At 40.8% G+C, this 115,443-nt stretch overlaps 1 protein-coding gene across 1 annotated transcript; it reads right to left on the bottom strand.

The window, feature by feature from the left end:
* Positions 1 to 38,774: 38,774 nt before the first annotated feature.
* Positions 38,775 to 111,470, bottom strand: THEGL (theg spermatid protein like). The gene is made up of 9 exons (XM_036252485.1): positions 110,825 to 111,470; positions 88,567 to 88,597; positions 81,304 to 81,369; positions 76,718 to 76,846; positions 73,168 to 73,305; positions 64,205 to 64,316; positions 42,921 to 43,052; positions 40,123 to 40,298; positions 38,775 to 38,889 (listed from the first exon to the last, which is right to left on the bottom strand). Exons 1-9 carry the CDS (start codon positions 111,468 to 111,470, stop codon positions 38,775 to 38,777), a joined length of 1,545 nt encoding a protein of 514 aa, XP_036108378.1.
* Positions 111,471 to 115,443: the final 3,973 nt, after the last annotated feature.

Below are 115,443 nucleotides of genomic sequence, written 5' to 3'. Positions count from 1 at the left end.
TTGCTACAAAGTCCCGACAAGGACAGGGCGAGGTTCACTTTGACTCCTGAGATAAGTCTCAAGGAGAACTCAGAGCTCTTTTAGTTCTGTTATCAGGAGTCTTTTTCTGGACACCCAGGCTCACACCCCAAAGTGATAATGCCCACCCCAGACTGAGAAACACTCTGCACAATCTCTCCCTCTTTGTCTTGTGTTGTCCCAGTTTTGCCAATGCAGACACTGTTGCTTAGACTGATATTTATCTCCAACCCCTTTCTCTGTCACCACCTTTCTCTGTTGCAGGCTGTAGAGGCTGCAAAGCTGGAATATTCCCTCCTCCATCCTCACGTGGACGCTGAGGAGGTCAGGTGACGTGAGCTGGCCAAGGACGTGTAGGTTGAAGACTTGTGGTGGGGTGGCTCTGGGGAAGGCCTTGCCTCTCTTGGTAAAAAGTACAGAGGCAGCAGGCTCTGACTTCTCCTCCTTTCTTGTTTTGAATCCCTATCATATGTTAGTTGTAGAACTAGAGATAAGCAAAGAAATGAGACATACAATAGAAGCCATAAAAATCACTCATGATCCCATTAGCCAGAAGTAACCTTAACATTCACCTTAATATCATAGTAGTATACTGAGGGGATGGTTTTTATTTATTTTTTAACCAGTGGGTCCCATGACCCCCTCCTTGGATTTGATTAATTTGCTAGAACAGCAAATTAACTTAGGAAAACAATTCACAGAACGTAGGAAAACAATTCACTTATTATAAAGGATATAACTCAGAAACAGCCAGTTGGAAGATATGAGGGAAGGGGGTGGAGCTTTCCCACCCCTAAGCACCCACCCTTCAGCGCCTCCTAGAGTTCACCCACCCGGAGTTCCCCTGAATCCTATACGGTAGGGATGTCTATGGAGGCTTCGTTATGTAGGCATGATTTAGGTATGATTGGTTACATCGTTGACCATTCAGTATTGAACTCAATTTCCAGGTCCAGGGCGATGGGGGTGGGGTTGCAGCTCCAACACTCTAATCCAGCGATTTTCAAGCCTCGTGCCGTGGCACACTTGCGTACCACCAGACTTTTTACAACATGCACTACCTGACCATTTAGTCAGGAGCACTGACCTCTTTTCCCATAGGTTGTCAAATAAAAAAGTGACAACAGCCAACACAATAGATGATACCTATTTTTTTTTTTTTTTTGTCAGATCAGGAAAAAATGTATTTTTTTTTTTTGGTGAGCTGCAGACTTTTAGTAATTAGCGTACGTGTGCCATGAGATGAAAAAGGTTGAAAGTAATCGTCGCTATTCTAATCACATGGTTGTGTCTGGCAACAAGGTCCATCCTGTCTAGGGGCTTTCCAAAAATCACCTCATTAACATAAACTCAGGTTTGGTTGAAAGGCCTTGTTATGAATAACAAAACTCTGCTTTCACCTTCCTCATCTTGGAGCTATTTCAGAAACTGGAGCTCTGAGGGCAAAATACCAAGCCTTAAAACAAAAGGAAGGGAAGAGTTCACCGAAGGAGGACTGTCAGCCACCAGAATAATTAAGAATCCGAGAAAAGCAGGAATCCGGAGTAAAAGATAGCCAGGGATCTATAAGCCAGCAAAACTTGAAAATAATTGGGCAGAGAACCAGACTTTTCCCAGTTGATGGAGACTGAGAAAAATTATTTTTGCATATTAAAGGACAAGATGACAAGTAGACAATTTATAAACATCAAGTACATACTTTTTTGAACTGTGTGCAAAACCTTCTTGGGGACATCTTGCTACTTTCTCTTCATCCTTGCCAGCTCCCTTTAGAAATCTTGTCCCACATTATCCCACTGTCCACCAAGCACTCATTAGAGAACCTCATGCCCACTGCTTCCCAGGCATCGCTGCCTAAACTCAGTGCCGAAGTAACTAGCAATAACAATAGTATTAAGAAAAATGATCTGAAACTTCACATTCTTTCCCCATGATGGAAGTACTGAGAGGTAGTGAAGTGAACACAAGTCAGGCCAGGATCTGGGACACCAGCCATTGCTTATGTTGGCAAGGCAGGAGAATCAGATTCTTGGGTTTTATGAAGCCTGGTGCCATGATGTTATGGTCTAGAGGAAAAACAATGACAGGCACGAAGGAGTGAAGGTTCCTAGAAACCTTCTCCCCTTATCTTCACCATCGGTCACATTCACATGTCAGCACTGCCACACTGGGGCTGTGCCCCTGTGAACCCAAGTTTCCATGTAGCTTCTGGCAAGAGTTTACCACTTGCACTTAGAAAAACATAAGACCATTGGATTTGAATCTCAATCTAACGACTAAGTACAGTGACAACCTGACTCATGGTTCATGTGACTCACCCTTCGAGTTCCAGATTAGCAATGCAGAAGAAGCATTTTCTTTCTCTTTCCTCCAGATGGAAGTTCCCTCTCCCTACTCCTTCAAAAAAAAAAAAAAAAATTTTTTTTTTAAATGTGGGAACTTGATATTTTCTGGGAGTAAAGAAGGCAAATTTCTGGGGCTAGTGATCCTAAGGATAAGGCTCCTCAGAGCACAGGAACTATAATCCAGAAACATAGACTCTTCTCAGGGTACAGAATGTGTATTCACTTATGAGAAAGAAAGGGCACCTGTATGTTTGCATGGCCAGAGGGGAGAGCTGAGGCAGAGAGTTCTGTTTGTCCCGTAGCCTGTCTCTCCTTCCTGCAGTTTTACCTGAGGGAACGTCTGCCTGGCAAAAGACTACATGTTTCCACCTCTCATATAGGTAGGTTTTAGCCAGTCTGCAATGATCTCTGCCCCCTGGTAGTCACACCTTTCCACAGTCCCTTCTCAATTGTACCAGAGTTGGTCTGTGTGACCAGTAAAAAAGGCAGAAATGGCAGAAATGGGGTATGTCACTTCTGAGATCAAGTTCTAAAAGACACTGTAGCTTCTCTCTCTCTCTCCCCACCTCCCTCCCTTTCTATCTCTCTCTCTCTCTTTTTCTCCCTCTCCCTCAAATTAGTTGCTGTAGGGGAGACCAGCAGCCGTGTAGAGTAGCCCTGTGGAGAAACCCACATGGCGAGAAACTGAGGCTTCCTGACAACAGCCAGTGAGGGCAAAGGTCTGCCAACAACCATGTGCATAAACTTGGAAGTGCATTCTCCAGCAAGTCCCCCCACCCCAGCCTTCAGATAAGTGGGCCCCAAAGCCACACCACCCAGCTATACTATTCTCTGGGTCATGCCCCTGACAAGAGTAAGTGTGCCCTCTTGTTTCTTTTCCCACATCCGTGAATGAGACTGACTATGGCAATGAGATGCCTTACTTAGATCATGTAGATGACAGCAACACCTTAGGGTTTGGAGGGCAACAAAAGAGAAAGAGACTGGGTCTCCGTATTAGTTAGGAAATGCCAGGTTTAGCTGCACTGACAACCAGCCTCAAATACACAGGGAAATATACAGATGATGTGTTATAGAAGTATATACTTGAAACCTATGTAATTGTATTATCTGTCACCTTAATAAATTTGATTTTAAAAAGCAATGTTTTATTTCCCACTCCCACAGATCTGCTGCAGCTTTGAGAAATTTCTCAGGATGACCGTCCTTTATATCAATAGTGCTTCCACAAAGTTCAGTGAAAGAGAAATGAGAGCAAGAGAGCCTTGCATTAGCCACGAAATGCTTCTATGACACACTTCACACTCATTCACATTTGACAGGCCAAAGCAAGTTGCATGACCATATCTAACCTCAAGGGGGCACAGAAGAACAATCCTGCCTTATTTCCAGAGGAAGGAGACTGGAAATACTTTTTCAATAGAACTGATTTCTACCAGAGCACCCAGCATCATCAAGTCATCACACCAGCCCTGGGCTTCTATCCAGGAAGATGCCCAGTAGAGAAATAAACTTCTGTATTGGTTAAGTCACAGTGTTTGGGGATCGTTTGCTATAATGCCTAGTCTGTATCCTAAGCAATAAAAGCATGTCAATTAAAGAATAGATCTAGGACCCACTAAATGGTTCCAAAGTTATAGACAAGGAAAATGAAGGCACACAAGTGGATAGTCCCATTTGCCCTTCCATAGCTACTCTCCATCCTTTACTGCACTCCTCTGTGTCCAAGGAAGGTGACATTTACAGATTGTCCCAACTAGGCTCCTTTGCCCTGTGACTTCTGGTTGGATTTAGCCAGTTATAGTCACAAGAGATCAGAAGATAAGAGTAGAGCAAGGTAAGGGTAGGTTCTCCCTGTTGATGTCCATCCAGAGTCACAGTTTGACAACGACATGCTCTTCTAGCCAAGGCACGGCTTCTATCAGGACCTCTCCATAGCTATAGGTCTCTCCAGCTTCCAGAAGCCTCCCTCTCTCCTTGACCCATTGGAAGACCAGAATTAGTAACTGTGATTAGCACTAATGTTTCCCTGTCCTTTGTTGGTTTCCCGTAATATTCCCCATATCTTTGTAGAGTCCTTCCATTAAATTGTCTTCGATTATCTCTGCCATCTATTTTCTGTCATGTCCTCACCAACACAATACTTTTCCCTCAAATTATAGCTATGACATGAGAAAAAGGAAGACATGGAAGTTCCAAAAAGAAGATGATGATAATCTTTTAGATCAACCCTGTAATAATCAGAGCAAACGGCCATTGGCATCCAAATCTCACAGTGCGTGGGACAGAAATTTCCTTTATTGGCATCATCAAGATGGTAAGAAGCCAAGTAGCATCTTAAACATTCGTGATTTTATTTCAGACCATTTTAGCAAAAGCTAGTTGACATAATTATCCAAGAATTAAAGCTTATCCCCAAATATCTCCATTATTCATTTCAAATATCACTGGCTTACCAACTTAATTCCTTAGTTGGAGCTCCACTGATTTCAGCCAAAGAGCTCTGAAACAGAGCATGGAGTTTGCCAGGTTTCTGTCTGAACAAGATTCAGGGAGCCTCCAAAAATTTCACAGGCCACAAAGAGTACAGCTCAACTCATCCCATGGCGAAAAAAATAAAAAAAAAATTTAAAAGAGAGAGAGAAAATGAGGGTAGGGACAGCATGGGGGAAGGGAGGGAGAAACTGTCTATGAAGTTCATGGAAAGAAAGAAAGATGATTTTTCAAATGAAGAGCTGTCTCTTCTGTATTAAAAATAATCCCCCAAAGCCCCACAGCCCTCATTTGGGAGTGCTCCCCAAGGGCCACACAGGTAGGGGACCTAGAAGAAAATGTGGCTTCGCTTCCAAACATGTCATCTTCCAATGAGGGGTCTGCGGTGGCCAAAGGAGGAACCAATGAGATCGTGGAAGACGATTTTTATCAACAGAGATACTGGGATAGAATTTCCTCTATGATCAAACAAGACAGCTGAGAAGAAAATAAAAAATATCAGAGTCTTCATTCATTTATCCAAATATTCACCTATGCTCATTCAAAACAAACAATGCCAACAAAATTATGTGTATTTGTTTGGATGCTGTTGGCTACAAGTGACTAAATATCCAACTGAATGAGGTAGGTGATTCCTGGTTTGGCTAATGCAACCACCTAATAATTAGGCTAGAGCTCTAGGTTACCCTTTCTGAGATTCTCTTCTCTGTCTCCTCATGGTCACAAGATGACCGCTCCAGGGCCAAGCATCACATCCCACATAACATCACCCAAATGCCCTGGTTTTCTCTTCAGGCAACTCTCATTTTATTTTATCAGGGAGGAGAAACCTTTTCCCAGAATCCCCCAGCAGTCTTCTTTTGACCCCTCATTGTCTGGAATTGGGCTACATGCACTTAGAACAGAGAGACACATAGCAGGAGCTCATTAAATATTTGTTGAATGAAAAAAAAAGAAAGTGAATTAGATTACCATGGTTCCCTTAGACTAATTTCAGTTCACTTCCTTGCATCCATTTTTCTAGAACATATTGTCAGTTGATGGCTCAAGAAAATTGGCATTTTCTTATCAAGGAAGAAGGAATGGCTATTGGGCAGTCAGCAATAGTTATGCCACATTACACTATTTCTTCTTAAAGCAGAGCACGAGAGCAACCAAGGAAAGGGTTTATTATTTTCTAATAGTAACTCTGAAAAAAATGTTTTGGGATTTAAATAAATTGTTCATGCAAGAGGCTGTCTCATTAGTGGACAATTTACTGTCTAAAGGGAAATGAAACTTTTTTTTCTGCCCCATCTCAGGCATCAGGTCCTTCAGGATATTCGCTCTCTGACCAAACCCCGCCTTGGTTAGGCATCCTTCCTGTGTCTATCAAGCACCCTTTACTTCCCTATAGTACAACACTTACCACACTGGGCTATACGTTCCTGTTTATTCTTTGTCCTTGCAGTAGAAGCTATTATGAGTTCACCAAAGCACTGTTTCCTTTTCCTTCTGTGTACTCAGCTACATTTCCCGACCTCCTTTGCAATTAGGTGTGGTCATCTGACTGAGTCTAGTCAACACAATGTGGGTAAAGTGATGTGTGCCACTTCTAGGCGTGGTCATACAAACTAGCCATGAAATCTCCCAGCTTTCTCTTTCCCATCTGGTGGCTGAAGGGAAGACTCTGTGGACAGAGAAAAATGTGGAAGGAGCCTGGGACCCAGAATGACCACTAGTAGTAGAATACCTGTTCTCTTACCAACCTGAATCAAACTAAAATGAAATGCATGAAGAGTACAATTTTTATTGTGCTAAGCCACTGAGAATTAGATGTGTGTGTGTGTGTGTGTGTGTGTGTGTGTGTGTGGTGTATGTGTGTGACAGCAGTTATCTCACCCCGAATAACACCCTTCCCTATTAGAATGAAAACCTCTTGAAAATAGAAGCCTATTCTGTGTTATTTACCAGGTACCCCTGGCCTTAGCATAGTGTGACATAATAGATACTTAACACATTTTTATGGAAATAAATGTAATTCTCTCAACTTGAACCTACTATGTCCTAAAATACTTTTAACTTTGTAATGATATGTTGGTAATTTTTCATATCTTATCATAGCTCAACATTGAAACTAACAGTAAGTCCCTTTAAAAAGGTGGCTGGGATCTGGTCTTAGCGAGCCCCATGCCTCTCGTTAAGTGGCCTCAGGCCTGGCACTAGGAGCAGCCAGCCTTGGTTCACAACTTGGCTTTTCCTGGGCACCTCCAAGCCCAGCACAAGAAGCAGCCATCTGCAGACCACTTTGTAGCTTATGCCTGGTGGCCCTGTGTACAACACAGGCGGTAGCTGACCTTTCCCAGAGCCAGCACACCCAGTGGACAGCTTCAGACCACATCGAAACACCACCACCCAACCACCTCCACAAGTGACACACTTAATGAGCAGACTCAGTGGGTACCAGAGCCCTGCTGAAGTGAGTCTTGCTCTGTGTGGTGGGCCCCTGCACAACTGATCCTCCAGGGGAGTCAGAGGCCAGGGTCAGTGGGCACAGCCAGTCCTTATAGCTGATCAGCCTGAGTGAATCCCTCCCATTGACATACCAACAGCAATCAAGACTCAATTACAACAGAAGGGTGTACAGTCTGCACTAGAGGTGCACCTCGAGGGCCCAGCTGGGGTGATCAGGGAGGCTGTGCCACTAGATCCTACAGGACACCTACAACAATAGGCCACCCTATGAAACCTAGGAGACACAGCAACTCTACCTAATACAAAGAAACAATCACAGGGAAGCAGCCAAAACGAGGAGACAAAGAAACATGTCTCAAATGAAAGATAAGAACAAAACTCCAGGAAAAGAATTAAACAAAATGAAGTTAAGCAATCAATCAGATGCAGAGTTCAAAATACTGGTTATAAGGTTGCTCAAGGAACTTGGTGAGACATTCAAGGAACTTAGTGAGACTTTCAAGGAACTTAAAGAGACCTCCAATGAACTTAGTGAGAACATCAACAACATAAAAAAGGACCATTCAGAAATGAAGGATGAAATAAAGAATAATTTACAGGGAATCAATAGTAGAGTAGGTAAAACCAAGAAGCAAACCATCGATTTGGAACATAAGGAAACAAAAAACACCCAACCAAAAGAGCAAAAAGGAAAAAGAATCCAAAGAAATGAGGAGAGTGTAAGGAGCCTCTGGGACAACTCTAAGTGTGTCAACATTTGCATCATTCAACGATAAAGATGAGTTTTTGAAAAAAGGTGGCTGGGGTTACCTGCGGCGATTGTCCCGCTTGGCAACAAGACACGGGGAAGCTGCCTCTCACTTGAACCTGCATTACTGGAAGAAGAACCCCAGGGAACAAAGTGAATGGTGGAAGCGTTCTCCCAATTTTCATGTGTTTAAAAGGACACTCAACAAAACATTTAAAGGTCAGTGTCAACAAGGTGCCATGGTATAAAGTCAGTGAGATGGGAATATTCTTGCTGTCATCCCCAGCACACATTATGTGCAAGCTTGCCAAACCTCTAAACTGTGTTTCCTGGAGGTTTTTGAAACACCAATAACATCACCTGGGGTGTCTCTTTAGAAATGCAAATTCTGTATTTCTAACCAGTTCTCTCTGCTCAGTAAAGTAGGAGAAATACTGCTACCTACACTGCTTTTTTTTTTGGCGTTATTGTTTTTCAATAAGTCAACTGGAAACAATTTTAGCATCTCCCATTCCATGAAATCACTCTCCCTTGTAACTAGCTAATGTCCAGGCTAGAAAACAACCCCAAAAATAGCTGCAGGATTTCCTTCCTGCTGGCACTGGCTTGGGTGGGACCGTTACAGGTGCCCTCTCTGGCCTCTGATTTGACTGTTCTGTCATCACTCAGCTGCAAAGCTTTGCTGGTTCCCTGTCTTACCCATCCTTGCAAATTTCATGCTGCCAGGAGCTTGACCCAGGTTAGGGGAGCTGCTGATCACTTTTTATCTCAAAAATGACCACTGGAATTCTCATTGTTGATGTAAGTGTAGAAGAATTCAACCACTTTGGAGAAACTTTTTGGCAGTGTCTACTAAAGTGAGACGTATACCTAACTTATGACCCAGCAAGTTTACTCATAGATATATCCCCATGAAAAATGAATGTGCATGTCTACAAAGAGGTATATGCCCCAGTATTCTTAGCAGCTCATTTATAATAGCCCCAAATTTGAAACAACCCAAATGTCCATTAACAGGAGAATGGGTAAGGCTTGTGGTACATTTATATCATGAAATACTACAGAGCAATAATTAAAGAACAAACCATTGATATGCATAACAATATGCATAGACCTCAAAAATATTATGTCACACACAAATGAATCTTTGCTGTATAATTCCATTCACAGGAAGTTCAAGAACAGGCAAAACTAATCTATAATAATAATAATAAAAACAAGGCTATTTCTGGGTGAGGGGTAAGGATATTGACCTGGAAAGGGCATGAGAGAATTTTCTGGGAAGATGAAAATGTTCTAAGTATTGATTTGGCTGGTGGTTTCACGGGCATAAACATGTAAAAACTCATTGAGTTACATACTTAAGACTTGTGCATTCTTCGTTATTTAATTCTAGAAAGGATGGCTGGTTTTCACTGCTCTCAAGGGGCAGATCCATATGCCTCTCTTGTCCCTTCCCTACCTGTTCTTGCTGGGTTTCCTCCACTCCATAGGCCTCTGCAATTTTTTTGTGTTCTTACTTACTAGAAGTTTCCTGAAGTTGTCAGTCTCTGCTTAGTCTCCCTTCTGGAGTTTTCTCTCATTGCTGTGTCTTTGAGTGGGGCCAGAACTGAGTCTTTGTATTTATTCCCATCACCTACCACCAGGGGGGTGCCTAGCTAGAACCTCCAAGGCTTGGCCCTTCTGTAGCCTAAAGTAGCTGCTACTGCTCACCTGGTGTGGCTCAGTGGTTGAGCATTGACCCATGCACAAAGAGGTCACCAGTTCAATTCCTGGTCAGAGTACACGCCCAGGTTGTGGGCCTGATCCCCAGAGGGGAGCATGCAGGAGGTGGCCAATCAAATGTTTCTATCTCTCTCCCGCCTTTCCTGTCTCTAAAAATCAAGAAAGAAAGAAAGAAAGAAAGAAAGAAAGAAAGAAAGAAAGAAAGAAAGAAAGAAAGAAAGAAAGAAAGGAAGGAAGGAAGGAAGGAAGGAAGGAAGGATGGAAGGACGGAAGGAAGGAAGGAACTTAAAGGAAGGACGGAAAGAAAGAAAGAAAGAAAGAAAGAAAGAAAGAAAGAAAGAAAGAAAGGAAAGAAAGAAAGAAAGAAAGAAACTGCTACCAATCTTCTTATGGTTCTTTTAAATCTTCTAATTTCTATTTCTTCATCCATTTCTATCTTTTCCATAAATTGTCTCCAGCTTCTGGGGAATGAATGAAGAAAAGTAAATTCTTTGGCTATGGATTTAATTAAGTCCACGTGGTTTGGAGCACGAGCCCAGAAAGGTTTGCCAAACCCAGAGCAACTGGTGAACCGCTAGCAATGGAGGGTGCACAACACCAGAGGCTGGGACTCGGAAGGCCCAGATTAAAGACAGTGAAATAAACCCAAGTGGTACCATTAGATGATGAATACGAGAGAGAGAGAGAGAGAGAGAGAGAGAGCAGGCCCAGTGTAGAAGTCCTCACATTTCTAGCTCCTTATATTGTCATTTTTTGCTCAGAACTTCATAAACTACAAAATCCAGGTTTTTCAGGGCAAAATTGCCAGCCCTTCTGGACAGCATCCAACTTTTGTTCCAAAGTGGGAACATGATCCTCTGCCCACAGTTGAATCATAATCCAAAATGAGAGAGAGAAAAAAAACAACTGGAAAGCATAAAATATACCCTCTTCAAAGTACTGAACATTCTGAATCACCCACAGAAAGGAACACAGTAGTGATTTTGGAGAAATTAAGGAGCCGTCTTGACTTGGAAGCGGAGTCTGTCCTTTAGGGCATTCTGGTTTCTTTTCTGGTTACTGTTAATGAAGAGAAAATAGAACATGAGAATGGTCACCTCTTTTTTTTTTTTTTATAATATGTTTTTATTTATTTTTTAGACAGGGGAAGAGCAAGAGAGATAGAAACATCAATGTGAGAGAGAAACAGCAACCGGCTGCCTTGGGCACCTCCTCCTGGGGATTGAGCCCACAACCCAGGCATGTGCCGTGACCAGGAATTGAACCGGGGCCTCTCAGTCCATGGGACTGACACTCAATCCACTGAGCCACACTGGCCGGGCTGAGATGAGACTGGTCGCTTCTTGAGTGAACCTGACTTGCTAGGCAGTCGTGAGGCTCTGGGCCAGTGGGTCACCTTAGCTGCACATTGGAGCGACATATGGAGCTTTAAAAACCACTGAAGCCTGGATCTCCCTCTGATTTCATTGGTCTAGGATGTGGCCTGGGTATCAGGATTTTCTTATAGTTTTCATGTGATTTTAACATGCAGCCAACATTGAAAACCACCAATCGAGGTTCTAGAACCTGAACCCGACAGAGTACTTAGCAGACTACAAAACATTTGATAAATATTTATTGCTGTAGGGTGTAGTAAGCTAGAAAAAGATTTTTTATTGGATATAATTTACATATAAACTTCACCATTTTAAAGGGTACAGTTCAGTGAGTTTCAGGATGTTCAAAGCTGTGTAACCAGCACCACTGTATAATTCCGGAATATTTCCATCACCCCAACAAAGAGTGTTCATGCCTAATGAAAGTCAGTCCCTATTCCCTGTTTCTCCAAGCTACTGGCAAACATTAATCTATTTCGTGTCTTTATGATTTATCTATTCTGGACATTTCATATAAGTGAAATCATACTATATGTGGCCCTTTGTGTCAGGCTTTTTTCACTTAGCACAATGTTTTTTAGGTTCTTTAATTCCTTTTTTTTTAACATCACCCGAGGACATTTTTTTTGTTTTTTTGTTCAGATAGAGTGGGATGGAGAGAGAGGGCGACGTGAAAGGGACACATCGAGTGGCTGCCTCCCACACGACCCAACCAGGGCTGGGGACAAACTACAACCAAGGTACATGCCCTTAGTGGGAACCGAACCCGGGTCTCTCTGGACCGTAGGCCGATGCTTTGACCGCTGAGCCAAACTGGCCAGGGCCACTTAGCACAATGTTTTTAAGGTCTATCCATGTTGTAGCATGTCACAGTACTTCATTTTCTTATGACTGAATTATATTCCATTGTTTGTAAATACCACATCTTCTGTTTTTCCATTTATCAAGTGAGACAGTTGCATTAATTCCACTTTTTGGCTATTATGAATAATGCAGCTAGAAATATTCACGTACAATATTTTTTCTGACTGTATAGTTTCATTTTTCTTGGGTATATGTCTAGGAATGGCATTGCTGGGTCATGTGGTAATGCTATATTTGACTTTTTGAGGAACTACCAAACTCTTTCCCCAGCCTCTGCATCATTTTACACCAGCAAGTACCTGAGGATTTAATGTTTCCATATTCTTGCCAACGCTTGTCATTTTTATTTTTTAAACATTCTTTATTAATTTTAGAGAGAGAGAAACATTGATGTGAGAGAGAAACATCCATCGGTTGCCTCCCTCACACACCCCAACTGCGGATCAAACCTGCAGCCTGGGTGTGTGCCCTGACCCGGATGTAAACCTGCTACCTTTTGGTGTATGGGACAATGCTCCAACCAAGTGGGCAACACCAGCCAGGGTGTTGTTTTTGTTTTTTAAATATAGTGTGTAGGGAGTGGTACTCTTTGTGGTTTTCATTTGCTTTTTTTCTAACGATTAATGATGTTCAGCATCTTTTTATTTCTTTAGAGAAAAGTCTATTTAAATTCTTTGCCTATTTTTAAATTGGGTCATTTGTCCTTTTATTATTGAGTTGTAAGAGCTTTTTATGTATTCTGGATACTAGACCCTATCACATACATGGTTTGTAATTTTTTCTCCCCTTCTAGGATTTGTCTTTTCACTTTCTTGATAGTATTCCTTGATACATTAACATCTTAATTTGATGAAGTCCAACTTACGTATTTTTCTTTGATTGCGTATTGGTGTCATATTTAGGTCACGCTAATTTTGATAACAGATACAATGGTCACTTGTGTCTAGTTAGCTGTGGTAGGCAGCATCTGAGATGGCTCCCGAGAACCCCACCAGCTGACATCCCTGCTCTGTGGAATCCCCTCTCCTTGACTGTGGGTTAGACCCGATGACTACAGGGATGGGAGGCCAGTTCCAAGAGTAGGTCGCAAAAAGACTGCCTTCTGTCTCCTCTGGCTCACTCTCTTACTCACGCCGGAGCTGCTGCCTGCGGTGAGCTGCCCCCTGGAGAGGCCCGCATGCCGAGGATGAGGATGGAGGCAGCTCTGGCCAACAGCCAGCAAGGAGCTGAAGCACCCGCCTAGGCTGCCCCATTCCAGACCCACAGGAACGGAAGCCGCTGGGCTTTGGGGTATTTTGTTACAAAGCAATAGATAACTCATAGAATAACTTTTTGCAAAGGAAAAATGAGGAAATGTAAGAAGCTAAACTAAAGCCTTGGCAACAAAACCCTCTTGGCCCTAAAGGTAAAACGACTAGAATTCAGCTGGTTAACCAAATAGTATCTACTCTGCCATCACAGCACAAGCTGTTTTATTTAACTAAAGGAATTTCCCATCAAATACGTATGTAATATATGAATATATTAATACATTTAATATATAGTACATACATAAGTATATTTATATTACATATAATACATAAATATACTTATTTATATACTATAAGTAAAATAGAAATAATATTATAAACTACGTAATAATTTCAGATGAAAACACCTGTGTCTCTGAAGCACTCATTCAGAGCATCTGAACCAGTTTCTCGCCTCCCTTCCTCCCCTTACTCATAGCTGTTTGCACCACCTTTAAACTAGTGTGAAATTACAGAATACAAGTAACTATAATACCAGTCTAAACAAAACAAGGTTAGGTAAATGACTTAGTTAACCATATAATATGCAATATAAATGAAATGACCGTATGGCTTGTTCCCAGGACAGTTTTTATTTCAAATCTTTTTTCTTGTGGTCCTAAGACGTCTTGTTTGGGATTCAGGAAACAGGGTTGCCACATATGTACCACACAGTCAAACAGTAACCATTTGGAATCTTTTGCAAGTTTAGATGATTCAATATCATTTCAATTAGGTTATTTCATTAGCACCAGCAATTAGGAGTTGTGGGGCTTAGTAGGTGAAAACCTTACCAATAGTTTAGTATTCTGCAATTAATAAACAGGTCATAAACCATCTTCGAAGCCCAGAAAGTTCCAAAATGATAGCAGTAACCTCAGAGGTCCTGGTGGATTTAGCTGAGTCTAAACAAGGATAATAACCAAAGCAGCTGCCTGACACTGGAGGAAAAGCCACAGCAGGGTCAAGTCTAACACAAATCCCAGACAGAGGGGTGCTTTGCTCTGAGGACCTGAGCAGCTGGCTGGAGGGAAGAGACAACCCAATGTCCTGGCCAACACTCATTCCTTTCATCTTTTCTCATAAGGAATCCGCTATGTTGTCCAGTCCCAATAGAAAATACTTATTCCATAAAAGCACATGAGTGTCTGGTCTGACTATAAGAAGGGGCTGTTCCCTTTACTTTTTTCTCCTTTGCACTATGCACTCCCTAATGCTTCGGAGTGGGGCATGGAGAGCAATAAAAAAAGCAAAGAAAGAATTAGAATCATCTGAGTCAATTAATTTACCACTTTTAAAGCCTGGGAGTTGCCCAGCTGGTGTGGCTCACTGGTTGAGTGTCGACCCGTGCACCAAGAGGTCGCCTGTTTGATTCCTGGTCAGGGCACATGCCCAGGTTGTGGGTCTGATTCCCAGTGGGGCATGCAGGAGGCAGCTAATCGATGTTCTCTCTCATCGATGTTTCTATCTCTCCCTCTCCCTTCCTCTGTCTCTAAAAATTAATAAAGGAAAAAAAGCCTGGGAGTTATTTGAGGATATTTAAAAGCTTGGCAATGTACACACAAATTCCATAAATGTGGACTGAATGCAATTTCATTTCAATACGATAAATAATGACTCCAAGGTGGCTGGGCACTGGGCCTGGACTCACTGTCACTAGATTGCTCAGCATCCAGCCTCGGCATTTCAGCTGAGCTCCCAAGGGCCATGTACCGCCCCTTTGTACAGTGCGATTGTCCCCCAAATTCAAAATTGAACTCAGGTTAAGGTAGATGGGGTTTGAATATGGGTATTTGCCTTCCTTGCTTTTATTTTATTTTTAATCCTCACCCAAGGATATTTTTCCATTTTTCTTCAGATAGGGTGGGAGGGAGGGGGAGAGAGAGAGAGAAACATCGATGTGTGAGAGACACATCCACCAGTTGTCTCCTGCAGGACCCCGACTAGGGCCAGGACGAACCACAACCAAGGTACGAGCCCTTGACTAGACTCGAACCCGAGACTCATTGATCCACAGGCCAACACTCTAACTGCTGAACCAAACCGACCAGGGCTGCCTTCCTTGCTTTTAAAAGGTGTGAAGACGGAAGACTATTAGCTCACCCTATTGTGAGATGTTGCAGTGGGGCCTCCGTAGGTGGTTTGCAGCCCGTTTGGGGATCAGGGAACACCCTAGAGCCGCTTAAGTGGGAATTAAAGAGAAGGTGATCGCTCTAACTTCCTTATTCTTCATTCCCGCAGGCAACAGAAGGCTGAGCACTAAAATAGCTTGTCAGGAATAGCTGTGAGATACTTATTTGAGATGGGGGGGGGGGAGAGAGAGAGAGAGAAACATCAAAGAGAGAGAACATCGATTGGCCGCCTCCTGCACGCCCCCCATTGGGGATCGGGCCCACAACCTGGGCATGTGCCCTGATGGGGAATCAAACCAGTGACTTCTTGGTGCATGGGTCAACGCTCAATCTCTGATCCACACTGGCCAGGCTGGACATTTCTTTAAAGATGAAATGCTAGCGAAATAGAAAGTCTTAGGATAAAAGAGTTAATGGCTTTGACAGGGTTTAGGGGTGTGGGAGTGGGGTGGAGTACAGTGGGGGTCTGTAGAGAACACCTTTAGCCTTAGGTAGTTGAAACAGGAGAAAAGACTGGGCAGTCGGTACAAAGAGCTTATTCTCCCTCCTTCATCAGCATGGCTCCTCCCAGTGGTGAGCCTCTGGCCTGGGGCCCTGGGGCCCTGAGACTTCAGCCTACACGGGGAAACCCTGGGGAGCTAAATCTACAGCCGCAGGCCCCTTGCATTATTGAGTGGAGAATGCATAAAGCTATCATAGACAACTCTCCAAAAAGAAAGTGGACAGGCTCACACCCTCCCCTTTCCACAAAAGCATGGCCTACCTATGCTGGACAAAATGATACACTTTTGGATCAGTTTCTGGGAGCCTTCATATTCCATTTATTGTTTTTTTAATGTATCTCTATTGTTGAAAGTATTACAGATGACCCTCTGTCTCCCCCATTGGCTCCCTGCTCCTGCCTTCCCCGCACTGTTGTCTGTGTCCATTAGTTATGCAGATATTCTTATATGCATAGAAGTTCTTTTGTTTATCTCTTCCCAACCCCTATCCCCGCTCCCTCTGAGGTTCGTTAGACTAACAACCAATCTGTACTTCCGCATCCCTTCACATTTTTCATCCATTTCCCCCAACCACCTCCCATCTGGCAACCAACAAAAAGTTCTCTGTATCTATGAGTGTTTCTGTTCTGCTGGTTCATTTTGTTTGTAGATTCAATTGTTGATAGATATGTATTCATTGCCATTTTATTGTTCATATTTTTTTATCTTCTTCTTTAAGAAGACCCTTCAACTTTTCTTATAATACTGGTTTGGTGGTGATAAACTCCTTTAGCTTTTTCTAGCCTGGGAAACTCTTTGTATGTCCATCAATTCTAAATGACAGCTTTTCAGGATAGAGTATATTAGTTATGGGTCCTTGCTTTTCATCACTTTGAATGTTTCTTGCCACTCCCTTCTGGTCTGCAAAGTTTCTTTTGAGAAAACGGCTAACAGGCTTATGGAAGCTCCCTTATAGCTTTTCTCTTGCTGCTTTTAAGATTCTCTTTGTCATTAAACTTTTGCATTTTGATGATACTGTGTCTTGGTGTAGGCCTCTTTGGGTTCATCTTGTTTGGGACTCTCTGTGCTTCCTGGATGTGTATGTCTCCTTACTTCACCAAGTTATTAAAGTCTTCTGTCATTATTTTTTCAAATAGGTTTTTAATTTTTTGTGCTCTCTCTTCTTTGTACCATCATGCTAATGTTGGTATGCTTGAAGTTGTCCCAGAGGCTCCTTACACCATCCTCATTTTTTTTAATTCTTTTTTATATCTGCTGTTCTGATTGGGTATTTTTTGCTTCCTTATATTCCAAATCGATGGTTTAATTCTCAGCTTCACCTACTGTACTATTGGTTCTCTGTAAATTATTCTTTATTTCAGTTAGTGCATCCTTCATTTCTGACTGGTCCTTTATTATGCTCTTGAGGTCCTCACTAAGTTTATTGAGCATCCTTACAACCAGTGTTTTGAACTCTGCATCTGTTGATTGCTTATCTCTATTTCATTTAGTTCTTTTTCTGGAGTTTTGTTTTGTTCTTTTATTTGGGACATATTTCTTTGTCTCCTCATTTTGGCTACCTCCCTGTGTTTGTTCCTATGTATTAGGTAGAGTTGCTATGTCTCCTAGGCTTTGTAGGGTGGCCTATTATAGTAGTGTCCTATAAGGGTCCAGAGGCACAGCCTCCCTAGTGACCCCAGCTGCTCCTTCAAGGTGCACTCCTCATGTGAACTGTACACCCTTCTGTTGTAATTGAGTCTTGATGGCTATGGACACATCAATGAGAGGGATTTACTCATGCTGATCAGCTGCAAAGACTGGTTGTGCCTACTGACCACTGATCTCTGACCTCCTTGGAGGATCAGCTATGCAGGGGCCCACCACACAGAGAAAGACTTACTTCAGCAGGGCTCTGGTACCCACTGGGTCCATTCCTTGATATGTAACTTGTGGAAGTGGTTGGGTGGTGGTGCTTTGACGTGATCTGAAGCTGTCCACTGGGTGTGCTGGCTCTGAGGCTGGTTCTACCTGGGGCCACATGGCATAAGCTGCAGAGTGATCTGCAGACGGCTGCTTCTTGTGCTGGGCTTGGAGGTGCCCAGGCAAAGCCAAGTTGTGAACCAAGTCTGGCTGCTCCTAGTGCTAGGCCGGGGGCCACTGAGCAGGAAGTGTGGGGCTCACTGAGACCAGATGCTGCTTATTTGAGAGAATTTAGGAAAATCTGAAGCAGGAGCCAAGACAGGTCATTACCGTGGTGAAGCCACTGGAAACAGCTTGGGTGGGCCTGAAAGTTGGATGGGGCAGGGCCTCAGGGAATCAGCAGAGCGGTGTGAACAGTGTGAGCCAGGTTGCTGGAGTCCCAGATATGGCGACTGTCTGCTGCCCCAGGGAAGGGCTCACCAAAGGAACAATGGCCTCTGACATCACCTCTGTCCAGTAGATAGCTGCCCCTGCAGCTGTCATCCTGATGCCAAACAATTCAGTTCTTCCTAGTATGTCTCTAGTGTCTTTCAAGCTTCCTCCACACACTGGAGCCTGGAGTAGGTGAGTCCAAGTAAGTCTGCATGTGGACCCTTTAAGGGGAGCTGCCTGGGACTCCAGAAACCTCAGCCTCTTTAGCCTCAATTCAGCTGTTTTTTACAACCAGAAGTTATGGGGACTTTTCTTCCTGGCACTGGAACCCTGAGGTGGGGGGCCTGGTGAGGAGTAGAGATTCCTTGGTCTTCAGGGAGGACCTTCACAGATGAGGTATCCTTCCTGATTTAAAAAAATTTTTTTTATATATTGATTTTAGAGAGAGGCAAGGAGAGGGAGAGATAGAAACATTGATGAGAGAGAACATCAGCTGGCCGCCTCCTGCATGCCCCCCACTGGGGATTGACCCACAACCTGGGCATGTGCCCTGATGGGGAATCAAACCAGCGACCTCTTGGTGCGTGGGTCGGTGCTCAAACACTGAGCCACACTGGCTAGGCCTCTCCTTATTTTTATCCACCACACTTGGGTGTGAGACCAGCCCATCCATGCCTCCACCCCTCCTGCCAGTCTAAATCTGGCTTCTTTCGTAGTTGTAGGACTTCCATTCAGCTCGATTTCAGGCAGTTCTGAAGGATGGTTGTTCTGTAGTTTAGTTGTGGTTTTGGTGTCTAGATCGCGTTTCTGACTCCAGTGTTTCATGAGAGACTATGGTCTTTTCCTTTCCCAATCTCTGCCTTCTTCAATCAAAACCCACCTGTCCCACGACTCACTCCTTCAGGGTTTGCACTGCTGAGTGCCCGCCGAGGTAGTCCAGGAGCATCAGCAAAGAGCACGTTAACATTTTAAGAAAAGCCTTCAGTGCCTCCACTTTAAGGACTAGTGGACATCAGAATTTTGGATAAGCACTGTGGCATTTGGGGGTAGAAGTCCTAACGTATTAACATTTATACCCCTTCCCTTCCCCCCAACATAATAAGATGATGATTTATATTCACCACCCTGTTTAATTATTTGAACCAGAAAAAAAAACAAAAAAACTTAAAATTCCATCCATTCTGATTAACTGTGTTCCAAGATACCCAGTGTCCCTTAGCTAACCAAAAAATAAACGTTATTTTATTAGCAATGACTGGGAGAAGGAGTCTGATGAACCTGCAGCATAGCTCCACAGCTTCCCTCAAAACTGGCCATGGCTTAAGGGGGAACAACCAGAAATGATCAGGGGACACACTTCTTCCTCCACAGGTAATCAGGCAGCTTAAAATACACAAGGGGAGATCAGACCTACATACAAATGAAATATATGGCTAAATAATAGTTGATATGCGAATTTCTCCTTTTTCTCTCTGTAGGGCCCTTTTCTCTTCTTTCCATCCCAGCAGGCTCTGGCCTCATTGCTTGAGGGAGGGATGTAGCAAAGGAGAAAAACAGATATCGTTTAAAGTAATTTTGCTTGTTTTCCCCAAAACTTAAGCTCTTAGGGGAAATCAAGGGGCGGGCCATTTTGAAAGACATTACAGAAAGAGGATTTGTGTCAGTCCCAGACTGGAAAGAGTTTTCCACAGATGGGAGTAAGAGGAGGGGAAAATGAGAGGTCGTGGATTCCAGGAGCAGAAAAGATCTGTGTCTAGCTTTGCAACATGGTCACTACTAAGCACAGAAAATCCCAGAGAGAAAACGCCTGTGTCTGAGTAGGTAAGATCAAAGGCAGCCCTGCCAAAGACGCCTACTTTCCAGTCCCAGTAGAAAAGCAGCAGAGAGCTGGAGGACCTGCAGGGAAGTGTGGAGAGAGAGAACGTCTTAGCCATAATGTCTTCCCCACTCCACCTTCACGCTCAAGATCTTGGCACTTTAGAGACTCCTGGAACCCCAGAAAGGCGTGAGGTTGTTTTTCCACTGGCTCGAGGTCAGAAAGCAAGCTGAGTTATAGAGAATCAAGGCATGTTTTTCACAGACCTGAGTTTATGCCCGTGATTCAAGAAGGTGGTGAGTAGCATAAGAGAGAATGTAAGTGGCCCTGGGGCTGGAGGAGATTGGGGCTGGGTTCTGGAGAGTAGTTGGAATTCTCGGGGATCACCAAATTTCCACCACAAGGAGAGTTCAAGACCTGATCCTCTTAGCAAAAGCTGTGTGTTCTGAATAAGCTCAAGGGGTGATTGCTGATTAGCAAGATATTAACAAAAAAGCACTTTGTTGAACACCTTCATATATGTTTGTTGATGTGATGACTCCTGTAGTGAGAATTGCTGAGATACAGTGTTTATTTACTAAATAAACAGGGAAATTGGAACTTTTCCTATAAAGGGTAACATTTATTCCTCCGAGTAGATTGATTTAATGTTCATGATAATCAACCAAATAAGAAAGCCTATTTTGGCAATGGGTGTGAGACATTTTATTGTTCTCTTTTGGTTCTTAATCCTTATGCCCTTGCAAAATAAACAATGCACCTTCATGCAAAATAAACAAGGAGCCAACTCATGTTTTAGCCTGATTATTTGTTGGATGAATCAAGGTTTTCCCAAGAATATATTATACAGCAATCTCCTCTTCCACCAATACTTTTTTTCTTTAATTAATAGACTTTATCTTTTTTTGAGCAGTTTTATGTTTTCATAAAAATGAACTGGAAAGCAGAGAGTTCCCATGTACCTTCTTACCCCTCCCCCCATTCCCTTTATTACTAACATCATGCATCAGTGTGGTACATTTGTTTGTTTGTTTTTTTATCCCTCACTCGAGGATACTTTTCTATTTATCATCAGATAGAACAGGAGGGAGGAGGGGGAGAGAGAGAGAGAGAGAGAGAGAGAGAAAGAAACATCGATGTGATAGAGCCACATCAACTGGTTGCCTCCCAAATGACCCGACCAAGGCCAGGAACAAACTGCAACCAAGGTATGTACCCTTGACCGGAATCAAACCCATCACTCATTAGTCCACAGGCTAACGCTCTAACCATTTAGCCAAACCAGCCAGGGCAGTACATTTGTTTTAATTGATGAGACAATTCTGATACATTATTATCAACTAAAGTCCATAGTTTACATTAGAGTTCATTCTTGGTGTAGTAAAGCCCCCAGGCCTTGACAAATGTATAATGACACATGTCCACCATTACAGTATCATGCAGGACAGTTTCACTGCCCTAAACTCCCGTTCTCCACCAATTCATCCCTCCCTTCTTCCTCCTCCCAAACCTGGCAGCCACTCCAACTGGCTTTTATTCTTCACACAAACAACTCTGGAGAAAATGAGGGATTCAATGATATAAGCATGATTTATAAAAGGTCTGAGCTGGCAGATTGCATGCCTCCTAATCCTCACCAACTCCCCACCAGAAGTGGGCTATTTTCCTCCCATTTCTTGTAGGCCTCACCTTTTTCACCTCAGTAGCAGCCCTAGGAATTGGGGGGACCGGACTCGGACACAGCCTTAAAATGACCGAACAAATCCAGGCTGATTTAGAACGAGGTTTCGAGAACTCAGCAGCCTCTCTAGCCTCCCTACAGTGATAGCTCAGGTCCCTAGCAGAAGTCGCCCTCCAAAACCAATGGGCCCTGGACCTCCTCACGGCTGAGAAAGGAGGTACCTGCCTTTTCCTCCAAGAAAAATGCTGCTACTATATCAACGAATCAGGTATAGTAGAGGAAAATACTAACTCTCTGTGAAAACTCCAGGAGAGGCTCCGCAGTCGCCGAGGAAGCATCACCACTAAGCCAATGGTGGTCAAACCCCCTCTTTAACATCCTACTCCCACTTATAACTCCACTAATAATAATTTCTCTCCTCTTACTGCTTCTCCCATGTTTTCTGAAATTTCTACGTGCACGGGTGACCAAGCTCGCCAGGGTCGCCCACCACCAATTACTACTCCAAACTTACACCCCACTACCCCAGGGTGAACCCCCAGGAGAAGCAACCCATAGGGAGAACAGCAGGAAGTAGCTACAGAAGAACACTCTTGCCCGAGAGGTCCTCCCTAGGGGGTCAACCCAAAGTTCCAATCAACACAAACTTTTTTCCAACTTATATTAACTAAACCCCAACACTCCAGTCAGGAGGAACGGAATGATGGAACCACCCTAACCCACCCCAAACTGCAAATAGTTGCTCGACAAGAAAAACAAGATTCAAGTGACCCCAGCCCCCGACCAAACAAGAACTTGGGAGACCTCAGGTCCGACCAATCTAAGACAACCCTGTCTCCTTGGCTGAACGACCACCCCCCCAGCCCTGAGTTTAAAAATCCCTAGTCTGTACAAGCCGGTTGCTAGTCTCTCCTTAGAGGTAGTCTGGCAGGCTGATTCCCAATAAACCTGCATTTCTGGAGACCCTGCACCACCTCATTCCCCCTCGTTCTTACACTTTTCATCTTTAATCTCGCCTTATTTTTTTTTATTAAAATTTTTTTTCTTTATTTATTTTAGAGAGAGAGGAAGGGAAAGGAAGAGAAAGATAGAAACATCGATGAGAGAGAACATCAATTGGCCGCCTGCTGCCCTGATGGGGAATTGAACCAGTGAACTCTTGATGCATAGGTCGATGCTCAACCACTGAGCAACACCGGCAGGGCTCACCTTAATTTTTAATGATGAATTACCTTATAGTTACCATAATATTTCGGGATGAATTGACCTACAGTTTTTTTTTTTTCTTTTTTTCCCAAATCTTTATTGTTAGATGTAAAATGTATTACAGATGTTCCACATTTTTCCCCCATTGACCCCCTCCTCCCCACTCCCGCCCCCCTCCCACCTTTTCCCACACTATTGTCTGTGTTCATTGGTTATGCATATAAGTTCTTTGGTTTATTTCTTCCCACCCCCCCAACCCCTTTCCCTTTGAGGTTTGTCAGTCTAGCAATGAGTTTGTGCTTCTTAATCCCTTCACCTTTTTCACCCATTCTCCCAACCCCCTTCCCAACTGGCAACCAATAAAATGTTCTCTGTATCTATGAGAATGTTTCTGTTCTTCCTGTTCATTTTGTTTGTAGATTCCATTGTTGATAGATATGTATTCATTGCCATTTTGTTTGTTCATACATTTTATCTTTTTCTTCAAAAAGACCCTTCATCATTTCATATAATAACGGTTTGGTGGTGATGAACTCCTTTAACTTTTTCTTGTCTGGGAAAGTTTTTGTATGTCCATCAATTCTAAATGACAGCTTTGCAGGATAGAGTAATTTTGGTTGTAGGTTCTTGGTTTTCATCACTCTGAATATTTCTTGCCACTCCCTTCTGGCCTGCAAAGTTTCTTTTGAGAAATCAGCTGACTGCCTAATGGGTACTCCCTTGTAGGTAACTAGCTGCCTTTCTCTTGCTGCTTTTAATATTCTCTCTTTGTCTTGAACCTTTTGCATTTTGATGATGATGTGTCTTGGTGTGGGCCTCTTGGGGTTCATCTTGTTTGGGACTCTCTGTGCTTCCTGGACTTGTATGTCTGTTTCCTTCACCAAGTTAGGAAAGTTTTCTGCCATTATTATTTCAAACAGGTTTTCGATTTCTTGTTCTCTCTCTTCTCCTTCGGGCACCCCCAAGATGCGAATGTTGGCACGCTTGAAATTATCCCAGAGGCTCCTTACTCTATCCTCATTTTTTTGGATTCTTTTTTCTTTTTGCTCTTCTGATTGGGGATTTTTTGCTTCCTTATATTCCAAATCGATGGTTTGCTCCTTGGATTTACATACTCTATTATTGAAGCTGTGTAAATTATTCTTTATTTCAGTTAATGCCTCCTTCAATTCTAACTGTGTATCCATGATTTCTAACTGGTACTTTTTTATGCTCTTGATGCCCTCCCTAAGTTCACTGAGGTTCTCACTAAGTTCATTGAGCATCCTTATAAGCAGTATTTTGAACTCAGTATCTGTTAGGTTGCTTATCTCCCTTTCGCTTAGTTCTTTTATTGGGGTTTTGTTCTGTTCTTTCATTTGGGACCTGTTTCTTTGTATCCTCATTTTGGCTGCCTCCCTGTGTTTGTTTCTGTGTATTACTTAATGAGAGGTATGGGGCTCGCTGAGACCCGGTGCTGCTCGTTTGAAAGAATTTAGGAAAAACCTGAAGCAGGAACCAAGACCGGCCAATCCTATGGTTAAGCAAGTGGCAACAGCTTGAAAGTTGGGTGGGGCGGGGTGGGGCGGGGCCTCAGGGAGTCAGCAGGGCGGAGTTACCAGTGTGAGCCAGGTTGCTGGAGTCCCAGATATGGCTTCTGTCTGCCGCCCCCGGGAAGGGCTCACCGAAGGAACAAAGGCCTCTGACAGCACGTTTGTCCCCGAGGAAGCCCCCTCTCCAGCTCTCGCTCCAGTGCCAAACAGCTCAGTTCTTCCCTGTGTGTCTCTGGTGCCCCTCGAGCTGCCTCCCCTCCGAGCTTAGAGGGAGAGAATCTGATAAGTCCGTGCGCGGGCCCTTTAAGGAGCTGCCTGGGGCTCCAGCCGCTTCAGCTTCCCTCAGCCTCAGTTTCCGCTGGTTTTTCCAGCCAGAAGTTATGGGGATTCTCTTCCTGGCACTGGAACCCTGAACGGGACACCTGGTGTGGGACGGGGACCCCTCAGTCCTCAGGAAGGACCTTCCCAGCCGCGGGATCCTCCTGATTTTTATCCACCACGCTTGGGTGTGGGACCAGCCCGTCTCGCTGCTGCTGCTGCGCCACCGCCACCCCTCGCGCCGCCGCCCCTCCTACCGGTCTGGATGTAGCTGCTTCTTTTTTTTCCTTAGTTCCGTAGTTGTACGACTTCCATTCAGCTTGATTTCAGGCGGTTTTGAATGATGGTTGTTCTGTAGTTTAGTTGTAACTTTGATGTGGTTGTGGGAGGACGCGATACCGCGTTTACCTACACCACCATCTTGACCGGAAGTCCTGACCTACAGTTTTGAGATATGTGTTCACATTCTAACTTTTCTACATAAACTATTGCCATTGAATTGCAATTTGATTCTTGTCAACTAAACAGTGCCTGGCTTTTATCCAACTGTTATACAGAGGGCCATATTTTACTCAAGGACCAAGTTTTTGGAGATCTCATGTAACTGAAGACTCACTTCCCCATGGGAACAAACAAAGAGCGTGAGGGATGCACTCCTGGAGCACGAAAACCTGTAATGACTGATTAGAGCACAGTTTTACTTTGAAGTTGCTAATTTTAAGCGTTTTTTAACATTTTTCCCTTAGTGCTATCTTCTAAATTAATAGCACAGTCTTAATTTGGTTGATTGGCCCTTATTATACCATTTTTTATCATATCTAACTGTTGTAAGACCAACGAGACAGACCAGACTCAGACTCCGAACTGGGTTCAAATTAAGAGAGCTTTATTAGCTGCACGGCGACTGTCCCATCCTACACAGAGGAGAGAGCAGCCCCCAGCTCAGGGGGAGGGTTGCTTATATAGTTGTCTTAGCCCCTGTTAAGGAATTTGGGTTAAGTGTATGCGAGCAAGCAAGCACGTACAGAAGCAGATATCTGCAGTTAGCTGTTATGCCTGAGGGAACAGTTTCTGTGTACACAAAGCAATGCTTATCTATACAGTGCAGTGGTTATCTATTAGTAGATAGTTCTTGCCATTCCCTTAAAAATCCAGGGGGCAAGGTCATGTGTTTGTCCTTTACATAACTTTTATTCTGAACTTTTTGATTTATGGTTGCATTTCCCAAGCCCTAGTTTTAGCAATATCATCACTTGAATAATATTTTATAGTATTTATAAAAATGTTTTAAATTCATGTCATACTAAATATTAGATTAGCAATGTAATAAATGCTAAAATAGCTCATTGAATTTCAGATGTCTTTAAATAATGATTATGCTCCTGACACTGAGAATGAAGAGAATTACAGTTTGCTAGCAAACTGCCAGGGGTCAGGCGGTGATAGATAACAAACTACAAGTCCCTTCCTTATACAGCAAGACTTCAGATTTCTGTATCATACTACCTTTGTGGGACCCAGAGTTGAAAGATCATTTTAAGCTGGAGACATCTGAAATTCAACAGATGCAGAGAGAAGCTCCTCAGAACTTCCCTTATCTGACTAAGAGCAGCACCTCTGGGAAATGAGGCTGCCATAAATCCCCTCTGCAGGGTGGCCTTTACTCCCAGCAAGGACTGGAATGAACCGGCCACAATTCCCTCTGCTGGGGAGTTGTAATGGCTCTGAAGAAGACAGAAAGACCACCGCACCTGCATAAACAAACATTATCTCAAACTTTCTTATCTCCCATTTGTCCTTGTGAAATCCCATTTGTCTTTCTTAAAGAAAGGATTTGTTCTTCCCATAGAGCTTTCTCCTCCCGCTCTTGTCCCTACAAAGTTAGGTCTGTAAGGCTCTAACATTACCATTTAAAGAGGCAGCTACTTCTTTTGTTGGCTTCCACATGCATACGAATAAACCTTATTCTCCTGCCAACTTGGCCTTTGCCAGTTTAACTTGCAGTACCCAGACACTGACAAGAGTAGAGAGAAAAAGCTTTTCCTCCTTTACACTTTAAATTCACAAAAATCTAATTTGCTTACAATGCATTTCCACAGCTGAATGCAGCCTGCCTGCCCCTTTGAATTTCATGTCTCTTAAAAACACGCCTGTTGGAGTTTTCTCTCCCTTTAAGCTACAACTCATTTATTTATCATCAATTTTTGTTGTTGTTGGAATGTAAGCTTGGGGGTTTTCTTTTTTTCAACATGAAAAACTTCCAAGGAGCTGGACAACAGCAACTAATGTAACAAGGTTTTATCCTGGCTCTCTGAGAATCTGATTCTTGGGCTGTGACTTTCATTTCCCTGAGAAGTTACTTGGCTGTGGTCTACCACTCCCCCTGCGGGACTGAGAACCTTGCTGCAGATGGAAGGCCTGTGAGAGGCTTTGAAACAGCCATCGTTCAGCCACCCTCTTGCATTCATCTAGGTCCGTAATTTTCAACCTTTTTCATCCAATGGCCTACATACGCTAATTACTAAAATTCTGTGGCACACCAAAAAAATATATATTACATTTTTTGCCCATCTGACAAACAAAAAGACGTATACTTTTTATTCATTTACAGCCACTGTTTGTTGGATATTGTAATATTTTTATTTGCAATCTAAGGGAAAAGAGGTCAGTGCTCTGACTAAATAGTCAGGTATTGCATGTTTTGAAACCCTTGTGGCGCACGGGTGGAAAATCGCTGGCCTGGGTCAGTGTGGGTGCTGCAGGGTCCCCGTCAGCCGGGCTTAGCTGTGCCTGTGCAGTGCTGTCCCTCTAAGTCAGCCTTGCAGCCACTCCATCCATTGTACCAAACTATGTAGACTAGCTATTTGTTGTTGTTTTATTAAGGAGTTCCTCATCAATTTTGGATATTACGCCTTCTCAGATATATTTTTTCCAGTTCCGTAGATTGCCTTTCATTCTGCTGATTGTTTCCTTTCTGTGCAGAAACTTTTCAGCTCCACTTGTTATTTTTGTTTTCATTACCTGTGCTTTTGGTGTCATATAGCCCAATGTGGCTCAGCTGGTTGAGTATTGTCCCATACACTGGAAGGCTGCTGGTCCGACTGCCAGCTCAGGGTGCAGGCTCGATTCCCAGTAGGGGGCGTGCAGGAGGAAATGCATTGATGTTTTGCTTTCACATCAATGTTTTTCTCTCTCTTCCTCTCTAAAAATCAATTAAAAAATATTTAAAAAAGAAATAACCTAAATGGGTAAACAAAATGAAGTATATACATACAATGGAACACTGCTCAGTCTTAAGAGAGTCAAGCCACAAGTGCCAACATGGATAAACCTTGAAGACTTCATAAGTGAAATAAGCCAGTCACAGAAAGACAAATACTTCCACTTATATGAGGTATCTAAAATAGTCAAATTCATAGAAACAAAAAGTGGAATAGGCTGAGGGGGGGAGTGTTGGGAAGTTACTGATAAGAGACATACATTTTTTCCGTTAAAGGAAAGGAGTAGAGTTCTGCTGTGCAACATTGTACCCATCATCAACAATGGGTATTGTGCACATAACATTTTTATGAGGCTAGATCTCATGTTAAGTACTGGCTGATGAAAGCTGGTGAAGAAAGATCACGAAATACGAAGACCTCCTACATCTTGGAATATTCAGCAGAGGTTCTGAAGATTGAGAGTCCTTACCTGCTTCTTGCTGGAGAAGTCCTCACAACAGTCTACAGAGCCCTGGCTCCTGGCTACTTCTCTGACCTCAGACTTCTACCTCTGCCTACCTCTCTCCTTTTGCTCACTTTGCTCCAGAGGGAAGGGCAAAGAGAACTCAGAGACCTCATTAATATCAAAGAAATATATAAAAGAAGCCATAATAGGTCATACTTCCTATAATGACTGTTAATTGGTGAATGGAACCTAGAGCCAACTGCTCAAAGTGGTGGGGTCCACACACTCAGCAGGCAGAATGTTGGAATCTGAACTGTGCCCCCCTCCCCACCACCAAAATTAATATGTTGAAGTTTTAATCCCCAGTCCCTCAGAATATGACTCTATTTGGAGATGGTATATTTAAAGAGATAATTAAGTTAATAAGTGCATTTGAGTGGGCTCTAATCCAATATGACTGGTGTTCTTTAAAGAAGAGGAAATTTGGACACAGACATGCACCGAGGGAAGACCATATGAAGATACAGGGAGAAGGCTTATGTCTATAAGCCACGGAGTGAGGCCTTAGAAGAAACCAACCCTGCCAATACCTTGATCTTGGACTTCTAGCCTCCAAATGGTGAGAAAATAAATTTCTGTTGTTTAAGCCACCCAGTCTGTGGAACTTTGTTATGGCAGCCCTAGCGACTAATATATAACATCAACATCACCCAAGAGCATCTTAAAAGGGCTCATTCTCAAGCCCCAACCCAGACATGCTGAATCAGAAATTCTGGGGGATGAAACCCCAAAATCTGTGTTTTAACAAGTCCTTTGAGTGATTCTGATGCAGGTAATGTTTGAGTAGCTCTGATCTGGACCACTGGTTCTCAAGATGCCCTTTAGCATCACCTGGGAAACTGTTGACAAAGAACAGTGCCTAGGCCTCTCCTTGACATTTTGATACAGTTGGTTGAGAGTTGGACAGTCAGGGTTGCAAGGGTATTTTTTTTTTTTTCTTTACTGGTTTTAGAGGGAGAGAGAGATAGAAACATCGATGAGAGAGAACATTGATTGGCTGCCTCCTGCATGCCCTACTGGGGGTCTGGCCCACAACCTAGGCATGTGCCCTGACTGGGAATCGAACCAGCGACCTCTTGGTGCATGGGTCTATGCTCAACCACTGAGCCACACTGGCCAGGCTAAAGCTTCCTTATTGACTCAAAGGTACAGCCAATGTTGAGATCCTGGAGAAGAGCTGTCTGATTACAGGTACTTTGGGGTGAACTGAGGCAGTTTCCTAACTCTCCAGCCTAAGAAACTTTATTGGTAGTGTGTGATTTCAAGAACAAACTGAATTCCTTCTCTAGAGATAAGGAAGCATCATTTCTTCAACCTGCAAATCCCCAGCTCCCTTCTGTGACTGTGTGTGATGGTTACTCTGGTGTCCACTTAACTGGCCATGGGTGTTGAGATGAAACATTATTTCTGGGTGTGTCTGTGAGAGTGTTTTCGAAAAAGGTTAACCATTTGGATCGGTGGACTCATGATCCAATCCTCTGAGGGCCTGCACAGAACAAAAGGAAGGAAGAATTTACCTTTTTTTTTTTTCTTCCCTCACTGCCTGAGTTGGGACATCTCATCTCATCTTCTCTGGCCATCGGGCTGGAATTTAGACCATTGGCTCCTCTGGTTCTCAGGCCTTTGACTCTGGCTGAATGATACCACCAGCTGTCCTGGGCCTTCACTTTACAGACCACGGAACTTCTCAGCCTCTATAATCACATAAGCCCATCCTTCATAATAAATCTCATTTAGAAAGGAGAACCCGAACTAATATACTGGGCAAGTGCAAAGGCCAAGGAGGTAAGAACATCTTAAATAGATCAGCACAGCCAGACCTGCCAGATGGAGGGAGCTGCAGCGGTCTGGATCTGGAGCTGTGCTTTGGTCCTGCGTGGAAGTGGGCATGTGCAAGGCTCCTCCAGAACAGTTTAAGGGTGCATGGTGCCGTTCTTCCTAAGGGGTTAGTCAAGCTCATGTTCTGTTTCCAGGCTCCCTGTTTAGGGTTTTAAACCTCCTCCATGCTAATTAGATTTAATGAGGTTCCATTTCTGCCTTTAAAGAGATTAAAGCCTTAGGTTATGAGAAAAGAATTCTGGAGGTAGGATTTTATGCATTAGCAAACTGTAGGAGAGATGGGGGCTGGACTGGAAAATACTACTACTAATGGTAATAATTATTGAGTGTTTACCACATACCAGGCCTTTACTTAGAGCACTTCATCATTATCTTATTTAACCTTCACAGCAATGCTTTGAGTAAATTGGAAACTTGAACCTAAACCATCTGCACCCACACAGCATGACTTACGTTTCCACTACTATCAGCAATATGGCTTTAGGAAACTCTTGCCCAGGAAGATCAGGTTATAAATTACTTCTGTTATTGTCCTGAACATACTCTGCTGGTCTATGTTCATCAGGGATATTGGCCTGTAGTTTTCTTTTTTTGTAGTGTCTTTTTCTGGTTTTGGAATTAGAATTATGCTGGCCTCATAGAACAAGTTTGGAAGTCTTCCTTCTTCTTGAATTTTTTGGAATAGTTTGAGGAGAGTGGGTGTTAGTTCTTCTTTGAATGTTTGGTAAAATTCCCTCGTGAAGTTGTCTGGGCCTGGGCTTTTGTTTGCTGGGACAGTCTTGATTACATCTTCAATTTCCTTAGTTGTTATTGGTTTCTCAAGTTTTCTATCTCTTCCTGGTTCAGTTTTGGGAGACTATGTGTTTCTAGAAATTTGTCCATTTCACTTAGATTGTCGAATTTGTTGCCATATAATTGTTCATACTATTTGTTAACGATCCTTTGTATCTCTGTGGTATCAGTTGTTACTTCTCCTCTTTCATTTCTGATTTTGTGTATTTGGGTTCTCTCTCTTTGTTTCTTGGTGAGTCTAACTGAGGGTCCATCAATCTTGTTTATCTTTTTGAAAAACCAGCTCTTTGTTTCATTGATCCTTTGAATTGGTGTTTTTTTTTTTTTTTTGGTCTCTATATCATTTATTTCTGCTCTGATCTTCACTATTTCCTTCCTTTTACTTGCTCTGAGGTTTTCTTTTTGTTTGCTCTCTAGTTTTTTAAGTTGTGATGTTAGATAGTCAGAAATTTTTCTTGTTTCTTGAGGTAGGTTTGTAGTGCTATGAGCTTCCCTCTCAGAACTGCTTTCGCTGCATCCCATAGATTTTGTGTTGTGTGTTCATTTTCATTGGTTTCCAGGAAGTTTTTAATTTCTTCCTTGATCTCCTCAGTAACCCATACATTGTTTAATAACATGCTATTTAGCCTTCATGTGTTCAAATGTCTTTGCATGTTCTTGTTGCAATTGATTTCTAGTTTCATGCCATTGTGATCTGAGAAGATGCTTGATATAATTTCAATCTTCTTGAACTTGTAAAGACTTAGTTTGTGTCCTAACATGTAGTCTATCTTTGAGAATGTCCCATGTGCACTTGAGAAGAATGTGAATTCTGCAGTTTTGGGGTGTAATTCTCTGTAGATATCTATTAAATCCATTTGGTCTAATGCATCTAGAGTCTCTGTTTCCTTGTTAATTTTTTGTCTAGACTCTAGAGGATATATCAGGTGAAGTCAGCAGGCTGTTGAAGTCCCCTACTATGATTGTATTGCTGTCGATTTCTCTTTTGAAGTCCTCCAGAAGATTTTTAATACATTTCGGTGCTCCTATATTGGGTGCATATATGTTTACCAAGGTTATGTTTCTGTTGGATAGATCCTTTCAATATTATGTAGTAGTCTTTTTTTGTCTCTAGTAATGGCCTTCATTTTGAAATCTATTATATCAGATATGAGTATTGCTACCCCAGCTTTTTTTTTCCGTTTCCATTTGCTTGGAAGATTTTTTCCATTCCTTCACTTTCAACCTATGTGAGTCTTCTGTTGTGAGGTGGGTCTCTTGTAAACAACATATATGTGAGTCATGCTTTCTTATCCAGTCATCTGCTCTGTGTCTTTCTATCAGAGCAGTCAATCCATTCACATTTAAGGTGATAATTGATATGTACTTATTTATTGCCATTTTTGTTTAGTTAGTGTGGTTATATTTTTCTTCCTATTTCTTCTACTAATTACAGCAGTCCTTTTAACATTTCTTACAGTGCTGGTTTGGTGTTAATATATTCCCTTAGCCTTTTTTTTTTTTTTTTTTTTTTTGGTCTGGGAAGCTCTTTATTTGACCTTCTATTTTGAATAATAGCCTTCCTGATAGAGTAGTCTTGAATTCAGATCCTGGTTTTTCATGACCTTGATTACTTCATGCCACTCTCTTCTGGCCTGTAGTGTTTCTGTTGACAATTCAGCTGATAACCTTATGGGGTTTCTTTTGTAGGTAACCTGTGGCATTTCTCTTGCAGCATTTAGGATTCTCTCTTTGTCTTTAATTTTTGACATTTTAATTACTATGTATCTTGGTGTGGGCCTGTTTGGGTTCTTCTTACTTGGGGCTCTCTTTGCTTCTTGAACTTGAATGCCTTCTTCCTTCACCAAGTTAGGGAAGTTTTTGTCACTATTTCTTCAAATATATTCTCTAACCCTTGCCCATTTTCTTCCTCTTTGGGGATTCCTATGATGCAAATGTTATTATGTTTCCAGTTGTCCCACAGTTCTCTTAAGCTGTTTTTCTGTTTTTAAATTGTTTTTTCCTTTTGGTTTTCTGATTGATTGATTTTTTTTTCTACCCTATCTTCTAATTCACTGATCCGGTCCTCAGCTTCCTCTAATCTGCTGGTTAGTCCTTCCAGTGTGTTCTTTATTTCTGCTATGTCATTCTTCATTTCTTCTTGGTGGTTTTTCATTTCCAATTGGTTGATTTTCAATGTTTCTATATCTTTATTCATGGTGTTGATGTCTTTACTCATGCTGTTGAGCTTTCTCAAGATCATGGCTCTGAACTCTACCTCTGATAACTTGCTTAACTGCATTTCATATATCTGCATTTCCTCTATCTTTGGTAGAGGTCTCTTGTTCTTTCATTTGGGATTTGTTTCTTTGTTTCATCATTTTGGCTATTTCAGTGGGTTTTGGGGCGTGCCAAATTTTCCTTGTGGGTGTTGGTGTTCTGCTGTTTGTGGCTCCTTGTACTGGATTTGGATGAGTGTGGGAGCACCCATGTTAAACACCACTGTCAAGTCTTACTTTTCTGGGTAGATTTACAAGCCCAGGAAAAGTTCAATTATCTTCTAGCATTCTGACTGGAGGCTATTAGTCTTAGTTACTTGAAGAGACTTAGGTTCTCAGTTGAATGAAAAACTCCTTCAAGTGTTCAGTGTAAGAGGATTTTCCGAGGGTGGAGCAGATGCTGGCTGTTATTGAGCCTCAATTTGCATTTCTTTGGCCCAGCTGGGTGGGGTTGAATCTCTGAGGGAGGGGATGCTGCTGCTCCCCAGAGCTCTGAGAATAAGCAAGATGGCCACCATCTTGTGTGGCTGCAACTCAGCAAAAACTCTGAGCACCCTCCAAATCCTCAGTGACCCCACACAGTTCCAGTCCAGTCTGCCTTCCCTCTACCAGAGCCCAAGGTGAGTGGCTGTAGTGAATTCAGTGCTCTGTCCCGGTTCTCTGCACTGTGGAGCTGGCTTGGGATCTTAACCCTGAGGGCAGTGCTCACAGCTAAGACTGGTGCTGTCCATGGGCTCCTAGCCCCCCTCTTGTGCCTCCGCAGACCTACCAGGCTCGATTCAGTGTCCCTGGTTATATGGTCCTCTCAAGCTGCTTTTCTGTTGCTTTTTGCTGATGATTTGTCTTTATTTTAGTTGTAATTCCAGTTTGGTACTGGGAGATCGTCTGTGTAGCTTCCATTCACTCCACTGCCATTTTTTTGAAAAGAGATGAACATTTATTTCCCCGGCACCTGCTTTACGTGGTGAGGCAGAATTCCCTAGAGAAGAACTTCCTGCCTTTCTTCCTCACCTACCCCTATTTCCTCCTTTCCTTGAGAGTAGTGTTAAGCCATTAAAAGTTTGTTTCCATTATCCTTCCTTCAACCAAATCCACGTTAACAAACAAATCTTAAATGCCTTCTCTGTTCCCATTTATTCTTCATACGTTGCCTGTCAAGCACGTTCCACCCAGAAATCAATAGGGACACCCTCACCTTTGAAAACTCTATTAGAATTTATAACCCCTCCTGTGTGATGAGTCCTGAGTCCCTCCCAATCCCCTGGATTTGAGGTGGAAGCACCACTGTGTCTTATTTTACCTTCTTCCTAGTGGGTTGTAATTCCACCATCCTCCTTCTACCAAATTTTAAATTATCTCAGAATCTTGTGTGTGCTATTTCTCTCCACACTGTCCCAGACATGGATTACAGACACGTTGCCTTGGTTTCAGTCCTTACACCAAACATTTGGGAGGGAAGCAGCCCTGATTGAAGATGCAGAGTGTTGGGGTGGTGATGGGGGAGGGGGTGCATTTTTCAGGTCCCTTCAGCCTATGCTGGGGCCTGAGATCTGCGACTGTTCATCCTTGCTCCACTCCCACTTTGCACTTGATTTTGTAAAACTTCAAACATATCTAACAGAAGGGAGAACATTATATGAACAGAATGTTCCCATCCCTTAATTTCAACTCACAATGAGTCCTTTCATCTGTACCCTCATCCACTCTCCTGTCGGGATTATTTATTGCAAAGTACACTTTAGATAACACTTCATCCACAAATGTTCAGCATGCTTTTCTAAAAAATCATCTTTTAAAAGCATAACCACCATATCAATACCCTCTCAAATATATAAATAGCAATTCCTCAATATCAGTAAATATCAAGCCAGTTTTCACACTCTCATGGTCCTTCCTCTCTCACATCCCATCCTCTCCACCACCTACCCCACCCCTTGGGCTTCATCTGGTAGCAGTGATACAGAACCACAGATCAACTGCCCCATGGGGCACAGTAGGCACACTACAGCCCACAGTATTTTGAGGAGCTCACAAAAAAGTTTTCGTTCTTTTTAAATGAGAAAAAAAAAGTGAACTTTTAGTTCACAGTGTTTTGATATAGAATATGATTATTCCATCTTTACATCAGTGCAGTCACAAAATATAATTTAAAATATTAGTTTGAAAAAGAAAAGCCCCAGAAAGGCAAAAGTGCCAGGGTCCACAAGAGCGCTGGTGCAGCCCTGAACCTGACATCTCCTTTCCACTGTCTCAAAGGCATCCTCTTATCTAAGTGTCCAGAACTGGACACGCAATCTCCACTCTCTCTGGTCCTTTCCCAGTGTTCCCTACATCAGTGAAGGCTCACTAGTGTGTAAATAGAGATCACACAAATGAGAACACACCAGGCTATGTATCCAGAGCTAGCTTGAGCAAGGGAGTCAGCTGTCACCACGTGCATTTGGCAGAGACTCCAAGGCAGACAGAGGAGGGGGACAGCTTGACAGTGGAGGTGGGGGGCAGGATTTGGGATGCTCTGATCAGAGCCTGTTGACGGGGAAGTTGGAAATGGGCTCAACAGAAGCAGGGAATCTTCTATGATTGGCTTAAAGAGTATATTTTGTTTTTTGTTGGAACTGGGGGCAGAAAATAAGCACCAATAAGGACCACTGACCAAATCCTGGCCATTCTGGGCTGACTGCTACAGAGGATGTGAGTCAGAGTTCTATTGTCCTATGTGGCCTGCCCACTGTCTGTTTATATATTCAGACACTCACTATCAATCTTGTTTCCTCAGCTAGAAAGCCAGGAAATATCTTGAGTGCTTCCCTCTCTCCCATCCCATATCTAGTCCATCACCAAATCCTGAGTACCCAGCCCATATATCTCTCAAGCCTGTCACTTCTACCTCCACCATGGTTCCACCAAATGATCTTCATCTTTCATCTGATCTACTAAAGAGCCTCCTAACTTGGTCTACCTACCTCCACTGTCTCCTCCTCAATTTATCTGTCAAAGTAATTTTTTCAAACGGCAACCTTGATTGCTTAAATTACATCAACAACTCCCATTGGTTTTAAGATAAAGACTAAGATCTCGACAGTGGCTCCAGGGCCTCTCATGGTCTGGCTCCCATCCTTCTGCCTCCAGCATCACACAAGCCCTTTTGTCTTTCAGTCTGAGTCACACCATTCATACTCCAGTCTCTGACTCACCTGCCGTGGGGATTTCCTGGAAGGCTGTGGGTAGCTCTTGCGTTAAAGGAATAGGTGAAGGGCCAGGGTAGCTGCAGGTAGTAGGAGTAAAATGAAATCTCATCAGGACACCACTACTGGGTGACATCAGCTCTGACTACCCTGTCCCTTGCACCAAAGGGACTCAAAGCCCTGGAGGACAGTTCAAAGGGCTTGGCTGGCTTGCGTCACATGCCCATCCCTTGGCCAGGACACCTTAAACAAAAGTCCCAATAAAGCATTAAACAATGAAGAGAAAGCAATTCCCCAAAATAGAAGTGGGAATCCTTATCAGAAAGAGGAGGAATGAATGTGGGGTGAAACTCCCAAATCAACAAATGTCCACTAGACACATGTTCCCACTACCTGGACCAACTGCCTGTTCCCTCTTTGGTTAGTTAGCCCTACTCAATTTTAGAGTCCATCCCAGTTTTCCCTTCTTTAAAGATGCCTTCTCTTACCTTCCCAAGGGAGTCATAGTGCTCTATTCTGTTCTTTCTTAGTACTATAACTTCTTCTTCTTAGCACTTGCCACTGTTGCAATTTTACATTTATCTGTTATTGTTTGAATTACAAACATTTCTCCCAATTGTCTAGTAGTCTGTGAAAGCAGAGCCCATATATGTTTGGCTTACTATGATATATGCAGAGCTTAGCACAGTACCTGGCAAGGCAAAAACACTCGACATGCATTTATTTAATGTATGAATCAAGCCATAAATAGATTGATTTTCCCAGTGAAATAAACTATGCCACTCCTTTTTTATTTTTTATTTTATTTTTTTATCCTCACCCGAGGACATTTTTTTTTTATTCAGGTAGAGTGGGAGGGAGAGAGAGGAAGAGAGAGAGAGAGAGAGAGAGAGAAAGAGAGAGAGAAACATCGATGTGAAAGGGACACATCGAGTGGCTGCCACCTGCACGACCGACCAGGGCCGGGGACAAACTGCAACCAAGGTACATGCCCTTAGCGGGAACCGAACCCGGGTCTCTCGGGACCGCAGGCCGATGCTCTAAGCGCTGAGCCAAACCGGCCAGGGCTGCCACTCCTTTTTTAGAAGGCAAAATCAGCTAAATTTGTAAACAATGTTTTCCTATTCACACGTTATTAGATAATGTTCTTATTAAATCCATACAATAATGCAGTAGAAACCCACTTTACACATTAAAAAAAAAAAAAATGAGGCACAAGGAGTTAGGGAATTTGTTCAAAATCACATATCTGATCAATGATCCATGGGGGATTCGAACCCAGGTCTTTCTGATTCCAAATCTCAAGTTCAAAACTACTATGTAGTATTGTCTCTCCATAACACTAGTTAGCTTCTTAATGCAAAAAAAAAGCCTTAGAGATAGAGCTCATTCATCTATAAAATTGATTTTCAAATAAGTTTGTTTTCATGTAAATCCTGATACGTTATAAAAGTTGGTTTAATTTGTAAAATATTGATCCATATACCACTAGAAAATTCTGGGCAGATGCAATTTGACAGAGAATTATAACACTTACCAAATGCATTGCTTTTTCTGTCCATCATAAATGACACCAAGTGTAAGCCAAGGATTAGAAATTGGTGAAGGTGTGATCATTTAAGGTAACCTGTTCTCTAAATTTCACCTACAAATTATACAAAGCATTTAGACTTGTTCAAAAAGTTCTCACTATTTCAGAGTTATTTCTTGGGAATGAGGGGAGATTGGAAACATAACACAAAGACTGTTTTCAATCTCAGGACTCATGAGAGAAGAGACCAAGTCGAGATCAGCTACAGAGGAACGTGGATCTCACCGGGACAAGAAAAGCACAATCAGCCAATATAAGGAAGCGTGTTTCTTCAGGTCAGTGACAGCAGCGAGACAGCCAAGACACGCGTGAGAAGATAGTAAGGATAAGGCAGGCTATCATCATCTCTTTTATTGCATGCTGGAGTCCCCAGCCCTGTGAAACACATGATTACGGGTCACAGCCACAATTGCTAATTGATGGTCACAGTGGTGTTTTCTGGATGTCTCAAATGTTTTTGAGGTTGAGGGGTGAATACAAACTAACAGTAGCAGACTGAGGAACTAAGTCATCCAATGTCTAACTAGGTTTGAGTGATGTTGTTTTCTGTATTTAATGTGTAATAGGTTCTGCCAACTGCAGGATCCTTGGAGGACACTGTGCTTTCAAAGCAGCTGGCTTGACTTTAAAGACCTCTGGATCGTAGTACACAAAATGCACAGGAGTCCTGCAATGGGGGAGAAAAAGAATCCAACCTGAAATAAAATGAACGGAAAATGGAACTAACATTTCTCAAGCATCACTATGTATTAGGCACAGTGATAGGATCCCATTTTGATTTTCATAAGCACCCATGAAATAGAAATCATGGCCTCCACTACACAGAAAAGGAAATGAAGTCTTGGGGAAGTTATAAGAATGATCTGTGGTAAATGCAGGTTGGTGTACCTGTCAGATTCGAACGCCTTTGCTCTTTCCACAGAAAGTAAATTCTGGAAATTTCTCAATAATTGGGTGATGTTTTAAAAAAAGTCAGACAGTCCTCTGGTGGACTTGAAGAAATCAAATTTTTGAAGTTTCCACCTTTAGCACCTTATCACATGATCTAACTCTTCTCTTCCCTTTGTCAATGAACAGAAAATAAGCTTCATTTCATTTGGTGTTGAACTTTTTTTTTTTTTAAGGAAAAACACCTTATAAAAATTTAAAAATATCATGTTACATAAGAACTAACGTATTTCCTGTTCCCTGGGCTCAAGAGCTCCACTTTTTTCAGTGTCTCCAGGTTTTCCTGGTGATGCTTAAAAGGGGAATCAGGTATTGACCCTTGAAGACAACAAAATGAATTGAGGTTCAGGCAAGTTAAGGGGTCTTCCAAAAGGTAAACAGGAATTAGAGACTACTTCTTCTTTGTTGAAGTACTTTCTTATTTATTTGAAATAGGTCATATATGTACATGGTACAAAAACATTGAAAATTTTTAAAAGCCTATTTAGTGAAAAATAATTCTTTCTCCCATCCTGGGTCCCTAGCCCCGCCCCCCAAAGTAACCATTGTTACTGCATTCTTATATACCCTTCTGAGATATTGTAAGCATATGCAAGCAAAAACATGGCGCATGCCTATTTTCCCTTGCACAAACTGTAGCATATTATGTGCTCTGTTTTGTCATTTGTTTCACTTTGAGCACATGTATTAGATACATAATCCCATGTCCATAATTATAGAGTTGTCTCCTAGATCTAGGTTGCAATACTAGTTCACTAACCCTTTAATTATAGCCTTATATTTATGGTAAGAAGACCATAGATTTGTCACGGTAAATGTAACAAATAAGTGATATGTTTTTAAGAATTTATCACATTTCTACAGTTCTTTTCACTGGCCTTATTAGGTCAACTTTCCTCTGTTCCCAGCAAACCATCCTTTCCTGTCCCATCTCAGCCTTAAGTTGACATACCTTGCGCTTGGATTAGCTAGTTCTTTAATTCTGGGAGTTACTTTGGAATGCAAAGCAGCATAAGACACTGGCCAGGAAGGATCACGGTTGGGTAAATAATCTTCATGAAGAGGTTTGGGCTTAGCTAGAGCTATTATTCGAGGGCTAGGTTTGGCTAGCAAGGCAGCTTGGGATATCTACAGGGGAAACAAAAAGACACAAAAATATATCCCAAAATTTTACCACAGATCCCTATCTTTACAGCTATATCCCCAGTCAAGACACATCTTTTCTTTCCTGGATTCCTACAATAGATTCCCAACTGGCTTCCCTGCTTCCATTCCTGCCCCCAGACAATCCAGCATTCACACAGCACTGGCTGAGGAGAGAATGAGGGTTTCAATGAGTGTGTTCCAAGAGCCAGACAGTGTTCTGAGTCATGTACCTACATCATTGCTACTTAATCATCATAACAACTCCATGAGGTAAGTACTTTCTAAAGCCCAAGTCAGACCATGTCACTCCCAGGGTTTAAAAGTGTATTCCCATCTTGCTAAGAACAACATTTGGGCTCCTTACTGTAACCTAGAAGGCCCTACATGATCGGGCTGCTACCCCACTCCCTACCTTGATTGCTATGAGGCCTCCCCCTCCCATGATCACACAAGGCCCCTCCTGCCCAGCTCTTTCCATCTCAGGACCTTTGCACTAGCTAGTTCTGCTTCGATTCCTTTCCTCAATCTTGTAGTGGCTGCTTCTTCATCATTCAAGTCTCTTGACTCAAACATGTATGGTTAGGACTTCTTCCCTAACCATACAAAATCAATCAGCCTTTCAGATTACCCTCTTCCACAGTACCAATGTTCCTCATAGCACTTACCAATACCTGACTTAGCTCACTTACCTTGTTGCATATATATTTATTGTGTGCTTCTTCCCCTTAGAATATAAGCTGCTTGAGAAAAGTGTGGCAGGTCCTCAAATAATGTTGTTTCATTGTAACATTGATGAAATGCCTAGGAACTTAACTCTTGTTTATACCAATTAGCCTATGGTAAAATTGGTTTGGTTATGTCAATTTGCTTAAGGTCACAGAAACTATCAACAATGTTAAGTGAGAACTTACTGTATTAGTTTGCCAAAAGCTGGAATAGGCTCTGGCACATAACTGGTACTGAATGAATATATATTGACTGACTGGTTGATGAATTGCTTTTGGTCTCACTTCGAAAATCACATTTGCCAGGTTGCCTTTCTATTATGTTGCTTTATTGGTACAATAGAAGGATGACATATAGCCACTATTCTCTCTTACGTGCACATTGAAAAGAATTTGAATGGATAACAAACACCACTCAGTACCCCTGAAAGTGTTCTGTATTGTAGTGGGGTAGATTTGATTGGGGATCTAAGTGTATGATTATCTGCAGTGGTATGGCTCTTTAGAAAGATTTTTAAAGCCCCCCCCCCAAAATTCTAGCAATTAAAGAAAGAGGCCTATAATTCTCATTTTACATACCAAAAAACTGAGAATTAAATTGATTTGCCTAAGGGTCAGAAGGCAAGTCATGTCAGCAAACTTAAAACACTCTCTGAAGGGTTTTTAATTCCCAGACTAGTTTTTTTCCTTCAAATAGAATTCCATATCAAATCCTCAGATTCTGAGAAAGAGGGTGAAATTGTTCCCACCTCCTTTGATAGCATAATCATTAGATAATTATTGAAAACTCAGCTGGGATTGGGCACCCATTTGCCACTACAGTGAATGGAGGGGAGTGTCGAGGAGGAAGAGCAAGGGGACCATTGAACGTGCCAGGCTCTCTGTGCTGAGCACAAGCCTTATCTATTGTTAAGGTGTTGACAGCTGTCCAAGTGGGAACTGTTATCTGTACAGTCCCCTTGCTCCCCTTGCCCCACCCAACTTCAAGGTCATCCCAACTTTAGGACTGTGGCGTGTACTCTTCCCTTTACTAAAATATTCTCTTCAAGAATCTTCACTTAGCCAACTCCATCTCATCAGTCAGGTTTCAGCTCCAAAACCCTTCCTCAGAGAGCTTTCCTCTGATAGGATGTACAAAGTAGCTTATTCCCATAATCACCAATGTCCTATTTTATTTTTTTCATAGCACTTATCACTACCTAACCTTATCTTATCTGTCTACTTATTTATTTTTTTGTTTCTCTCCATCTTGTCCACTAAGAACAGTGTCTGGCACACAGTGGGTATTCAAGTACTTGTAGAATGAGTAAGGCTCAGGGAGGTTGTCACAACATCATAGAGCTAGAGTGGAAAGGCTGTAATTTGAACCCAGCTCTTACTGGCTCCAAAGTTCATTCTCTTCACCCTCTACCCCCAGTCCCTCTTTATCTCTTGCAGGTAGGTCTTCCTTCCTGCCACAGACTTCTCTTTAAAGATTCTCTTTTTCTTTTCTTTATTTTAAATTTTTTTTTTAATCCTCACCCGAGGACATTTTTCCATATTTTGTTCAGATAGAGTGGGAGGGAGGGAGAGAGAGAGAGAGAGAGAGAGAGAGAGAGAGAGAGAGAGAGACTTCGACGTGAAAGGGACACATCGAGTGGTCGCCACCCACACGACCCAACCAGGGCCGGGGACAAACTGCAACCGAGGTACATGCCCTTAGCAGGAACTGAACCTGGGTCTCTCTGGACTGCAGGCCAACGCTCTAACCGCTGAGCCAAACCAGCCAGGGCAAGAGTCTCTTTTTCAATGACTTTGGCCAGTGCCCTATAGAGGAAAAATAGCACCATAGGAACAAGCAGAATGTGAGCTGAAGGATGCCAAGACAGTGATGGCTTACAGGACGAATGGGCATATCACATCTTTCTCTTGGGTAGCACAGACCCTCTATTTTGATCTTTGGGTGAGCAAGGTCTATAATTCTTTGAGTTGCAACAGCATTCAGGGAAGAAACTGGAATCTTGGTTTCAATCTAGAAGAGAAAAATAAAACAGCACCTGTAAGTATCTAATAATAAACACCATCTCGATCAAGGTTACAGAGTAGGTCTGACCTCTGGACCAGACTTCTCAACAAATCCAGCAGAAAGAATGAGAATCTTACAGTAACCCATAATCATAGCTGAAAGAATCAATTCCCATCTTTCTTAAACTAGGTTGTATGGATTCCAACTCAACTTTTCAGGAACTTACTGTTAAACTAAAGATGGGGAAGAAATGTCAGTGTTGTATATTGTCTAAGAAATAAATGGCAATGCTGATTAATGGAGTGGTAAACTTAGCCAAGAAGGAAGGCCCAGCCCTACCACATGAGAACACTATAAGGGGCAGGGCTCCACTTTGTTCTGAACTATGTTTGCCCTTTGGAAATTGGGACTCACACTATCATAAATCCCCATGCTTCGAGTAAATTTTAGTGGCTCTCTTCTAAGTTGAACAGATACAAAAAAGAAACCAAAACCAGCCCAGCCAGTGTGACTTAGTGAATTGAGCGTCAGTTCCATAGATTGAGAGCTCCTGGTTCAATTCCCAGTCAGGACACATGCCTGGGTTGTGGGCTCGATCCCCAATAAGGGGTGTGCAGCAGGCAGCTGATCAATGTTTATCTCTCACATCAATATTTCTCTCTCTCTCTCTCCCTTCCTCTCTCTCTAAAAGTCAATAAAAACATATTTTTTAAAAAAGAAACCAAAGCCAAGAGGAATAAAGACAGAACCCCATCCCATTCAAAAATATTTGTAATGTTAAAATATTTTAAACAAAATGATACTTGCACAAGAATATATCAGTGTAACCAACTAGATAATTCAGAAATATAATTGAGCACAGTTACTCAATTTTTTTTTTTTTGTCTAGAGTCTCTTATACTCTTTTTTTTCTTTATTGATTTTAGAGAGAGAAGAAGGGAGAAGGAGGGAGAGATAGAAACATTGATAAGAGAGAAAATCAATTGGCTGCCTCTGCATGCTCCCCACTGAGGATTTGGCCCACAACTTGGGCATGTGTTCTGGCTGGGAATTGAACTGGCAACCTCTTGGTACATGGGTCAATGCTCAACCACTGAGCCACACTGGCTGGACAAGTCCCTTATACCCTTAAAAATAACTGATAGTTCCCAAAGACTGAGACACTTAAGAAAATTTATTATTTAATCTTTAAAAAGTAATCACAGTACATGTTACTATAAATATTTTATGACATACAACTATATTTCCCAAAACAAAAGATTATGAGAAAATTGGTATGTTTTACATTTTCACAAATCTCTGTAATATCTGGCTTAAGAGGACACTGTTGTTTCAGTTGAAGTATATGAAGAAAATCCAGGGAAGATGGAGGCAGGCAGGACCAGAGTGAGGGTGAGTGTGTGAGAGTGTGAGGGAGTGTAAGTGAATGTGAGTGTGGACGGGCAACCTTGGGCAGTGCAGAAATGTGAGGCAGAGGGTTCCTGTGCTGTGGGTGGGAAGCAGCTGGCTACCATGGCAAGCGACTTGTCAGGGCACTTCTCCCTGCATGGCTGGGAGGCCCTGCCATTTTGGAATATCCCAGGTCTTCTCTGAGAGGAGGCAGCAGGTAGTGGCTAGGGCTGAGTAACCTGAGTCCACCAGAGTGCCTTACACTGTCAAACCAGTGGACCCCACTGTTTCAATGCAGACAGACGCACAGTAGCAGCACTATCAAGGTGCCTGCTGTAGTAGCTGCAACTGGCCAGGAGCTGAGCACCATCCCCAACAGCAGAAGCCTGATCAGAGCCCAGCTCCCACAACAACAGTGACTGGGCAGGAGTGGAGTCCCACTCCCAACAGCAGCTGAGGCTCGGGAGCTGAGACACAACTCCAGCAGCAAAGGCTCTGGAGTGGACATCCATCCCCAGGCAGCAGCTGAGATAGGCAGCTGAGACCCATCCCCAAGACCTACCCCTGACAACTGTAGCAGTGGATTTGGAGTGGAGTCCCTCCCCCCGCAGCAGCAAAGCCTCGGGAGCTGAGCATCCTCAGCCCCCAAAAGCAGCAGAGAATTGGGAGCAGAGAGCACCCCCTGGCAACAGCAGCAGCAGTAGCAGTACAAACTGGGAGCTGACACTTGTCAACAGCAGTGACTGATCAGGAACAGCCCCACCAGGCAGCAGCATACCCCAGAAGCACACTAATGTGACCCACGCACCCCAGCAAAGAACCAGTGGGACCCATGTACCCCAGAAGCATACCAGGAGGACCAACACACCCTAGCAGCACACCAGCAAAACCAATGCACCCCAACAGCACACCAGCTGGACCCACACACCCCAAGAGCACCTAACACAATAGACCAATACCAGTTGCCAGTTGTAAATCCTCCAGGACCCACAGCAGGTAAGAGGCACCACATACCAAAACAGTCTGGGAGGCACAGCAGTCTATTTTGATACACACTGACCTGCCTACACATTCCAACATCCCTCACCAGGCCTAGAACTACCAGATTGCTAAAATGGTGAGACAAAGAAACAACACCCAAATGAAAGAAAAAAAGGAATCACCAGAAAAGGCACTACATGAAATCGAAGAAAGCAATCTGTCAAATAAAGAATTCAAAGCAATGAATTTAAGAATGCTAAAACAATTTAGTGAGAACTACAAGCAACTTAATAAGAATTATGAAGAGCCCAGTGGAAACTGCATCAGCTTAAAAAATAAGGAAGAAGCTATGAAAAAAAATCAAGAGGAAATAAAGAATGATATAGCTGTTATGAAAAATACTTTAGAAGGATTCAATAGTAGATTTGAAGAAGCTAAAGACTGAATCAGTGAGTTGGAAGACAAGGTAGAAAGAACATCCAAATAGAGCAACAAATGGGAAACTAAATTAAAAAGCAAGAGGAAAGTTTAAGGAAGCTTTGGGACAATACAAAATGTAACAACATTTGCATCATAGGGGTACCATAAAGAGAAGAATCAGAGAAAGGAATAGAGAACCTATTTGAAGAAATAATGATAGAAAACTTCCCTAAATTGGTGAAGGTAAAAGTCACACAAGTCCAGGAAACACTGAGAATCCCAGGCAAGATGAACCAAAAAAGACTCACAGTTAGACACATCATAATTAAAATGGCAAACATTAAAGACAAAGAAAGTATCTTAAAGGAAGCAAGAGACAGAAAGTTATCTACAAGGGAGCTCCCATTAGACTATCAGTGGATTTCTCAATAGAAACACTGCAGGCCAGAAGGAAGTGGCATAAAGAATACAAAGTAATTAAAGGCAAGGGTCTGAATCCAAGACTACTCTATCCAGCAAGGCTATCATTCAAAATTGAAGGAGAAATAAAGAGCTTCACAGACAATAAAAATAAATAAATAAAGGAATTTACCACCACAAAACCAGCACTGCAAAAAATGCTGAAGGGACTGTTGGAAGGAGGAGGAGGAGGAGGAAGAGGAGAAGGAGAAGGAAGAGAAGGAGGAGGAGGAGGAGGAGGAGGAGGAGGAGGAGGAGGAGAAGAAGAAGAAGAAGCAGCAGCAGCAAAGAGAGAAAGAGGAACACAGGCATAAAATAAAAATGGCAACTAATGAGTATCTATTAATAATAACCTTAAATGTAAATGGCTTAAATGCTCCAATCAAAAGATATAGGGGGGTAGCTGATTGTATAAGAAAACAGGACCCATATATATGCTGTCTACAAGAGACCCACCTCACAACAAAAGACTCACAAAGGATGAAAGTGAGAGAATGGAAAAAAATTTTCAAGCAAATGGAAATGAAAAAAAAGCTGGTGTAGCAATACTCATATCTGATAAGATAGACTTCAAAACGAGGGCCATAATAAGAGACAAAGAAGGTCACTACATAATATTAAAAGAATCTATCCAACAAGAAGATATAACCCTGGTAAACATATATGCACCAAATACAGGAGCACCAAAATATATTAAAAAACTTCTAGATGACTTCAAGGGAGAGATCAATAGCAATACAATCATAGTGGGTGGCTTTAACACTCCACTGACACCACTGGATAGATCTTCTAGACAAAAACTTAACAAGGACAGAGTCCTTAAATGACAAACTAGATCAGTTGGACTTAATTGATATTTATAAAACATTTCACCCCAAAACTGCAGAATATACATTCTTCTCAAGTGCACAAGGGCCATTCTTGAAGATAGACCACATGTTAGGACACAAAGTAAGTCTCTACAAATTCAAGAAGATTGAAAGCATCTTCTCAGATCACAATGGCATGAAACTAGAAATCAATTACAACAAAAACACTCAAACACATAAATAGCATGTTATTAAACAATAAATAGGTTACCAAGGAGATTAAAAATGAAATTAAACACCTCCTGGAAACCAATGAAAACAAACACACAACAACACAAAATTTATGGGACACAGTGAAAGCTGTCCTGAGAGGAAAGTTCATAGCACTACAGGCCTTCCTCAAGAAAAAAAGAAAAATTCTTTTTTTTTTTTGTTCAGGAGAGAGAGGAACAGAGAGAGAGAAACATCGATTTGAAAGGGACACACCGAGTGGCTGCCACCTGCACGACCAACAAGGGCCGGGGACAAACTGCAACCAAGGTACGCGCCCTTAGTGGGAACTGGGTATCTCTGGACTGCAGGCCGACGCTCTAACCGCCAAGCCAAACCAACCAGGGCAAGAAAAATTCTTAATTGACTTTCTAAGCCTACAACTTACAGAACTAGAAAGTAAACAAAAAGAAAATCCCAGAGCAAGTAGAAGGAATTAATAGTAAACGTCAGAGCAGAAAAAAATGACATAGAAACTAAAACAAATTCAAAAGATCAATGAAACAAAGAGCTGGTTCTTTGAAAAGAGAAACAAGATGGATGGACCCTTAGCCAGACTCACCAAGAAACAAAAAGAGAGGACCCAAATAAACAAAATCAGAAATGAAAGAGGAGAAGTAACAACTGACATCACAGAAATACAAAGGATCATTAAAACATACTATGAACAATTATATGCCAACAGATTGGACAATCTAGACGAAATGGACAAATTTCTAGAAACACAGTCTCCCAAAACTGAACCAGGAAGAGAGAGAAAATTTGAACAGACCAATAACAACTAAGGAAATTGAAGATGTAATCAAGAAACTCTCTGCAAGCAAAAGCCCAGGTCTAAACAGCTTCACAGGGGAGTTTCATGAACATTCAAAGAAGATCTAACACCAATTCTCCTCAAAGTATTCCAAAAACTTCAAGAAATGAAAGACTTTCAAACTCATTTTATGAGGCCAGCATAATCCTTATTCCAAAACCGGATAAAGACACTATAAAGAAAGAATACTACAAGCCAGTATCTCTAATGAACACAGGTGCCAAAATCCTTAACAAAATATTAGCAAATCGAATCCAGCAACACATCAAAAAAACTATTCATCATGACCGAGTGGGATTCATCCCAGGGATAGAAGGCTGGTACAATATTCACAAATCAATAAATGTGATACAACATGTAAACAAAATAAAAGATAAAACCATATCATCTTATCAATAGATGCTGAAAAAGCATTTGACAAAATCCAGTACCCATTTCTGATCAAAATGCTCAGCAATGTGGTAATAGAGAAATCATATCTTTTTTTTTTTTTTTTAATCCTCATCCGAGGACATTTTTCCATTTTTTTGTACAGACAGAGTGGGAGGGAGAGAGAGGAAGAGAGAGAGAGAGGGAAACATCGATGTGAAAGGGACACATCGAGTGGCTGCCACCCGCACGACCAACCAGGGCCGGGGACAAACTGCAACCGAGGTACGTGCCCTTAGCGGGAACCGAACCCGGGCCTCTCCGGACCGCAGGCGGACGCTCTAACCGCTGAGCCAAACCGGCCAGGGCAAGAGAAATCATATCTTGACATAATAAAGGCTATACGTAAAAACCTACAGCCAATATCATACTCAATGGGTAAAAACAGAAAGCATTTCCCTTAAGAAAAACAAAACAGGGATGCCCACTTTTGCCACTCTTATTTAACATAGTACTGGAAGTCTTAGCCACAGCAATTAGACATGAAGAAAAAATAAAAGGAATCCAAATTGGAAAGGAGGAAATGAAGCTCACTATTTGCAGATGACATGATATCGTACATAGAAAATACTAAAGACTCCATAAAAAATCTACTAAAGATAATAAATGAATTTAGCAAAGTAGCAAGATATAAAATTACCATCAAGATATCAAGGGCATTCTTATACACCAATAATGAACTCACAGAAAGAGAAACTAAAATAAACAACCCCATTTACCACTGCAGCAAAAAAATTAAGATACCTAGGAATAAACTTTACCAAATAAATAAAGGACCTCTTCACAGAAAACTACAGGACATTAAAAAAAGAAATAGAGGAATATATAAAAAAAGTGAAAGCATATGCCTTGTTCATGGACTGGAAGAATTGACATTACTAAAATGTCCATGCTACCCAAAGCAATCTATAAATTCAATGCATCCCCATTAAAATACCAACAACGTATTTCCTGGAACTAGAACAAATACACGAAAAGTTAATATGGAACCAATAAAGACCCCAAATAGCCACAGCAATCTTGAAAAAGACGAACAAAATAGGAAAGATCACAATACCAGATATCAGGTTATACTACAAAGTCACTATAATCAAAACAGCCTGGTAGTGGCACAAGAACAGGCATATAGATCAATGGAACAGAACAGAGAACCCAGAAATTGACCCAAGACATTATGTTCAATTTATATTTGACAAAGGTGGCAAGAATATACAATGGCGTAAAGACAGCCTCTTCAATAAGTGATGTTGAGAAAATTGGACAGCTACCTGGAGAGAGAGAGAGAGAGAGAGAGAGAGAGAGAGAGAGAGAGAGAGAGAGAGAAACTAAACCATCAACTTACACCATACACAAGAATAAACTCAAAATGGATAAAAGACTTAAATGTGACTTGTGAATCCTTAAAAATCCTAGAAGAAAATTTAGGCAACAAAATTTCAGATATCACACACAGTAGAATTTTCACTGATACAATGCCCAAGGCAAGAGAAACAAAGGAAAAAATTAATACATGGGACTTCATCAAATTTAAAAGCTTCTGCACAGCAAAAGAAACAACCATCAAATTGGAAAGGGAACCCACTATATGGGAGAGCATAATTGTCAACGATACATCAGATATGGGGTTAAGTTTCAAAATATATAGAGTACTCATGAACTCAAAAAAAGGAAAACAAAGAATCCAATTGAAAAATGGGCAAAGGACCTAAATAGACACCTTTCCAAACAGGACATGCAAATGGCCAGGAGACATATGAAGAAATGCTCAACGTCACAAATCATCAGAGAGATGCAAATTAAAATGACTATGAGGTATCACTTTACACCTGCCAGAATGGCTACTATCAACAAATCATCAAACAAGTGCTGGCAAGGGTGTGAAGAAAAGGGGACTCTAGTACACTGCTGGTGGGACTGCAGACTGGTACAGCCACTATGGAAAACAATATGGAGTTTCCTCAAAAATTTAAAAATTGAACTGCCATTTGACCCAGTGATCCTACTTCTAGGAATATATCCTAAGAAGCCTGAAACACCAATCAGAATATATGCACGCCTATGTTCATAGCAGCACTATTTGCAATTGCTAAGATCTGGAAACTGCCCAAGTGTCCATCAGTAGACTAATGGATAAAAAAGCCATGGTACATATATACAATGGAGTACTATGCAGCTGTAAGAAAGAAAGATCTCTTATCCTTTGAGACAACATAGAGGGACCTGGAGAGTATTATGCTAAGCAAAATAAGCCAATTAGAGACAAACAAATACCACATGATCTCACTTATTTGTGGAATATAGTGAACAAAATAAGCTGACGAACAAAACAGATCCAGAGACATAGAGAGGAGTAGGATTGAGACTGACAAACCTCAAAGGAGGGGTGCGGGGTGGGGGAGATAAACCAAAGAACTTATATGCATATATGCATAACCAATTGACATAGACAACAATGCTGGGGGTGGACAGGATCGGGAGGAGGGTGTCTAGAGGGTAATAAGGAGAAACATCTGTAACATAAAGAAAAAGAAAGAGAGCCCTGGCCGGTTTGGCTCAGCGGTTAGAGCGTTGGCCTGCGGTCTGAAGAGACCCGGGTTCGGTTCCCGCTAAGGGCACGTACCAGGTTGCAGTTTGTCCCCAGCCCTGATTGGGTTGTGTGGGTGGCGACCACTCGATGTGTCCCTTCACGTCGATGTTTCTCTCTCTCTCTCCCTTCCTCTCTCTTCCTCCCACTCTATCTGTACAAAAAATGGAAAAATATCCTCGGGTGAGGATAAAAAAAAAAACTTATCTGCATTGTTGAATGTACCACAGATGTCCACCCATTTCTCCCTGACTTTCTCCTCCCCACTCCAGCTTCTCTCCTGCCTCACCCACACTATTGTCTATGTCCATTGCTATACATACAAGTTCTTTGATTTATCTCTTCCCAACCCTCACCCTCCCCTTCGCTTTGAGGTTCATCAGTCTAACAACCAATTTGTACTTCCTAACCCCATCACCTTTTTTGCCCATCCCCCAAATCTCCCTCTCATTGGGCAACCAACAAAAAGTTCTCTGTACCTATGAGTCTGTTTCCGTTCTACTTGTTCATTTTGTTTGTAGATTTAATTGTTGATAGATATGTATTTACTGCCATTTATTGTTCATATTTTTTATCTTCTTTTTCTTCAAGAAGACCCTTCAACATTTCATATAATACTGGTTTGGTGGTAATGAACTCCTTTAGCTTTTTTTTTTTTTTTTATGAATTTTTATTTATTTTTTTGTTCCAGATATTTTACCTTTTTACCCCATTGGCACCCCCCACCCCACCTCCCCTCCACCCTGTCCCCGGCTTAGTTGTCCATGTCCATTGGTCATGCATACATGCATATAAGTTCTGTGGTTTATCTCTTCCCACCCCCCCACCCCCCATCCCCTCTTCTGAGGGATGTCAGTCTGTGCCCTACTTCCATGTGTCTGGGTCTACTGTATTCCTCAGACTGTTATGTTCATTATATTCCGTATATAAGTGAGATCATGTGGTATTTGTCTTTTTCTGCTTGGCTTCTTTCGCTTAGGATAATACTTTCCAGGTCCCTCCATGTCGTCTCAAAGGATAAGAGATCTTTCTTTCTTACCGCTGCATAGTACTCCATTGTGTATATGTACCACAGCTTTTTGATCCATTCGTCTACTGGTGGACACTTGGGCTGTTTCCAGATCTTAGCTATTGTAAATAGTGCTGCTATGAACATGGGGGTACATATATTCTTCCTGATTGGTGTTTCAGGCTTCTTAGGGTATATTCCCAGCAGTGGGATCACTGGGTCAAATGGAAGTTCAATTTTTAATTTTTTGAGGTAGCACCATATTGTTTTCCATAGCGGCTGCACCAGTCTGCATTCCCACCAGCAGTGTATTAGAGTCCCCTTTTCTCCACACCCTCGCCAACACTTGTTGTTTGATGATTTGTTGATGGCGGCCATTCTGACAGGTGTGAAGTGATACCTCATTGTTGTTTTAATTTGCATCTCTCTGATGATTAGTGATGTTGAGCATTTCTTCATATGTCTCTTGGCCATTTATATGTCCTGTTTGGAGAGGTGTCTATTCAGCTCCTCTGCCCATTTTTTAATTGGGTCCTTTGTCTTCCTTTTGTGGAGTTGTATGAGCACTCTATATATATTGGAAATTAACCCCTTATCTGATACATCATTGGCAATGATGTTCTCCCATACAGTGGGTTGCCTTTCCATTTTGATGATTGTTTCTTTTGCTGTGCAGAAGCTTTTGAGTTTGATGTAGTCCCATGTGTTCATTTTCTCCTTTATTTCTGTTGCCTTAGGTGATGTATCAGTGAAAATTCTGCTCCGTATGATGTCCGAAATTTTGTTGCCTACATTTTCTTCTAGAATTTTTATGGATTCACGGGTCACATTTAAGTCTTTTATCCATTTTGAGTTTATTTTTGTGTATGGTGTAAGTTGATGGTCTAGTTTCATTTTTTTGCATGTAGTTGTCCAATTTTCCCAACACCATTTATTAAAGAGGCTGTCTTTACTCCACTGTATGCTCTTGCCACCTTTGTCAAATATTAATTGAGCGTATTGCCTTGGGTCCATTTCTGGGGTTTCAGTTCTGTTCCACTGGTCTATATGCCTGTTCTTGTGCCAGTACCAGGCTGTTTTGGTTACAGTCGCTTTGTAGTATAACCTGATATCTGGTATTGTGATCCCACCTACTTTGTTCTTCTTTTTCAAGATTGCTGTGGCTATTCGGGGTCTTTTTTGGTTCCATATGAACTTTTGAAGTATTTGTTCTAGTTCTATGAAATATGTCGGTATTTTGATGGGGATTGCATTGAATCTATAGATTGCTTTGGGTAGTATGGACATTTTAATTATGTTAATTCTTCCAATCCATGAACAGGGTATGTGCTTCCACTTTTTTATATCTTCTTCTATTTCTTTTTTCAATGACCTGTAGTTTTCTGCAAATAGGTCCTTTACTTCTTTGGTTAAGTTTATTCCGAGGTATCGTAATTTTTTTGGAGCGATGGTAAATGGGATTGTTTTTTCAGTTTCTCTTTCTGTGAGTTCATCATTGATGTACAAGAATGCCGTCGATTTCTTGACGTTAATTTTGTATCCTGCTACTTTGCCAAATTCATTTATTAAGTCTAATAGATTTTTGATGGAGTCTTTAGGGTTTTCTATGTACAATATCATGTCATCTGCAAATAATGACAGTTTTACTTCCTCCTTTCCAATTTGGATCCCTTTTATTTTTTCTTCATGTCTGATTGCTGTGGCTAAGACTTCCAGTACAATGTTAAATAAGAGTGGCGAAAGTGGACATCCCTGTCTTGTTCCTGTTCTTAATGGAAATGTTTTTAGTTTCTGTCCATTGAGTATGATGTTGGCTGTAGGTCTTTCATATATGGCCTTTATTATGTCGAGAAATGATCCCTCTATTCCTACATTGCTGAGCGTTTTTGTCAGAAATGGATGCTGGATTTTGTCGAATGCTTTTTCAGCATCTATTGATATGATCATGTGGTTTTTATTCTTCATTTTGTTTATGTGGTGTATCACGTTTATTGATTTGCAAATATTATACCAGCCTTGCATCCCTGGAATGAATCCCACTTGGTCATGGTGAATAATTTTTTTGATGTATTTCTGGATCCGATTTGCTAATATTTTGTTCAGGATTTTGGCGTCTATGTTCATCAGGGATATTGGCCTGTAGTTTTCTTTCTTCGTAGTGTCTTTTTCTGGTTTTGGAATTAGAATTATGCTGGCCTCATAGAACGTGTTTGGAAGTCTTCCTTCTTCTTGAATTTTTTGAAATAATTTGAGGAGAATGGGTGTTAGTTCTTTTTTGAATGTTCGGTAAAACTCCCCCATGAAACCATCTGGGCCTGGGCTTTTGTTTGCTGGGAGAGTCTTGATAACCTCTTCAGTTTCCTTAGTTGTTATTGGTCTGTTCAAGTTTTCTATCTCTTCCGGGAATAGTTTTGGGAGACTGTGTGTTTCTAGAAATTTGTCCATTTGTCCATTTCGCTTAGATTGTCGAATTTGTTGCCATATAGTTGTTCATAGTAGTTGTTAATGATCTTTTGTATTTCCGTGGCGTTGGTTGTTACTTCTCCTCTTTCATTTCTGATTTTGTGTATTTGGGTTCTCTCTCTTTGTTTCTTGGTGAGCCTAGCTAAGGGTCCATCAATCTTGTTTTCGAAAAACCAGCTCTTTGTTCCTTTCATTGATCCTTTGAATTGTTTTTTTGGTCTCTATGTCATTTATTTCTGCTCTGATCTTTACTATTTCCTTCCTTCTACTTACTCTGGGGTTTTCTTTTTGTTTGCTTTCTAATTCTCTAAGTTGTGAGGTTAGACAGTCAATTAGAAATTTTTCTTGTTTTTTGAGGTAGGCCTGTAGTGCTATGAACTTCCCTCTCAGAACTGCTTTCGCTGCATCCCATAGATTTTGTGTTGTTGTGTGTTCATTTTCATTGGTTTCCAGGAAGTTTTTAATTTCTTCCTTGATCTCCTTGGTGACCCATTCATTGTTTAATAACATGCTATTTAGCCTTCATGTGTTCAAATGTCTTTGCATGTTCTTGTTGCAATTGATTTCTAGTTTCATGCCATTGTGATCTGAGAAGATGCTTGATATGATTTCAATCTTCTTGAACTTGTAGAGATTTCGTTTGTGTCCTATCATGTGGTCTATCTTTGAGAATGTCCCATGTGCACTTGAGAAGAATGTGTATTCTGTAGTTTTGGGGTGTAATTCTCTATAGATATCTATTAAATCCATTTGGTCTAGTGCTTCATTTAGAGTCTCTGTTTCCTTGCTAATTTTTTGCAGAGGATCTATCCAGTGCTGTCAATGGGGTGTTGAAGTCCCCTGCTATGATTGTATTGTTGTCGATTTCTCCTTGGAAGACCTCCAGAAGATTTTTAATATATTTTGGTGCTCCTATATTGGGTGCATATATGTTTATCAAGGTTATATCTTCCTGTTGGATAGATCCTTTCAATATTATGTAGTGGCCGTCTTTGTCTCTAGTTATGGTCTTCATTTTGAAATCTATTTTATCAGATATGAGAATTGCTACCCCAGCTTTTTTTTTGCTTTCCATTTGCTTGGAAAATTTTTTTCCATCCCTTCACTTTCAACCTATGTGAGTCTTTTGTTGAGAGGTGGGTCTCTTGTAAACAACATATAGATGAGTCATGCTTTCTTATCCAATCAGCTACTCTGTGTCTCTTTATGGGAGCATTCAATCCATTTACGTTTAAGGTGATTATTGATATGTACTTATTTATTGCCATTTTTGTTTAGTGTGGTTCTATTTTTCTTCCCATTTCTACTGCTAATTACAGCAGTCCTTTTAACATTTCTTGCAGTGCTGGTTTGGTGCTAATGTATTCCCTTAGCCTTTTTTTGTCTGGGAAGCTCTTTATTTGATCTTCTATTTTGAATGATAGCCTTGCTGGGTAGAGTAGTCTTGGATTCAGATTCTTGTTTTTCATGACTTTGATTACTTCATGCCATTCTCTTCTGGCCTGTAGTGTTTCTTGTGAGAAGTCAGCTGAGAGCCTTATGGGGTTCCCTTTGTAGGTAACCTGTTGCTTATCTCTTGCTGCTTCTAGGATTCTCTCTTTGTCTTTAATTTGTGGCATTTTAATTACTATGTGTCTTGGTGTGGGCCTGTTTGGGTTCTTCTTACTTGGGACTCTCTGTGCTTCTTGAACTTGAATGCCTTCTTCCTTCACCAAATTAGGGAAGTTTTCTCTCACTATTTTTTTGAATATATTCTCTATCCCTTGCTCCTTTTCTTCTTCTTCGGGGACTCCTATGATGCGAATATTATTACGTTTCCAGTTGTCCCATAGTTCTCTTAAGCTGTCTTCCTGTTTTTTAATAGTCTTTTCCTTTTGTTTTCTGATTGGTTGATTTTTTCTACCCGGTCTTCTAATTCACTGATCCGGTCCTCAGCTTCCCCTACTCTGCTTTTTAAACCTTCCAATGTGTTTTTCATTTCGGATATGTCATTTTTTATCTCTTCTTGTTGGTTTTTAATTTCCAATTGGCTTGTTTTCAGTGTCTCTATGTCCTTACTCGTGCTGTTCAGCTTCCTCAAGATCATGGCTCTGAATTCTAGCTCTGTTAACATGCCTAATTGCTCCACATTGATCTCATCTTCGGTGGAGGTGTCTTGCTCTTTCATTTGGCTTCTGTTTCTGTGTTTCACCATTTTGGCTATCACTGTGGGCTTTGGAGCCTGTCAAGTTCTCCCTGTGGGTGTTGGTGTTCTGCTGTTTGTGGCTCCCTCTCCTGTGTTTAGATGAGCGAGGGAGGAACCACGTTGAACACCACTGTCAAGTCTTACTTTCCTGGTTAAAGTTGCCAGCCCAGGAAACGTACTGTTATCCTCTAGCTTTTTGCCTGGAGGCTAGCAGTCTAGGTTAGTTGATGAATTTTGGGTTGTCAGTTGATTGAAAAACTCCCTCTGGTGCTCAGCCAAGGGGCTTTCACGAGGGTGGGGCAGATTCTGGTTGTTAGTGAGCCTCAATTAACACTACAATGGCCCACAGGGTGGGGTTGGATCTCCGAGGGAGGCGCTGCTGCCTCTCCTCAGAGCCCTGGGAAGGAGCAATGTGGCCACCGTCCTGAGTGGCTGCACTCAGCCAAAGCTCTGAGCGCCCTCCAAACCCCGAGTGTCCCGACACAGTTCCAGTCCAGTCTGCCCTCCCTCTGCCGGAGCCCAAGGTGAGTGGCTGTGGCTGTTTCAGCCTCTGTCCCGGCTGCGCTGTGGGGCCACCTGGGAGTGTGACCCGAGGGGTCTGCTCCCAGCTAAGGCCGCTGCCGAGCTGCCGACCGTGGGCTCCCAGCCCCGTCTCGCGCCTTCGCAAGCCTACCGGGATGGAGTCAGTGTCCCTCGTTGTATGGTTCTCGCAAGCTGCTTTTCTGTTGGTTTTTCCCGTCGATTTGTCTGTGTTATAGTTGTAATTCCAGTTTGGTTCTGGGAGACGGTCTGTGTAGCTCTGTTCACTCCGCCGCCATTTTTCGGTTCCCTCCTTTAGCTTTTTCTTGTCTGGGAAACATTGATTCTAAATGATAGCTTTTCAGGATAGAGTAATATTGGTTGTAGGTCCTTGCTTTTCATTACTTTGAATATTTCTTGCCACTCCCTTCTGGTCTGCAAAGTTTCTTTTGAGAAATTGTTTACAGATGGAAGTTCCCTTGTAGGTAACTCACTGCTTTTCTCTTTCTGCTTTTAAGATTCTATCTTTGTCTTTAACCTTTGGCATTTTGATAATGATGTGTCTTGGTGTGAGCCTCTGGGTTCATCTTGTTTGGGATTCTATGTGCTTCCTGGATTTGTAAGTCTGTTTCCTTCACCAAGTTAGGGAAGTTTTCTGTCACCACTTTTTCTCCATTTCTTTCTGTCTCTCTCCACCTTCTGGTACCGCCATGATGTGAATCGTTTGTACACTTGAAGTTGTCCCAGAGGCTCTTTACACTGTCCTCATTTTTTTTTTTTTTATTACTTTCTCTTTCTACTGTTCTGATTAAGTGTTTTTTGCTTCCTTATATTCTAAATCAAAGGTTTGGTTCTTGGCTTCATGCACTCTACTATTGATTTTCTGTTAGTGCATCCTTCATTTCTGACTGTGCATTATCCTTCATTTCTGATTGGTCCTTTTTTATGCTCTTGAGGTCCTCATTAAGTTTGTTGAGCATCCTTACAACCAGTGTTTTGAACTCTGCATCTGTTAGATTGCTTATCTCCATTTCATTTAGTTCGTTTCCTGGAGTTTTGCTCTGTTCTTTCATTTGGGACATGTTTCTTTGTCTCTTCATTTTGGCTACCTCCCTTTGTTTGTTTCTATGTATTCGGTAGAGTTGCTATGCCTCCTAGGCTTTGTAGGATGGCCTATTATAGTGGTGTCCTGTAGGGTCCAGTGGCACAGCCTCCCTAGTCACCCCAGCTGTGCCCTCGAGGTGCACTTCTCATGTGGACTGTACACATTTCTGTTGTAATTGAATCTTGATTGCTTTTGGCACATCAGTGGGAGGGATTTACTCGGCCTAATCAGTTGCAAAGACTGGCTGTGCACACTGATCACTGACCTCTGACTACCTTGGAGGTCAGCTGTGCAGGGGCCCACCTCACAGAGCAATACTTACTTCAGCAGGGCTCTGGTACCCACTGAGTCCACTCCTTGAGTGTGTTGCTTGTGGAGGTGGTTGGGTGGTGGTGCTTTGACGTGGTCTGAAGCTGTCCACTGAGTGTGCTGGCTCGAGGGCAAGGTCAGTCACTGCCTATGTTCTACCTGGGGCCACCAGGCATAAACTACAAAGATATCTACAGATGGCTGCTTCTTGCGCTGGGGTTGGAGGTGCACAGTCAAAGCCAAATGATGAACCAAGGCTGGCTGCTTCTAATGCTGGGCCTGGGGCTACTTCGTGAGGGGTCTGGGGCTCACTGAGGCCAGATGCTGCTTGTTTGAGAGAATTTGGGAAAAATATGAAGCAGGAGCCAAGACAGGCCAATCCTATGGTAAAGCCACTGGAAACAGCTTGGGTGGACCTGAAAGTTGGATGAGGCAGGGCCTCAGGGAATCACCAGAGCAGGGCAACCAGTATGAGCCAGGTTGCTGGAGTCCCAGATATGACGGCCGTGTACCTGCCCTCTGGGGGAAGGACTCACCAAAGGAACAATGGCCTCCACCAGCACATCTGTCCAGGAGAAAGTTGCTTCTCCAGCCCTGATGCCAAAAAAACTCAGTTCTTCTCTATACATCTCTGGTGCCTTTCCTCCAAGCTTAGAGGGAGTAAGTCCATTTAAGAGGAGCTGCCTGGGGCTCCTGCAGCCACAGCCTCCCTCAGCCTCAGTTCAGCTGGGTTTTACAGCCAGAAGTTATGGGGACTTCTCTTCCTGGCACTGGAACCCTGAACTGGATGCCTGGTGTGGGACAGGGACCCCTCACTCCTCAGGGAGGACCTTTCCAGCTAAGGTATCCCTCTGATTTTTATCAGCCACACGTGGGTGTGGGACCAGCCTGTCTGCGCATCTGCCCTTCCTACCAGTCTCGATGTGGCTGCTGCTTTAACTTCGTAGTTGTAGAACTCCCATTCAGCTCGATGTCAGGCTGTTTCCAATGATGATTGTTCTGTAGTTTGGTTGTAATTTTGATGTGATTGTGGCAGGAAGCGAGTACCGTGTTTACCTACGCTGCCATCTTGACTAGAAGTCCTCAACAAATGTAGTTTCTTAAATATTAATTGCAATGTACAGTCTGAAACTATGTCAAGGAACCTTTTATACTCCATTACCTTAAAATCCATTAGTATCTTGCCTATTGAATGGACCTTCTACTCAGGCATGATTCTGAACTTGCAGATTACTTCAAAGGGTCTGGGGAAGCTTTATACTTACCTGGGTTACATTTTTTTTAAAACCTAGCATAAATAACCCTGTGGCATATAATAAGTCTGGCAGTGAATAAAGAAAGGCTGGGCGGTAGGGAGGAGGGCTATTTTTACTCTGTTTTATATAAAAATGCTTCCAATAGATTGAGGAATTAACTTTTTTGTCTTTTATTGTTGTTTTTGGTAAGGCTTAATCATATACTTTACAAAGTATTCTCCCTGATATTTCCAGTACCCAGCTGGAACTATACATAGTTATTACAATATTACTGACTATAATTCCTATGCTGTACTTTACATCCCCACGGCTATTCTGTAACTCCCTTTCTGTACTTCTCAATCCCTTCGCCCCCACCACCCACTGGCAACCATCGTCCATTCTCTGTATCTATGTGGATAATTATAAAATTATTATGTAAAATAAATAATATATAATGTTGGCAAGAGTACAGTGAAAAAGGCAGCCCAAATAATATAAGTAGATATGTAAATCAAAATCACTTTTGTTGGAACGAATTTTGGGATTTTATATGAATCCCCTCAAAAATGTTCATACACTTGATGCAGTAATTTTACTTCTAGAATCTTTATTCTCAGAAAATAATCAGAGATTGAGAATGATGGGGGAGGGGCATGTTTGTAGAATGACCTCATAAATTAGTACAGCAACTCAGACAAAGCCATGTGAGATTTCCACATGGGTAATACACAAAGGTATCTGCTAGAGACAAAAATAAGAGTCTTAAAAGTCAAAGTCTATCAAGAGTCAAAGATTTTAAAAATCCAAACAGGTTGATTAGTCTGAACAGGAACTTCTGACATCTATAAGTAGAGAGTAAGTGAGCTATGAAAACAACTTCTTTTCTAAGCTTTGTGGTCCTGACAAAGTTACTTAAAAAAGAGACTTGGTATGACATTCATAGAGGTAAAAGGACTTCCTACAGTTCATCCTTCCAGAGTCTGGGGGTGAGTAATCTCAGGTGCCTGTGATAGCAACTTGGCTTCCTTTATAGACATGTGTTATTTTTAAACTCTGGGAAGATTTAGAATTTACTGTAAAAAGCTAAGAGAATAAAAATCATAGCATTAATACTTGTGTTAAGAATAAGTATGTAGCCCTGGCCGGTTTGGCTCAGCGGTAGAGTGTCACCAGAGATCAATGAGTCGCGGGTTTGATTCTGGCCAAGGGCACATACCTTGGTTGCGGTTTGTCCCTGGCCCTGGTTGGGTTCAAGCAGGAGGCAACCAGTCGATGTGTCCCTTTCACATTGATGTTTGTCTCTCTCCCTCCCACTCTCTCTGAAAATAAATAGAAAACTATCCTCAGGTGAGGATTAAAAAAAAAAAAAAAGAATAAGTATGTACGAGAATTGATGAAATTTGAACATAGATCATGAAGTAGGTATAGTATTATATTACTGTTAAGTTCCCTGATTTTGATATTAGTATTGTAGTTACATAAGATAATGTCCTTGTTCTTAGGAAATATAAACTGAAGTATTCAGAAAAAAGGGTGCGTAATGTCTGTAACTTAATCTCAAAAATGATTCAGATTAAAAATGAAACACACACACACCATGAATGAGAATGATAAAGCTAATAAAACAAAAGGCAAATTTTTGCAACTTGTCAGTAAACTTGAAATTATTATTTAAACAAAAGTATGTGTATACTATTAAAGTAAAGAGCATGTACATGTTTAAGAGAAATTGGCCTATTAGAGTGATAACCTTACAACTGCAGTTTGAAATGTAAAACTGAGTAACTGATTTAGAATTTTGACATTATGTTGAAATCTTAAGTCTGTGTCACTCTTACAACATTAAAAAACTTCAAGCTCTGGCCAGTGTGGATCAGTTGTTAGAGTGTTGGCTTGCTCACTGAAGGGTCGCAGGTTCAATTCCTTGTCAAGGGCATGTACCTAGGTTGCAGGTTTGATTCCCAGCCCTGGTAAGCGTCATGTAGGAGGCAACCAATAAATATCTCTCTCTCTCTCTCTCTCTCTCTCTCTCCCCTTCTCCCCTCATTCCCACACTCCCTCCCTTCCACTCTATCTAAAAATCAATGGAGAAAATATCCTTAGATGAAGATTAACAACAAAAACTTCAGGTTCACCAAATTTATAAGTTTAATGTATTAGATTTTTAAATAATTATTTTATATTTGAGGTTTTGTTTGTTAATGTAGATGGTTGAAATAAAATACTTAAAAAGAAATCATATTTAATGCATTATAAATATAAAGTATTTGAAGGTATTTAATTAAGTTTGAAACCAAATCAAACATTCAGGACTCTTAAAAGTCATTGTTAAAAACTGTTAGAATTATAAACAGAATAATAACACTTCCAAGCTAAACTTTAAAGTATAGCCTAAGAAAGAAATTGATTTATTAAAAATTTGGAATGTTTTAAATTAAGTAGCAATTATTTAAATCAAGAGCATACCTCTGAACAGTCTTTTCTGCCTACACAAACCATATTCACATACCAAAAGACTCACATCATTGGGTGTGGCAGTTTTTTTCTCAAGACTATAAATTCCTTACCACTTCTCTCATTGAAAGGTGGGGTTTGTGTCCCTGCCCCTTTGAATCTGGCCAGACTTATAACTGCATCCCTCAACAGAGTATGACTGCAATAACATTATGGGACTTCCAAGGCCAAAAAAAAAAACACAAAAAAACCATGCAGCTTTGACCTGGTTGTTTTTGAATGCTCACCCTTGGAAACTCCAATTTATTCCTTCTCAGAATACAGCTGCTATGCTGAGAGAGGTCTAAGCCACACCGGGAGGCCACATAAACATTCCCAACTGAGCTAGTCTTTGAATCATCCCAGCGTAGGCACCACAAATAGGTATTGTTATGGACTAATGGTTTATGTCCTCACCCTAATCAAAATTCAGTTGAAACTCTACCCCACAATGTGATGGTACAAAGAGATGGGGCCTTTGGGAGGTAATTAGGTTTAGCTACGTTCATGAAGGTGGAACCCTCATAATGGATTTAGTGTTCTTCCAAGAGGAAGAAGAGAGGTCAGAACTCTTGCGTGCTCACAAAGCAGATGGTGGCTGTCTACAGCTGGGAGCAGGGCCCTCATCAGGGAGAGAATCCACTGGCACCTTGATCTTGAATTTCTCCGCCTCCAGAACTGTTGTTTAAGCCAGTCTATGGTATGTTGCTATAGCAGCCTGACGTGACTAAGACAGGTGTGAAGGAGCCTTCAGATGATTCCAGCCCCCTACCATTTCAGGCACTTGAGCCATTAGAAATATCCACACCAGTAGTCTGTGGCATATGATGGCAAAACTGAAAACAAGACTTTGGGTGACCAAGCAGCAGGGACCAGTCTTGTAAAATTAAAAAGTATAGTGGAGTTAGTTGGTTGCTTCTAAGTGCACTGGAAAACTTGAAGAAAAAACTGTTCCGTTGTGGCCTTTAAATTCCCACCTTAAGGTGTGGGTAAGTGACCAGAAAGTTTCTGTGGCTTACTTAAAAGAAACCCTTATTGTCTCTGGTCACATGGCTGAAAATTCTGAGAACCAAACTCAAAATCTAATTGTGCACGTGGGTGAATTATAGTGCAAAATGAATTCCCAGGCTTGTATGGTCTCTTATATTAAAATTAGGGCAATGGTCAGGAAGAAATGGAACCTTAGCAGATTCCAGTGAGGCTGGGGACTTTAAACCCCTAAATACCACTGAGCCTTCCTTACCAATAGAATCAGTCCTTCCTCCCCTGCCTGAGAAGGTTAGACTCCCCTTGCTAATAGAAACAGTGATGGCTTCCCCTGAAGTAAATACCTTCCAGGGAACTGCTGACCAACCCCACTAGCTCTCATTGCTTCCAGATCTATAACCAGATCTAAGTTCCAGGTGCCATAACAGCCTTTCATAGCCTTCTCCATCAGCTCCCACATTGCTGATTTAATTCTATATTACTCCTAGTGGTTCTGCTTCTCTGATCAAATCCTGACTGATGCATGGGGCACAGGGGAGGTAGTCATAAAACTTCATTTGATGAGAGAAGAATATAAACAGAAAGAAAAGGAAAATACCCATCTAAAAATAAAAGGGGGGGCACGTTACAGTCACATACATGTTTCACCTTACAACGTCAATCAGGAACTGTTTCTTTCACATGGACCCACTTACAGATTTTGGAGGAACATAGTCTGGATCTAATTCTTTGGCTATTGAGAGTCGTATTATCCGGGGAGAAGGACCAGACATTTCAAGAGACTCTGTTAAGGAATCACTGAAGGACCTATATGCAAGTGGAACATAAAATATTATAATCATTAGAGAAACAATAACTACATTTTCCATCCTATAATCAAACTTCACACAATTATATATATTGTTTCTATATTTGGAACATCTTTTCCCATAATCATCAGTGCTCTTTCTATCAGACTGGTGTTTCTCAAACTTTTTTACTTTGATCCACAGTAAGAACTATATTTTATATTGTGATACAGTATATGTAGATACAGTATATGTAGATCCGTGTGTGTACCTGAAACAAAATTATCGTGAAACTATGCTTGTCCTAGGCAACGTATCCTGAGTTTTAACTTTCATTTGATTTAATTAAAAGAAAAGCTGGAATTGACTTCATGATCCACTAATTTATTGAGACTTGCAGTTTTAACATTGTTAACATTATTATTATTATAATAATCTTATGTGGAGTCTTTTACATTTCCTCTATAAAAAATCATGTCATCTGTAAGTAGAAATACTTTTACTTCTTTCTTTCCAAACTGAATGTCCTTTTTCTTTTTCTTGCCTAATTTCTCTGACTATAATCTCCAGTATGATGTTGAATAGAGGTGGTGAGAGCTGACGTACTTGTCTTATTCCTGATCTTAGGGGCAAAGCATTTAGTCTTTCACCACTAATTACGATGTTGGTTGTGGGGTTTTGTAGCTGCCTTTCATCAAGTTGAGGCAGTTCACTTCTATACCAAATTTGTTGAGCTTCTTTTTATCATGAAAGTGTGATGAATTTTGTCAAATGCTCTTTCTGAGTCTATTGAAATGATCATGTGATTGGGGGGGGGTTATTCTCTCTCTCTCTTTTTTTTTTTTTAATCCTCACCCGAGGACATTTCTCCATCTTTTGTACAGATAGAGTGGGAGGGAGAGAGAGGAAGAGAGAGAGAGAGAGAAACATCGATGTGAAAGGGACACATCGAGCGGCTGCCACCCGCACAACCAACCAGGGCCGGGGACAAACTGCAACCGAAGTACGTGCCCTTAGCGGGAACCGAACCCGGGTCTCTCCGGACCGCAGGCCGACGCTCTAACCGCTGAGCCAAACCAGCCAGGGCTCTCTCTTTTTTTTTCTATACTCACCCAAGGACATTTTTGCATTTATCTTCAGATACAGCAGGAGGAAGAGAGGAGGGAAGAGAGAGAGAGAGAAACATTGATGTGAGAGATACATTGACTGTTTGCCACCCACACAACCCCAACCAGGGCTGGGGACAAACTGCAACTGAGGTACGTGCCCTTAGCAGGAACCGAACCCAGGACTCTCTGGTCTGTGGGCCGATGCTCTAACCGCTGAGCCAAACTGGTCAGGGTGGGGTATTCTTCTCTTAATTTGGTGTATGTTACATTGATTTTAGTATGTTTTACCAAACAAGCTATATTCCTGGGATAAATCTAACTTGGTCATGGTGTATAATTATTTTTACATGTTGTTGGATTTGGTTTACTAGTACTTTGGCATGGATTGCTGCATGTATGTTTGGATTTGGTTTCTCAGTATTTTGGTACAGATTGTTACATGTATATTCATAAGAGATATTGTCTGTCATTCTCTTCTATAATAATGGCCTTTTCTGGTTTTGGTGTCAAGGTAATATAGACCTGATGGAATGTGTTGGGAAGTGTTCAATATTTGGGGAGGGTCTGAAGGATTAGTGTTAGCTCATCTCTAAACATAGCATAGAATTCATCAATAAAGATATCTGGTCCGCCCTAACCGATTTGGCTCAGAGGTTAGAGCATTGACCCGCACACCAGAGAGACCCGGGTATGGTTCCCGCTAAGGGCATGTACCTCAGTTGCAGTTTGTCCCCGCCCCAGTTGGGGTTGTGTGGGTGGTAGGCAGTCCATGTGTCTCTCGCACATCAATGTTTCTCTCTCGCTTTTCCTCCCTCTCTCCCTCCCGGTCTATCTGAAGATAAATATAGAAAAAAATGTCCTTGGGTGAGGATAAATATATATGTGTGTGTGTGTGTGTGTGTGTGTATACACACACACACATATATATACATACACATATCTGGTCCTACAGCTTCAAACCATGTCAAAGCACCACCACCCAACCACTTCCACAAGTGACACACTCAATGAGTGGACTCAGTGGGTACCAGAGCCCTGATGAAGTTAAGTCTTGCTCTGTGTGGTGGGCCCCTACACAGCTGATCCTCCAAGGGAGTCAGAGGCCAGTGGCTAGTGGACACAGCCAGCCCTTGCAGCTGATCAGCCTGAGTAAATCCCTCCCATTGACATGCCAACAGCAATTGAGACTCAATTACAACAGAAGGGTATATAGTACATACTAAAGGTTCACCTCAAGGGCCCAGCTGAGATGATCAGGGAGGCTGTGCCACTGGATCCTACAGGACACCCTACAAAGCCTAGGAGACATAGCAACTCTACCTAATACATAGAAACAGGAAGCAGCCAAAATGAGAAGACAAAGAAACATGTCCCAAATGAAAGAAAAGAACAAAACTCCAGGAAAAGAACTAAACAAAATGAAGATACACAATCAATCAGAGGCAGAGTTCAAAACACAGGTTATAAGGTTGCTCAAGGAACTTGGTGAGACATTCAAGGGACTTAGTGAGATCTTCAAGAAACTTAAGGAGACCTCCAAGGAACTTAGAGCATCAACATAAAAAAGGACCAGTCAGAAATGAAGGATGTACTACTGAAATAAAGAATAATTTACAGGAAATCAATAGTAGTGTAGGTAAAACCAAGAAGCAAACCATATAAGGAAGCAGAAAACACCCAATCAGAACAGCAAAAAAAAAAAAAAAAAAAGAATCCTAAAAAGTGAGGATTGTGTAAGGAGCCTCTGGGACAATCTCAAGCATGCCAACATTCACATCATAGGGGTGCCAGAAGGAAAAAAGAGAGAACAAGAAATTGAAAACCTATTTGAAACAATAATGACAGAAAATTTCCCTAACTTGGTGAAGGAAATAGACATACAAGTCCAGGAAATACAGAAAGTCCCAAACAAGATGAACTCAAAAAGGTGCACACCAAGACACATCATCTTCAAAATGCCAAAGATTAAACACAAAGAGAGAATCTTAAAAGCAGCAAGAGAAAAGCAGTTCATTATCTACAAAGGAGCTGCCATAAGACTGTCAGCTGATTTCTCAAAAGAAATTTGGCAGACCAGAAATGAGTAACAAGAGATATTCAAGGTGGTGAAAAGCACTGACCTACAATCAAGATTACTCTATCCTGCAAAGCTATAATTTAGAATTGATGGACATATCAAGAGTTTCCCAGACAAGAAAAAGCTAAAGGAGTTCATCATCACCAAACCAATATTGTAGGAAATACTGAAGGGTCTTCGTGAAGGATAAGAACAACAAAACTTTGAACAATAAAATGGCAATTAATACATATCTATCAACAACTGAATCTACAAACAAAATGAGCAAGCAGAACAGAAACAAACTCATAGGTACAGAGAACTTTTTGTTGGTTGCCCAATGGGAGGGAGATTTGAGGGATGGGCAAAAAAGGTGATGGGGTTAGGAAGTACAAATTGGTTGTTAGACTGATAAACCTCAAAGGGAAGGGGAAGGAGGGTGAGATGAGATAAACCAAAGAACTTCTATGCATATATTCATAACCAATGGACGCCGACAATAGTATGGGGAAGGCAGGAGAGGGGTGGGATTGAGGAGGAGGGGGTCGGTGAAGAAAAAAGGGGGGTACATCTGTAATATATTCAACAATAAAGATGAGTTTTGTTTTTTTAAAAGATATCTGATCCTGGGCTGTTCATGGAAAGTTTTTTTTTTAAATTATTAATTTAATCTATTTACTTGTTATTAGGTCTGTTAAAGTTTTTTATTATTGAGTCAATTTCAGTAGTTTTTCTTTCTCGAAATTTGTCCATTTCACTTACATTATCTAATCTGTTGGCCATACAATTGCTTATAGTAACCCCTTATAATTCTTTTTTATTTCCATAAGCTCAGTAGCAACGACCTTTCTTTTGTAAATGACCCTTAGAAATGTTAGTCTCTTTCTTTCTTTCCTGATTTTAGCAATTTATTTATTTATTTATTTTTTTATCCTCACCAGAGGATATTTTTCCATTTTTTGTACAGATAGAGTGGGAGGGAGAGAGAGGAAGGGAGAGAGAGAGAGAAACATCGACGTGAAGGGACACATCGAGTGGCTGCCACCCGCACGACCAACCAGGGCCGGGGACAAACTGCAACCGAGGTACGTGCCCTTAGCAGGAACCGAACCTGGGTCTCTCCGGACCGCAGGCCGACGCTCTAACCGCTGAGCCAAACTGGCCAGGGCGATTTTAGCAATTTAAGTCTTTTCTCTTTTTGTCTTTGTTAGTCTAGCAAAAGGTTTGTTTTGTTGATCTTTTCAAAACACCAACTTTTGGTTTTGTTAATTTTCTCTAATTTCTATTTTGTTTATTTCCACTATAATCCTTATACTTTCCTTTTTTCTGCCTGCTTTAAATTCATTTGCTTTTCTATTTGTAATTTCCCAAGATGGAAGATTATGATATAATTTGAGATCTCTTTTCTTTTTTAATGTAGACATTTCCTGCTAGAATTTCCCACTAAGCACTATTTCAGGTGCATAGTATAGTTTTGATATCTTGTGTTTTCATTTTTTTATCCATTGTTTGCTTAGCAATGTATTTAATTTCACATATTTCTTTAATATGCCAAATTTCCTTCTGCTCTTGGTTTCTAATTTTATTCCATTGTGATCAGAGAACTAACTGTGTATGATTCAATTATTTTACATTTATTAAGACTTGTTTTATAACTTAATGTGTGATCTGTCATAGAGAGTGTTTTATTTGAGAAGAATGTGTATTCTGCTGTTATTGGGTGGGATGTTCTATAAATGTCTGTTAGATAGAGTTGATTTATGTATTGTTCAAGTCTTTCATTTCTTTGTTGATCTGCTTGTAGTTCTTCCCATTACTGAAAGTGGGGAACTGAAGAATCCAACTATTATTGCTTAATTGTCTATTTATCTTCAATTCTATCAGGTTTTGCTTCATCAATTTGGGGGCTCTGTTGTTAGGTACATATATATTTATAACTGTTATATTTCCCTAAGGATGGACCATTTTATTATTATAAAATATATTTTTTTTTGTTTCTAGTAACAATGTTTGTCTTAAAGTCTATATTGTCTGATATGAGTATAGCCACTCTAGCTCTTTTTTTTGGGGGGGGGGGGTCATAGTATATCTTGTTCCAGCTTATCAGTTTCTTTGAATCTAAAGTGTGTGTCTTGTTAACAACATACTGTTGAGTATGCTTTTATCCATTCTGTCAATCCTTGCCTTTTGGTTGGAGTGTTGATTTATTTACATACACACACATACACACACACACACACACACACACACCACACATTTCCATTGATTTTTAGATAGCATGGAAGGGAGGAAGACAGAGGGAGAAACATTGATGTGAGAGAGACACATTAATTGGTTGCCTCCTATATGACCTTGACTGGGGCTAGGGATTGAACCTGCAACCCAGGTACGTGCCCTTGACCAGGAACTGAACCCATGACCCTTTGGCTGATTCTCTAACCACTGAGACAAACCAGACAGGGCAAATTAATTTACCTTAAATGTAATTACAGATAACATAGGATTTATGCCCACTATTTTTTGTTTTATGTTGCATTTTTTGCCCCTTTTTTGTTCCTGTAAAATATTCGATGTTTTTAGTACACCACTTTAATTCCCTCATTTATTTTTTAAAAACTGTTTTCTTAGTTGCTGCTCTGTGCATCTTAACTTATAATAATTTAGTTTAGATAAATATCACTCTCTGTTATCCTTCTTTGTGCTGTTTTAAAAATACAGTGTATGCTCATCAACACAGATTTATATATATTTCTTTATGTAGTTGTCTTTCATATCAGGTAGAATAAAAGTTACAAACAGACAAATACAGTTATGCTGTCTTTTATATGTACCTATGTAGTTAACTGTATTAATGTCCTTATTCCTTCATGCAGATTCAAGTTATTTTCTACTGTTCTTTCATTTTAGCCTGAAGGACTCCCTTTATTGTAAAGCAAGTTTGCTGGCAATTAATTTTCTCAGTTTTTATTTATCTGGGAATGTCTTAATTTCTCCTTTACTTTTGAAGGATAGTTTTGTTAATGTATTCTTGGCTAACAGTTTTTTGTTCCACCCCCCACCCCCACCCCAGTACTTTACATATGTTATCCCACTGCCTTTTGGTCTCTATGATCTCTGATGAGAAATCATCTGTTACTATTAAGGCAGATCATTTGTATGTGATGAGTCATTTCTCTCTTGCTGCTTTCAAGATTCTCTTTGTGTTTGGGTGTGGATAGTTTGATTATGATGTGTTAAGTTGTGGATCTCTTTGTGTTTATCATACTTGGAGTTTGTTTATGTGTAAATTGACATTTTTTATTTAATTTGGGATGCATTGGTCTATTATTTCTTTAAATATTCCTTCTGCCCCTTTAGATTTCCATCATGGGTATATTAATACTCTTGATGGTGTCCCACAGGTTTATGAAGCTTTATTCATTCTATTTCTTTCTTTTTTTTCTCTCTCTATTCCTCAGACTTGATCATCTCAATATTGTTAAGTTGGCTGATTCTTTCTTCTGACTACTCAAATCTGATGTCGAGTCCTTCTAGTTAATCAACTAAAATATATGTCACAAAGTCCAAACTCTATAGTACACTTATTGGTAAGCTCTGTGTGATTTCACTAGGCACTTGCTTTCCTTCTCTCACACAATTCTAACAAGCTTGGTATCTGTTTCTAGTGCACAGAATATCAGAAAAGAGTCTAGTTAGAGACTATTCCCCAGTAAAAAGAGAAGTGACAGGAAAACTACAAGAAGCAAATATCTCCTAATTTAAGAGCACAGAGGTAAGACCACCTCAGTTAAAAAAAACAACTGTGCTTCATACTCAAACAGCTCCTAAGAGGTTTTCTGTATTAAAATATTATGTTGTAGTTGATGTTCATAATAAATATCTTAAGCCAGTGCACAAAGGTTACATGTTTGTTCAGTAGCAAAAGAATCTGCTTAGGAGAGCCGAGACACACAAACTTTTTAAAATACAGAAAGTTTTAACACTCAAGGCGGTTTCACTTATATGAAACATCAGACTTAGGTGTCTCAAAAAGTGGTGACAAATAAAGTATTCCTCTGGTTTATAAATGTGTGTGTAAATTTATATGTATATATAAATTTACATGTATATTTTAACTAATTTAGCAGATTTTATCAAATGAACTAATAAATAAGCAAATGAAATTTTGTGGGAGGAATTGGGCTTCCTTTGCTGGATTCTATCATGGAAAAAGACTTAAGTTGTCTAGTTCAACCTCTCTCTTACTGCAGGAATTTTTATTAAAATCAATGTAAAGTGATCACTCCAGCTTATGCTTGAACACTTTCAGGAATTGGGGTGGAGATAACAGTTGACTTTTCCAGATAAACCTTTCCATTACTGGATAGCTAGTCAGAAAGATTTTCCTACACTTAGCTGACATCTGCTGTTCTGTAAATTCTTTGTTCAACTTCTAGTTCTAAGATCAACATAAAGTAATGTTAATTCCACCTCCTCTTTCAGATGCTGACCCTTTAAACATGACTATCTCCACTTCCTTGTTCTCTAAGCTAAACATGTCATTTTTCTTAACAATTTTTCATATAACATAGTTTCCAGAAGCTCAACATCTCATTTATTTCTTTCTGAATAGTCTCAGCTTTATTATGTTTCTTTTTTTTCTTTTCTTTTTTTTTTAATCCTCACCCGAGGACATTTTTCCATTTTTTGTTCAGGTAGAGTGGGAGGGAGAGAGAGGAACAGAGAGAGAGACAGAAACATCGATGTGAAAGGAACACATCGAGTGGCTGCCACCCGCACGACCGACCAGGGCCGGGGACAAACTGCAACCAAGGTACGCGCCCTTAGCGGGAACCGAACCCGGGTCTCTCAGGACCACAGGTTGATGCTCTAACCGCTGAGCCAAACTGGCCAGGGCTTTTATTTTCAATTATAGCTTACATTCAGTATTATTTCGTATTAGTTTCAGGTGTACAGCATAGTGGTTAGACAATCATGTACTTTGCAAGGTGTCCTCCTAATATTTCAAGTGCCCACCTGGCACCATACACAGTTATTGCAATGTTATTGACTATATGCCCTTTGCTGTACTTTACATCCTCATGACTGTTTTGTGACTATCAATTAGTACTTCTTAATCCCTTCACCTTTTTCATCCAGCTGCCTTCCCTAAAGTATAACATCCATAACTTAACACATACACCTAATGTGTTCTGACTAAAGTATACAGAAGTATAGAGTACACCTTCCTGTAAATGTACACTGTACATATTCCACTAATGTAATCTAACATTTTCAACAATCACATCACAATCTTAGCTCCCTTGTGGAAGATATCACCAAGCTATCTTTTAAAGACAAAGAGAAATTCAGCATTCAAAGCAAAAAGAAGGTCATGTGCTAAGTCACAGAGACATAAGAGAACATCAAGTACTACAAACTGCAAAAACCTTCAATGTTTCATTTGCACATTTCCTTTTAACTTGCCAACAATGGTTAAGTCTATTGTGAATTTTAGCTTCACCATATTTGAGTCAGATGCAATTACTAATGAAGATCTTCTGATTACCTACAGTTGCTGAACTATTTGATTTTTTTCCCGTTTTCTTTTCAAAACACAAATGGACTTTTAGTTTATGCAACTGCATACACTAAAATAAGAAGGACAATATTGTGACATATAACCAAATGAGATTAGAATTTGTGGAGGGTCTCAGGTACTATACCTATTTATTAGATACACGTTCTTGAATTTGTTGGGCTGTGCCAGCTTCCGGATCCTTTTGGAAGGTTTTATTAACAGTACAGGAGTAGGTATATCCCAGATTAGGGACTCTCTGCCGCAGCTGTAATAATATTGAGCCCTGCAAGTTGTATAGAAAAAATAAGTGAGTGAAACAAGTATGAACTCAAATGATCACTTGAATTCAAATATTGATACTCTCAGGTCTAGGGGAGTAGGCATGTCAGTTTGTCCCTTTCCTGCTGAGCTATTTTCTACATGGGAAGAAATTAAAAACGGTTACAGCCATCAGGTTTTCAGCTGGCTTCTAATATCCTACTCCAAAACAGGTTATTTTCTGTAATAAACAAATTGCATCCAAACAGACCAACAAATATACTAATAAAATGAGAAAATTTGATTCTTTAAAACCAAATAATTTATTTAATATCTATATAGATAATTTAAATATTTTAAACATATTTAGCTAATAAAATGAATTATATTGATGTTTTTCTTTGTGAAAAAGAACTCCGAGTTTAGAAATAAATTCTATTTGATCATGGTATGTAGATTATTTCATCATTATTGGGTTTTGTTAACTAAGATTTTATTTAGGATAGATAATCATATTGTTCTTATCACTCCTGCCCCTCAGTCTTTCCTTAATCAAGACACAGTACATCATTAGTGGAAAAGGAAGCGATATTGACCACTTTGGACCTAGTGTTAACTCAGATTGTAGTCCCACTTCTGCATCTATTATTTCACAAAGGACCTCTGCTCCTTTAACATGTTCACGGGTATGTGTCTGCACCCACCTGCCCAGGCCTTTCTGCTGGTTGCTAATGTAAGCCTGGGTGTGTGTTTAAGCTTGCGACCAACCAGTCTTGAGGCCTGTCCATATACCTCACATCTGCTTCCAGAGGGTTTGGGACTGCCCTGCCTACGCTCCACTGCCAGGCTGAACTGATTCAGCCACCCTCAACCACATACACAGCCAAACTCAAACAGGCAGGAACCTCCTGCACTTACCCAGGATTAGCCTTTTTCAGGAAATGGCAGTTCGGTTTGTGAATTGGAGAGAGAGAAGGAAGGAGTGATTTTGAATGATAGGGCACTTCAAAGAGATCAGAGCCAGAAAAGGAGTGTAGGAGGAGTGGAAGGAAGGGGTTATTAGGCAGCCAACCAGCAGCGTAAAAGCAAGATGTATTGCAAGGGGTGGAGGCCCAAGCAACAGATGAGAGATACAAAAAGGAAGATGGGAGGATGTCAGAGACATACCTTAATTATTCAACATTCTCTCGGGTGGGAATAGCAAACACCAAATGCCATGACTATATGTACTGACCATGATATTTATGCCTTATGCTACCAATACCTAGAAGTGCATCAGTGAGATGAAGAAAGTAAAACACTTTATGGTGGTTATGAAGATTAAATAAGAGAGATATAAGTCATTTTGTAAATTACAAAGCACTATTCAAATAAGATTTTATAAATAACCAACTTGTATATTAATTTTAAATTTCATGTGTGCCTATCTTTTCTCTTAATAGATATTACATATTAATAGAATGTGCTGCTGCTGTATTTATATGCTTCGCCCCTCCTATAAGTCAGCCACACCAAGTCTCACAATTCCATCAAGGTAGCAGGTACTCTCAGTTTCCACCTTAAGAAACTAGAAAGAGAGAGAGAGAGAGAGAGAGAGAGAGAGAGAGAGAATGAAACCTAAAGTAATTGGAAGAAAGAAAATAATGACCATCAGAGCAAGAAAAAATAAACAGCAAAATAATAGAAAAAAAATCAATGAAGCCAAAAATTGATAAATATCTAGCCAGAATGATTAGCAAAAAAGAGAGAAGACACAACTTCCAATATCAGGAATGAGAGTGGGGAATCATCACTAGAGATTGGACAGATATTAAAAGGAAAAGAAGAGACTATATGAACAACTTTATGCCAACAAATTTTAATACTTAGGTGAAATGGATAGATTCTTTGAAAGACACACACTGCCAATGCTCATTCAGAAAGAAATAATCTGAATAGCTCTTGTCAAGAGTTTAGTTCAGCTACTTCATGGTGCTGCTGCTTGACATCCATTCTGTTTGGGCAAGCAGCCTACAGTGACAAGCTGACACTAGTCCCTCATGCAAGCACATAACCTAGATAGCAGCCCACCAAGTCACAAAGTAAATGTAAGTTCCTGATATGACTTGAACCAAGAGCCCTTGGTCTGACAATTTCCCTACCCCCCAATGCTTTGCACTTACACTCTCCTTACCGAAGGTTCCTGTGGAGTTTACCAAAGTCCCACTCCTTTACTTTGAATTGACCAATCTGGTGTCAGCCTAGAAATCCCAACGACTCTACCCATGAACCCTAATAAAAGCATGTGGCCCGAGTTTTGCCTGTCTCTTTCTGAACTCTGCCTTGACCTCCCCGTGTGGCCCCTTGAGGCATGCCGGGTACTTCCTCTAGGACCTGTGAGTAATAAACTTCTCTATTTCAATTTCCTTTATGGCCTGGTATGACCATCTGGCACTCTGTGCTCCACTTAACAAATGTTAATTTGACAAAGTCATAACAGCCTTATATCTATTAAATAAATTGAATTTATAGTTAAAAACCGTCCCACCAAATGGCCCAGATGACTTTATTGGTGGATTCTATCAAATATTTAAAAAAGAAATAAATATCAATTCTATACATTTTCCGTTTCTATGATGACAGCATTGCCATAAACAAAGACATTGCCGCAGACAAAGACATTACAAGAAATTATAGACCAATATCTCTCATGAACACAGGTACAAAAATTCTAAAGTTGTATTGGAACACAGACATGCTCTGTTCACATGCCACTATAATGGCAGAATCAGGTTGTTACAACAGAGACTTTGACCAACTTTGTATCTTGCTCCTACCAGAAAAAGTGCTGACTTTGACTGAAGTTGCAAACTGAAAAAGATATAGAAATAGCTACATCAATTATTCTGAAAGCCAAATTTTAGACAAATAATAGTCTTCACTTTTTTTTTTTACTTTAATCTGCCTCACTGCCTGCACCCCTCCCCCACAGTATTTCCTTAAAGAGCCCACCAGCAAAAAGCCTAGTCATTTCACAAACATGTGCTAAAAGCAAATTTACAAAATCAACAGCCTTAACAACACTCTTGCCTTTAGATGTCTTAATTAACTCATGGTAATCAAACCCATGGGTGGTGTACAAAACTCATAAAGTTTCTTGCCCAAATAAGTTTATACACAACAATGTTATATATGGTACATATTCTTGCATAATACCCTTACTTTATTAACATGTAGAAATCCTGGTAAGTCAAAACATTATAAGATATAATACATGTCTTTAATAGCTAAATATTAGATCTTGCCCTGGAAAAGGTTTACTATAGCATCAGATTAGAAACTATAGAATCCCTAATCCTCAATAAGTTTTGACTACAAGATGATTTACGGTTTTTACAGAAAAGGGCTGGGTTCTGTATTCATTTTCCTAGAGACTCCTGATAACAAACAATACTAACCTGTTAGGTACATATCTGTGGGAGACTTCCTTGGGCTGGGCAAGGTTCTCAAGTCTTCTGGTCAGCTGATTCTTCAAAGCAGTACGGCAAATAGGGCGAATAGGGTCTTGATTTCCCCAAAGCAGTTTTCTGTTAGAAAGCAGAAAATTTTTTAAAAAATTAAAAAATAGCCCTGGCCGGTTTGGCTCAGCGGTTAGACCGTCGGCCTGCAGTTTGTCCCTGGCCCTGGTTGGGTCATGCGGGTGGCAACCACTCGATGTGTTCCTTTCAAATCAATGTTTCTCTCTCTCTCTCCCTCCCACTCTACCTGAAATATCCTTGGGTGCGGATTTAAAAAATAAATAAAACATTTCTGGAAACCAATGAAAATGATCACACAATAACACAATTATCTATGGATTCAGCGAAAGCAGTCCTGAGAGAAAAGTTCATAGCACTACAGGCCTACCTCAAGAAATAAGAAAAATTTCTAACTAACTTCACAACTTAAAGAACGAGAAAGCAAACAAAAAGAAAACCCCAGAGCAAGTAGAAGGAAAGAAATAGTAAAGATCAGAGCAGAAATAAACAACATAGAGACCAAAAAAAAAAAAACAATTCAAAAGATCAATAAAACAAAAAACTGGTTCTTTGAAAAGATAAACAAGATTGATGGACCCTTCGCCAGACTCACCGAGAAACAAAGAGAGAGAACCCAAATACACAAAATCAGAAATGAAAGAGGAGAAGTAACAACTGACACCACAGAAATAAAAAGGATCGTTAACAAATAGTATGAACAATTATACAAATGGGACAATCTAAGCAAAATGGACAAATTTTTAGAAACACAGAGTCTCCCAAAACTGAACCGGGAAGAGAGAGAAAACTTGAACAGACCAATAACAACAGACGAAATTGAAGATGTAATCAATACTCTTCCAGCAAACAAAAGCCCAGCCCAGACAGCTTCATGAGGGAGTTTTATCGAACATTCAAAAAAGAACTAACACCCAGTCTCCTCAAACTATTCCAAAAAAGTCAAGAAGGAAGACTTCCAAACTCGTTTTATGAGGCCAGCATAATTCTAATTCCAAAATCAGATAAAGTCACTACAAAGAAAGAAAACTACATGCCAATATTCCTGATGAACATAGATGCCAAAATCCTGAACAAAATACTAGCAAATCAGATCCAGCAATACATTAAAAAATTATTCACCATGACCAATTGGGATTCATCCCAGGGATGCAAGGCTGGTATAATATTTGCAAATCAATAAATATGATACACCACATAAAAAAATGAAAGATAAAAACCATGTGATTTTATCAATAGATTCTGAAAAACATTAGACAAAATCCAGCACACATTTCTGATGAAAACTCTCAGCAATGTGGGAATAATGGGATCATATCTCGACATTATAAAGGCCATATATGAAAAACCTACAGCCAACATCATACTCAATGGGCAAAAACTAAAAGCATTTCCCTTAAGAACAGGAACAAGACAGGGATGTCCACTTTAACCACTCTTATTTAACATAGTACTGGAAGTCTTAGCCACAGCAATCAGACATGAAGAAAAAATGAAAGGGATCCAAATTGGAAAGGAGGAAGTGAAGCTGTCATTATTCACAGATGACATGATATTATACCTAGAAAACCCTAAAGACTCCATCAAAAATCTACTAAAGCTAATAAACAAATTTGGCAAGGTAGCAGGATACAAATTAACATCAAGAAATCGACAGCATCTTATATACCAATAATGAACCCACAGAAAGAGAAACTAAAAAAATCCCATTTACCACTGCAGCAAAAAAATTAAGATACCTAGAAATAAATTTAACCAAAGAAGTAAAGGACCTATTTACAGAAAACTACAGGACATTGAAGATATCAATAGATGCTGAAATAGGAAGATATGAAAAAAAGTGGAAGCACATACCTTGTTCATAGATTGGAAGAATGAACATTAAAATGTCCATACTACCCAAAGCAATCTATAGATTCAATGCAATCCCATCAAAATACCAACAACATATTTCACAGAACTTGAACAAATGCTTCAAAAGTTCATAGTGAACCAAAAAGACCCTGAATAGCCACAGCGATCTTGAAAAACAAGGACAAAGCAGGTGGAATCACAATACGTACAGTCCTCCCTGGCCACTTTGCCCTTCGAGGTTCGCGGCTTCACTCTATCGCAGTTTACTATTTGAAAAACTGGACAGAGTGAATCTGCAACCGTCAAAGCACAAAGTGGAAAGGGACAAGTGTATATAAATAAAGAATCCTACTTCGTGGAAATTCATTTATCGTAATAGAGTCTGGAACTGATTTAACACGATAAACAAGGGTCAACTGTATCAGATATCAGGTTATACTATGAAGCCACCGTAATCAAAACAGCCTGGTGCTGGCACAAGAACAGGCGTATAGATGAATGGAACAGAACACAGAACCCGGAAATTGACCAAAGACATTATGCTCAATTAATATTTGACAGAGTTGACAAGATCATACAATGGAGTAAAGACAGCCTCTTTAATAAATGGTCTTGGAAAAATTGGACAGCTACATGCAAAAAAAACAAAACTAGACCATCAACTTACACCATACACAAGAAAAAACTCAAAGTAAATAAAAGGTTTAAATGTGATTTGTGAATCCATAAAAATCCTAGAAGAACATGTAGGCAACAAAATTTCCAACATCATGCCCTGGCTGGTTTGGCTCAGCAGTTAGAGCATTGGCCTGTGGTCCAGAGAGACCCAAGTTCGGTTCCCGCTAAGGGCACATGCCATGATTGCAGTTTGTCCCCGGCCTTGGTTGGGTTGTGCAGGAGGCAGCCACTCAGTGTGTCCCTTTCACATCGATGTTTCTGTCTCTCTCTCTCCCTCCCACTCTATCTGAACAAAAACTGGAAAAATGTCCTCAGATGAGGATAAAAAAAAAAATTCAGATGTAGCAGAATTTCCACTGACACATCACCTAAGGCAACAGAAACAAAGGAAAAAATGAACACATGGGACTATATCAAACTAAAAAGCTTCTACACAGCAAAAGAAACAACCATCAAAATGGAAAGGCAACCCACGGAGAGGTTTAATTTCCTGGGAAGACAGGAAAGTCATCCATTCTTTTCAGCAGTTAGAGAATAAACATGTACTCATTATTAATGACACAAATTCAGATGTTAAGGAAGGGGAGCTATATCCCACACATTTTAAAATATTTGCTTTTAATTTTATCCCATTACAGTCTTAAACACTTCTTTGCATGTTCAAAATGGTCCAGAAGCCCCTGAACTTGACTGCAGCCTTGAAAGGAGGCCTGCTAGGTTACAAAGTGAATGTCATTTGCCTTGAGGCACAAACAGTGGCACATTAACAAATCACTATAACCACCAACAGTGTCCACTCATGTGGTTTATTCCACTAGACTGCCATTTCATAGACAGTTTGAGGGGGTTTCCTGATAGCAGACATGGTTTTACTTCTTGTATACTGCTGAAGAATCATTTTTCTTTACATTATATCATCATACCCTATCATTAAAACATTATTCAGTGACTTTTTCCCAACAACATATAAACTACATAAGTGCCAATGATACATCAGAGAAGGGGTTAATTTCCAAAATATATAGAGTGCTCATAAAACTCACCTAAAGGAAGACAAAGAACCCAATTTAAAAATGGGCAGAGGACCTAAATAGACACCTCTCCAAAAAGGACATACAAATGGCCAAGAGACATATGAAGAAATGTTCAACATCACTAATCATCAGAGAGATGCAAATTTAAACAACTATGAGGTATCACTTCACACCTGTCAGAATGGCCGCCATCAACAAATCATCAAACAAGTGTTGGCAAGGGTGTGGAGAAAATGGGACTCTAGTACACTGCTGGGGGGAATGCAGACTGGTGCAGCCGCTATGGAAAACAGTATGGTGTTTCCTCAAAAAATTGAAAATTGAATTGCCATTTGACCCAGTGATCCCACTTCTAGGAATACATCCTAAGAAGCCTGAAACACCAATCAGAAAGAATATATGTATCCCTATGTTTGTAGCAGCACTGTTTACAGTCACCAAGATCTGAAAACAGCCCAAGTGTTCATCAATAGATGAGTGGGTAAAAAAGCTGTGGTACCTATACACAATGGAACATTATGCAGCTATAAAAAAGAAAGATCTCTTATCCTTTGAGACAACATTGAGGGACCTCGAGAGTATCATGCTAAGCGAAATAAGCCAAGCAGAGAAAGACAAATACCACATGATTTCACTTATTTGTGGAATATAATGAACAAGGTGGGCTGATGAACAAAATAGACCCAGAAACATAGAAAGAAGTATGGTTCAGACTAACAAACCTCAGAGTAGGAGGGCAGGGGAGATGGATGAGATAAACCAAATAACTTATATGCATGTATGCAAAACCAATGTACATAGACAACAATGCTGGGGGAGGATGGGGAGGAGGGTGTCTAGGGGTGAAAAAAGGAGAAACATCTGTAAAAAAAAAAAAAAAGATTAAAAATCGGAAAAAAAGAAACACGTTATCACAAACAAAACTATATAATATTTCCTTACCTATCTGGGGCTCTCCATTGTTTTTTAGGCTTAGAAAGAGCTTTCATCCTCTTCCTAGAAAAAAAGCTAACAAACACCAGCTGATTAATTCAAAGAGAATACTTAATAAATATGGTTACATTAGATGACTTCTACTCAAACAAATCCCATCTGAAGGGGGACAAAACCCCAATATCCTATTTGACATAATTTGAAGAATGCTAAAGAGCTCAAAGTATTCAAAAATATTGTGGACCCAAAATTCTCCCTTCTAAAATTATTAATAATGTAGCACATAATAAAATAAAGACAATAAATATGGAATAAAACCAAGAGCATATTGTCTCGAGAAGACCCCAGGTAAAATGCACACTTATTAATGGAACAAACCTTCATGTCATATATTAAGGTAATTTGTAAATGTTTTGATGATACTGAATTCTAAAGAGATTGTTCAGATAAATTTCAGACTGAATGGCTGACTTTGGAAAAACTATGAAATAGGCAAAATATACTTTTGGTACCACTCACCCCCTTTTCTGCCCTACTCTACTCCCTTGGACCTTCCCTGATTGTTCTGAATCCACCTATAGAAGAGACCGTTTAATTTCCCTAAGCATCCATGTGTCACTGTACATTTCCCAGCCTCCCTTGCAACAGCTTGGAGTCATGTGCCTAGCTGTGTCTAACTTCAGCAGAAGTAGCCTTTTCAGGACAATGCACTTAAGAACTAGTGTGCCTCCTCCGTTTCTCTCTTTCCCTGTTGCAAGATGGCATATCTACAAGACAGGAGAGCCAGCCAACTCACACTGGATTGTGATGTGTGGGAGAAATAGACTCTTACTGCATTGTCATTGACACTGCCTATCCTATGCAGACTAATATATCACCTATGTTACTGCAGTTCATATTCTAATTATTTATGAATAATTATTCATTAGAATAGTAATGTATTCTAATTATTAATCAGAATAATTATTTATTCTAATTATTTATTATTTAAACCCTATAGTTTAAAGGGTCCAATATATAACAACCCTTTTATGCCCACAATTAGGAACTAACTGAAAAACAGGTACATGAGTCAGACGAATAGAATAAACGTGCTTTCTGTAGTATTGACAAAACTACATTGAAGAGAACAGAGGATCCCTGACATCTTTGAATTGAACTCGTCCCCAGAGCTGCAAAGTCTCCTGCTGTAGGGGCTAAGTTTGTTACATGACAGAGAGCGGACTGCAAAGATCGTTCACTGTAGATAGGTAGATCCCAAACAGAGAGGACCCAGAAGGGGCCAGTTCTCTTTTCCAACTCCATCAAACAGATATCACTCCCACCCCTTGGGGAATCTAACTAAGGGATAAGGCCAGAGGCCAGGAGAATTACCAAAGAAAGTGCTTCTATATACAAAAAAGGGGGGGTGACCAAGAAGTGTTCTTTGTAACACTTGCCTTAGCACTTTCATAGGGTCTAAACTCTATGTTAGAATAAGCCCTGGTCCTGGTGTCAGGTAAGATTCAGGCCTGACACAGCACGTGCACATGGCCTCTCAACCAAGTGGTTATTGATGCATCATGAAGCTCCTTTCAGAAAGTGGGAGGAGGCAAAGGGGGCTTGATAGGAACCCCCATGATTGCATATTCACAAAACTGGGACATCCACCCTGAAAATCAAGCTAAAATTCTTCAATCACATTATCTATTTCCATGTTACTCTCTTTTTTTAATTTTTTTTATTAATTAATTAATTTTTGGTACAGATGTTTCTCCTTTCCCCCCCACTGATTCCCCCTCCCACTTCCTCCCTGCCCTGTCCCCAGCTTTGTTGTCCATGTCCATTTTTCATGCATACATGCATATAAGATCTGTGGTTTATCTCTCCCCACCGCCCCCTCTTCTGGGGATTGTCAGTCTGTACCCCACTTCCATGTCTCTGAAACTACCCCATTCCTCAGACTGTTATGTTCATTATATTCCACAGATAAGTGAGATCATGTGATATTTGTCTTTCCCTGCTTGGCTTGTTTCGCTTAGGATAATACTTTCCAGGTCCCTCCATGTCGTCTCAAAGGATAAGAGATCTTTCTTTCTTACAGCTGCGTAGTACTGCATTGTGTATATGTACCACTGCTGTTTTATCCATTCGTCTACTGATGGACACTTGGGCTGTTTCCAGATCTTAGCTATTATAAACAGTGCTTCTACAAACATGGGGGTACATATGTATCAGGCTTCTTAAGGTATATTCCTAGAAGTGGGATCACTGGGTCAAATGGCAGTTCAATTTTTAATTTTTTTGAAGTAACACCATAGTGTTTTCCATAGTGGCTGCACAAGTCTGCATTCCCACCAACAGTGTACTAGAGTCCCCTTTTCTCCACACCCTCGCCAACACTTGTTGTTTGATGATTTGTTGATGGCGGCCATTCTGACAGGTGTGAGGTGATACCTCATTGTTGTTTTAATTTGCATCTCTCTGATGATTAGTGATGTTGAGCATTTCTTCATATGTCTCTTAGCCATTTGTATGTCCTGTTTGAAGAGGTGTCTATTTAGGTCCTCTGCCCATCTTATAATAGGGTTCTTTGTCTTCCTTTTGTTGAGTTGTATGAGCATTGTATGTATATTGGAAATTAACTCCTTATCTGATATATCATTGGCAATTATGCTCTCCCATACAGTGGGTAGCCTTTCCGTTTTGATGATTGTATCTTTCCCTGTGCAGAAGCTTTTGAGTTTGATGTAGTCCCATGTGTTCATTTTCTCCTTTGTTTCTGTTGCCTTAGGTGATGTATCAGTGAAAATTCTGCTGCATGTGATGTCTGAAATTTTGTTGCCTATAGTTTCTTCTAGGATTTTTATGGATTCATGAGTCACATTTAAGTCTTTTATCCATTTTGAGTTTATTCTTGTGCAGGGTGTAAGTTGATGGTCTAGTTTCATTTTTCTGCATGTAGCTGTCCAATTTTCCCAACACCATTTATTAAAGAGGCTGTCCTTACTCCACTGTATGCTCTTGCCACCTTTGTCAAATATTAATTGAGCATATTGCCTTGGGTCCATTTCTGGGTTCTCTGTTCTGTTCCACTGGTCTATATGCCTTGCCTGGTCTTGTGCCAGTTCCAGGCTGTTTTGATTATAGTGGCTTTGTAGTATAACCTGAAATCTGGTAATGTGATCCCTCCAACTTTGTTCTTCTTTTTCAAGACTGCTGTGGCTGTTCGAGGTCTTTTTTGGTTCCAATCCATGTTACTCTTTTTATTTCACTTTTATTGTCTCTCAGCCTTTAGTAACAACTTATTTGCCCCTTAACACTTTGCCTTAGCTGTGCAAGGAGAATAATGCAAGTAAGGATTCCATGCACACAACAGGGCATCAGTATTAACAGGGGGACATTTCTCCTGAGTCCACTGTGGTGATAGTTGCAATTAATCTTGGGGACAAGGAACACTTGGTCCAACAATTATTTTCACCTTATTTCTTATCCCTGGGAAAGTTATTTAGTTTTATGAGCTTTAATTCATTCATTCAATAAACATTCACTGAGCACTTACTATGTACAAAGTAGGGTTCTAGGGCTGAGGGTACCTTGGTGACTAATGTAAAAAAAAAATTCTTGCTCTCATATCTGAACAGAAAGACAATAAATACAAAATATATTAGATGGCAATAAGAGCTATAAAAAAAAAAAAGCTAGTAAAGGGGATAAGGAATATGTGGTGGGGAGAAGGTTGCAATTTTACTTTTTTATTTTTTATTTCATTTTGTTACAGATGTTTCTCCTTTTTCCCCCATTGACACCCTCCTCCTGATACCTACCTCCACCCATCCCCAGCATTGTTGTCTATGTCCATGGTTACGCATACATGCATGTAAGTTCTGTGGTTTATCACGTCCCTCTCCTGCCCCCTCTTCTGAGGTTGTCAGTTTGTAGAGAGTTGCAATTTTAAATAGGGTAATCAAAGAAGGTATTATTGATTAGGTTCTATTTCAATAATGACTAGATATACAAAGTTTCCAGGAAAAGATCACCCCATTCCAACAGTAATAGCAAGTGCAAAGGCCCTAGGGCAAGAAGCATGCCTATATGTTTGAAAAATAAGAGGAGGCCAATGTGGTTAACTTCATCTATAAATGAAAATAACTGTATCCATCTCAAAGGGCAGTGTGCCTAGCACATTCTAACTATGGAGTGGGTACTTGGTAATGTCCATTCCTTTTTCCGTTCTTACCTGTAGCACCTAGTATGATAGCTTGTATGTAGTAAATGTTCAGTACATGCTAATTGAGTTTAATTGGTATTTGTTTAAAATATAAACTTAAGTGCCTTATATGGGAAATCATGGAACTATCAGTAAACCAGATAAAGTGATATACATTTAAGACTGTTTGTTTTAGTGCTTGAGAAGGTTGCTAGATCAAAAACAGGTTTGAAGGTAGTAAGAATGTACTCCACCTCCACACTTTTCCCCCCACAGACTCTGGACTCTACTGACTCCCCCTTTTCCAATTGCAACTAACCTATCTGCATTTTGTCCCTCAGGACTCTTGCTTAATTCAAGCTCCCAGACTGAAATCCCCAAATCCTTTTGGGATCTATGAAGATAATAATGGGAGTCCATGCCTTTAGAGCATTTCAAAAAGTCCCATGGAATTCTACTCCACCCACAGTCAGGCTGTAGAAACCACCCAAAACACCAAATGTGTTTCTGAGGTGTATCATCTCCATATGTTACTTCATGCGGACAGGAGACTCTGATTAATACTTACACTTGTCCTTAATTTTAAAAAAGGTAATCAATGTAGTTTGTTTTAGAAACAAAAACATATTTCAAAACATGAGATTGAGGTAGTGAATAGAGATAACCAAAAGATTTTCTGGTGGCGAAACACTTGGAGATCTGCTATGTAACTGATACAATGCAATCCCCAAGCCATGTGTGTTAATATCTAGAGACAAGGAAGGGCGGTGGGGGAATCTACATCCTTATTCAATAGAAGAATGACTTCACCATTCAGCTACCCCATGAGCCCTGCTGAGAGAGCCTGAGCCCACTTTCCAAGGAGGTGGCTAGGTATAGGAGAAAGAAACTCACAGTTGCAGACAAAACATCTTATTATATATTAATCTTTTTAAGCAAGTTAGACTCTGACTTCCTTCATAACCTCCAAGCCAAGATTTCCCTTGCAACCCTTTCTTCACCAGCTAAATGTTTTTCAGTGTATCATTTTATATAAGACCATTGAAAGTTTCCTGGTTACTCCTATAGATACTTATATTGGGTTGTTATTTCACTTGGAAATAATCTCATTAACATTTGCTAATTCTGTGTGGAGATCTAACACCTCTCCTTTGCGTTTACTTATTGTGCATTATGTTGCCATAGCTACATCTCCAGCCTACATCTCTTCATCTCAACTCTGGCTTCCCTTGTCTCTGAAGTATTGCATTACCTTGCAATGTCTAGGCATGATCCTGTGCAGAAACAAAAGACTGTGGTTGAACGATTTTAACTGTTGAAGGGCAGATTCTTAAAAAATGAGGATTACATTATTGTCCCATGTTTTCATTGGTTATTAGTCTCCTATAGTTTCCCAATAGCTAAAAAAGTTTTTGAAATCTTTACCTTGGGTTCAGAGTAATAAATATATGTTTACATAGCAGCAATTATGGAAAAGATTTCAGGTCTGAATTGATGGGGTAATTCAGATAGTTCTTTCTTTTATTCAAAATGCTCTTTTACATTGAACTATTTTGCATATAGTCAGAAAATATTTTCTGTCATAACAGTGGGCACAGCACACTTCTTTAACAAACACTTTGTAAAGAATGGAGACAGAGATGAATAATGGAGATAGCACAATTTCCTCATCGAATCAAACCAAATTAACCAACCAAACAAAAGCAAGAAGCAGTATAATAATCATAATCAAAATAATAACAACAAAAACATTTTAAAAAATCACTCTCTAAACAGTCTTTTTTTTAAAGCTTAAACAATTACTAGGTAAACTGTTTTGCTGTCCATTTAGCCACTTGGCATACATTTAGTTCAACAATGTGGGGTTTTTTTTGTTTTTTGTTTTCCTTTATTGACTTTTAGAGAAAGAAGAAGGGAGGGGGAAAAAGAGAGAGAAACATCAATGAGGGAAAACATCAATTGGATGCCTCCAGCATGCCCCCCACTGGGGATCAGGCCCACAACCTGGGCATGTGCCCTGACCAGGAATCGAACCAGCAACCTCTTGGTGCATGGGTCGACGCTCAACCACTGAGCCATACTGGTTGGGCGGGCAATGTGGTATTTTAAGTGGACACTCAGTAACACTCAGTAAATGTTAGTCCCACCAGCTTTCCTACTCAGCCACCATACAACCTTGTCCAAGGGACATAATTACTCTGAATTTCATTTTCTCTCAGTAAAATCTAGTTAATTATATCTGCACTATCTAGTTCTCAGGATTCTTGTGAGAGAAAAAAATTTTAACTGCAAAGCACTACATACAAATTAAGTAGCAGTATTTACTGCCTACAAGAGGTGAGAAAAAACAACTAGAAAGCAGAATACATAGAAAATACAAAGTAAGTCTAAATAATAATAAATATGAATGTTTAACCCACTTAGTAAAAGAGTAGATAAAAATAAAATCTGGTGTAATTTATTTCTCATCTAAATGAACCACTGATATGAACCCTTGGTATTTTTCTTTAATGAATCTATCCTGATACCTCCTCAAAGTATATCTTAGCCAAACCAAGAATAAACATCTGTTTTCAAAAAGCATTTATTTTGTATGTTGTACACACACACACACACACACACACACACACACTTTTTTTTTTAATAGAGGACATTTTCTTGAAATTTCCCTAATTATTGTACTTGAATTAGAGGTTAAGTGGAGTGGAATACATTGACCTAGAGCTTCACAAAATCTGTGACATGAGATTGTCAGTGCAGAATCCCAGGTCCCTTGAAGGTTCAGACCTAGTATGTAACACCTAGTGTATAGCAAACAAGTAAAAAAACACTGAATAGAAGGAGAGTTCTCCTACGTTTCAATATTCTTCCCCATTCTCACTTCTTACTCACTTTCTCTACTTTCCTTTTCCAGCAGGATTTGTCATCAGAAAGGGGCTTTATGACCGAGGGAAAACACAGGAATTCTCTCAACACCCCCCCCCCCTCCTCGCTAACTTCCACTTCAAATGGCCTGAGTTTGCCCCATCCAGCTAGGTAGCCCACTGGCTCAAGTCTGAAGAACAGTACTGTAAATGTCTTACCATTTCCTTGCTAACTCACGGGGAACAGGAGCTGCAAAAGAGAAAAGTAAAAGCAAAAATGAGATTCAATAAGAATCAATGATATAAAGCTAACATCACAAATCAGTAAAAAAGCTAGGAAAAAATACTGTTTAGGGGAATGGCCAAATTAAATATGACATATCATGTACCAAAACAAATCTCAGCAGTTAATAAACCACAACTGAGGAGTTAAAACTTTTAAAATTGAATTAGAGCAAAAATAAAAGAATATCTACTTAATCACTGGATTTTAATCTGAGTTAAAGGTGACAAAACACAGAGGGAAAATATAGATTAAAATATTTAAAACTTAAAACGTCTATATGTCAACAATTAAAACTTGAAGAGGAAATAAAAATTTGGAGAAATATTTGGCAACAAATATGATAAGGATTAACAGTCTTAATATTTGAAAAGTATAAAAGTATAGATGAATAAGAAAAACACTAAGGTAGATGTTAAAAGTTAAATGGACAAAGGAGACAATTGAATTTATATATGAAGACATAAAGTGGACTAATAAACATAAGAAAGTTCAAACTTGTTTGTAATCAAAACAAAGCAAATAAAATATGAGGTATGACGCCCTGGCCAGTTTGGCTCAGCGGTTGAGCGTCGGCCTGCGGACCAGAGTCCCGGTTCCCACTAGGGGCATGTACCCGCACCCCACCCCCCAAAAAAAATTGAAAAAAAAATGAGGTATGTTTTTAACTATCAAATTAACAAAATTTTTTGCAAAGGATAATGATGCTGGAAGGATAAGATGAAGTGAGTACTTATTTGTGGAATATAATGAACATAACAGTCTGAAGAACAGGGTAGTCCTAGAGATGTGGAAGTAGGGTACAGACTGACAATCCCCAGAAGAGGGGGTAGGGGAGATGAACCACAGAACTTATATGCATGTGTGCATAACCAATGGACGTGGACAACAAAGCTGGGGACAGGGCCGGGAGGGAGGGGGAGGAGGGTGTCAATGGGGGAAAAAAAAGAAACATCTGTAACAAAAATAAATAAATAAAATTTTTTTTTAAGTTTAAAAAAAAAAAAAGATGAGGTGATATTCCTGTGTACTGCAGGTAAAAATTTAAATTACTACACTTCATAAAAAATTACTTGGCAGAATAAGTCAACAATGCTCATATTCCATCATCTAATTCTACTTCTAGAAATGTACCCTAAAGCAATAATACCAAGTGTGGACAGATTTATGCACAAAAATGTTCATTGGATATCTTTAGCAGTGGAAAACTGAATACATGTGAAATGTCCCCAAAAGAATAAATGTTTAAGCAAATTAAAAATCATGTTTAGAAGTTTTTTGTTTTCTTGTTTTTTGATGTTTTTTGTTTTTTCTATTTATCTTAAGGTAGAGAGAGAGGGAGAAACAGGGAGAGAGTGAGAAACACTGACGTGAGAGAGACACACTGACTGGTTGCCTCCCGCATGACCCCGATCAAGGCTGGGGAACCAACCGCAACTGAGGTACGTGCCCTTGGCTGGAATCGAACCCAGGACTCATTGGTCCACGGGCCAGTGCTCTACCACTGAGTCAAACCGACCAGGGCTAGGAGGGTTTTGTTTTGTTTTTTAATGTAGGAAAATGTATGAAATCATACAGACCAACCTGTGCAAATGCTTATCCTAACAGGCCTCATAATGACAGATTGTTCCAGATAGTTTCCACCGGGAGCTTTTAATCCGATCTGAGAGTTCTGAAATAACATTTTGTACCGTCTGCAGTGTTTTGGTAAAGGAAAGTGGGTGCACTTTGGCATCAAACGGACATAGTTCAAACCCTAGTTTTGTTCTTTACTCAGCTAGCTGTACAAACTTGGGCAACTTACTTAATTTCTCCGAGACTCAGTTTCCCCTTCTCAGATAGGAGGACCCTGGGTAGGTCTGTGTGAAGATCTGTGGCATATGTGTAAAGCGCCTCACATATAGTAGATGCAGATAGCAGACGAATGGTAGTTGGAATTATTAGTTACAGCTTCCGTGAATCAGTGGCTTCATAGAGCATGTAGAAAACACAGTAGATTGGGTTTCTACTATGTGCAATATGGTGTCAAGTGTTGAGAGAATAAAAATGAGTTGGATGTGGCCTCTCCTCTCAAGGAGTTTATAGCCCCGTAAGAGATAAGCTATGAATTCTAAAAAGAAGTAAATGGATAAAATTTTCTTTCCTTTTACAGCAAAGTAGCATTTCATTGTGTAAATGTACCACAGGTGTGTGTGTGTGTGTGTGTGTGTGTGTGTGTGTGTGTGTGTGTGACAGCATGGATGGACCTTCAGAGCATTATGCTAAGTGAAACAAGCCGGTCAGAGACAGACAAGTACCATATGATCTCACTCATATGTGGAATATAATGAACAAAGTGAACTATCAAGTAAAACAGAGACAGACTCATAGAAAGAGAGAAGGCAGACAGCTCCGGTGGGAGGGGAGCCTTGTTGGGGGGGGGGGGGCTGGGGATTGAGCCAAAATAAAAGAGAGAGAGAGAGAGAGAGCGCGCTCATGGGCATGGACAACAGTGTGGTGATTCCAGGGCAGGTGGAAGAGGGTATAGAGGGATAAAGGATGATTGGAAAAATAAAAGAAGTAAATGGAAGTTTTGAATTCAGATATTTTCTATCACTCCACTTTTTTTTTTTAATCCTCACCAGATGATATTTTTCTATTTATCTTTTGATAGAGTGAGAGGGAGGGAGGGAGAGGGAAAGAGAGAGAAACATCGACATGAGAGGGACACATCGAATGGTTGCCTCCCGCCCAGGGCTGGGGTGAACCACAACTGAGGTACTGCCCCTGACCAAAATCGAAGCTGCGACTCATCTGCGGGCTGACGCTCTAACCGCTGAGCAAAACCAGCTAGGGCTCAATTACTCTACTTTTTAAGACTAAACTGACTCAGACCTAAGGAAAAAGGGAATGTTATCTATGAAAACACCCCTTGGTATCCAGTCTTGCTGCCATCCATGAAAGACGCAGCACTGTGGATTTTTCCTGTATTGTTACCACACGTGGCTTCCATCTTTATATACACAGGTCAGAGAGTCAGTATAATACTGAATCAATCTTTTAAAAACTTCTACAAGCCTGGCTGGTGTGGCTCAGTGGTAGAGTGTTGACCCATGCACCAAGAGGTCGCCAGTTCGATTCCCAGTCAGGGCACATGCCCAGGTTGTGGGCCCGATCCCCAGTGAGTAGCATGCAGGAGGCGGCCAATTGATGTTCTTTCTCGTCAATGTTTCTCTCTGTCTCCTTCTCCCTTCCTCTCTCTCTAAAATCAATAAAGAAGAAAAAAAAAAACCTCTACAAATACAGATAATATGAATGAATAATGCTCTTTACTACTGCCCTTTCATACTATAATTTCTCCCACAGGTAGAGTTTTCACTAATTGTTTTAGAAACACATTTTTTATGTTTTCTCACCAATTAGTAGGACGGAGTAGCTCTCAAGGGGCCATTGTTAGCTAATGTACCAAGAAAAGCAGTGTTACAATGATTTCCAAACTTGTCTGCACATTAAAACCACCTGGGGATCTTTTAAAAATTGCAGGTCCCAGGCCATGGATGCTAGTATTTTTTGAAGACAAGTTTGGGGACTACTACAATTCTGTTTAATGGGTAGGACCAGTAGCTCTGGAATCAGACCACCTAGAACCAAACCTTGGCTCTAACCTCTGATCTCAACAAATTTATCTAAGTTCTCTGTACCTGATTTTCCTCGTGCTCTTACTTCAAAAGGTTGTTGCATGAAAGTTAAATAAGATGATACATGGAAAGCACCCTGCATACTGCCCAAAACATAGTACATACACAATAAATGCTAGCTATTATTAATCCGCAAAATTCAACAATTAAGATTTTGTTTAAGTTCCTGTGAATTAAAAACAAATCATGTGTTTAAGTAACTGTTGCGTTTAAGTCATTGTTAAGGAAGCATTTACTACTAAGGGTTCCAACTATAAAAATTAGTATTAGTGAAATGAGACCCTACTTGAGTACACATACTCATATGTAGTCTTATTGGTTTCTTTATGTATTTATACCCTCCCTTCATTTCTAAAAAGATTTGAGGTTGCTTACATAAGCACATATACTACATTAGAATATTATCTGTTTTAAGATGAAAAATTCAAAGACAGAGGTAGAACAATAGTGCAGGGATAAGGGAAATAAAAATAAAAATGAAATGAAACAATGTGCAATAAAGTTGTAACTGAGCATTCTACCACTGAAAGCAAAAGACACTAACTTTTTCTAATACTGAAATCTGAAAGAAATGTCTCTTGTGAAGTCTCACTGGTGTTATACAGGCATAAAATAAACTATCAGACCTGATATTGGAAAAGTGAAAGAATCTTTTTTTCTTACGTTTTTCCTTCTTCAAACTTTACTCTTGCTGTGTTTCATGAAACCAAGTTAAACCAAGGAAAATAAAAAACTCTCCAGTCAAGTACCACAAGTGACTGAATATAAGGAAAAATTTTTCCCAAATATTATTCCTCAGAAAAGAGGAGGTTACCTTATATACAAGTTCTTATATAAAACCCATCTTATGGCGCACTTTCTCAATTACTTGATTGTCCCAACAAAGAACTAGTTAAGGAGAACATATTTGCCTAAAACAACTTCAATAAATGCTAGAATGGAAAAAATTACAGAGCTCTCCCTACAAACTAGTACTTAAACAGAGGGGGCAGGTGAAGAAATTTACAACAGGTTTAGTAATTGTTCTTCAGGATGTGATCTTATAACGCTAAGTGCTGGATGTGGCTCCAAGAAGCTTTGAGGACTTCTTTGCATAACCAACGGACATAGACAACAATGCCGTGAAGGGGAGTGGGGGGGAGCAGGGAAGAAGGTGTCAATGAGGGAAAAAGGAGAAACATCTGTAACAAAAATAAATTAAATAAATAAAGAAGTTTTGAACATTGTTTTAAAAAGCAAAATAGAGACAATGGAGCTGTTCATTCCTGATTGTATTGTGAAGATAAAAGTACACCCACAGCATGAATTTTTTGAAGTACTTATTATTACATTATATGAATAAGTTCTGATGGCTTGAAACATAATTTCTAGTGACAGCATCAAACATCGGTTCCAAAGGGGCCCTATCTTACCCCTAATAAAATAATGGAATTTAGGCAATGAATGAGACCAGTTGCTAAAACCAGTCAGTGAAAGGTGGATGGGGAATGTGATAATAGAGGGATAAAGTCAACCTCACCCAAACCTGCTCATCAATCTTAGAGCCATGACAAGTGGGAGACACCAAGTGCCTCAGATGGTGAGGCATGAGGCACAGCATCACCTCTGAAAAATTCTCACTCGGAACAATTCACTCCAAATTGAGGCAAGCCTCTTAATTGATATAGTTTGCAAAAAACAGAGGAGTTAGAACAAGTTAAAGACATCACAAAGAACAAATCAAATTCAGAACATGAGATATTTTACACATTTTTCTAACAAATAAACGGCATTTTAAAAAGGTAGAGAAGGGTTAGTGATAAAGAATAACAGAGAAGGGACACAACTCCTAAATGTAATGTGTGGCCCTTGTTTGAGGCATAATTCAAAAGACCCAATTGGAAAAAATACATTTTTGAAATAATGGAAACTTAAATATTTAGTGGGTCAACAGGAAGAAGCCCCCCTAAACATTTTTTTAACATAATGATTGACAGCATCTCCCTCTGTAAGAGAGAGTCAGAACATTAGGGCTCTGCCATAACCGTTAATGAGATTATATAGGTTTCAAGTGCACTTTTCTATGATACATGATCTGTATATTGCATTGCGTGCCCACCACCCAAAGTTAAGTCATCATACATATCCCTGGCCCCCTTTACCCTTTACTACTTCCTGCCCCGTAACCACTGTGCTGTGTAGTCTGTGTCTATGAGTTTCAGTTTTATGTCCCACATATAAGTGAAATCATATGGTTCCTAGCTTTCTCTGACTGACTTATTTTGCCTAGCATAATAATCTCAAGGTCCATCCATATTATTGCAAATGGAAATATTTTGTCTTTTCTTATGGCTGAGTAGTATTCCATAGTATATATGTATCACATCTTCTTTATCCAGTCATCTATCAAAGGACACTTCAGTTGTTTCCATGTTTTGGCTAATGTGAATAATGGTGCAATGAACATTATATATCTTTGCAAATAAATGTTTTCAAATTTTTGGGGTAGATACCCAGAAAAGGGATTGCTGGGTCATATAGCAACTCTATTCTTAATTTTTTGAGGACCCTTCAGACTGTTTTCTGAGTGGCTGCATCAGTTCACATTCCCTTCCCTTTTCTCCACAATTTCTCCAACACTTGTTACTACTTGTCTTGTTCATAACAGCCATTCTAACAGGTGGGAGGTGGTATCTCATTTTAGTTTTGATTTGCATTTTCTTAGTGGCTAGTGAAGTTGAGCATCTTTTTGTTTTGTTTTTGTTAATCCTCACCTGAGGATACTTTTTTCCACTGATTTTTCTTAGCGAGAGTAGAAGGGAGGAAAGGGGAGAGAGAGAGAGAGAGAAACATCAATGTGAGAGAGGTACATCTATTGGTTGCCTCCTGCACAACCCTGACTGGGGCCAGGGATCAAACCTGAAACCCAGATACACACTCTTGACCGGAATCGGTCTGTGGGCTGATGCTCTAACCACTTAGCAACCCGGCCAGGGTGAGTTGAGCATCTTTTTATATATCTGTTGGCCATTCGTATGTCTTCTTGGGAAAAGTGTCTGTTCAGGTCCTCTGCCCATTTGGTGTTGAGTTGTATGACTTCTTTATATATTTTGGATGTTAACTTCTTGTCAGAGCTGTTGTTTGCAAATATCTTTTCCCATCTGATTTGTTGCCTTTTTGTTTTGTTGGTGGGGTTTTTTGTTTGTTTCTTTTGCTGTGCAGAAGCTTTTTAGTTTGATATAGTCCCATTCATTAATTTTTCCCTTTATTTCCCTTGCCTTTGGGGTCAAATTCATAAATCTTCTCTAACATCAAGGTCCATAGGTTTAGTTACCTATATTTTCTTCTATGTAATTTACTGTTTCAGGTCTTATATTTAGGTCTTTAATTCATTTTGAATTAATTTTTGTGCATGAGACAAACTGTAGTTTCATTCTTTTGCATGTGGCTTTCCAATTTTCCTAGCACCATTTACTGAAGAGGTTTTCTTTTTTCCATTGTTTGCTTTTGGCTCCTTTGTCAAAAATTATTTGTCCATAGACATGTGGTTTTATTTCTGGGCTCTGAATTCTGTTTTATGGGTTTGTGTGTTTCTGCCAGTGCCATATTGTTTTGATTAATGTAGATTTGTAGTATAATTTGAAGTCATGTCATATGATACCTCCAGCTTCCTTCTTTTTTCTCAGGATTGCTTTGGCTATTCTGGGTCTTTTGTGGTTCCATACAAATCTGATTATCTTTTGCTCTATTTGTTTGGGATTCTAATGGGGATTACATTAAATCTGTATATTATTTTGGGTACTATGGACATTTTAACTACGTTGATTCTTCCAATGCATGAACATAGAATATTTTTCCATTTCACTGTGTCTTTTTCAACCTCTTTGAATAATGCTTTGCAGTTTTCAGTGTATAGGTCCATCACATCCTTTGTTAAGTTTATTCTTAGGTATTTTATTCTTTTTGTTTCAATTGCAAAAGCAATTGTTTTTTTATTTCTTTTTCTGACATTTCATTGTTAGTACATAGGAATGCAGTGGGGTTTTGTACATTGAGTTTATATCCTGCAACTTTACTGTATTCGTTGTTTCTAATAGTTTTTTGGTGGAGTCTTTACGGTTTTCTATATAAAGAATCATGTCATCTGCAAAAAGTGGCACTTTTACCTCTTCATTCTCAATTTGGATGCCTTTTATTTCTCTCTTGCCCGATTGCTCTGCCTAGGACTTCCAGTGCTATGTTGAATGAGAGTGGTTGAGAGTGGAAATCCTTCTTTTGTTCCTGATATTAGAGAAAAAGCTTTCAGTTTTTCACCATTGAGTATGTTATTAGCTGAGGGTCTATCATATATGGCCTTTATTATGTAGAGGTACTTTCCTTCGATACCCATTTTATTGAATGTTTTAATCCTAAATGGATGTTGTGTCTCATCAAGTATTTTTCTGCATTTATTGATAAGATCCTATTATTTTTATCCTTTATTTTGTTAATGTGCTATGTTACATTGATCGATTTGTGCATGTTGAACCACCCTTGTGCCCCAGAAATGAACCCCACTTGATCATGATGTATTATTTTTATTATTATTTTTTAATCATCCTCACCCGAGGACATTTTTTTGTTTGTTTGTTTAGGTAGAGTGGGAGGGAGAGAGAGGAAGAGAGAGAGAGAAACATCGATGTGAAAGGGACACATCGAGTGGTCGCCACCCACACAACCAACCAGGGCCGGGGACAAACTGCAACTGAAGTACATGCCCTTAGCGGGAACTGAACCCTGATCTCTCCGGACCACAGGCCGATGCTCTAACCGCTGAGCCAAACCGGCCAGGGCATGATGTATTATTTTTTTAATGTATTGTTGTTGTCTTTGATTTGCTAGTATTTTGTTTCAGATTTTTGCATCTGTATTCATCAAAGATATTGGCCTGTACTTTCCCTTTTCTGTGTATCCTATCTTGCCCTTTAAATGTCTGCATTTTACTCTATAGCACATAAACCACATGGCTCCTGATGCCTTAGCAAAGAGGTGATCAGGTCTATGCTCCATCTATCTGATGGAGAAGGCTGCCATCTGCTGGGAGAAAGAATGATTCAAAAGCTGTTTGTTCCTGAAGCTGTCTGCATTCCTACCCAGGCAGACCCATTGCATGTAGAAGTAAAGCATTTTGTAACATGATATGAACAAATGTTAAAATATAGCTATTCTTTCTCTCTTCCTTGCCCTCACCCTACCTCCTTAGGAGCCCATGCTTAGCTGCTCAGCCTCTAGCCCTTGGTTGTAGTGAATGGGGTACCAGTGCTCTACAAGGAAAAGGCCAGCACCTCTCAGAACAGATCTAAAGGGCACAGGAGGAGTGAGGAAGAGAGAGACAAGCTGGAGCTTGAGAGAAATAAAAAGGTCTTTGCAGGGAGTTGCTGTCTTGGTGACAGGGACTCGGGAAGAAAAATGCCTCAAGAACATTTTAACAAGTTTTGCTTTATGTCAGATGGTATAATTTCTTTGAAGATACTTCAGTAAGTCCTATGGTACTTTTCGAGGCTTTTTTGAAATAGAATTCATGCTTGTTTTAGGTGCTATTGTTTTGAAGACTGGTCTTAAAGCAGTCCAGTTCCATGTTTAGTATGACTATGTAAACAAGCATTGGGATGTTCTTTGATATTATATATATTAGGCTCTATGATCTGATACTACTATTCATTATTCTTTGCTCCTGACCTAGCTAGGCACAGCTCCCTAGTACCATGCTCCCCACTGCCTCTGCTCAGGGTGACTGGGGCAGAGTGAGCAGAAGGAAGAATGATAGAAGTGAGGCCAGAGAGCCCATGGAGCTCTAGAGATCCCTGCAAAAAGCTTGGGTTTACCCTAAGAGCAATGGGAAGCCACAGGAAAGATTATATAGTGAGTGAAAGTCATGATCCGATTCGTTTTTGTTTTGTTTTTTTAATTAATTAATTTATTTTTGTTACAAATGTTTCTCCTTTCCCCCCCCACACAGATTCCCCCCTCCCCATCCCTCCCTGCCCTGTCCCCAGCTTTGTTGTCCATGTCCATTGTTCATGCATACATGCATATAAGTTCTGTGGTTTATCTCTCCCCCACCACCCCCTCTTCTGGGAATAGTCAGTCTGCACCCCACTTCCATGTCTCTGGGACTACCCCATTCTTCAGACTGTTATGTTCATTATATTCCACAGATAAGTGAGATCATGTGATATTTGTCTTTCTCTGCTTGGCTTGTTTCGCTTAGAATAATACTCTCCAGGTCCCTCCAGGTCATCTCAGATCTTTCTTTCTTACAGCTGCATAGTACTCCATTGTGTATATGTACCACTGCTGTTTTATCCATTCGTCTACTGATGGACACTTGGGCTGTTTCCAGATCTTAGCTATTGTAAATAGTGCTGCTACAAACATGGGGGTACATATATTCTTTCTGATTGGTGTTTCAGGCTTCTTAGGGTATATTCCTACAAGTGGGATCACTGGGTCAAATGAAAGTTCAATTTTTAATTTTTTGAGGTAACACCATATTGTTTTCCATAGTGGCTGCACAAGTCTGCATTCCCACCAACAGTGCACTAGAGTTCCCTTTTCTCTACAACCTCGCCAACACTTGTTTGATGATTTGTTGATGGCGGCCATTCTGACAGGTGTGAGGTGATACCTCATTGTTGTTTTAATTTGCATCTCTCTGATGATTAGTGATGTTGAGCATTTCTTCATATGTCTCTTAGCCATTTGTATGTCCTGTTTGAAGAGGTGTCTATTTAGTTCCTCTGCCCATCTTTTAATAGGGTTCTTTGTCTTCCTTTTGTGGAGTTGTATGAGCACTCTATATATATTGGAAATTAACCCCTTATTTGATATATCATTGGCAATTATGCTCTTCCATACAGTGGGTAGCCTTTCCGTTTTGATGATTGTATCTTTTGCTGTGCAGAAGCTTTTGAGTTTGATGTAGTCCCATGTGTTCATTTTCTCCTTTGTTTCTATTGCCTTAGGTGATGCATCAGTGAAAATTCTGCTGCATATGATGTCTGAAATTTTGTTGCCTACAGTTTCTTCTAGGATTTTATGGATTCATGAGTCACATTTAAGTCTTTTATCCATTTTGAGTTTATTCTTGTGTAGGGTGTAAATTGATGGTCTATTTCATTTTTCTGCATGTAGCTGTCCAATTTTCCTAACACCATTTATTTATTTATTTGTTTATTTTTTGATACTTTGTTCAGATAGAGTGGGAGAGAGAGAGAGAGAGAGAGAGAGAAACATCGACGTGAAAGGGACACATCAAGTGGTTGCCACCCTCACAACCCATCCAGGGCTAGAGACAAACTGCTACCGAGGTACATGCCCTTAGCGGGAACCGAACCCCAGTCTCTCTGGACCGCAGGCTGACGCTCTAACCGCTGAGCCAAACCGGCCTGGGCCCAACAGCATTTATTTATTTATTTATTTATTTTTAATCCTCACCCGAGGACACTTTTTCATTCTTTGTTCAGATAGAGCAGGAGGGAGGGAGAGAGAGAGAGAGAGAGAAATATCGATGAGAAAGGGACACATCGAGTGGCTGCCACCCGCACGACCAACCAGGGCCGGGGACAAACTGCAACTGAGGTACATGCCCTTAGCGGAACCAAACCCGGGTCTCTCCGGACCGCAGGCCAACGCTTTAAACTGCTGAGCCAAACCGGCTAGGGCCCAACACCATTTATTAAACAGGCTGTCCTTACTCCACTGTATGCTCTTGCCACCTTTGTCAAATATTAATTGAGCATATTTCCTTGGGTTCTCTGTTCTGTTCCACTGGTCTATATGCCTTGCCTGTTCTTGTGCCAGTACCAGGCTGTTTTGATTACAGTGGCTTTGTAGTATAACCTGAAATCTGGTAATGTGATTCCCTCCAACTTTGTCCTTCTTTTTCAAGATTGCTGTGGCTAATCAGGGTCTTTTTTCGTTCCATATGAACTTTTGAAGTATTTGTTCTAATTCTGTGAAGTATGCCATTGGTATTTTGATGGGGATTGCATTGAATCTATAGATTTCTTTGGGTAGAATGGACATTTTAATGATGTTAATTCTTCCAATCCATGAACAAGGTATGTGCTTCCACATTTTTATATCTTTTTTTTTTTTTTTCCCCAGTGATCTGTAGTTTTCTGCGAATAGGTCCTTTATTTCTTTGGTTAGATTTATTCCTAGGTATCTTAATTTTTTTGCCGCTGTGGTAAATGGGGATTGTTTTCTTAGTTTCTCTTTCTGTGAGTTCATCATTGGTGTATAAGAATGCCATCGGTTTCTTGACATTAATTTTATATCCTGCTACTTTTCCAAATTTATTTATTAAGTCTAGTAAGTTTTTGATGGAGTCTTGGGGGTTTTCTACGTATAGTATAATGTCATCTGCGAATAATGACAGTTTCACTTCCTCCTTTCCAATTTGGATCCCTTTTATTTTTTCTTCCTGTAAGACTTCCAGTACTCTGTTAAATAAGAGTGGCGAAAGTGGGCATCCTTGCCTTGTTCCTGTTCTTAAAGAAAATGCTTTTAGTTTTTGTCCATTGAGTATGATGTTGGCTGTAGGTCTTTCATATATGGCCTTTATTGTGTCGAGATATGATCCCTCTATTCCCACACTGCTGAGCGTTTTTATCAGAAATGGATGCTGGATTTTGTCAAAGGCTTTCACGGCATCTATTGATATGATCATGTGGTTTTTATTCTTCATTTTATTTATGTGGTGTATCACGTTTATTGATTTGTGAATATTGTACCAGCCTTGCATCCCTGTGATGAATCCCACTTGGTCATGGTGAACAATTTTTTTGATGTATTGCTGGATCCGATTTGCTAGTATTTTGTTCAGGATTTTGGCGTCTATGTTCATCAGGGATACTGGCCTGTAGTTTTCTTTCTTTGTAGTGTCTTTTTCTGGTTTTGAAATTAGAATTATGCTGGCTTCATAAAACGAGTTTGGAAGTGTTCCTTCTTGAATTTTTTGAAATAGTTTGAGGGAATGGGTGTTAGTTCTTCTTTGAATGTTCGGTAAAATTCCCCCGTGAAGCCATCCAGGCCTGGGCTTTTGTTTGCTGGGAGAGTCTTGATTACATCTTCAATTTCTTCTGTTGTTATTGTTCTGTTCAAGTTTTCTATCTCTTCCGGGTCCAGTTTTGGGAGACTATGTGTTTCTAGAAATTTGTTCATTTCACTTAGATTGTCGAATTTGTTGCCATATAATTGTTCATGGTAGTTGTTAACGATCTTTTGTATTTCTGTGGGGTCAGTTGTTACTTCTCTTTCATTTCTGATTTTGTGTATTTGGGTTCTCTTTGTTTCTTGGTGAGTCTAGTTAAGGGTCCATCAATCTTGTTTATCTTTTTGAAAAACCAGCTCTTTGTTTCATTGATCCTTTGAATTGTTTTATTGGACTCTATGTCATTTATTTCTGCTCTGATCTTTACTATTTTCTTCCTTGTACTTGCTCTGGGATTTTCTTTTTGTTTGCTCTCTAGTTTTTTAAGTTGTGAGGTTAGATAGTCTATTAGAGATTTTTCTTGTTTTTTGAGGTAGGCCTGTAGTGCTACGAACGTCCCTCTCAGAACTGCTTTCGCTACATCCCATAGATTTTGTGTTGTTGTGTCTTCATTTTCATTGGTTTCCAGGAAGTCTTTAATTTCTTCCTTGATCTCCTTGGTAACCCATTCATTGTTTAATAACATGCTATTTAGCTTTCATGTGTTCAAATGTCTTTGCATGTTCTTGTTGCAATTGATTTCTAGTTTCATGCCATTGTGATCTGAGAAGATGCTTGATATGATTTCAATCTTCTTGAACTTGTAGAGATTTAGTTTGTGTCCTAACATGTGGTCTTTCTTTGAGAATGTCCCATGTGCACTTGAGAAGAATGTGAATTCTGTAGTTTTGGGGTGTAATTTTCTGTAGATATCCATTAAATCCTTTTGGTCTAGTGCTTCATTTAGAGTCTCTGTTTCCTTGCTAATTTTTTGTCTAGAGGATCTATGCAGTGATATCAGCGGGGTGTTGAAGTCCCCTGCCATGATTGTATTGCTATCAATTTCTCCTTTGAAGTCCTTGAGAAGATTTTTAATATATTTTGGTGGTCCTATATTGGGTGCATATCAAGGTTTATCAAGGTTATATCTTCCTGTTGGATAGATCCTTTCAATATTATGCAGTGGCCTTCTTTGTCTATAGGTATGGCCTTTATTTTAAATCTATTTTATGAGATATGAGTATTGCTACCCCAGCTTTTTTTTTCTTTCCGTTTGCTTGGAAGATTTTTTTCCATTCCTTCACTTTCAACCTATGTGAGTCTTTTGTTGTGAGATGGGTCTCTTGTAAACAACATATAGATGAGTCATGCTTTCTTATCCAATCAGCTACTCTGTGTCTTTTTATGGGAGCATTCAATCCATTTACATTTAAGGTGATTATTGATATGTACTTATTTATTGCCATTTTTGTTTACTGTGGTTATATTTTTCTTCCTATTTCTCCTGCTAATTACAGCAGTCCTTTTAACATTTCTTGCAGTGCTGTTTTTGGTGCTAATATATTCTCTTAGCCTTTTTTTGTCTGGGAAGCTCTTTATTTGACCTTCTATTTTGAATGATAGCCTTGCTGGGTAGAGTAGTCTTGGATTCAGATCCTTGTTTTTCATGACCTTGATTACCTCATGCCATTCCCTTCTGGCCTGTAGTGTTTCTGTTGAGAAGTCAGCTGAGAGCCTTATGGGGTTTCCTTTGCAGATAACCTGTTGCTTCTCTCTTGCTGCTTTCATTTATTTATTTATTTATTTATTTATTTTTAAATTTTTATTGTTGAATGTATTATAGATGTTCCTCATTTTTCCCCCATTGACCCCCTCCTCCCCACTCCCGCCCCCCTCCTGCCTTTTCCCACACTTTTGTCCATGTCCATTGGTTATGCATATAAGTTCTTTGGTTTATTTCTTCCCACCCCCCAACGCCTTTCCCTGTAAGGTTTGTCAGTCTAGCAATGAATTTGTACTTCTTATTCCCTTCACCTTTTCCACCCATTCCCCCAAACCCCCTCCCATCTGGCAACCAGCAAAATGTTCTCTGTATCTATGAGAATGTCTCTGTTCTGCCTGTTCATTTTGTTTGTAGATTCCATTGTCAATAGGTATGTATTCATTGCCATTTTGTTTGTTCATATTTTTTATCTTTTTCTTCAAAAAAACCCTTCATCATTTCATATAATATTGTTTTGGTGGTGATGAACTCCTTTAGCTTTTTCTTGTTTGGGAAACTCTTTATATGGTCATCAATTTTAAATGACAGCTTTGCAGGATAGAATGATCTTGGCTGTAGGTTCTTGCTTTTCATCACTCTGAATATTTCTTGCCACACCCTTCTGGCCTGCAAAGTTTCTTTTGAGAAATCAGCTGACAGCCTAATGGGAACTCCCTTGTAGGTAACTAGCTGCCTTTCTCTTGCTGCTTTTAAGATTCTCTCTTTGTATTGAACCTTTTGCATTTTGATGATGATGTGTCTTGGTGTGGGCCTCTTGGGGTTCATCTTGTTTGAGACTCTCTGTGCTTCTTGAACTTGTATGTCTGTTTCCTTCACCAAGTTAGGAAAGTTTTCTGCCATTATTGTTTCAAATAGGTTTTCGATTTCTTGTTCTCTCTCTTCTCCTTCTGGCACCCCCAAGATGTGAATGTTGGCACACTTGAAGTTGTCCCAGAGGCTCCTTACACTATCCTAATTTTTTTGGATACTTTTTTCTTTTTGCTATTCTGATTGGGTGTTTTTTGCTTCCTTATATTCCAAATCAATGATTTGCTTCTTGGAGTTACGTACTCTAGTATTGAATCTGTGTAAATTATTCTTTATTTCAGTTAGTGCCTCCTTCATTTCTGACTGTGCATCCATCATTTCTGACTGCTCCTTTTTTATGCTCTTGAGGTCTTCACTAAGTTCATTGAGCATCCTTATAAGCAGTATTTTGAACTCAGCATTGTTAGGTTGCTTATCTCCATTTCACTTAGTTCGTTTCTTGGGGTTTTTTTCTGTTCTTTCATTTGGGACCTGTTTCTTTGTCTCCTCATTTTGGCTGCCTCTCTGTGTTTATTTCTGTGTATTACTTAACGAGAGGTATGGGGCTAGCTGAGACCAGATGCTGCTTGTTTGAAAGAATTTAGGAAAACTTGAAGCAGGATCCAAGACAGGCCAATCCTATGGTTAAGCAACTGGCAACAGCTTGGGGGGGCCTGAAAGTTGGGTGAGGCAGGGCCTCAGGGAATCACCAGGGCAGGGCTGCCAGTGTGAACCAGGTTGCTGGAGACCCAGATATGGCGACTGTCTGCCACCCCAGGGAAGGGCTCACCAAAGAAATAAAGGCCTCTGCAGAACGTTTGTCCCAGAGAAAGCCCCCTCTCCAGCCCTCACTCCAATACCCAACAGCTCAGTTCTTCCCTGTATATCTCTGGTGCCCCTTGAGCTGCCTCCCCTCCAAGCTTAGAGGGAGAGAGTCCGATAAGTCCGTGCGCGGGCCCCTTAAGGAGCTGCCTGGGGTTCCAGCCGCATCAGCCTCCCTGAGCCTCAGTTCCTGCTGGTTTTTCCAGCCAGAAGTTATGGGGACTTCTCTTCCTGGCACTGGAACCCTTACACATGCTGTTGAGCTTCCTCAAGATCATGGCTCTGAATTCTAGTTCTGTTAACATGCTTAACTGCACCTCATTTATCTCATCTTTGGTAGAGGTTTCTTGTTCTTTTATTTGGCTTTTGTTTCTGTGTTTCACCATTTTGGCTATCTCAGTGGGCTTTGGAGCCTGTCTCGTTTTCCCTGTGGGTGTTGGTGTTCTGCTGTTTGTGGCTCCCTCTCCTGGGTTTGGATGAGGCAGGGAGGATCTACTTTATTTTTTATTTTTTATTTTTATTTTTTAGGATCTACTTTAAACACCACTGTCAAGTCTTACTTTCCTGGTTAGAGTTGCTAGCCCAGGGAATGGTAGTTATCCTCTAGCTTTTTTGCCTGGAGGCTATTAGTAGCTGTCACCTGAAGAACCTTGGTTTCTAAGTTGAATGCAAAACTCCCTCAGGTGCTCAGTGTAAGAGGATTTCCCAAGGGTGGGGCAGATGCTGGTTGTTAATGGGCCTCAATTAGCATTTCAATGGCCACAGGGTGGGGTTGAATCTCCGAGGGAGGGGCCACCGCCTCTCCCCAGGGCCCTGGGAAGGAGTAAGATGACCACAGTCCTGTGTGGCTGCAACTCAGCAAATGCTCTGAGTGCCCTCCAAATCCCGAGTGTCCCCACACAGTTCCCGTCCAGCCTGCCCTCCCTCTTCCGGAGCCCAAGGTGAGTGGCTGCTGCTAATTTAGCCTCTGTCCTGGCTCTGCGCTGTGGATCCGCTTGGGACTTGAACCTGAGGGCGCCACTTCCAGCTAAGGCCCTCGCTACCGGCTGAGACCGCCGCAGCTCCCAGCCCAGGCCGCAGCTCCCAGCCCAGGCCGCAGCTCCCAGCCCAGGCCACTGCAAACCATGGGCTCCCGGCCCCCTCTTGCGTCTTTGCAAGCCTACCAGGACTGAGTCAGTGTCCCTAGTTATGTGGCCCTCCAAGCTGCTTTTCGGTTGCCTTTTCCTGACGATTTGTCTTTATTTTCGTTGTAATTCCAGTTTGGTCCTGGGAGATGGTCTGTGTAGCTTCTGTTCACTCCGCTGCCATTTTCCAAAAGCCCAATTCAGTTTTTAAAATACCCACTCTGGCTGCAGTAGCAAAGAGATTTCAGGGGACAAGAGTAGGCAGGGAGACAGCTCAGGAAGCTAATGTAGAATTCCAGGTGATCAGTGACCACAATTGGGATGCGAATGTTAGTAGTGGAAATGAATACATTTGGGAAATATTCTAGAGAGAAAACAAACAGCACTTGCATTGGATGCTTTGGATGTGTGGGTAAAGAAAAAGATATCAGGGAGAAATAATAGATTTTTTTTTTTGGCTTAAGCAACTGTATGCCATTTTCTGCAAGCATCTAGTTGGGAGACAGGGGGAAACAATAATGGGAAGAAAATCAAGACTTCTGTCTCAAAATACATTACATTTGAGATGCCTATGATATATCCAGATGGAGATGTCCAATAGGCAAGTGAATATATAAGTGTAGGACTTAGGAGTGAGAATAGAGCTAGAATGTATATATTTAGGAGGCAGCAGCATAAACATTCTATTTAAAGCTGTGATTATAGATATGACCACCTAAGGGGGAAAAAGTGTAAATAAAAAGGAAACGGGTTAAGATTCAGCCCTTTAGAGTTCTGGAGAACAGGGAAGGCTCAGCAAATGAGAGAAGAAGCAACCAGTCAAGTCAGTGACAAACTGGGAGATTGTGGTGTCATGGAGGTTAAGAGAAAGAGGTTTATGTTTCAAGAAAGAAGTGGTCTATTGCATTAAATGCTGCCAAGAGGTCAAATAAGATAATAATACTAACACTACTACTACTAATTGCTAACATCTACTGAACACTTACCGTGTACCACAGTCTGTTATAAATGCTTTACTGGGATTTATGCATTTAACCTTAAGAAGAAACCTTGGATTTGGTAACACAGAGGCTGAAGGAAGAGAGCTTTCACTCAACAATAATTGCTCAGTCCTGACTTGTTCTAGACACCACTTGAGGCATTGAGGATGAAATGGTGGGAAAGAGGAAGGTCCTGCCCTCTGAGAGCTTAATGTAAACAGTAAACAAATACATTCGTAAATAGAAACAAATAGATGCCTGCTTTAAAGTACACAAACAGAGTGACCTGGTACATCTTTATAAGAAGGTGACAAATATTTGAGGAAAGGTTGTCCTGGCAAAGGAAGAAGTAAGTGAAATGATGGTGAGGTGAAAGCAGGGAGGCCCACGTGGCCGAAGAGCAGCGATGGTGGGGAGAGTGAGTGATGGGACATAAAGCTGGGGAGGCAGGCAGAGCCCAGATCATGTGGGGCCTTGTAGGCCTGCTAAGAATTTTAGATTACAAACTATGTGAGATGAGAACCCCCCTGGAGAGTTGAGAGCAGGAGAGTTGCATATAATGTATGTTCTAAGGGATCCCTGTGACCACTGTATGAACAATAAACTGGGGTGAGGAGGTGTAGGGAGAATGGGGCAAGAATGGAGCTGTTGCAATGGACCAAGCAAAAAAGATAGTGGCTTACAAAGATGATAAAGGTTTAAGATGTTAAGACATGGCCATAGTCATGATATATTTCAAAATTAGGGTTTGCTAATGCTTTGGAGACAGGGTATAAGAGTGTAATAGATGTCAAGAATTACTTCAAGGCTTTCAACCTGAGCACCTGGATGAATGAATGGGGGGTGATGTTTGCTGAAATGAGGAACAATGGGGGGAAGAACAAGTCTGGGTGCAGCAGTGAGAGTTCAGCTATGGACACACTAAATTTTACATGCTTACTAGATGTTCAACTAGGTATGTTAAACAATTGGTTAAAAACTCCGGAGCTTAAGAAAGAACTTGAGGCTAGAGATAATTTGGGAAGTTACCAGCATACAATTAAAGCCATGGAACCGATGACATCACTCAAGGAACAAGTAAAATTCTAAAGAATCTGAGAGAACTGATCCGGCGCTCACTTCAACCTAGAGGCTGGGAAGAGAAGTGGGATCTAGAAAAGGAAACTGAGTCAGTAATAATCAATGAGGTCGGATAACAATGAAAGCGGTGGTATCCCAGAACTCAATTAAAGAAAGACTTCCAAGAAAGAGGGTGTGGGTGTCAAATGAGTATGATGAAGATGGAGAATTAACACTTGAATTTGGCAAGGCAGAGGTCATTGTGACCTCAACAGAGCAACTTCAGTAGAGGAGAAAAGCTCCAGGGTATTCTCAAGAGAATGGAAAGAGAGGATATGGACATAATGATTTATAGATAACTATTTCAAAGAATTTTTCTCTAAAAAGGAGCAGGAAAACAGAAATGGTACCTGAAGGGATATAAAGAGTTAAGGGAAGATTTTTTTTTTTTTTTTTAAGATAGTAGTTATTGCTGCATGTTCATGTGCTGTTGGGAATGATCCAGTAGAGAGAGGAATAAAATAATGCAGGAGAGGGCTAATTTTAGGAGCCAAGAGCTTAAAGTTGGATGGGATAGAATCTAACATACAGGTTGGGAGATTGGCCTTTAATAGGAACAAATACAGTTCATCAATTATTAATGGAAGAAAAGGTAGAGTACATAGACAGATGCTGGTAGTTTGGTAGCTTCTGTGTTGGAAAAAGAGTTGACTAGGGACATATAGTATGATTGCACTGAGAGTCCACTTAAAGTTTGAGATCATGAATATGAAGATGTCAGAATAGTTGTTTTTCTGTTGCCATCATCTGTTTTATCAAGTGCAAACAAGAATTGGCAAGAATAATAGAGGAAGAGGCAAGGGAGTTGAGGATATTTGCAAAGGAGTAATTCCATTGGTGGGCCATGGACGATAAAATGAGTGAGAGCAGCCAGAAGAACATATGATAGTGATATATAATGAAAGGCTAATAGCATCAATGAGTTAGAGGTCCCTTTGAGGCTGAAGAATTGATAGAGGGGGTACAAGTAAGAGTGAGTGAGGTAGAAATATCAGATATGGTTAGAGATTAGAGTGCTTACAATAAAGATTTTAGAAATGGTACAACATTATTGACATTATTAAAGACTAGAATAGTGGGTGCCCAAGATGGAGTGAAGGACAAGATCATTCACAGTGAAAGGTCAAAGAACTGAGAAGCCAGTGAATCATCCATATGGATACTGAAATCTCCATACATGATGTTGGTTTGGGAAAGAAAGGCAATAAATCAGAACAATTTCAGTGGAGTAGAAGGGAAAGAAGCCTAAGTAGGTGCATTGAGGAGAGAATGATAGATGAGAAAATGTAGTCAGTGATTATAGACAACTCTTTTGACAACTTCTGCAGTGAAGGAGAATGGAAAAGTAATGGGAGGGGGGGGGGGGCGGTCTGAAGAAGACATGGGGTCAAGAGTTATTTCAAGATGGAAGCTTCCAGAGTGTATGCATATGATCATGGGACTAATTGATTAGAAAGGGAGAAATTGACGTCATAGGAGAGAGAAGAAATAACTGCAGGAACAAAGTTCTTCAGGAGACAGAATCCAAAGCACAAGTGGAGATCTTGCTTTTCGTAGGAAGAGGCACCATTCTTCCCTGCAATGTGAGAGAAAGCAGAAGCAGCCTTGGCCAGCTCTGGGGTCCCATGCTCCACAAGGTCGCCGATTTGATTCTCAGACAGTTGCCCTGATACAGTTGCAGGCTTGATCCCCAATAGGGGAATGCAGGAGGCAGTGGGTTGACAAAGATGTCTGTCTGCCTCTCTCCCCCTTTCCTTCCTCTCTCAAAACTCAATAAAACTTTTTTTTTAATGAAAAGTCAGAATTCAGATACGACAATACATCAGTGGTGAGAAAATAAGGGAGTTTGTGACTGATTGCTTCTATTTTCTTACAGTGTGAGGCAAAATCTTCAGCTGTTTAGGGGGTCAAAGGTGTGAAGTTAGGAGGAGTGAGAACTAAGTGAATAAAGTGGGCTTGCTAGGCGATTCCAAGTGACCGCTTGAGATCTGTGGCCATGAAACTGAAACAGAAGCACACAGAATGATTGTTCAATTTTTTACAGCAGTAGTTAGCTGCTCAGGTGAAGGCAGAAGGTAGGTGGTTGGGGTTTAGCCAAGAGAAATATGGTGGTTAGCCAAAGAGCCAATGAGGTGGTCGATCAAGTGAGCAACTCAAGTGATAGACCATAAAATTGAGGCTGATAAAGAGTAGTTAAGAAGAATATGAGATTTAAAAAATGGTCATCTAAGGAATTGGAAGTCCAATGTGAACAAAGAATTGTTTTGGGTGGGGTCATCAATGAGGTCAGAAGTGAGTTGGTGTGGTCAGAGCAAAGATGTCTGTTCATACTCAAGTCCCATCAGCCCTGTTACCCCGTGAACTTGGTGAGGGTTGATCATATAGTAAGCATGTGGTAAATGTACTCTTTGAATACCTACTCAGTGTTTTGTTACTAAAACTTTAACAATATAATAGCTAACATTTCTTGAGTGTCACCATGTGCCAAACACTGACAAAACATTTTCCCTTCAACAATCCCTCCCTGTAGCTGGGGAGAAAGTAATGATGAAATATAAAATTTTAAGTGCTATAACAAAGGTAATGTTCCAAGTGGCAACCCAGGGGCATGCAACAGCCCTGTAGAGAAGACTTAAGAAGGGCTTCAAAAAGAAGCGACCATAGGAAATCAAGAACAGCTTGGAGGTCATCAGGTGGAGGGAGGAGAGAGTAACGAGATTCCATTTCTCTCTCTACTAGAGTCTCAATCTCCCACCAGCCTCCCTTCAAATCCAAAAATAGGCGAGGCAGCAGGTGAATGAAACAAGAATTATCTTCCTTTAAAACAAAGCAAGTGTGCAAACCTTCATATTAGGACCCCCAGTTTTAGGTGGGGTCGGTTTGCTCAGTGCCTTGGAGGGTCCCTAACACCTACCGCTCAAGGTAGACAGGGGAATCCGTGGCTGGAATTTGGTCACCAGAGATGGGGCCATCATCATGGTGGTCCTGGGAAGCAGCTCAGCTTCGTGGGCCTTGTAGGGCTCTCGGGGAGCCTGGGGCCCCTGGGACTTCCGGGATGTGCTGGGCTTGCGGGGCTTCCGGGACGCATGATGCTCCTGGGGCTTGCGGGGCGCAAAGGGCTCCTGGGACTCACGGGGCGCAGAGGGATCCTGGGGCTCGCAGGGTGCATGGGGCTCGTAGGGCTGGTAGTACTCGTAGGGTTCATAGGATTCATAAGGTTCATGGCACTTTTGGGGCTTTCGGGGCTCACAGGGCTCGTAAAACTCGCAGAGTTCATAGAGGTCCTCGGGCTCCTGGGGAGCACGGAGAGCACGAGGAGCCTGGAACTCAGAGGGTTCGTAGGGCTCGTAGAGTTCGTAGGGCTCGGAGAACTCGTTGAGCTGGTCTCGCTGGCCTTGCTGGTGGGCTTCTTCGGGTTTCTCTGGCTCGTCAGGCTCCGCGGGCTCGTCCTCGTGAACTTCGGGCGTCTGGAGGGCTTCTGAGCCAGTGGGTGTTTCTGTCGCATCGCATCCATCGGACAGCTCTGACGAACCCGAAAACTCTTGGTTCTTCATGAGGGCCCAGGAAGCTCCGGCTGTGCGGGGCGCCAACCCTAGCTGGATCGCTGTTGGCCTTGGGCGCAATGGGAGAGAGATGAGTTACTGCCCGCGCCCTTCCCCAGCCCACTCGCCACTGGATACCGAGGCAGCGCCACGAGTCTTGTCCCCGCCCCATCCCTGCAGGTTCTCTAGTTGCCAAGGGAACGTGACGCACCCCAGGGGCCCACTAGCCCTCAGACTGCAGAACCGATCCAGAGACTCGTGTGCGTGGAGACTAGGGGTGCGCTCCTGACCAGCTGTTGTGTGTGTGGAGGGCGAGTACTTTCGTTTGCTCTGGGTTACCGAGGCCCTGGTGCAGAACGTACCAGCTGCCAGACTTGATGCAGAGCCAGGTCTCTGTTAGAGTCCCTGGAAAAGGTTCTCCCATAGGCTTTAGTCCCTAATCATGCTCGGAAGGAATGCTGAGATTGACAGTCTAGGCGACCATTATCTCTCTGGATTCTGCATTGCCTTCCCAACTGGTGTTCTGACTTGGCCAACCTCTTTTCAAGACACTCCAAACTGTTTAGAATAAATCCCAAGCTTTTCACCATAAGGCGCCCTGTGCTGGATCTAGTCCTTGCCTCTCCCTCCAGTCTGCTGTGGCTGCTCTGCCCTTACTGGCTACATTCCAGCCTCCTTGTTCCTCTCTAACATGTCAAGCAACTTCCCATTTCAGCTTCTTCCTACACCTGGAGCCCACTTCTCCCCCTATTCACATTTGCCCAGTGCTAGTCTGGGCAAAATGACCACAGGATTGGTTCAGAGATGAATATGTGACCCTGGCAGAGCCAATCAGTGCCCCTCCGTGAGATCTGCTGGATGGCTGCTTTAAAAGAAGAGGGTCCATCCTATTCTGGGATCATGAGCTATAAAGGAATTGGTGTTGACAGCAGTCCCTTGCCCAGGGAATCTGAGAGTGAAGACAAGTAGAAGTTAGCAGGACCAAGAGATGGAGAGAAAGGTTTGTTAACTTTGAACCCCTGAATCTACACATGCTCAGATTTCCCAGTATGATAGTCCCCCCTCCCCCAATCCCCTTTTCTTGGCACACAAAAATATAACTTGAATTTCCATGATTTTTAACAGATAGAGTTCTGACACGTTTTCTGGCACATAGTTGATGCTCATAAATGTTGACTAAATGAATAAATGAAAAGATAGATCTGCCCTGACTTGTTTGGCTCTGTGGTTAGAGCATTGGCAGGCAGACCAGAGAGTCCCGGGTTCGGTTCCCGCTAAGGGCACGTACCTCAGTTGCAGTTTGTCCCCGGCCCCGGTTGGGGTGGTGTGGGTGGCAGCCACTTGATATGTCTCTCTCACATCGATGTTTCTCTCTCTCTCTTATCCCCTCTCTCCCTCCCACTCTATCTGAAGATAAATGCAAAAAATGCCCTCTGGTGAGGATTTAAAAAATTAAAAAAAGACAGACCTACTCTTAGTGTGCTCACTAAAGCTATGATTTCTGAGCCTGAAAGGCTGGCAACAGACTCCAGATTGTGGTAAATTCTCCAAGGCAATGAATGCCACCCCCATGAGGTTTGTTGGGAAGACCACCAGCCAGACAGCCTCTTTGACAACATGCCAACCTGTCTTGGCTGAGTGCCATTTCCATCAGAAACCCCTGGGACATGTACCTCTCTTGATAGCCTAGGAGCATCTCATGTCTTTGCTTTAATCATCCTCAACTTCAAGCAGTGACCACCATGTTGGCATTCAATAGCTGTTCACTGAAGGAAAACACCAGCCACGACATTTATTACCAAAGTGCAGAATCTAAAATCAAAATGTGAGAAAAGGCTAAACAAGGAAGAGCAGAGATTTCACTTCCTATCTTAAAGCTTTTGGCATCATCTTCGAAATAGGCATCCAGGAACATAAGTATTCCCCTGACCACCCTAGAAAACATAATAAAAAGATACCTCATAGAATCAGAGTTTGGGACTGGAAGTAGTCTGCATTTGATTTAGTCCTTTTCCAGAGTGAAGACTGAGTAAGACACAAGATGGTTAAGAAATTTGTCCAGGGCCCAGTTTGTGGCCATCCTTGGACCAGAGCCTGAAAACCCAGGGTTTCTGACAATTCTGGATCATTGTGTGATCCACCTCCATAGGCCAGACAAAAGGAGGTCTGACATTAGACACCCAAATAGCTGTTCAGTATCCTACCAGTAAAAGTCATCCTGCAGCTCTGACTGTGAGAAAGCTAGTGACCTTAAAGGCACACACTCTAACGTCTCATCTCTCAGAGGCAATGATCAGTGTGGACATGCATGCTGAAGCTCAATTATGTTCATTTAGACCCAAAGTTTAATACAGAAGTCTATGTGCTAACAAGGGGCGGGGGACTGTCTTTTTTTATTTTGCTACAGTTTCCAAATTTTAAAGGGAAGTATTTACAGAACAAATCCTCTCTCCTAATCTTCTTCTCAACTAACGGTTTTTCTAGTCTCTTAAATAGACCTTTTTAGAACAATTTTAGGTTCGCAACAAAATTAAACAGAATATACAGAGATTTGCCATATACCCCCACACATGCATAGCCTCCCTGATCATCAACATCCTCCACCAGAGTAGTACATTTGTCACAATCAATGAACCTACAGTGACACATCATAATCACCCAAAGTTCGTAGTTAACAGTAGGGCTCACACTTGCTGTTGTGTATTCCATGGGTTTGGACAAATGTGTAATGTGTACCCACCACTATAGTATAGTACAGAATAGTTCCACTGCCCTAAAATGCCTCTGTGCTCCACCTATTCATCTTTTCCTCCCTCCCAGCTAACCCCCGGCAACCAGTGATCTTTTTATTGTCTCCATAGTTTTGTATTTTTCTATAATGTCATATAGTTGGAATCATACCATATGTAGACTTTTAAAAAAATTACTTTTGGTGATCCTTACCCAAGGATATTTGTCCATTGATTTTTTTTTTTTTTTTAAGATAGAGTTGAAGAGAGAGAGAAAGGGTGAGAGAGAGAGAAAAACACCTATATAAGAGAGACACACATCGATTGGCTACCTCCCGCAGGGACCCCAACCAGGGTCAGGGATTGAACTCAAGTAGGTACATGCCCTTGACTGGGAATCCAATGCTCTACCCACTGAGCCAAACTGGCCAGGGTTAGTATGTAGCCTTTTTAGAGTGGCTACTTTCACTTAGTAACATGCATTCAAGTTTCTTCCATGTCTTTTTTAACATCAAATAACATTATATCGTCTGGATTTATCTATTTATCTGCTCAAGGACATCTTGGTTGCTTCCAGGTTTTGGTAGTTATGAATAAAGCTGCTACAAATATCCTTGTGAAGGTGTGTGTGTGGACATAGTTTTCAGTTCTTGCGGGTCAATGCCAACAAGTGTGATAGCTTGATCGTAGGTTAAAAGCATATGTTTAATTATATAACAAACTGCCAAACTGTCTCTTTCTTTTTTAATCCTCACCAGAGGATATTTTTACATTTATCTTCAGATAAAGCGGGAGGGAGAGAAAGAGAGAGAAACATTGATTCGAGAGACACATCGATTGGTTGCCACCTGCACGACCCCAACTGAACTGCAACCAAGGTACGTGCCCTTGGCCGGAATTGAACCCAGGACACTTTGGTCCTCAGGCCGACACTCTAACCACTAAGCCAAACCGGCCAGGGCTGCTAAACTGTCTTTCAAAGTACTATTTTGCATTCTCACTAGCAATGAGAGTACCTGTTGCTCCACATCCTGGTCAGCATGTGGTGGTGTCAGTGGTCTGGATTTTGGCCATTCTAATAGATGTGTGGTGGTATCTCATTGTTTTAATTTGCATTTCCCTGATGACATGTGATGTAGAGCATCTTTTCATTTATTTAGTTGCCATCTGTATGTCTTCTTTGGTGAGGTATCTATTAAGGTTTGGGGTCCATTTTTAAATCAGGTTGTTTATGTTCTTATTATTGATTGTTAAAA

The sequence above is a fragment of the Molossus molossus genome, unplaced genomic scaffold (genome assembly GCF_014108415.1).
Source record: "Molossus molossus isolate mMolMol1 unplaced genomic scaffold, mMolMol1.p scaffold_m16_p_1, whole genome shotgun sequence".
NCBI classification, from domain to species: Eukaryota; Metazoa; Chordata; class Mammalia; order Chiroptera; family Molossidae; genus Molossus; species Molossus molossus.
The sequence above is the reverse complement of the archived record's forward strand: the minus strand, read 5'-3'. Positions and strand labels throughout refer to the sequence as shown.

What these genes read in the sequence shown, in the direction of transcription:
- THEGL (XM_036252485.1), bottom strand. Translation starts at nt 111,470, where the DNA reads ATGAAGAACCAAGAGTTTTCGGGTTCGTCAGAGCTGTCCGATGGATGC. An exon ending in GTCTACCTTGAGCGGTAGGT is followed by an intron (nt 88,598 to 110,824) that starts GTTAGGGACCCT and finishes TCTCTTTTGCAG; the next exon opens with CTCCTGTTCCCCGTGAGTTA. An exon ending in AACGTGTATCTAATAAATAG is followed by an intron (nt 64,317 to 73,167) that starts GTATAGTACCTG and finishes ACTTGCATATAG; the next exon opens with GTCCTTCAGTGATTCCTTAA.